The sequence below is a fragment of the Petaurus breviceps genome, unplaced genomic scaffold (genome assembly GCF_028583685.1).
Source record: "Petaurus breviceps papuanus isolate PSGF00001 unplaced genomic scaffold, PetGlider_PUasm1.0 38, whole genome shotgun sequence".
Classification (NCBI taxonomy): domain Eukaryota; kingdom Metazoa; phylum Chordata; class Mammalia; order Diprotodontia; family Petauridae; genus Petaurus; species Petaurus breviceps.
Genome location: NW_027186304.1, coordinates 7,059,164 through 7,203,342, shown reverse-complemented (window position 1 = coordinate 7,203,342; position 144,179 = coordinate 7,059,164). Strand labels below are relative to the sequence as shown.

At 36.6% G+C, this 144,179-nt stretch overlaps 2 protein-coding genes across 2 annotated transcripts in view; one reads left to right on the top strand and one right to left on the bottom strand.

Moving 5' to 3' along the window:
- The window catches only part of DOK6 (docking protein 6), a 515,077-nt gene extending 446,525 nt beyond the window's left edge, over positions 1-68,552 (top strand). The window contains exon 8 of the mRNA XM_069099566.1: positions 55,350-68,552. Coding sequence (XP_068955667.1) covers positions 55,350-55,489 — 140 coding nt within the window. The 3' untranslated portion in view covers positions 55,490-68,552. The remainder of the gene's footprint in view (positions 1-55,349) is intronic.
- Positions 68,553-80,900: 12,348 nt separating this feature from the next.
- CD226 (CD226 molecule) lies at positions 80,901-138,106 on the bottom strand. The gene is made up of 4 exons (XM_069099485.1): positions 137,806-138,106; positions 86,600-86,699; positions 84,911-84,953; positions 80,901-81,795 (listed from the first exon to the last, which is right to left on the bottom strand). The coding sequence occupies exons 1-4, from the start codon at positions 138,068-138,070 to the stop codon at positions 81,685-81,687; spliced, it is 519 nt and encodes a 172-aa protein (XP_068955586.1). The 5' UTR covers positions 138,071-138,106; the 3' UTR covers positions 80,901-81,684.
- Positions 138,107-144,179: the final 6,073 nt, after the last annotated feature.

Here is a 144,179-nt window from a genome sequence, read left to right as displayed (position 1 = left end):
GCAATAAAACATTTTTAATTAAGGTACACTTTTTTAGACAAAATACTTGAGACTACAGTATAGTGTAAACACAACTTTTAAATACACTAGAAAACTGGAAAAAATGTGATATTCACTTCATTGCTGTGATCTGGAATTTAAACCTGCAATATCTACTCTGAATGTTTGTATGCACACACACACACACACACACACACACACACACACACACACACACCCTTTCTGAAGATAGTTTTTCAAAGTTATAAGGCAATGAGTCATTAAGTTTATGGCCTTGACCAGAGTGGCAAAATGAATATAGAGCTGAACTTGGAGTTAGGGGACCAGTGTTCATATTCTTAGACACATGGAATCAGATCTTCAATTTCCTCATCTATGAAATAATGATAATCGTCACATTACCTCCCTTGCAGGCTTGTTATGAGGAAAGTCCTTTGCAAACTAAATTCCTAAATAAATCTAAGTTATTACAACTGATATGTGCTTCTGTTTTTTGCATCTGAAAGAAGGAAGATTAAACCAGATGGTCTCTAAGATTCCTTCCAGGTCTAAATTCTGCAATTGTCACTGATTGTCTAATGCGTGGTTTCTTGACCTTTGTTATAAAAGAGATCCACTGGCAGTTTGGTGAATACTATGGGGCCCCTCTCAGAACAATATTTTTAAAGGTATAAAATAAAGCACATAAGATTACAAAAGAAATCAATTATATTGAAATATAGTTATCAAGATTTAAAAAAAGTTCATGGACTCCTAGTCTGCTAGAAAGCTAGAGATCTTGTTAAAGATAAGGCATCATAATCTGAGAACCAATAGTAAAGCATTTATTACTGAATGTATTAAGGAGTAACTCTTTTATAGCCAATTGTGAAATTTTAGTCTATAAAACAAAATGTCTAGCACTAAAATAAAAGAAATAAGAGTAGAGTGAGAAAGAGAATAGAAGGATAAAACATTGATTTATTATAAGCACAAAATCATTATTTGCTGTCTAATAAGCATGAGTTCAGTCAATATATATTTAAGATTTCAAAATAATTATATTTGGTATTTTTAAATAGATTTCTATGTGAAAGGTCAAGGAATCTAAAATGCCAGACCTCTGGAGGTTTAAAAGGTTATACATACCAGGTTTGAAAAGAAAAATTAAGATTTTTTTTGGTCCAACAGAACTGCAGATACCTATCTGACAGACTAATGACTCATTCACTTTTTAATAAATAAAATGATAGAGTATTATTCTTAAGAGGCTTAGAAAGGAAATTTTGACTTCTGATTTTTACATTGTATGATATATATACATATATATATATGTTATGTTGGGTATATGTGTTATATAGGTTATGTGTTGAGATGTGAGAGCTTAAAGTTTTGCTTGTTAGTATACACTGAGGCCACTAGTATCTTGAACTATGAGCCATGAAACACTCCTAGTGATTAAGGAAACAAGTAAAATTAATTTCCCCATTCCTTTTCTTGTTTCCCTTTTTAAGTAAGTGCATTCTTTTTCATAAGACCATGGCAGGGAAGGAGAACCAAGATCCTGTACATATTTCATTTTATTCACCTTCTAGTTCTATTTAGAAATACTCTGAAAATAGGTTGATGAGTAAACTCATAGAATGTATCAGAGAACATCTAGCCTCATTTTCTTAATTGGTAAAATAACTACTTTTAGATTGTTTAGGGCCAAAAAATCCCATGTGCTTAGAGATGTCCTTAGAGATGTTACTCCTTTCCTATTTTTGAGGTAAATAACACTCCTAAAAATTTTCTTTTTGAGAGAAAGAAACAAAAACTGTAAAATATGAGGCCTATTTCTTTCTTTACTCCTTTTCCACTATGCCTGAATATCTCTAATAGTTTCATATCATGCACATATGACCAAGAAAGGCCCCCTAGCAGGAAGCTATATAAAGGAAGCTTTATTAACAAGTCTCTGGCCATGGGACATAAATAATGGTTTTATCAGGCAGAATCAATGTCCTGAGTAATCAGGATGCTTCAGTCATTTCTGGAAACTCTGGAATAATCTATCCAAGGTGGTGTTCTTTTAGCAGTATAAGTCATGTCTCTTTTGTCATTAATGGCAAACCCATTCTATTCCAGCTATCTTACATTTCCACAGTTCCAGATGAACTCAACTGAGAAGCCCTTTAAACTTAGCCATACAGCTTGATTCTACAAGCCATTTGACTTTAAAAGAAAAGAAAACAGAAGTGATTATAATTGCTGTCTTTTGAAGATGGGGGATCGTTGTTCAGGGAATGCTCTTTTAAGGAAGCAAATTGAAAGCAGCAGGAAAGAACTCAGCTTATCTCTAGGGAATTATATTACTACATATAACTTTTTTTCTTTTCTTTGGTTGCCTTCAAGATCTATAAAAACAGAGAACGATATTCATCCATTTTCTACTGTCATAAACCAGCAACTATAACCTCCAAAGGCACTGGTCTATGGCTTTGCCATAATTTCAAAATACTTTAATATCTTTTCCATTAGACATACTACTTACCAAATAATTTACAGTTAAATTGTCTCCTAAAATATGCTCTAGATCATAATTAGTTTCTGTTCATCCCCTCTTCTCTTCCCAGATTACTTATAGTTAAGAATTTGTCTAATTTCTAATATTAATTTTGCTTCTTTTTAGGGCCACCGATCAGAGTTTACTTAGTTTGGGGTAATTACATATTATCTTTCAGGAGAAGTATGTGTTCTTGTTAAGCATGCTTTGGCTAATGTACCCTGTCTGTGCACACATCTGATAAGCTTTGTTTAACACAAACATCTTTGTTATTTTGTTTGTTACAATCGATTGGTAGTTGTAAAACCAGTCACCTTGTATTCTCTCTTCTCCAGTTTCTCATTTTGCTAATGTTGCAACTTATTTTGTTGTAAACAATTTCTGAAAAGATTCCCAATATCTTTCTTAGGAGTTGGTGGCTAGTATTGAACTTCAGCTATCAAAATCATATGCTCTGGCTGAACGGATTGGTCAGGGATTTCAGTTTCAAAATTATTACATTAATATTTCTATGACACACACAATATGGGAAATAAGTGGTTTTCTACATGCAAAGGGCACAGCAATATAATTTTGAAATGTGTTTATCTCCCAAGGTGTTTTATGCATAGTAAATCCTACTACAGATTGTTATTTTACCTAGAAAAATAGACCTGGGAAGTGATGGTTTAGGAAAGACCTTATTGACGAGGTGACATTTAAATTGACCCTTCAAAGATGAGGAAAACAAGGAGCATCAGAACCCACGAAAAAGATGGAGTGAAACAATTTTCCAGCCCAATAACTCATAAAGGTGAAGGGAAAGGTCTGTTGCAGCAGGGTGAGAAAGGAGAGCAGTCCAGCACCGGACATGCAAGCACAGAGTGGTCCCCAGCAAACAGGAAGCAGGCCTTGAGGCAGCGGCGATGATTTCCAGACCTCTCGACCCACTGAAGGTAAGGGTATCAGAAAATAATCTACAAGGGTCCCTTTGTTGGCACCAGGGGCAGGACTCTGTTGTATTGCCTATACTCAGACCGGGTTGCAGCCCTGGGTCTTGGTCCCAGTGAGGGGAGCAGCATTAGCAGGGCACAGCTTACAGTCACAGGGAAGCAGGGGCCCTGGTCACGGTTCCAGGGCTGAAAAGAGTATGTGTGGTCACTCACAGACCAGTGCACAGCACAGGCCAGACAATAACAACAACAACGTAATAGTCTTTTCATAGTTTTTAACTGCCTCTATTCTTTGTTGTCTCCTTGCTACCCTTCACGTTTCCAGCAGGAAAAAAGCCTTCCTCATATATAAATGTTATTTATGCATGCATGTTGTTACCTTCTCGATATAGTGTAGTCTCTGAGGATAGAAACGGATTTGTTTTTGTTTTGTTTTGTCCCCAGTGCATAACTCATGCCTGGTACATAGTCAGTGCTTAACAAATGTTTCTTTAATTGAGCTGATCGTGCCATGTCACTAAGAATTCTTTAGGTATTTCCTATTATATTGAGCAATGTTCAACCTCCCTCTAATTGGTGTTTAAGACCTTCTGAAATCTGGCATCCTACATGCCTTCTAAGCCATCTTAATTAATTCAGCAAATATTGATTAAGCATCCACTAGAAAAGGCACTAAAGTATAAATATAGACAAAAAGAAATAATCACTACCCTCAAGGAGCTTATACCCTGTTGGTAAATAAAACAAGAAAAAGGAAAGTATAGACAAAATTATTTTAGAGGAAAGAGAAGATGCACCTAGCCTAACTTGCTAGTGAATTAACCTGATAGGTACACATATAAAGCAGCTGAAAATAGTGGTCTGGAGAGTAGAATGTAGTTGGAGCTGGAGACAGAGATCTACAAGCTAACCAAATAATAGTGATTATTGAATTTCTGAATGGATAAGATTGTCGAGGGTAAAAGTGTAAAACTAGAGGAAAAGAGGAAGAAGGAAAGATTTGGGATATTACTACACTGAATGTTTTTAAAGGGGCCAGCAAACAAGATTAAAAAATTATCTACTATCCATGACTACATTTTCATGAAGCTATAGGAATGAATACTAAATAGGATGGGATGCCAGCAATGTCAAATACTGCAGAACTCAAGGACAGCAACAACTAAGAAAAAGCCATTGGATGTGGCAATTTAAATGCTATTGAAGAACAGCAAGTACTTTCAGCAATCTGGGGGAAGTCATTTTATAAGAGATCTCAAGTCTATGGCAGAGAGGTATAGGGAAGAAATAGGGACTATATGATTGCTGATTATTTTTCCTGGAAATTTGGCAGTAAAAGTAAGAACACAGATTACACAGATAGGATAAAAGCTCAAGGGGCTATAGGTTAAAAAAAGGTTTTCTTTTTGTGTTTCAAATAGAGAAGACCTGTGTATATTAGTAGGTGAAAGTAAAAGGAAAAAGCCAATGGAAAAGGATAAGGTGAAAATGTAGAAATGATTGCTCAAGCAAGGTCCTACATGAATAGGAAATGTATGCCATCAAGGCAAAGATGGAAAAGGAAAGGAGAGGAGAGGGGAGAGGAACAGAAAACAGGAAGGGAAGGGAATGGAAGGGAACGGAAGGGAACAGAAGGAAATGGAAGGGAACTGAAGGGAAGTATCAGCAAGTATTCATTAAGCATTTCTATGTGACAGTCACCATACTAGGTGCTGATAATACAAAAACAAGAAACTGTCACTGTCCCTAAAGAGTTTGTAGTCTATGTGGAGTTGCAATAGGTAAATATACATGTATTCTTAATATATACATAATAAATACATAAATACAAGATAAATTGAGGGGAAGGGATGCTGAGAAAAGGTGATATATATGCTAACCTTTAAAGGAAAGAAGAACAATAGATATGGATCCATAGACAAAGGAAGTTAAGAAATTTTAACATTTATATTTTAAAGTAGAGTGGGTATTGAGAGTGAGGGAGGCTGAAATAGTATTAAATGTTAGAAAAATGGAAAAATCTTAGAACAACTGAATTAGTGAACTGGATAGAGAGTTGATAAGAGGTGTATATCAATATTCACAGATCTGTAAGTTTTATCTCAAAATTTTTAAAAGATTTTTTTTGTCCAAAGTAAAGATGGAACATGTTAACCAAAACAGAATTCTTTTTCTAAAGAATCAGTACAGTACATGATATTAGAAAATGACTACTTTAAATATTGTGAATTGTTCAATTATTGGTAGATAACTTAAAGAGGGAGCAAAACAGATTCTATGCAGAGAAATAAAGAAGGAACTGAAAATCTATTGTCATGCCAGAATTTTAGTATCTACAATACATGCTAGAGGGGGAAAACAGAAAAGCCTATTCAGGGACAATAATTAAGAAGCAGTTTTGTTGTGCTATATGCATGATCAAACTGAAGAATCAAAGATAAATAGCTCCACATGTGTCATGTTCTTCTGCATCCTTTCTTAAAGGTACTCTGGAATAACTATATTGTTAATTTCTCTAATCCACAAAACAGCACTGCACACACTTGGCATATTTGATTTATGAACTTGGTGTTACTTTCCCAATTATTGCTATAGAAAAGAAGAAAAATGGGGAAATGTTTTTCAAAGTCTTGAAGAAAATTTCTCATGAATAAAAAAAACACAACAGCCACCTGCAGTATTTGGGATATTTCATCAAAAGAGGGAAAGCCATTATAAAAAAAAGCTATCAAGCAGGAAAATAACAGAACAAACCACATAACAGAAATCTGCTCAGTCTGATGATCTAATGACAGCAAATGCCAATGGTAGGATTTACTGAATGTTCAAGTGAAAAAGGAAAAGATATGACTCATACCACAGAGAAAATATTGTACAGAAAATCCTGAAAACGTGTATCTTTTGGCAGTTGTGATAGTGAGTATTTAAATAAGACTCCTACATAGAAATAGGCACCAAAAGATGCCAAAGAGTTTCATCATATCTACTTCCTCTGGAATGTAAGATTCAGAGTCTAGGAGGAGGGGGGAGATGTCCCATTGCTAAATGTTGCCAGTGATTAAATATTAAAAGTAGGATTTTATTTTTGCCTGCTGACCTTTTGCCAAAAGGTATGTAAGAATCTGATAGCAAAGATGATGATTTGCATGTGAAGTGGGGACTTTGTGGTTCACAACTTTCCCAGTTCTGAGACGTGCATGACAGTAGAAGACAGACATTCAAATGATTGATTATTAAGAAAAGGGCTTGTGGCTAGTAGAATCATGTGGATGTAATTGATATTGGGTATGTCTATACATTCAAACTAAAGAATCTAGGAAAGGATCCGGATATGAACAGATTAACTTGATAAATCCAGTGAAGTCAGGCAAGACTTGAATATTCCTTTGTTTATTTGACTCCTTGAGATTTCTTCAGTGTAGCTAGATGAGGCAGTGGATAGAACACCAGGCCTGGAGTCAGGAATATATCTTCCTGAGCTCAAATATAGCCTCAGACACTTAGTAACCTTGTGAACTGGAGCAAGTGAATTAACCCTATTTGCATCAGCTTCTTCATCTGCCAAATGAGCTGGAGGAGGAAATGTCAAATTACTTTAGTATCTTTGCCAAGAAAACCCCAAATAGGGTCGCAAAGAGTTGGACATGACTAAAAGGACTGAACAGCAAAGAGATTTCTTTAATTATTGCCTTTGTATAAATGTGAAGGCATAATCATGATTTGATCATAACAAGTATATCATGGACTAGAAGGGGCCATCTATTTCAACTACCCATTTTACAAAAGAGGCAACTGAGGTACCTAAAGATTAATTGACTTTCCAGGACACACAAGTTATAAGTGACAGAAATCGTACAGATTCTCAAACACCAAATTCATTGCCAGTATACCAATTTACCTTTCTATACCTAAAACAGAATTCATGTAGCTAAAATAAATGGGAGAAATATATTATTATCTTCAGAATTCATATAGTTAATAGAGGCAAATTCAATGGATTTTTCCAAAAATATCAATATTATCTACATTTTCTTATATTACATAGTATTTATTTTCTGTGGACTTAGGGTATGTGTAGGGGGGGCGGAGGGTACAGGGTACAGTATACACATGTGTATGTGCTCTAGTTTCAAAAACCTTTTTCAAATACATTGTTTGATGACTTTGGAGTCACAGGAATATAATTGTTTTTCACAAATCTGATCCCATTTTATAACTGATGCCAAAAAGTGCAAAGAGTAGCCACGGCTCAGAATTTTGATTGCTATTTCCAAATCTTGTCTAATGGTTACCAATAGCAGACTTTTTTCCATCTCATATACTCATAGATTGTTTGTACTGGAAGTGAACTTAGTAATCATGTAATTCTATCACCTCAGTTAGAGATGAAGAATGTGAGACCCAGAAAAACGAAATGATTCATTGAGCATCATATAGGTAACAAACAGTAAAGCCAAGACCTGCACCATGACTTCATGCTTCTCCTTCCGCCATTGTTCTTTTACACTATATGACTGCACCTGTCTTTCAATATAGCATAACTGCATTCTTTTTTATTAAAACTTTGAAAAATAACACACATAGGCAAAATTCTCAAAAATATTTCTTCTTCATAGATCATTTAGAAATACATTTCCATTTCTGATGTTTTTTATTTTATTGTATAGTTTATCTGCTACTTAAAATCATATTAGTTCAGTGATAAATGCATTAAGATCTTTTGAATCTAGTCTTTCTTCTACCAATAATTACTTTTCCTTACCTTATCTTTCCTAAATTTCATGTCAATTATAAATTTTCACCAAAAATTTTATAGAGCAAGATCTGTTAAGAAAAGAAATGGAGGTGACTAGAAATGTAATGGCAAAATATTTCAAAGGCAATACTTTAAAAAAAAGTTGTGTTTCTAACAAGAAATTGTGGATAGTAAGCTATTAATCACCAAGTATTTATTCAATACCTACTATGTGCCAAGAAAGGGAGTTTGTTAGAATAAGATTTTTAAAAGAGTTAACTTAAATATCTGAATGTTTGATATATCAAATTGACATAAAGACATTATTTCTTATAAGAAAATATGTGGGTTTTTTCTTTCCTGAATGATTAGCTATTGGATATAATAATGGCCATGTAAAGCCATTACATAATTCAAGAAAAGCCCACTTTGGGTGCAATTTCTCTAATATCTCAAGCAGAAATGGAACTGATTTAGTTGACTGCTTCAGTTCTACAGCTAACTGCAGGAGAAGGCTGTGAAATCATGCTTATATAGACACTACATCTCAGCTCTTTGTGAATGTTGTACAAGATGATACTAACTAAGGCACTCTTCATTCCTTAGAGATTCAGAGACTCATGGAGTTGGAAGGGAGCCTAGCTTGTCTTCTAGCTCAACTCCTTATTTTACCTGTGAGGAAACGATAGGATAGAGATATTTAGTGACTGCCCAACATCAGAGAACTAGGAAAAACTGAGACTAGAGCTTAAAGAGAAGAGTCGAAATACAGACTGTGGAGTTATGAAAGTGATAACTTAAGTCATGGAAGTCCAGACCATCACCAAAGAAGACAGTATGGGGTTGCGGGGGGTGGGGGGGGAAGAGTACAGAATTTTGATGGGTGATTATCTCAGGGCATAGGAGGTGTAAAGAAGAATGAGTTAGTTAGGAAGAAAACCAAGAGAACAGTGTTACAGATTCCAAGACAAGAACAGGGTGAGAAGGAAGAAAGCAGAATCAAGAGTGAGAAAACAGAGTATGATATGGTTTTGTCAGCTTTGGTCAAAAAGGTCTGATTCTAATATTCACAGAATCATAGCATCAATACCCTTCCTCAAAATGGAGGCACAATCAATCAATCAAAAAAGTTTTCTAAAGGACATCATAAGTTCCAGGAACAGTTCTAGGTGCTAGGCATACAAAGGAAAAAATAATTAGCAGTCCTTGCCCTCAAGGGGAGTCTATCCAGGAAGACACCAGATAGAGAGAGAGATAGATACATGCACATATATGTATGTATGTATGTATGTATGTCTATGCAGAATTTTATAAAATTAATACCAGTCAGTTTGGGGAAGGAGGAAGAGAACAGCTCTGGAAATCAGGAAGAACTTCGTGTTGAAGGCAATACCTGAAATGAGTAAACAAAGCATTCTAAGAGACAGAGGGAAAAGAAAGGCCATTTCAGACATGGCGGACAGCTGTATACACCGAAGCAGCGATAGGCAGGCAGATTGAGCATTTATGCTCCTGTGGGTAGGGCTCTGTGTAACCATGAGAGGAGGATACAATTACAAACAAAAAAGATAACGCACAGCCTTGAAAAGCGTGTGCTCTAACGAGGGAACATAATATGTAGATAAGAGGTTCCAGAAAGAGGAGGAGAGGACGGTGAAGATGCTGTGAAAGATGGAGAACAGAGAGACAATGAGCAGCAAGGTCAGGAGTCCATTAAGCAGGACCTGGATGGATGCCTGACGGAGACAGGAAACAGTGTCATGCATGATAAGGACAATTTATCTAGGCCATTGGGTGCAGAAAGGGGAAGGATATGTAAAAAAAAAGCTAGAAAGTCGAGTTTGAGGCAGGTTGTCAAGGACTTTAAAAGCCAAATTGTGGAGTTATATATAGCAAGCCACTGGCTTTTTTTTTTTTGCTTTTTTGGAGGGCAGTTGTGGTTAAGCAACTTGCCCAAGGTCACACGGCTAGTTTTTTTTTTTTATATTAAGTGTCTGAGGCCGGATTTGAACTCAGGTCTTCCTGACTCCAGGACTGGTGCTCTGTTCACTGCACCACCTAGCTGCCCTGCCACTGGCATTTATTAAGAAAAGTGACATGATCAGATCTGTCCTTAAGAAATATAATTTTGGTAACATATAGAGAATGAATTTTGGGAGGTGAGATTTGAGGCAAAGATACTAATCAGGAGACTATTGCAATAATTTAGATAAGAGTAAGGATGGACTGATCAGGGGGTTTTAGTAATGAAAATGGAAGAGGTATAAGAAATGTAGTTGGGGCACACTGGCTAGATGGTGCAGTGAACAGTGCAGAGGCCCTGGATTCAAAAGGACCTGAGTTCAAATCTGGCCTCAGACAGTTGACACACTTAACCAGCCCTGTGACCTTGGGCAAATCATTTAACCCCATGTGCCCTGCCTTCCCCCCTCCAAAAAAAAAAGAGTTACTTATAGGGGCAGCCAGGTGGTGCAGTGAATAAGAGTGCTGGCTCCAGCGTCGGGAGACCTGGGATCAGTTCCGGCCTCAAATACTTAACGCCCACAGAAAAATAACTGGCCGTGTAATCTTGAGCAAGTTACTTAACCCCGATTGCTTTAAAAAAATGTAGTAGAGGTAAAAAAATGATAGTATTTGACAACTGATTGTTCTGTGAGAGAGGAGTGATGAAAAGCTGAGGATAAATGTTGAGATTTAAGAACCTGAGAAACTGCAAGAATGATGGTTCCCTCAATAAAAATAGGAAAAAATAAAGACTGCAGTTTTAAACAAGTTGAGTTTTAAATGTTTCTGGGATTTCTAGCATGAAATGTTCAATAGGACGTTGATAATTCAGGATTGGATCTTAGGAGATAGACGAGTTGTGGACAGAGACATCTAGAAATCATCTTCATAGAGATGACAATTAAACTAATGGAATTTGATTAGGTAGGTAACTTAGAGGAAACAGGGCTTTGCCTCATGGTGCTGACATGGAAAAGTGTGTTCACCTCTTTCCTGAGCACGCATATTTCTTCTCTGGGGAAAAGGTTTGCTACTTGAAGTGACTATCATCCCCATACCTTTATTGCTTAACAAGCGTCTCTGTTGGTCTGTATGCTTATAAGATTCCCTTGTCCCCTTAGGGCTACTACCTCTAGAGAAGTGCTTTCCTCTCAGTCCTTACCTTAGGGGCAAGGACTGGCCATTTGGTGGATAGGCCACCCCCTGTGCCAACGTAACTATACTAGGTGGTGGCCTAGAAGTCAGATGGTCCTCTATGCTTCTAACCTCCCTAATTATGTCTCTGGGAAGACATATTTGCCTAGCTGCCACTTCGACCTTCCTTTTAATTTATCTGCTTCAGGTTCATTTACTGATTGCTTATCACCTTCAAGGAAGAAATTAATGTTTAGGAGGAGGGGAAGGGAAGTGGAGATGAAAGAACAAAGATTATAAATAAGAAATCAAGGTTCCTGCTCTTCAAACCTTCAGTAGTTTGTAAGGCCTTCAAATATGTGGATTTTATCATTTCTGATTTTGAAAAGAATGATTCCTGATGCTGAGTGAAATGAACAGAATTAGGAAAGCATTGTACACAGTAACAGCAACATTGTGCCATGTCCAACATTAATAGACTTAGGTCTTCTCAGCAATGCAATGAACTAAGACAATTCCAAAAGACTCCTGAGGAAAAAAGCTATCCACATCCAGAGAAATAATTGTGGGGTCTGAATGCAGATCAAAGCATACTATTTTCTCTCTTCTTTTTTCCTTTACTTTTTTTCTTTCTCATGGTTTTTCCCTTTGGTTCCAATTCTTTTCTATTCTACTTCTTCTAATTCATAAGTAATATGGAAATATGTTTAAGAAAAAAGAAAAGAATCATTCCAAAGCTGAGCACTGGGCCAAGCCAATGAATTATTAAATCTCTACTTGCTACAGGAAAATTTATCAATGAAAAGGGAAGGTATTTTTTCACATTTCCAAAGCAGTCACTTTAGGAGAATTAGACCACCCAGATCATGTCCATAAAATCTTTCTGAATTCTAAGCCAAACAAATTTCTTGTTCACTAAGAATCTAAATTATATTTATTATAGCTAGAATGTTATTATTAAATAAGTGAAAATTAATTATACAGGAGAGCTGTATTTTTATGTATTACATTGTAGTTTTATAGTTGGTTGAGCCCCTTCATAGAATAAATGTGTATAATACCTTTATTCTCATTTTGAGTATAATTTCAATATAGCAAAAAATCATGGAAGCTTATTATATTCCATCTTTGCTTCACTATCATATTGTTAGTTTGATACAGCCATGATTTATTCAATTCCAGATCCATAAACAGGAATGCAATTCCTAAATTAGAACATTGTTCCTTTGGGAAAATATAATTCTCTTTATGATCATCTCCTTCAGGATCTCAGTTTCTAGTAATACATTGAAGTGTAAATCATGCTTTCCTTTGTACTGGAAGATACAATTTTAAACTATCTATATCTATTTATACATGTGTGTCACTCATATACTTTCTACATTTTTTCTTCTATATTAAAAGGAAATACATTTTCTACTTTTAAATGGACATCTTTTTTTCACCTATAATTTATGTCCTGCTTGGAAATCACAAGAATGTTTGGTATGCTCTGTAGTAATATACTGAGGAAGATGGACTCTAATTATATTTCTGCCTCTGCCAGGACACTCTTGTGATGATCTATACAAGTTATTATGAATTGTGAGGTCTACCCTATTCACAGCAATACCATGGTCCTTCTTTTGTGTAACTGGTTGCCCTTCAGCAGCTCTGGCCATAGGGTGTTGTAAACCTATGAACTAGACTTAAACAGAATTTTTAAAATCTTTCATTTATCCTGAGGCATTTATCAATTTCTACTCAGCAAACTATGCATCTTTTAGTTCCTCCCCAAAAAACTGTGCATTCATTTAACACCAATGAGTGTGTCAATTCTCAACCCCTCTGTGACATCTGAATGGGCAATTTTATGACTCCTGCCTCTGAAATGGTCTACTCTCTGTTGGGTCACTTCTTTTTCTGAAAATTCATTTTTTTCCTTTGTTGCCTTTCCATAGAAGCTCTCTGAGTTTCTTTTTACACAATTCCCAAAGAAAAGATTAAAAAACAGAAATAAAACCACCTTTATAACTGTTCATGAACTTTGGCTTGTCCAAAATTAAACTTCTCTCTCCACTGGAATGTTTTACTTCTTGACAGTACGTATTCTTTTGTTAGATTATGAGGGTAGAGACTATGCATTTCTCTTTATGAGCAGTGCAAGTCCTGATGGACTCACAACAGTCAATCATATTAATCTTTAGATGAGGAAACAGAAACCAAATCTTTTCATCCTTAGTCTCTATTTTGGCAGGAGTAGGACACTTCATAAACCCTTGCTTCTGTTGTACAGCAAGTCAACTTACACGCCAATAGTCATGTATTTTGACCTTCCCTACCCCTGGCTCAGAATTTCTGTTTTTCATTCTTCTCAGTCTCACTGATATTTTGTTATTTCCCTTCATCTACTTCAATGTCAATCTCAGTGTCAGACATGTCACCTTATGTACATCAGTATTAGCAGCACTCCTCAGTCTTCGTGTCAGCATATTGACTTGTTTCTCTGTTTCAGTCACTTACAGAGACTCTTAATACAACCGCTCTCTGATCAGAGTAGGATTTTTGAGAGGTAGTCAATGATGAAAACTCTTATTTGTTCTTTTAGCCTTTTTTCTTTCCTCTGTCATCATCTTCTTCTGTAAATGTAAATGAAAATCCTGCCATGTTTTAATAATGTACTCAGATTTTTTTCAAAAGTTCTACATTATCAGTTATAACTGATGATGATTATTATAATAAAACCCTCATATGGTATGTTATTAAAATAAAACTTGTTACCAAGTATACTGAATGAGTTCCAGTTATGTAAATTCCAGGGGGAATTTTCTTTCTATTTTGAAGTGAGGTTGACAAGCTTCAAGTATTCAAATGAAATTATTTGGGTTACATATATATTTACACACCTGCAGCAAGAACCATTTCGAGTCATTTTTTTCTTTCAAAAGTTTCATGCTGTGTTATTACAGAAAAGTTATAAGGAAAGAATCATCATTGGAATAAGCTTAAGTTGGAGTAATCATTTTCTTTATTCCTTTGGCCCTTTAAGTTACTGCTTTTTGTGATTAAATTACTACTTAAAATAACAAGTTATAGGTTGTGTATTTTACCATTTCTCTTTACATCATCTTTTATGTACCCAAATAGAAACTGGAATACAACTTTATTTTCTGCTTAACTTTATTTGCTCCCTAACTGGCAAATATTGATTTAAGATTCCTTGTGGAAGCCTTTAAGAGTAGGGAAATGAGTTTCCATTGTTATCCTTACAATCAATATTGCCGTCAATAATGCTTGCACAGTTTGGAAAATAGTGCTTATTCATGTTTGTTTCATTAGCTCATTTAGCTGCATAAAAATATTTTTTGCATTAATTGTCATGGGAACTTCATAGATATGTAAAATCTTTCAGAAACATTTTATTACACATTTTAAGATTAGGAGTTTGTTAAATCTTGACCCACAACACTTTGATGATTTGTAATGATTAATTATTCAGTAGAAAGGTGTTTTGTGGCACCTACATAAAATGCAACATCTGTATAACTAATGAGCATATCTATTTTAGTTATAAGATTGCCATATGAAAACATGACTTTTTTCCATAAAATCTCACAAACTTTTTGAAATATTCAGAAGTAAACACATGTTTTCCAACTTCTGCTACTAAACAGAAGGAAGGGCCATACAAAACAAATACTTCTGGGACTTAATGCATTTATTGATGTGACTTAGGGCTATGGTTGGACTCCTATTTCTTAATTTCAATATGCCCGTTATCATCAACCTTCAGGATAAATATTTGTCACTGATAACATACATAGGTAATAAGATTTCCATAAAGGGCAAGGTATTGTATAACATTATACTAAATTACAAGCAAATTCAGTGATTAGATTACATGCAAATTAGATTTTCTGTTGATAGGTATTTCTAAATTATTAGTCCTAGTCAATCAAATCAAGCATATTCAATTAGAAAATAAAATTAATATTGGATCCAAGTAATTAATTTAATCTGAGGGGTGTTTAAAGATGTATTTGAATATTTCATCCTGGCTGATCATGGTTCAAATATATCTAATCATAAGAATATGTATCAGAAAGCTTGTGGATAGATTGGATAGTACTTCTACATTGCCCTGTTAATAATTCCAATTGGCCAGCATACCTAAAAAGAAACATAGCATGAAAAGACAAACAGGGAGTCGGGCATTGTTTAATATTGCTTTATTTTTGTGTGTCCTTATAGCCAGCATTGCCCATATTCATCTTTATGCCCAATTTTGACTTATAAATAATACATGTTCCCTGTGGTCAAAAAAGATAGATGAATACATAGATGAGAGAGAGAGAGAGAGAGAGTGAGAGAGAGAGAGAGAATGACAGATGGATGGATGGATGACAGCTAAAGTTAGCAGGTTTGACGTTACCTAAAGTGGATCGGTACCACACAGTTATGACTCAAACTCTCTCAGAGATTCTGTGGTCACCCTCATGTTGGGAGACACACTCCTACTCCAATAGCTTATAAACTTTCAAGTTATGCAGAATCAGACACTGTGACATCATTAGCTCATAAACATATTTAACAATAATACAAAAGCAAGAATAATCAAAATATCACAGTTACTCAGTGTAAAACTGTAGGGTTAATGGAATATAAGATCTTCTGCATCCATTAATAGGCCTATATGACCACATGTGTTCCTTTTTTTTCTTGGAACAGGGGCAGTATTCCCAGGTCTAAAGGTATGCAATTATATAAATGACAGATGTCTTGCCACACACACACACACACACACACACACACATTTAAAAATAATAAATAAATCACAGTTTATATTTAAACCTGTGTCACACTCTCCCACCAATATATGCACTGACTATGGGGAAAAGTGAAGAAACCTAGCAAGGGGGACACAATTTAAAAAAAAACATATGCTTAGGACAGCTCACAACTATGGTCTATATGCTTTGATGCCCTTGGTCCCTTCAGGAATAATCTTCTTTACATGTAATCACTTCTCCACTAGTTCTTGCCTTTCTTTGGAGAGCAAATCTCATCTTGTTATACTCTTGAACTGATGAAAGAGTGACAAAGTCTTTTGATATCACAATCACCCTTAAAAGAGTGTTATGCTATTATGGCAGCAAGCAGTTCACTTAAGTCAGAAAACTAAAGTTCCTTAGGTTGGCACTTTGTGAAAAGTAGACAAACCTAGCCAGCTCTTCACTCAACAAGAGTCTGCCTTATCTAATTGGCTTTCAGTATCTTAATACTACAAATGGAGCTCAAAGTAGAACTCTTTACATCGTCTCTCTAGACGTCAACAAGCTTGTCTTCATTGCTTCATTGCAGCAAGATGTTGATTGTCCAATCAATTCTCAGTCCATCATTATAATAAATCAGCTGCAAAGCCTGCCTTTATTCCCCTGCTTTTCCTTCTCAGATCAGAGGGAGGGAAGAAGAGCAGCAAGATACATTTAATTGAATTCATTTCTGTCAAACATTAGATAGTATTTAATGGCAATTGCCAAAAAATGCAGCAGAGTTCAATTCCCTAATCAGCAGGCTCCCAGCTTTTTCTTCAATTAATCTGTAAGGCAGTTCTTCTCTTCCAATAAGCAGCCCCCAAATATAACAACTAAAGACTTCACTACCACTGATATCTTAACTCCTTTCCTGTTACCTGCTTATCTCCTGATATCTTCTTAATTCTTCCTGTTTTCTTCTTAACCCTTAGCATCTTCGATGCTTTGAATGACTCCAATCAATGCTACCTGGTGGTCAGTGACTCATCTTTTCATTATGAAGTTAAATAAAACTTTCTGTCAATTATGGAAGCAACAGTTTAATCTTCCCATAGTCTACAAATAATTAGTTGATTTACTATTTTACTCATTTAAATCTTTCAAGCTCTAAAAATAAGGGGACTAGAATGCCCTGTAAGTTCATTTATTTCTGACATAAAACAAATTTTCTCAGTCAATTAATCTTAAAAGCCATTCTCTATTCTGTCATCCTCACAGTCTGTGTCTCAATATTTTAATGGAAAACTATGTTTCTTCACACAGGGATTTTGTTTTTCATACAAAATATTTTTCCCTGACCTGACTGTTTCAGCAACCAAATTGTTTACATGAAAGAAGTATCTTAGACCTTAATACACTATACTTTCCCACATCTGGACTTCCTTTACATCATATTTTATGGCTATAATATCCTCTTCCTTACCTTCATCTAGTTGAATTTTATCTATCCTTTAAAGCCAAATTCCGATTTCAGAAAGTTTTCCCTTTATTCTTGATGCCCTTCACTGTACTCATGTATTTAGCAGCAATCACCTTCCTCAGACCAAACATATCAATTTGATTTACATTTCCATAATATACTGATATTATTGTGCATGTGTATCTGTGTATATGTATTATCCTTCTACAATTCTGTAAGTTCCCTGAGATCAAGGAATATATATTATCTAAATTTTGTATCTCCCTAAATATATATATGTGAAATAAACATATAGAAATACATATACACATATATGTGTATATGCATATATATCACCACTTTGTGTAATTAGTGCTTAATAATTAATCAAATTGTTCATATATTTTTATTTTTAGAATTTAAGAAAATAATTAACTTATTTATTAGCAAATAATGAATTAACATTTCCTTTCATATCTCTCAATCCCCTCAAAATGTGTGCCAGGTGTCTCCTTGTTCACAAAGACCTCCCAGATCTCCCCATATTTCTTATCCCTCTCTGATACCTTCTGTGCACTTGTGACATTACAATATGTATTATAAAAATATACATATGCCTGCTCTATATTCTTATTTAGGTGTCTCATTATGGAATGGAGATGACTCCATCTTGTTGAAGATTATACTAGTGGAACATAGGCCCTGGCAGGTCCAACCAAGATGAAAAAGCTCTGAGTACAGGTTTAGAAACAGACTATATATTGCTTGTCCAAGGACTTTTTGATGTTCAGTCATTTCAGTCGTGTCTAACTCCTCATGATCCCATTTGGGGGTTTCTTGGCAAAAATACTAGTTTGCCATTTCTTTCTCCAGCTCAATTTTACAGATGAGGAAACTGAGGCAAACAGGGTTAAGTGATTTTCCCAGAGTCACACAGCTAGTATTCTCTGAGTACAGATTTGAATTCACAAAGATGAGTCTTCCTGATTCTAGGCCCCAGCACTCTGTTCACTACACCACCTAGCCACCATCCAAGGATGAATCTATCTAAATTTAAAAGGAACTATAACCAGGTTTCCACTGTGTGCTGACATTTTTTAGCCATAGCAACTCTAAAACGCTGTCAGCTATAAAGTAATTGTGATCTTTGATGGAGGTGTAACCACACCTATCCACAAAATTATAGAGCCTTTCTGTACTGAAGTGTACATATCTCTTCTGATGACTAGAATTGGAGACTATCAGTTCCTATGAATAAGAACTGTTCATTTTCAATGATGTAGTTCCCATACATAGCATAATAAAATAAAACACTCAATGTACATAATTGCATTTAATAAATGTCTAACAAGATGAATTTAAGTATATTTACCAGTTAATTTATGCTAATCCTAGATTAAATGCATATTAGATTTGTACAAAACATGATCTCTGATTGATTTTGCTTTTACTCACACAATTCCTCATCCTCCACCTTTTTTTAGAGATGAGAATAAAGTAAAACATTTTGCTTACATATTCTCTCTTATATACCTCTGCCATCTTTCATTTTCTCACACATTGTCTCTTCTTCTGTCTGTCTCTCTATGTTTCTTTTTCTGCCTCTGTCCCTCTCTGTCTCTGTCTTGCTCTGTCTCTGTATGGGGGTTTGTCTCTGTCTGTCTCTCTCTGTCATTGTCTCTGTCTATCTCTTTGTCTCTGTCTCTCTCTCATACATACACAAACACACATATTTTAGTCTCTTCATGGAAGTAACAGGTGCGTTTCAAGCCTTCCTTTTTAAAAATCATAGTAAAACATTAAATTTGCAGCCTATTGCTGTTACTAGAGAGAATATAAATAAACAGGCTAGAATTAATCAGGATTCACTCCTCTACCTAAACCTAATTTCTCACTTATACTTATCATTTCTTTTTAACCTTCTCATAGTTAAAGGTACATGATTATCATTCAAACCTATAAACAGAAACATAAGCACTAAGTTGAGTCTTCTCCTATATGCCAAATATTCTAAAGCCCCAAAGTGAAACTTGAATGGAAAGAAATTTTAAATTAAAACAACACCTTTCATTCCTCTCTGTGTATCTATTTGTTTCTTTTTTACAAACACGGGAAACATCACTTAAAATAATTTTTCATTTTTTTTCCACTCCAAGTACCAATGACCTAGAAAGAGAAGAAAGAAATGGCAGAAAATAAAGGCTGGAATTAATTGTACTAATTGAATTCTTCACAGTTCAAGATGTCACTGTTTTTGGTAAAGAAAGAAATTTATAAAATTAATGAAGGTTGTATAGGATACAGACAAACCAGAATACAAATCTTGACATTATTGCCTTGTTTCATCTGTTTTATAATGAAAACACCATCAAACAGTTTAATCAAGTTAAATATTCCCCTGGGAAAAAAGAAAACAAGGGGAAATATGCAAGCAAATATGGTGTTCTGAGGCAACTCACAGAAAGTACATTTTAGTTTATTGTTACTAATTAAATTGCCATGTTTTGAGGAAATAGGTAAAAGTATAAGTAAATTATATAAAACATATAAATCAGTTAGCACTGATTAAATTAATTACCATTTTGACAAGCACTTATAAAAATAGTTCCCATAACTCCAAAGGAAAACTTCTTTTATAAATGTATTTAAGTATAAAATTCACAAATCTTTGCTATTATTTTATGTAGTTAAGGGATTTTAGTTGTGCTTTGGCCAAATTCCTTGTTAAATTATGTCTTTGTGTCCAGTTTTAGACTTTTACAAAAATTTCAGTACCTAAAAAGGTCCAGAATTTTACTGTAAGAATACTCACTCTTTCTATGAATTGGTTAACAAAATATTCATAAGCCTCTCTACATTTAGCTACTCAGATCCTTAGACAACTCACCCAGTTGCTGGACCCATCCTTGAAGTCCTTTCTGCTAATTAGGAATCATGCTTTGTTGCCTTAGCTTTTGAAAGTACAGAATCACTTCCATAAGACAATGTGGCACCAGAAAAGGATTTTAGTAGAGATGTTTCTCCCAATGTTTTGATTTATCTTTTATTTTTTTTTCAGTTACACTGGACTTTCTGATGTTCCTAGTATAAGATATTCCATCTCTGGTTCCTTTTTATGGGGCATTCTCCATACCTGAAATTTACTTCCTCCTTATTTCTGCTTTTTAGAATTTCTAACTTCCTTCAGCATCTGGTTCAATTGTTACCACTAATACAAGGCCTTTCCTGATTCCCTTGGCTTGTCAATACTTCTTCCTAAGAATTTTATTGAAATTCTATGTATATCTTTTTAAACAGCTAATAAAATATAAAGGTTAGAGTTAGTCTCCTGCTTAGGAAGGCCTAGAATCAAGTCATACCTATGACATAAACTTTCTGTGTGATCCTAAGTAGTTTTCTAAAACTATAAATTACAGAGAAATGGCCAACATGAAAAGGCAGAGTGAATTTTCTTATAGGGAATTCTATATACAAATGAATTCATAGGTCCAGTCCCATTACATATTATAAAAATATGTGTGCGTGTTGTCCTTTCCAAAAGAATACAAGCTTCATGAGGGCAAGAATCATTTCATTTCAGTATTTGTATCCATTCCCTCATTTCTTTCCTGTCTCTAGTTCTGAAGCTCTGGACTTTTCATCAACTATCTTCTCATCCTGAAAGTTTCCTCATCCAGGGTATCTGTAGCACTTAGCACAGTGCCTGGTATATATTAACTTTTAAAATGCTTGTTGACTTGTATCCCTAGCATTCTAGCATTGTCTGGCACATTGGAGGTACCTAATATATATTTGTTGATTATTTTATTTCTACCAAAATCCTGCATTAGCCAAAAGATTCCTCGTTACCCCCCTTCAATTATGTGTATACTTGTTAATCAGTTTAATAAAAACTCATTAAGATATCATTTTATACCTTTCAAACTGGCTAAAGTGATGGAAGGGGAAAGTTATAGATGTTAGAGGGGATAAGGGCAAAGTGGGACTTTAATTTAATTCATTGTTGCTAGAATTGTGAATTGATGCAACCATTTTGGAGAGCAGTCTGGAATTAAGCCCAAAGAATCATTAAACTGTCTATATACTTTGCCCCAGCAATGTGTTACTAGGTATATTTCCACAGATGATTAGGGAAAAAGAAAAGAACCTTCATCTTCTAGAACGTTTTTGGCAGCTCTTTGTGGCAGCAAAGAACTAGAAACTGCAGGGATGCCCATCAGTTGGAGGATGTCTAAACAAGTTGTGGTACATGATTGTGATGGAACACTACTTCACTGTAAGAAATGATGAGCTCTATGATCTTTGAAAAACATGGTTAGAATTGCATGAAATAATGAAGAGTGAAATGAACAGAACCAAGAGAACATTGTAGACAGTAACAGCCATACTATTTTAAGAACAACTTTGAATAAATAAGTCATTTTCACTATTACAAATTCCCAAATTAACTACAAAGAACCTATGAAGGAACCTATCTGCATCCACAGAAAGAATTGACAAATAGGTGAGTAGAATGATATATATGTGTGTGTACATCTATTCATATGCACATATTTGTGTCTGATGATAGTCATCTCTAAGGCAGAGGAGGAGAAAGAAAAAGTGGGGAAAGTTACATGATAACATTATTATAAATTTAAAAGGAATAGCAAGATGCACAGAATAGATTTGCAGGTTCATGTGCAATCGTTTTTTAAAAATTATATTATATTATGAGAATGCTTGTCTTATGCCATAAATTAAAAATGAAATAAATTAAACGAATTTTTTTAAAAAATAAGCACATATTAAGTGTGTCCTGTGAACAAAACATACAGCCAGGTCCTTGGGAGACATAGCAATTAAATAAGACACAATTCTTACACTCATGACGTTCAGTCTAGTAGGAGATAAGAAAAACACAAATAAATAAAATACAAAATGGAACTGACGCTGCCCATAGTTTGGATAAGGTTCTCTATGAGGTCAGAGAATTGAAAGACAGTTTCCAACTTGGGAACAAGGGATCATAAATGGATTCATGGAGGATGCAGCATATGAACTATTTTTGATGGGTGGGAAGGATTTCAACAGATGGAGATGAGGTTAGATGTTATTGCCTGAGAGACAGGCAATGATGTGAACAAAGGCAAGAAAGCACCAGACACACACTGAATGTATAATTGTGGGTGACCAAGGCTCCTTTTTGCTAAAGAGTAGAGAGCATGGAGCAAGTAATATGAGATAGGTGTAGAGAGGTACAGGGACACCAAATTGTGGAAGTCTGTAATGTAATGCCAAGGAAAGGCAACTTCCCAAGGTTCAGAATACCAGCATAGGTGCTCTCCATTTTATTCAGTGACAAACCAAGAACAGAGAAGGTCAAAACATGACATCATTCAAAATACAGCATTTACTATGATTAAATAATCTCTAAGTACTACCCCACCCCAGGACCTTCCAATCATTCAATCAATTACAAAGTCCCTGTTCTAAATACTACTCCACCCCTAGGCTGTACCTTCATTTACTCCACCACAAAGCCCCTCTTCTCAAATGGAGATGAGTTTCCAAACCTAAGTAAAGTACATTCATTTGTTCAATCACAGAACACAAAAAGGCCAAAAGTTCCCCACCCCTGGATCACAATTGAATCTACCCCAGAGTTACAACAAGTTTAAGCACAACACTTAATACCCAAATGGAGGTCTTTTCTTCATCTTGACACAGGCAAGTTCTCAGCAATCTTTGTTCCTGGGGAGACAAAGCTTAGCAAGGCCACAAGATACACTGCCAGTCTCTTCATTAATTCATTCTCTGACTGCAGAACAGTCCTAGAACCCCTGAAAACATTAGCAAAACCCTCTCCCAGGATTTCTGTAAACATACAACAAGAAAATCCTTCTTCAGGGCTTCTGAACCAACAGAAAGGTTCCCAGACCCCTGCAACAACAGCACTGCCCTTCACCAGTGGACAAATCTGGCAAAACAACATCAAAACAGACAGACAAAGTACCAGCAAAACAGCCATGTCTCCTCAGTCCTTGGCAGCTCCAGGGGCAGGTCTCAAAAGTCCAGGGCAATTCAAAGTGGCCCCTAGCAATTCTCTCAGTCTCTCTCTGCCTCCACGAGGGTGCTGCTACCAAAAAGTTCTTCTGCCTCTCTCTTGTGTCTCTCAAAATCTATGTCACCAGCTCCTCCCAGTTCGTGTCTCTTTTTTCAAATCAACAAGTCCATCCCACAGGTGGGATTAACAAGCTCTGGGTTTTAACACAATCAAATTGAAAACCAAGCCAATACAGGGGGATCTTTATATTCCATTACTATCACAAAGTCCTTGTACTATTGGCTGCTTAACAGCATCAGCATCATAGCTTTATCTTGAAACTACAGCTAAATAATACTTTTACAAAATAAAATCAAATCTTCAAAGCTGGGCTAGAAAATACTGTTAGCTTTATATTTTAAAAAAATGAATTCACAAGCTAAGATTTCAATAGAAAAGATTTAACAAAGATAGAAAAAAAATCAAATCAGTGGTTAAAAACCTTCCAGGGGCAGCTAGGTGGCTCAGTGAGTAAAGCACCAGCCCTAGAGTCAGGAGGACCTGAGTTCAAAAGCTGCTTCAGACACTTAACACTTGCTAGCCATGTGAACTTGTGCAAGTCACTTAACCCCAACTGCCCTGCCTTCCCCCTCCGAAAAGCAAAAGCAAAAAAAAAAAATACATTCCAAAAGAAATAATATAATTTTAAGTTTATTTGACACCATACATTTACAAGATGACTTCTCAGAGCATTAGACGAGACAGTGCAAAGGTACTGAGGAAGGAAGGGAAGACTATATAGTTGCATAAATTTTTCTGAATGACAGAAAGATGGAGTGGATGAAGCTTTGTCTTCTAAGTTCAAATTCCAGGACCACAATTTACTAATTCTTTAAGAAGTAAACAAAATGCAATTTATTGATTCAATCCACAATTTAAAGGGACTTGGAGTGTTTCTAAGACAAACATTTCTATGAGAATCAGAGGTCAATATAAAATTACTGAGTGCCTTGAGGAAGGAGTTTATGAAGTTGAAGCTTAGAAAATAATTTTGTCAATGACTTATAAAAGACTAGAGAGGTAAAAAGTAGAGGAAGTTGGTAAGTAAGTTACACCAGTTCAGTCAATAAAAGCTAAGAGTTCAGACAAGGGTCTTAGCATTGGGAATAAACAAAAAGACTGACTGAAAGAGACACAAACAGAAATAGTAAGATCAGTCAGCTAACAATAACAAAAACACACTTTCTATTTGCAGAATAAACACAACAAATGGAACCTATGAGGTGCCTTGGACACATCAGCTGAAATGATAACATAAAAATTTAACTGCAGTAAAAAATATCGATTGGGCAGAACCAAAAGTTTGTGAAATAGACACTATTAAAATAGAATTACATTTTTCATGTTTTTAGGATTAGTGGTACAGCTGTGGGCTTCTCACCTTTTAATAGCTAATACAAACTCTATTTAGAAAAATAAAATTAAGTAATATCATGTCATGTGCTCAGACAGAACAATAAAAATGTAATCATGAAAACAGCTATCAGATATTAGCTGTGAGACCATGGACAAGATTTTTTTAACCTCTGCCTCAGTTTCTTCTTCTATAAAATGAGGATAATTGTAGTACCTACCTCTTAGGGTTGTTGTGAGGATGAAATGAGATACTAATTGCAAAACTCATAGCACAGTACCTGATATATAGTAAGCACTGTATAAATGTTAACTCGTTTTTTAACTATATATGTGTGTGAGTAGTTTTTAAACTATGCGTGTGTGTATCACTTTAAAGATAGGAATGCACTCTATATGTACTCTCTAATTTCATCCTCACAATGACCTTGAGAGATAATATAAATATTATTATACCCATTTTCCAGGTGAGGCTCAAGGAAGGTAAGTGATTTCCCAAAGTCATAGCAAGTGCCAAAGGCAAGATTTGAATCCAGTTTTTTTCTGGCTCTGAACATAGCATATGCTTTCCTTTAAATACTGCCCATCAGAGTTAAATGAAAAAGAACAACAACTACTTCAACTCCTTTGTTTTGCAGATGACCAAACTGAGACCCAGGGAGTTCAGGTGATTTGCTGAAGGTAATATAGGCTGTAAATCTTGGAGGCAGGATATGAACTCGGGTCCTCTGAGCCCTCTCAAAGAGAGGAAAGATTAAATCAATTTGACTGTTATTAACAATAGTACTCTCTCCCTTCCCCAAAAAAGAAATGACCTTTCACCCAGAAAATGACCTTTTCACTGAAAACCTCATTTCATAACTTTCTATTGAATATATATCACTTTCCAAGAAGCTAGCAAAATGTGTATAGCCTCAGGAATAGGGCGGAAGTCACCAGCTCCAGTCTTGTTAAATGACTCCTAGAGAGATATGGAAGCTTTAGGATAGTTTGCAATGTTTCTGGTGCTAGCTGCCAGGGGCATGTTGGGAGTTAAAAGAAATTTACTCATCCTAATTTAACTATCAAGACTGCAGAATTTATATTGAGGAGGTCTGAGATCTTTAAAAAAGAAAGACATTGACTTGAGAGGCTCTTTTCAGGGGTAGAAGAGGCAATTTGGGCCTGATTAATGCAATGGCTTAAATGGCCCTAAGCATAAGCAGTCCCAAAAAGCCATAATATTCATTTAGAGAGAAAAGGCAGTTGACTATAAGATCTTGGTGAAGGAAGAAACTCAACCACAGAATGCTGTTGCCATTCAGTGGAGTAGCTCCGTAGTAGATGAAAGAAAGGACCATCTGACAGTCTACAAAATAGACCTGCGAAGTGGGCAGAGCCCTGCAAGGACAATAGTTAGGCAGACTTCAGTGATCAGGAAGACAAAATGATGGAGGACTGGTCAGAGGCTCTAAAGAAAGCTCAGTCTAGTAGCTACATCTATCTTAACGGAGGCAGATAGTGACTGGTACCTAGAGGATCCAGATAAACATCATTGGGATGGGCAGATTCTGACCTTAGAGGCTGCTTGCCCACTGAGCTATTACTCTCAATTTTTGCTGGACTATATTAGTATTAAACTATTGCCATTGGCAAGAGGGCTTTCTCTTCAATGGGAATTTATGACTTTTGTGATACCATCCATGATTAAGGCTATTTCAGCTCCTTCCTTAATCAGACCTGTGGCCAAGGCCTGCCACCCCAGGTTCAGATTTGCCTTTACCAACAACCTTGCTCCCTTTCAGCAGCAAGTCTTTCAAGCATCTAGGGTCATAAACATGCAAACTGCCCTGGAGCTTTCACAAGCCTCAAAGGGAGAATTAGCAATGATGAAGCTAGAGAGCTTACCTCTGCATTCCTTTGGTTTTGTCTAAATTCATGGCCTTATAGGTGCTATTTTTAATAGTCATATGTATTAGTTTTTCAGTAAACTAATTAGTACTAGAAGTATTCTGTAAATTCTTTGAGGGCAAGGATAGATGTATATAAACTTTGTATCTCCCCTCACACCTAAAACAGTGATCTGTATACAGCAAAAGTATAATAGAAGAGGGGTGGCCAGGTGGCACAGTGAGTAAGAGCGCCAGCCCCAGAGTCAGGAGACCTGGGATCGGATCAAGGTTTGGATACTTAACACCCACACAAAAATAACTACTGGCGGTGTAACCTTGAGCAAGTTACTTAACCCCAATTGCTTAGGGGCAGCCAGGTGGCGCAGTGAGTAAGAGTGCTGGCCCCAGCGTCCGGGAGACCTGGAATCAGTTCCGGCCTCAGATATTCAGCACCCACACAAAAATAACTGGCCGTGTAACCTTGAGCAAGTTGCTTAACCCTGATTGCTTTAAAAAAAAAAGTATAATAGAAGTTTGTCAGTTAACTTGTTGGAAAATAAAATACATAAGGGACTGGTCTGGGCAGAGATGATTATTGTTCACAGGCATGTTCACTAATCTGACAGAGACAGTCACAGAAGGAAGTGTAGCTCTAACCTTTCCCATGACCAATCAATAGTATTGTAGGTAAAAATAGGTTTTGGTTTTGTGTTTTTTTTTTTGGGGGGGGGAGGGGGCTTGTTTGTTTATATAGTGGTCTTAGACACAACCATTCTAAACCATGAAGACTTCGAATTTAGTAAAACAAGGGAGTACATTGTGCACAGCTTTGTTGTTTATGATAGCTCAACATGATATTTGAAGTAATGAATTGTTACATCTAAAACCTAATTAGCAATAGTAGAAACTATATTTTTCTGCTTTATCTTTCTGTTCCCAGCAAGTGGAAAAATACATAGTGTCCTTATTTCAAGTATTGTCTTATGGCCTCACATATGCAGCTAGATGGTGCAGTAAATAGAATGCTTAACTGTACTCAGGAAAAACAAAGATCAAATTTGGCCTCAGAGAGTTACCCACTATGTGTCTCTGAACAAATCATTTTACCTCAAATTCCCCAGCTGTATAATGATATATAAGTATCATTATATATAAGGATAGTAACACCTCCCTCATAGGGCTGTTGTGAGGATCAAATGAGATATTTAGCAAGGATTTAGCACAGGCCTGCACAACCTGCAGTCAGAGGCCTGCTTACAGCCTTCAGGTTGCTTGTGCCAACAGCAATACTTTGGCATGGTGTGAGCTGCTGAGGGCAGTAAGCCACCTGCAGGCCTGTAATAGTAATGGAATATAAAGATCCCCCTGTATTGGCTTGGTTTTTGGTGTTAAAACCCAGAGCTTGTTAATCCCACTTGTGGTATGGACTTGTTGACGTGAAAAGAGAGGGCTGGACTGGGAGGAGCTGGTGACATAGATTTAGAGAGACACAAGACAAGAGAGAGGCAGAAGAACTTTTTTGGAAGCAGCATCTTGGAGGCAGAGAGAAACTGAGAGCATTGCTGAGGGCCACTTTGAATTGCCCTGGACTTTTGAGACCTGCCCCCGGAGCTGCCAAGGACTGAGGAGACATGGCTGTTATGCTGGTACTTTGTCTGTCTGTTTTGATGTTGTTTTGCCAGATTTGTCCACTGGTGAAAGACAGTCCTGTTGTTGCAGAGGTTCTGGAACCTTGCTGTTGGTTCAGAGCTCCTGAGACTGTCCTGCAGACAGAGAGTGAATACTGTCCTCTGGTGAAGGACAGTGCTGTTGTTGCAGAAGACTTGGAACCTTGCTGTTGGTTCAGAAGCCCTGAAGAAGGATTTTCTTGTTGTATGTTTACAGAAATCCTGGGAGATGGTTTTGCTAACGTTTTCAGGGGCCCTAGGACTGTTCTGCAGACAGAGAATGAATTAATGAAGAGACTGGCAGTGTATCTTGTGCCTTGCTAAGCTTTGTCTCCCCAGGAACAAAGATTGCTGAGAACTTGCCTGGGTCAAGATGAAGAAAAGACCTCCATTTGGGTATTAAGTGCTGTGCTTAAACTTGATGTAACTCTGGGGTAGATTCAATTGTGATCCAGGGGTGGAGAACTTTTGACCTTTTTGTGTTCTGTGGTTGAACAAATGAATGTACTTTACTTATGATTGGAAACTAATATCCATTTGAGAAGAGGGGCTTTGTGATGGACTAAATGAAGGTACAGCCTAGGGGTGGGGTAGTATTTAGAAGAGGGACTTTGTAATTGATTAAATGAATGTAATGTCCTGGTGGGGCAGTACTTAATTAAATCAGGTAGTACTTTGAGATTATTTCATCACACTTAGTAAATGCTGTATTTTGAATGATGTCATATTTTGATCTTCTCTGTTCTTGATTTGTCACTGAATAAAATGGAGAGCGCCTATGCTGGTATTTTGAACCTTGGGAAGTTGCCTTTGCTTGGCATTACATTACAAGGCCCCAACTTATACAGATCTGACAGCATAAGACTAGATGCATAGTAGGTGCTATATAAATGCTTATTCCACCCACTTTCATTTATTTTAATAAAGACCTAGGTTCAAATACAGTCTCTTAAACTTACTGACAATGTGACCATGGACAAGTCACTTATCTTCCTGGAGCATTAGTTTTTTCATTTGAAAAGTGATACTTTTCAAAAAGTAAAATATACAAAAAAATACTTGTCTACCTCCCAAACAGAGTGGTTGTGAGAATGAATAAGGTAATGAATATAAAGGATTTCTTACAATGTTAAAACACTACATAAATCAATCAATAAACATTTACTAAGAACCTACTATGTGCCATGTACCATGTTAAGTGCTGGGGATCTAAAAAGAAAAAAAAGACATTTCCTTCCCTCAAGTAGTTTATAACTTAATAAATGTCAGTCATTATTATTACCATGAAAAAATTATTCTGCCAGTATATTCGCTTTTGTTTTCTAATTTTCACTTTGAAAAAAATAGTTCTGATATAATGTCCTCAAAACATTATTGAATTAATCAAACAAATTATTTTTAAAAAGCAAACAATTGACATCTGTGAAAACTTAGCCAACTCATCAAAGATAGTGTCTTTTTTATATCTGACACATCTACCACCTAGGGATGTTGACTAACAGTATAAGAATTTACGTGCTCCACAAAGCTTTTGTCTTCTCATCATTTCTAATTTGCACTCTCTGAAAAACAAATTCTGGTCTTCAGATTGAATTAATACTCCTCATCCCACAACCTTTTGACTTGCCAGATGTAAATTAGTTGTTCTTGAAGGAAATGTGGTGACTGAATTTAGAGTTAGGAGAAATTGGTTTAAATTCCTTTTTTGTTATTACTTTGAGTGTGACCTTGGAAAATTGCTTCAATACTTCATCTATAAAATGAATAACTTCTGAGGGCCCTTCCAGCTCAAAAATTCTATTATCTTATGATATCTGCCAACAACCCAATTTGGTGGCTCTTTCCTTTGTTTTATGTGATCCATTCAACCCCCAGATAAGAGAAGTCATACATAAGGCCGGGTGCAACTTCCACCACGTCACACCCATTAAGTGAATATGAAGGTAAATATGCATGTTTTTAGAACTGCTGTAGTTGTGGCATTTTATGTGAAAGTCCTCATAGGTAATAATTTACCTATGAGGACTGACCCCATGCTTTTTATCTAAGGGGTCACAGAGGGTTTGATTTCCTTTTAGGGCTGATCCCATCAGTAACATGGAAGAAGAGGGTTGCAGAAAAGAGCAGGGTTCTTGTTTGGAGCTATTCCTCTCTATATAACTCCTCACTTGTCCGAAATGTAAAGGAATTAAAGGCTGTTTCCCTTAAAGCAGTGGGTGGTTACCCCGTCTGTAGTGTGATCATCCACTTCTGAGGCTTGGCTTGGGCTTTTTTTTTTTTCATCAAGGGCTTATGTCAGTTATGTCTAGGGTTATATGAATGGGTAGGTACATTGGCAGGTAGATATATAGATACATAAACAATGTACATGTATGTATATTCAGGTATGTATATGTGTACATTGTGTTATATATAGACATACATATTATATGTGTATGTATTTAAAATTTCTTTTCTTATAGGGTCTTCTCCATGGAAAGTTGTGATTGCCTAGGGGTATGATATTAGTCTGTCCTTCCTTGTTTGTGAGACTTCTAAATGGGATCAGTGTTTGATCTTTAACGCCTCCTTATACCTCAGTCACTGAAGCTGTGCTGTGTCACTCTCATTCCTCTATAGTAATCAGTATCTCTACCCTCTACCATCATTAATCATGTCAAAAAAAAAAAAGGAATTACTGACTTCTGAATTTTCTTTTATAAAATGAGAAACAAGTTCATAAATAATGAAAGTAATGCTAATCAATTGGGGAATTAATCATTTATAAGGAAAACATATACCTGCAATAGAACTTGTGTATATACATAAATATATGGAAATATAATAAATATACAAATAAAAGTATAAATATACATATACAATATGTATAAATATACATATTTACATGTGTGCATTATGTGGATATATTATATATACATATGTCTATGTGTATGTACATGTGTGTATGTGTATTTATTTATATAAAATTTCAAGTCAGTTGTTTGTCTTTGGTTAGTGAAAGGATAACTCTTTATTAATCCCTAAAAAGCAATAAAAAACGTTGTCATAGTCTTTAGTTCAAAAGACCAATTGTTTGAAGATCTACCAGAATCAATATTGAATGCTCTCCAGGAACCCTGACAATTGTGTTCCAGATTATATGTAGATCCAGATACATCCTATGGGTAAAGAACAAGGAGACACAGAATAGCATTCTAGATTCAGTCTCATACTAAAGCAGAGACTAGGTTTATGTTTACTCCTAGGAATGATAAGTGAATTCAAAGGCCTGCATTTGGAGTCTTCTGGGAGTTCTGAATCATTTAAGAAGAATCCCAAGGAATTACCCCCTCATTCCAACTAAGAACCATATGGTACAGTTCTTCATCTTTTTGTGTATGTGTCATACATCTCTTTGGCAATCTAGCAAAACCTCAGAATAATGTTTTAATTGCACAAAATAAAATACATAGGATTACAAAGGAAACCAATTACACACACATATATATATATATATATTTAAAGCTATCAGGGTTAAGTAACTTGCTCAAGGTTACATGGCCAGTTATTTTTTTTGTGGGGGTGCTGAATATCTGAGTCCAGAACCAATCCCAGGTCTCCCAACACTGGGGCCGGCACTCTTACTCACTGCACCACCTTACCACCTCTAAGCAATTGGGGTTAAGTAGCTTGCTCAAGGTTACACAGCCAGTTATTTTGTGTGGGTGTTAAGTATTTGAGGCCAGAACCGATCCCAGGTCTCCCAACGCTGGGGCCGGCGCTCTTACTCACTGTGCCACCTGGCTGCCCTGAAATCAATCATATTGAAATAAGGATGTGATTTTTTTCTCATCCAAGTGAACAGATGCCCTGAAATCTATCCACAGACTTCAAGGGTCTGTAGGTGAAGATTATTGTTTGTCCTTCCTTCTCAAGGAGAGCCAATGACATTAGAATAGTGATGTCTTGACTTGCAAGTGAATTGGATTTAAAGGAAGCAGGGCTGTGCAAAGTCATCAGCCTCACTCTCCCCTCCAGTCAGCCAGAATTCACTGGTGACATAGGTGAAGATGATGGGCAATGGCCTCTTGTAGGTTAAGAACCTTTCTCTAGAATACTTTGGTCCTCCTCTGGGAGCCCAAGAACCATCTACTCCAATGCCCCCTTCATGCTCTCTGAACAAGGAGTCTCCTGTGCATCTAAAACACAATGAAAACTGCCCTATTTGGTGATTCTAGAGCAGTTTCAGGGCATATTTGAGTCAGAGGTAGGTTCTCAACATTGATAGCATCCCACAGCTGGCACCTAGCAGCCCTGACAACATTTTGGGCTCCATAATGTTTATAAAGGGATGGGATCCTCCCTGGAATTGAGGCTTGCTGCACTGTTCTCTTTTGTTTTTCATTCTAATTTATTTAGTAACTTTAAATTTAAAATATTTTAAATCAAATTTGGAGTTTGTAAAAAAAAAACACTACAAAAAAAGGTGGTACCTTTTTAGCAGTTTTCAGTCTGGGATAAAATACTTCTTACAACCACGGAGGGGAATGAATTTGTGAATCTCTCCTTCTTTGGTTGAAGTCTGCCTATTGCTTAACTGTTCACTATCAGTTAGGGATACAAAAAAATCATTTTTGTCTCAACACATTGACTGCTTTTTTCCCTACTCATTTCTTTTACTAAAGACAGAACATCAAAATGTTTAAATGTTTTATGACGATACACTGACATATGTGTAAGAAGGCTAAGCAACAACAGCAAAAAGAGCTGGTTAACTCCAGATTTTCCAAGCACAAGACATTTTTTGCTCTTTGAACAAGCAAAATATTAGTCATTCTGCTAAAGCAGAGTATAGCAATAGCTGCTGAAGCACATGTGCTGACTGCTGTCCAGTGGTTCAATGGCAAGTTGTTACCAAACCATTCATTAATATACAAAATCACAAGGAGCTGAGAGCTTTACCTAAGTTTCTTCTTCTCCCCAGTCCATTGGCAATGGCATTGATAACTGAAATCACCAGCATATAATTGAACAAAAAGATTTCCCTGAACTATTGCTAGATTTAGAAATTTATAAATTGGTTTATATTTCTAAGTGTGTGATTTTGCAATTGAACAGCAGAATTCATAGTTTCGTGTGCAGAGACTAAGTAAACTGCTGAGTTGGGGATCAGGAAAAATTGGGTTCAAATCCTATCTCTAATACTACTAAGACATAGACTTTAATCTGTCACGTCAAGGACATCAGCTGCACATCATTAGAGAGATGAGTTGCCCTTTTATGTAGGCTCCCTTCCAAGTCAGTGCCCCAAGTACATGAATTTCCCATGTTTAGATGATCCACGTGCGATCCCAATGCACATCCTTCTTTTCTCTGAAGATGTGTGCATTAATAGGAAGGTGACTCTAGGTTTATCAGGGGAATGTTTTACTGTTGTTTAACTGCATGCTATTTCATTATATGACTTTTCCTTGAACCAAGTCAGTACTAAGGTTGACTAGAAAAAGAGTAAAAGTGAGTACATTGGGAGGTATGTATAAGCTATGATTTGCATAGCATTCTTAGCCTGAAATTAACCAGAATCTGGGTTAGCTTTCTAGGTATATACGAATGAAGAGGTCTTTGGTGTTAAATTAAAAATAAATAACTCACATTTATATGTACTTTAACATTTGCAAATAACTTTCTTCAAATAGTAAATCCAGATTTATATCCAGTAAAGCACTTTCTGTCATCTGTGAAAGCCTGCTCTGTATTATGATTCATAGATTTTTCTTGATGATGTTGGTTTCATGAGAATGTATCAGAGGAACTTTGGACTCTATTTCTTTTTCAGTCATATCATTGAGAAATATTATTTAATGGAAAAGGAAAGGTGAGAAAAAAGAAAGAAAAGGAGTTTGCTTTATTGCCACAGAAAAATGGAAAGAGAATACAAAAGACTCTTGTTGATCTTGGAGGGAAGCTTTTACACTGTTAGTGCTTTTGGGAAGAAGAAGGAAGCATGTTTTAATTCTAAATGCAGAAAATTGCTCCCCAGAATCTCTGCTCCCTGGAATTATTCTTAGCAACTATTTCTGTTCACCAAAAGGACATTTTAAAATATAGAAAATATAAGTTACATTGATGACTGGCTTACAAGACCACATTGGTTAAAATTCCACATAAAGTTCAGTCATGAGTATAGTTTATATAAGGACCTGTTTGTTTTTGTTTTTATTTTTTCCATCAAACTGGTAAACTAAATTTATAAACAAGGAAGGCATACTTTAGAATATTTGGGTTATTTATTGTAGGCCAAGAAAACCCCAAATTGGGGTCAGATATAACTGCAAATGACTGACCAAAAACAACTGTTTGGATGGACTGAGAATGGAAAATAATATATTAAGACCTAAGAATTTATGTCTTTTAAAAAAAAATTCTTTGTTGCTGACTTTCTCTATGATAATTAATTAAATTAATTCATCTAAATTAATCCCTTTGGACTTTTCCACTACCACTAACATGCAAATAATAATCTGTCACATCATACTGTTACCAAAATGCTTTGTGAGCCAGGTATGTGGCAGAGGATATGTAACCAGGTTCCTAGTAGTTACGCAATCTAGAAAACTATGAGTAAATATCCTAAAATCATCATTACAAGGGGTCAGACAATCCTAGTACATTAAGTCTATATCTCAAGTAAGCCCAATGTCTAGTCGCTTGAGAATGTGAAAAGCAATAGAGAACATTTGAGTGAAGGGGTGATTTTCCTTCTTGCTCTCTTTATATAGACCTCATCCAAGTGACCTATTGAGAGGATATATGTATGAAGTTTCCCCTGACAGCAAAAGGAAATCCATTCTCATAGGAGTTGCTTGGAAGTGTGCAGTACCATGAGAAATTAGCCTCTGCACATGAAACTATATATTCTGTTGTGCAACTGCAAAATCACCATCTAGGAATCCCTAGTAAAAAAAAAGAGAGAAAGAGTATATAATTGATATATCAAATATAAAAATTAATATATCATATGACATCTATACATTATACAAACGTATTTTCATACATATGTATGAATGTATGTGTGTGTGTATTGTTCCTTTTCACTCCTTAGTCTTCACTTTATGTATCGAGTTATTCATCTCTTGGATCCACTCCAAGAGTCACTGTCTAAGAAATTCCATTTGGCTTCTGCTATATAAATTGGCTATCAAACTGCTGTGACCTCATTAAAGTGGTAGAATCCATACTTCTTTCAAATAAGGAAAAAGATTTCTGTGATTTGTTAAAGCTACTTAGCAAGATTTTTATCAAATAATGAGTAACCTAAATATCTTAGTAAAACTTCAGTGATTTCTAATCTCACTGAAATCATGGCACATAGCATATGGAATCTATTATTATCATTCACAACATTTGTCTTTTTTTCCTCTTACGATTCAGCCCACATGTACAGATGTAAGGAAGGAAGAAAACTGTTGAATTTCATATATCTAGTTGACTCAGTATGTCTTATAATTTCATATACAATCTTCAGATAAACTCTAAAATAATATTCCTAACATACACAAATTTAATTATCATTCCTTATTCAGAACCATCCATGGCTCCCCATCACCCATGGGATAAAAAGCAAACTCAGCCAGATACTTGAGGCCCTTCATGATATGACGACAGTTTACTTTTCTAGCCATGTTTCTAACTGCTCCTCTCAACACATTCTGTCCAAAATAAACTACTAGCTGTCCCATGATTTCATCTTGTTCTGTTCTTATGTGTCATTCCCCATTAAAATCCTCCTCTCCCTTCAAGGTCCTCTGTCTCCCAGAAACACCCTCCAAAGCTCCCCGGTGAAATGGGAATGTGAGACTTCATCAGTCTCTCACAGTACTTTCCAGACTTCTCCTTTGCCTCTTCCATAATGGACCTTTGTGCGATCATTACTCTGGGCCTGATTTACCCTTTATCTAATGAATTGTAAAGTCGTAGAGGGTAAGGATCATTGTACTTTTATTATTGTTGTTTTTATCTTTGTATCACTAAATCCTAGTGCGATGCTTCGAATGTCATAGGCATAAAACATTCATCCAATTGAACTGAATAATTGAACTATAAATAATCTTTGCTCTAACTCCTCTGGTAGTTGTTGCATATCCCATAGGCATCTGAAACTCAACATGTCCAAAAATGAACTCGTCATCTATCTTTCTCCCAAAACCATCCCTCCTTGTAGTTCTGTGGGGGGCACCTCCATCCTTCGAAGTTGCCTTGTTTGGTTGGATTTCTTTTTTTTATTTCATTATTATGCTCTACTCTTCACTCTCTCTCTCAGTCCCCATCTTCAGGCAAATGTTCAGCCAGCACCGTAGTTCAGACCCTCATCACCTCTCACCTGGCCTGCTCCTAATCAGGTTCCTTGCTACAAGTTCCTCCTCCACGCTAACCCAGCCCCTACACAACTGCCAAAGTGATTTTTCTCAAACTCATATCTGACAATGTCACACTCCTACTCAATAAAGTCCAGGCTCCTATTTTATCTAGGATGAACTATAAACTCTTCTGTTTGACATTTAACACTCTTCATAACCTGACAACTTCCTACTTTCCCAGTTTTCTTATATGTTTCCCATTTCTATACATTCTATGTTCTATATATTGCTCTATTTTCTATACCTCAGAAAGGATCTTCTGTCTCTGTGATTTTTCAGGGGCTATTCCTCATGCCTAGAAAGTTCGTTCTCTCTCCTCACCTGAATATCTTAAAATTCCTGGATTTATTCAAGACTCAGCTCAAATGCCACCTTCTAATGAAGGTCGTTCCCAATCCTCCCCCCACCCACATCCTCAACTCCTGCACTCTCCATCCTGCCCAGTAATTCCTCCTAATAAGTAGGCCTTGGTGCAAGTTTAAGCCATTCTCTACACAAACTCCAAAGTCATTTTCCTAAAGCTCAGGTCTGACTGTATCACACACACACACACACACACACACACACACACAAACACACACACCCACTAAATAAACTTCAGTGACTATATTATCTATGGGATGAAATATAAATTACTCTTCAGTATTTAAATCTCTTCACAATCAGAAGAAGAAAGCAAAGTTATCTGTAGTCATGGGGGAGTGATCTAAATAAGTATTGATTTGTTGTTCAGTCATGTCTGATTCTTCATGACCCCTTTTGGGTTGTTGTTTTTTTTTTTTAAGCAATCGGGGTTAAGTAACTTGCTCAGGGTTACACACCAGTTATTTTTGTGTGGGTGCCGAGTATCTGAGGCCAGAACTGATCCCAGGTCTCCCGACACCAGGGTGACACTCTTACTGTGCCACCTGGACACCCCTAAGCAATTGGGGTTAAGTAACTTGCTAAAGGCTACATGGCCAGTTATTTTATGTGGGTGTTAAGTATCTGAGGCCAGAAGCAATCCTAGGTCTCCCAACTCTGGGCCCTGCACTCTTATTCATTGCGCCACCTGGTTGCCCCCTTTTGGGGTTTACTTGGCAAAGATACTGGAATGGTTTACGTTTTCGTTCTCCATCTCGTTTTACAGATGAGAAAATTGTAGCAAACAGGGTTAAGTGTCTAACCCGGTATCACACAGCTAGTAAGTATCTAAGATTTTGATAGTATGAAATTTGAAGTTTGATCTTCCTGACTCCAGGCCTAGTTCTTTATTCACTATTACACCTAGCTTCCCCTACTACTGATTAGAGATTACTACCTCATACCTATCATATTGGCTAATGTGACAGTAAAGGGAAATGGCAAATGTTGGAGAGGATGTGGAAAAATAGGGCCATTAATGAACTCTTGGTGGAGTTGTGAACTGATCCCACCATTCTGGAGAGCAATTTAGAACTATGCCCAAAGAGCTATAAAACTGTGCATACCTTTTGATCCAGCAATACCATTACTAGGTGTGTACTACAAAGAGATCAAATGAAAAGAAAAATGACCTGTATGTACAAAAATATTTGTAGCAGCTCTTTTTGTAGTGACAAAGAATTGAAAATCAAGGGGATGCTCATCAGTTGAGGAATGGCTAAACAAATTATGGTATATAATTGTGATGGAATACTATTATGCTATAAGAAATGACACGGAAAATTCTTTCAGAAAAACCTGAAAATACTTACATGAAATGAGCAGAAGCAGAAGAATGTTGTGTGAGCAAGCCACTTAATATCCTGGGCCTCAATTCCCTCATACATAAAAGAGACCATTGTGTTCCTTTCTAGATCCAGCTTTAATCATCTTATCATGCTCCTGGTTGCTCTGAACTTTACTTGATGATACTCTTAAATTTTTGAAAGAAGAGATGAGAAGGGGCAGAGACTTCTTCCTTTGTGGGTTACTAGAGTTTTCACAGAATTTTAATGAGATGATCAGAACCTATTACAAATATCCTACACTACTGTACTTTTAGAAACAAATATAATCCTATCACCATTTTCCAAATGACAACATTTTTATAGAAGCAGTACTAAGGCACACAGCTATGAAGACATGCTAAGTTAAATGCTTATTTTGTTTTCAACCTAATTAGGATTTAGGAAAAAGTCAAATATGTGACTGCTCCTCCAGTTTACGTTAAGACATCCTTATGAACTGTGTAAACTTGATAGCTTTTCATTAAAGTGCCATTGCTTTCAACTATAGTAAAAAACGTTTGACATGCAGTGGATTCAGTCACTAATTCACATATTGTCAGAGATGACGCCTCAGAAAAATCTAGTAACATTATCTTGTGTATCTCTTGTATCTCATGACCTTGGAATTCAGTATATTAAGCTTATTTAGAACAAAAGATACTTGAATTTCTTCATGAAAGCAGAGGATTGATTAAGCATTCTCAATTCCTTCCTTGAATGTTATTCGTGATTCTATGATTTATGTGTACCCATTAAGCAGAAAGTTTGTACTTAAAAACTTTTTGTGGGTCTGCAATTAAATTATCCAATTTGCTAACCCAGAAATGACTCAGATAGTGACATGTTCATTGGGTAAATGATTAAATGGATTGATGATCAATTACTAGAAAACTTTTAGAAGTCATGAAGAAGACAGAATAGGTGTCAGATCAATATTTTTAATAATTGAAGAGTAAATTGAGAACTTGAGAGAGATTAAATTGTATGGTTCCTTTAAAATAATATGGTGAACTCCTCTGTTCATACCTCATATTCCCTGATTGCCTTTATTCTATCCACTTTTTAATAATGCCACATGGAAAGGGTATACCAAAACAAGTGGTAATGGAAGTTATTATCCTCCTTCCTCTTGTGTAAGGGAAGAAAATGCCATAGGATCATTGAGTATAACACATTCATATTCTTTTAAGGTCATTTTTCTCACTGCTAATGTTCTTTGTGAAAATGTCATTGCAAGACATGAATAAGACCGAGTTATTTGTTATAGTATCAAGGAGTTGATCTTCTGTGGATATGAATTTCTAAAATCTTTTGCATCATGACAGAATGGAAAGATGTTTTAGATAACTACAATCATTTATATGTTCCCAAATGAGAGCACAATATTGCATGAAATTGTGTTTAGACACACCCAAATTTAAATTTCATAATTTTCTTTATTTTTAAATACTAATTCAGATAAATTCTAAGCTAATCATCAGAACTCAACAAGTTATAATGACAGACAAAAAAAAACCCAAAATGAAGATGATCATGTGAACTCTTCTGCCTTCTAACTATTGCAAAAGAAATAGTCACAAATAAGATAGAAAGATGTTTTTGTTTGAGTTTATCAAAGCATTACCCACATGTCTAAATAAAATAGGTCTCATTAGAAATTAGAAGAAAATTCTCTTCTAGAATTTATATAAATAGAACAGACAACCAGAGGACCATTTCTTTTCTTTGAACTATATGCACTGTAGAAATCAAGTAGTCCATATCATTTGTTTTACAAATGAAGAAACTGAGTCCCAGAAACATTAATGGCATACCTGAGATCACACAAAAAATAACTGGAGGTAGGAATCAAAACTTGTTCTTCTAATTTCAAATCTAAAGTTCTTTTCTTTAAATCATACTGTTCTTCCAAGTTAAAAGCATCATTTCTAAAACCTATCCTCATTTCAGTAATTAGACAAGAAATATACCTAACCTAACATGATGTCCAAGTTGTAGTACAGCATGATGATGCAGAAAAATAAAATTTGCTATTGTAACCCAAATAACTGTATGATAATTCTTAGACACAGCCGCTGCTTTATGAATTGATAAACATTTGTGTGGATTTACCTACTATACAAAGGTGTTTTAATTCTTTTGCAGTTATGGATAAGTAGTTCCTAATAAGATGAAAATACTAAAATCTAAAATCCATACAGTGTAGGGAGAACTCAGTCCTTTGCAGTATTTTCTTCAATATTATCCGATTTTGCTGTTGTGTTTAAGGAAGTTTTGGCTGGAAAATGTAGCCAGTTAAAAAGGCCTACTTTGGCAACTAGTTGAAATACCATTGGCTAACCATATCTGGGGCAACCTCATTTGATATACATATATATGCACTACAGTTGGTAAGTTTTATAGTTACTTTTCAGCCATGATTTTGTTACCTCAAGCTTAGAAAATTGAAGTTTCATTCTTATTGCCTACTGTATTCCTGAGGATTCTTGAGAGAGAAGTTCACAGGAAACAGAGAAAATGTATTAAATTGGATCATAGACGTAGAGACAGAAAAGACCTCAAAAGTCATCTATTACAACTTCCTTTCGCCTCTCCCATTTTACAGATGAGGACAAGAAGCCCAGAAGGGTTAAATACATAAACTCAAGAAGGCTATGCTTCTCTGATGAAGTAATTTGTTACATATTGCCCCACTACAAAATGTATTTTCCATGATAATGTTTGAAATAAAAGTCAACCTCATTTGAACGCCTTCTGTGTTCCAGACACTTTGCTAAGTGCTAGGCACACAAAGTCAAAAAAGAAAATAAAAAGAATAAAGAAAAAGAAATCTGCTCTCACAGAGATCAAAGTTGAATCAGAGAACCAGAATACATACAACTATGTACAAACAAGATATATACAGGATAAAATTGGACATTATCAGCAGCGGGAGGGGGAGGAGTACCATTAAAGAAGACACATAAAGGCTTCTTTTCTTGTAGGAGGTAGGAATTTAGATGGGACTTGAAGAAAGCCAAGGGAGTCAAGAGACAAAGAGGAGGAGGTAGAGAATTCTAGGTGTGGAGGACAGGCAATGAAAATACACAGTTGGAAAATGGAATGTCTTATGAAAGGAAAAGCACGGAGGTTAGTGTCACTGAATTGTAGAATGCATGAGGGTGAGTAGGGTATCAGAAAACTAGAAAGGTAAGAGGAGGCCAGGTTAGGAAGGGTCTACCAGAGATGTTTCAGGTCAGGGGACAACTGATAAGCTATTAGCTGCTCTTAGTTAGTGTTCTTTTTACAGTGATTTTCACAATATTTATAATACACTGTGGAGTTTTACAATATTTGCTTTTTTTTTTAAGCAATTGGGGTTAAGTAACTTGCTCAAGGTTACACATGGCCAGTTATTTCTGGGTGTGGTGCTACGTATCTGAGCCCGGATTTGATCCCCAGGATATCCCGACATTGGGGCCAGTGTTCTTACTCACTGTGCTACCTGGCAGCCCCTACACAATTGGGGTTAAGTAACTTGCTCAAGGTTACACGGCCAGTTATTTTTGGGTGGGTGCTGAGTATCTGAGCCCGGATTCGATCCCCAGGTCATCCTAATACTGGGTCCTGTGCTCTTATTCACTGTGCTACCTGGCTGCCCCACGATATTTGCTTTTGTATTAACTTAACTATTCACCTTTAGCTTTAAAAGAAAAATAACTGCTTACAGATCACTTATCTATAAGAACCTAGAAAAAAAGATATTGAAATAATACCTATACAAGACATAACATAATGGTAAGCCAACCAGCTTTAACATTGACTATAAAGTTATACATGGCTTCTTGAAATATTTTATAGGACAGAATCAGTCTCCACATTAAGAAAAAATCTTATGCTTTCAGGGCGGCCAGGTGGCACAGTGATTAAGAGTGCTGGCCTGGCGTCGGGAGTCCTGGGATCGGTTCCAGCCTCAGATACTTGTCACCCACACAAAACAACTAGCTGTGTAATCTTGAGCAAGTTACTTAACCCTAATTGCTTTAAAAAAAAATCTTATGCTTTATATGCAGTAGTTTTTCCCTTCCCAAATAAAATATTTAGTGCCATGTAGACAAAGCCACTGTTTTGTTTGACTTTGGTAAATGTTCCTGTGACATTGCTAGTTCTATGAAAAATTCTCTCCTACTTGTCACATTTAATATTCCCTAAATTTGCTAAAAGGAATTACTATTTTTCTTCTTTCCAATAGTGCATCTAAAATTAGAGACAAATACATTAATATATCAAACTTTTTATTATTCATATAATTCTTTAATTTTGTTCATCTGAATCTTTTAAAAATATGGAATTCTAATTATACTATCCATTACACTTGTGAATTATTTCTTGTATCCCTGACATTCCTCCTTTCTCCAAACAAGAATGAACTTTCCTGAACTCTCTATATGTTATTGATTTCAACTTATATTGCCCTCTTTTATTGACTATCACAGATGTTTTACAAACTCCACAATTAGAAAAATATTCAAATGAATTTTCTATCTTTCATTATGGAATATCTTAGCTATTTTTTTTAAATCATAGACTTTAACACTTAGTCAATAAGAGGCAATCAAATTCAGTCCACAGTAGTTAATGAGAGATATTTCAAATAAAATAATGACCCAAAACATCTTTTTTTTTTCCTAAGGACTAGAATACTTTTACTTAAATAATAAAAACCTTAATATATTTGGCCTAGATTATCCTACAATAAATTTAATCCTAAATTTATTTAATTAATTAAAGTTAATTAAATAGGATTAAAAACTTAATCCTAAATGATTATGTTCTCTAAGTGTTTACTGAATTGAATTGAAATGGAAAGCAGAATGCATTCATGTAACTAACATAGTTTGGTGGCTTTCTATTGAGGTATATGTTGGTAGCCATATAGATCCTTAAGATGGTTAACTTAAATATGAAATAGTAAACACTAACCACTTTTACTGATATGCATGGTAATGAATAATACAGTAAAAACAAATCTAGAATTTTTCTTCATTGACTTGAAGTTCTCAGAGAATCAGATGGTTTTTCACATTTTCTTTCAATTGAAAGGATTGACTTTGGAAAAGAAAGAAGTCTGGGGGAATGAACAGATTCCACATAAATAATGTCAAAGAATAGGATGTGCTTTTCTGAACCATCAATTATAATACCATGTTTCCCCGATAATAAGACACTGTCTTATTAATTTTTTTGGACAGAAAAACACCAGAGGGCTTATTTTCAGGGGAGGGCTTATTTTAATGAACATTAACAGCAATTTCAATAAACAGGTAAATGTGAACAAAAAAATGTACCAGCAAGCAAATCACTGGGGAAGAACAGGATGACACACTCACTGCTGCAGCTCTGATTGGATGCAGCTCAGAGCGCGGCGTGCATTTCACCGGGGGGGGCGGGGGGGGACGGTGCATACAGAGGGTACCGTAATGTAGCGTGTAGCGCAGGGGATCACCTTCACTACAGTAGCAATCTCAATAGGGCTTATTTTCGGGGGAGGGCTTATTTTAGAGGAATCTTACACAGTAAGGGGAGGGCTTATTTTCGGGATAGGTCTTATTATCGGGGAAACACGGTGCCAGAATGATGGTCCTTGGTAAGTGAATGCATGCATACAAGGAAGCAAGGGAAGAATCAGTTCTATAGGAGATGAAGCAGCTAGATCGAAAGGACCTTGAAATAAAATTTGAGGGAGAGAAGGAAAGTGCTTCAATCATACTGTAAGACCAAATACTATGGTTAGATATAGATAGGTACAATGCTTATAAATCCAACAGCAAATCATGACTGACTGGAGGATGGCAATAGAAGTATATTTTTCTACAAAAAAAATTAATAAAAATTATGAGATTGTCAAGAAAAGACATGTCTGTTTGGAAATTCACCAACTGACAGCAGAAACAGAATGGAGAGTGGTTACTTTTTTATGACTTGCTATAGTACCATCAACCCAAAGAGTATTGATTAATGTATTAGCATCTGCCTGGAATGATAGTAGGGTGAGAAGTCACATCCTAGAAACTGCTAAATTCGCTGCTTAGATAATTAGATGAAGAGTAGTATTATTAACAGGACTAGTAAAGACAAGAAAAAGAAGCTTATTTGGTAGGGTGGATGTTTCATCTTACTAACTTTAGTAGCATTTCTATGAATATTCTCTACAAATTTGTTGCTTTTCCGTTATCATTAACATTTGTAATTTGCCAAATCAGAGTAGGAAAGTGAATTTTACACACCTTCTCTGGGAAAAAGAATAAAAGGTATATGTGTGTGTGTGTGTGTGAGTGTGTGTGTGTGATATATATGTATATTATGAATAAATTTAAGTATATCTAAATATATAATTTCAGAGTACTCACGGTTCTTTTTAGCTGTCTTTTCAGTAGTAGAATGTTTGCCATTACTGTCCTCATCTACTACAAATACACTAATGCATTCCCTTAAAATCTCTTTCTTATTTGCTTAGCTTCATTAATACTATACAAATTACCTGGCAGGCTGAATCAAAACTGATAAATTATAAATCGACATTCTGTTGATTACATGTCTGTGAACATGGTTCTTTGTTTTGTTTTATTCAACCTCCAGGTGTTTTTTATTCGTTCTTCCTCTTTCTTGCATACTCATTCTCCTTCAACTTTTCTCTATACAAGGAATTGCTTCATTATTTTAAAAAAAAAGAGAGAAATATAAAAGAGGAATCAGAACTGCCAAAGGACCAGTTTTTCTTTTTTTTTTCTTTTAAATGGGTGAGAGATAAAGAAAAATAGTAGCTAGGAGAAAGTAAAAAAATTTGATATTTTTCTTTAACTAGAGAAGCTGTACAGAGTCAGGCAAGTATTAAGAAACTCCACATCAAAGATTATATGTGTGTGTCTGTGTGTGTGTATTATATACAAATACATATACATATATAAGTATATGTATGTATGTATGTAAGAGTGAAAAGGGAATGGGAAGATAAGAGGGCAAGATAAGGAAGGAAAGGTAACAATAAGTGATGTGAGGATGGCTAGGTGGTACAGTGGATAGAGCACTGGCCCTAGAGTCAGGAGGATCTGAGTTCAAATGCAACCTCAACCACTTAACACAAAAACTAGCCATGTGACCTTGGGCAAGTCACTTAACCCCAAATGCCCTCCAAAAAGCAAAAACAAAACAAAACAATAAGTGACATGTTGTTGCCTTTCAAGCATATATTGGCTACAGTTTCTGTTGATGGTCTATAGAAGCTCTATAAAGCAGTAAGTAATCACTAGCAGAAGCAGTATACTATAGGAGATTTCTAATTGAAAAGTCTAAATTTAAGCCATTCTTTCATCACTATCAAGGCAGCCAGATGCTTAGTGGATAGAGCACAAAGCTTGGAGTCAGGAAGACCTGAGTTCAAACAGGCCTCAGACACTTACTGACTTCATGACCTCAGGCAAGTGATATAATCCCTTTGCCTCAGTTTCCTCATCTATAAAATGAGCTGGGAAAGGAAATGGCAAACCATTCCAATATTTTGCCACAAAAACCCCAAATGGAGTCACAAAGAGCTGGACATGACTGAAACAACTGAACAATATCCACCACTATCGAGTTGTGTGACTTGGATGAGTCACTTGACTTCTCTGAGTTAGGAGTTTTCTTGCCCATAAGGTGAGGAGGTTAGGCTAGAGGATCTCTAAATTCCATTATGCCTCTAACAGTTTATTACATACAGTAATGACATGGGGAAATGCTAAATTTGGAGTCAGAGTAGCAGGCACTGCTATCTGCCTACTACCTGTATAATCATGGAGACAGAATGTGGAGTCTAAGAAATAATAAGCTGGTCTGATTGTGGAAAGGAGTGGGGCAATATGAAATATCTAGAGAGCTGGGTTGGAAACAGATGGGGAAGGACTTTAAATGCCACCTAGAGGAGTTCATATTTTATCATAGATTCAAAAGGGAAGCAACTGAAGATTTTTGATCAGGGAAGTGGCCTGGTAAGGTAGGCCTTTGGAAGATTATTTTTGTAACTGTGTGGAGGATGAGTTGAACAAGGATCATACATGTAGAGATAAAAAAGATTGTAGAGGACATCTAGTCAAGTGTGACTGGATGCAAAGAGAAAAATTAGGAGCCTATTTAAATGGTCTAACAGGAAGTTAGTATAATAGTCCAAAGGTTACAACAGCAAGGGCATGAAGGTGTTACCCAATGTGGCAGCCATGTAAGAGGAGATAATGGAAAAGATACATGAGATTATATGGCAGTAGGAGCGATAGGATTTGGTAACAGGGCATATAAACTTCATATAAACTATAGAATAACTGGGGTTATGTTTAATATAACAAAGTCTCTAAATACAAATAACAACTAGCACCATGTTATTAACTTAAACCGTTATCAACCACTTCTCTAAATATTTCCTGGTTTTCTTTCTCCCAGATGTAGGTGGCCCCAGGCCATTTTGTTTACTTTTCCTCATTACTGTCAGCTTCAACTCAACTGTTACTTACAAGTAGAAAATGTAAATATGTGATTTACACCTTTTTGTTTTCTGAGTTCTCTGTGCTGTGCACTAAGGGCTCTTGAGGTCTGTCCACTAAGGTGGCCCTCCATCAGTACAGATGGCACCTTTCATAGAGGGTAATAAAACTTTTTTTAATAGCTTCCATTTCTTCAGTGAGTACACTTTGAAAAAAGTAAAAAGTGGCTGAAATATTGAAAGTTTTTAAGGTTTTCTGCTTAGATCTGGTAACTCCTTTCTTGCTAATGATACACAAATGTGCTGGAATTATTCTTGCTTTCTAAGGTAGGGAGGTTAGGAGGAGGCAAACTTCCCCCTGTCTTTTTCCAAGAATAAAACTAGGTAAAGAAGAGAACTTATTAGAAATAGCACACTGTGAGCAGGATTCACTTTCAGGGTTTAAAGCTCTTCCTTAAATCTTTAGATTGGAAAGGGCATTCATAATCTGGCTGCTGTCATTCATTGTTTGCTCTGCTCTGTGACTGATATGAGCCTCTGGTCTTGCATTCAAATTTAGTTGTCATTTTCTTCCATTTATCACTGTGTTCCCTCTAGTTTATTATTAGCTTGACACTTTATGGTGCAGATATGGAAGATTTTCTTTAAGGCTTCGCTTCCTTCTCCATTATTACAATATGGTATGGTTTGAATTTTTGTGGTTCAGGGAGTGCTAGGCTGACATTCAAATAAGGTTGATTTAAAACACAATACTTACTGAAAACATATTCAGGAGCTTCTCCTCTTTGTATAGCCTGGTAGAAAAAGAGCTAGACTTGGGGCGGCCAGGTGGCGCAGTGAGTAAGAGTGCCAGCCCCAGCATCAGGAGACCTGGGATCAGTTCTGGCTTCAGATACTCAGCACCCACACAAAAATAACTGGCTGTGTAACTTTGAGCAAGTTACTTAACCCCAATTGCTTAAAAAGAGAGAGAGAGGGAGAGAGAGAGAGAGAGAGAGAGAGAGAGAGAGAGAGGGAGCTAGACTAGAATTTAGGAGTTGCAGGGATTCCAAAACTGCCTCCAACACTTACTTATGTGGTGGATAGGAATGTGACTTTAAATTAATAATAGTTGGGCCACATTTGGGTAACACGTAAAGGTTTTCAAAGTGCTTTACAAGTATTATATAATTTGAAACTCACAATAACCTTGCGAAGTCATTGGTATTATTATCCCTGTTTTCTAGATGATGAAACTGAGGCTGAGAGAGGTTAAGTGACTAAGAGGTTAAACTGAGTGCCTGAAGTTTGATTTGGACTTGTCTCCCTGACGACTGAGTGAATACAATGAACAATCTAGGGATACATATAATAACCTCAATTTCCTCACCTGTAAAACTGACTTGATAATACTGCCTACTTCTTAGAGTGGCTTTGAGGAAAGTGTTTTATAAGCCTCAAAACACTGTGTAAATGTGATCTGCATCATTATGATCAACATCGTCATGCTAGACTGTGCAGTGGGGTGAGGAGATATGTTAATCCCATTTCTTTAATAGTAGATCTGATTCATTGAACATTGCATGGGGACATAATGCATATGTCTACCAAGAAATTGCTTAGATTCCTTTTTATTCTCTTCCTCATTAGCTTCATTATTTTCATTGGCTTCTTCTGTTAAATTAAACTCCTAAAAAGGCCAGGGTTTTGTTGTTTTTCATCTTTATCTCTCTAGCGCCTAGAACACTGTAATTATTTAATAAATGTTTATTGCCTTGAATTGAACTACCATCACCAAAAAAAGCTCTCATTAAGGCCCTACATCTGTATAACAGTTTATGTTCGTGATACATTAGTTTGTATGGCAAGGAATGAACAATGTGAGTTGTGACTTGTCTACTCAGAAAAGGTAAGAGTAGGCAGGAAATCATTAAACAGACATTAGATTTGAAGTAAGGAGACCCATTTCAAGAGTTGGCTCCATGGCATGCATGCTATCTGTGCGACACATGAGCAAATCACTTAGCCTCAAATGAGCTTCCATTTCTTTTCTATAAAATGGAGATGATCACATTCACACTGCAAACTACAGGGAGTTGCTGTGAAGGTCAAAGTTGTCAATGGTCAAAGACCAAAGTATGGAAGGTTCTCAGTGATTACAAAGTGCCATAGAAATGTACACTATTCCCATGTTTATTCCATTTCACTGCTTCATGGAGAAACAATGTTTTCAGGTGACCTTAAAAAGGAGGCAGTGGTAGTTTGAGCTCTGAAGAAGCATTTGAAACATTGCATGTAGAAGACAACGCATAAATGTGGCAGTGGAATGATGGAGATAAAGCGTAATAAATAGGTTTACCTGAGTGAATTGATGATACAGTACTGGGGAACAGGAAAAGTTATTTGTGGTGCTTGAAGTAAATTTATATTCAGCTCCTTTAGATTCCTGTAGCTCTTTCCTCTGAACTCCTATTCTCAATAACTGTATTATGTGTAATAAGTGTATTATGTGTCTGTACCACCCACTCAAGTGGACACATCGTTTATAGCCTTGTTTCTTTTCATAGCGTACATCTAACCTCCCTTCCTAAACTAAGCAGTGATCTTGAGAAAAGACAGGTTCTCATAGGTTTTTATTTTACCTTTTGGAACTTACAGTCTTAGGTGCCTGGAGCAATGGATGACTCAATGACTTACTCATGATCACATAGCACTACATTTCAGAGGCAGGACTTGAACCCAGGCCTTCCACATAGCTTGGAGACAGTTAGATAGTGCATAGGGAAGGCATTGATGCAGAGCCAGGAAAAATCCATCCTCAGAGATTCACTAGTGATCCTGTGAGAGTCACTTAATCTGCCTGCCTCAGTTTCCTTACCTGTAAAATGAGTATAATTTTCACATCTACATCCCAGAGGCTATTGTGAGAATGCAGTGAGATAATATTTCTAAAGAACTTTGCAGACTGTAAAATACTGTATGACTGCCATCTATTCTATACTAAAATGCTGACTCAGTCATCTATCCACTACTTTACTACCATAGAATCTCTCTGCTGAACGCTTTAAGGAAGACAAAAGCTTTGTGCCTATTTGAAGGGTCACCTACCTTCCAAATGCACCTTTTAGCTTTCTGAGAATGAAGACTTAGAAGTGGCTCTTGACCTACTTTCATCTACTTCTAAGAAATACAAATAACTCTGGAGTAGAGCAGATCTCCTAGGACTAGGAATGTGAAATGAGGGTAGCATTAGACTGCTAGTAATGCTGCTGATCTTTTAAGTTAGTTAACACTTATTCTCCAAGGATCTCAAACCTGAATGTATATGATAGTAAGTATCATTATCTCCACTTAGACAAGAGAATCATCATGTCAAGGCAGGAACAGGGGACACAGAGACCTTGTTCTGGACTACTCCTTTTCCAATCAGATCTATCAGGTTTTTCCATTTGCTGTAAAATTGTCTGTGTGCATTTCTAAAAGGGCTATATTTTGTGTAGGAGTGCATCACCTAGAACCAGTGTTTGAAAAATTGGTATTCTCTGATGAAATGAAAGTTAAAAGTGTCTATAGTCTCTGAAATTCACAGATAGTTACTTTCAATGACTAAATTCATGCTATTCCTAATTCTATTTATTTCTCCCTTTTTAAATGATAGATTAACATGGTTTCACTAGAGTTTTCTTTCTCTTTGATGTTTTAAGATCTAGGGATTTTAGTTTTCAATTTATATATTTTCTACATGTCTTCCAATGAAAGTCTCCTTACTCAATACTAATGAATTATTAATTGTTTATTGACAAATATTTATTATCTATAGGAAATATGTTTATTATCTATAGGAAAGAACTCTTACTACTTTCAGTATATCCAAAATAATAAAGAATTAAAATCATGCTGATTTTCTCTCACCGAGTAGAAGAGTGAACTGGTTTGGGTTAGACTAAGATGCTTAAAGACATATTGAGTCACTACACTATAAGAAAACCTGTAGGTAATTCTTAGGGTCATGAAATTTAGAAATGGAAGATATACTGGATACAGAGTTGGTAGGGACCTAGAGGAAGGGATATATGGAAGGAGGGAAGAACAGAGAGAGGAAAGAATGAATGAACAAGCATTTTTGTTAAGAACAACTTTGTACCAAACACTATGCTAAGCACTTTATCAATATTATTTCAGTCAATTTTCACAAGAACACTGGGAGATGGCTGCCATTCATTATCTATATTTTCAGTTGAGAAAACTTAAATAGATGTTAAATGACTTGTCTAGGATCAGACAGCTAGTGTATCAGGCAGAATTTGAATTCTGGTCTTCCTGGCTCCATATCTATCAGTCTATCCACTGCACCACCTAGGTTCCTCCAGAGGTCATTTAATCTAAACCTTTTATTTTATATTAAGAAATTGAGGTCCAAAGTGATTAACTCCCCAGTCCAAGGTCACATAGACAGTTGTGTCAGAACTTGAGTTTGAGCCCAGGTTTTGATCTCAAAAGTAATGTATTTCTCACTATACTATCCTTAGGTCATCTACTATGGTGTGCAAATTACTTTGGACAAACAATAATTTTATATGACTTCTGTTTATTTGGGCTATTTTCCCTGGCACTTTCTGCTTATTGCCATCTCAGTCTGTTTAATGTCTTATTTTCAGTATCACCTCTGACTCCCAGTACTTGGGGCAGCAACTATAAGAGTCATCATTTTGACAGAATGAATTTTTATTACTTCAGTCCTTTGCCAAGAGAATCTGGTAAATTTAATGAAGAAAAAGAAAGATGGTGGCAACAAGAGTGAAGGGGACTACATCACTGAGCACCCAGATTTGATCTAGTTGTTTTTATTTAATTAATAATTTTTTTTGCCAATCTTTCTTTCCCACTACAACCCTTCACACGGAGTGGTTTTTTAATCCCTCAATATCTATCTATAAGAGGGAGGAAAAAAAGTTCCTATATTAGCCATGTCCCAAAATGTATATCTTTCTGGATTTTCAGTTCATCTCCTCTATGTCAGGAGGTGAGAGTCATGTTTCATCTTGATTCCTTTGGATTTTCTTAGATATCTTCCTAGTTCTAGTTTCTTCTGAAATTGTTTATTTCCATTATTTCTTAGAGCACAATAATATTCAGTTACATTCATATACCATGATTACCTTAGTCATCCCCTTAAAGGAGGGCAATTTCTTAGTTGCATGATGACTTCGTTGACTTGTCATTTCTTTCTTTTATTGATAAAAAGCATTTAAAAATGTAAATTTTCCCTTCAGAGCTGCTTTCATGGCATTACATAAGTGTTGGTATATTGTCTTATTAGGTCATTTTCTATAATGAAATTTTATGTTGTTTCTATGACTTGTTCTTTGATAGACTAATTTTTTAGAATTAAGTTTTTAAACTCTAATTTCTTTTTAAGAGTCCTTGTATTGAATAATCTTTTATTGGATCATGATCATTAAATTATTGATTTAGTGTGTCTTTTTTTTTGGTGAGTTCTTATACCCTAATATATGGTCAGTCTTTGGTATATGGTCAAAGGTGCCATGTACAACTGATAAACACACACATATCCATATATTTAAGATACATGACATATAATATATTCCTATCCAGTAATTACCAAATATTTATCATCTCTAGTTTTTCTGAAATTCTATTCAGACCCTTAACTTCTTTTTTTTAATCTTCTTTGTTAGATTTGTCTAAGTCTGAAAGGAATACATTAAGGTTGCAACTATTTTAGTTAAAGTGCTATTTCGCCCTTTAGTGCAATTAATTTTTTTCTTTCAGTATTTTAATTTTATGTTATCAGGTACATATGTTAAGTATTGATATTAATTCATTATTTATTATGTGTTTTAGCATAATATATATTTCTTACTGATATCTTTTTATATTTTCTATATTTACTATAGATTTCTCTAAAATCATGGCTTCTACCTCTGCTTTGTTTGATTGAGCAAAAGCACAATAGATATAGATCTAGTATTTCATTTTAAATCTATGTGAAATTTCATGTTTCAAGTGTCTTTCTTGTAAAACCACTGTCAGATTTTGCTTTCTAGTCCATTTCAATCTTCCTTTTTATGGGTGAGTTCATCTTATCCACACTCACAATTATGATTAAGTGTGTATTTTTCTCTATCTTCTTTGATTTTTTTCCTTCTTTCTCCTCCAACTTTCCTCTTTAACAATGAAAATATGGTGGTAGAAGAAAAATAATGTGGATATGGCTTTATTTTGTGAGAACTGTGGTCATATATTTGCTTCTATTTACAGTCATCTAACTCACATCAGACTTTAACAAAATGAAAGTGGTTTGAATGTGTTTCTTCATTTTCACTTAGTCTATGTCAAACACATGCTATATTTTGTGCCATACACAAGTGTTTTATTGTTATCTTTTTTTCTGTTTTCATTTCTGTGACTTAAGAGAATGGATATTAATCCAAGGAAATATGAACAAACTGTAGCTATTAAAGAACATACTTGTATAACTGCTAGAGATATGGCAGTAGCTGTTGGCTTAGTGAAACTGAGCTTTTCAAGGATCATTCAAGACCACCATTAAACATAATCAATTGCACCAAAGTTCAAAGGAAAGTAAAAGTCAAAAATGAGAAACAGCACCAAGAACTAACAAACCATTTTTAGAAAATAGCCAAATTTATCCTCAGAAAATAAACAAAGACTGTCAGAGAAAATTGAGAACTAGAGAAGTTGTTTTTCATTCTTCTATACTGTGTGGTATAGACCTCTTGAAGCTGGAAGAAAAGAATAATAATAAAAGAACATTTTAAAAAACAAACAACAACTAACTATTGCCACAAAAAAAATGCTTGTCTTGGGCAAAACAATATATAAAGACTCGAGAATTAAAGATTAAGGGGAAAGCTAATTTTAACGATGAAATTCCCCTTTTCTTTTAAGGATATACTAAAAGTTTTGTCAGAAACCCAAGGGAGTTTATAAATTATAGACATCTTCATTAAATTACAAGATGTCATCCACAAAATTGGGAATTTTTTTTACTTCTAATGGGCCTAGAAACGATGTTTTGTTTGTTCAATTGAATAATATGTTTACTATTCATGTATTAAAAGGAAAATTAGGCCAGGTAAGAAATTTTAAATGATTCTTTTTAGGCTCTTTCTTATTTTATTGAACATTAAATGTATTTAAGAGGTCTTAAGGAAAGTTTATTCCTCTAATACCATAGCAAGCTAGAGTCAGCTTGAACTAGCTTATAAGAGTAGATTGTTAAATTTTTGTTGTGAACATTTCCCCTTCAGAAATTGGCAATGCTACAGATCAGAGCTTGATTTTTTGCATTGTTGTTTGCCTAGACTTTAGATAACGATGGGCATTTCTATCCTTTGCATTTCTACAATCTGCATTATTTTGCATATTAAAAACAGTAAATGTTGTTTATACATTTTTAGAGAGGCAGTTGTTAAACATTTACCAGCACATCACTGATGAATACCTTTGATGTATGCCATTCATTCCTAGTTTCAATCACTGAATGAATTCAGAATGATAGATCACAGAATTTAAGAGACAGAAAGAACATGAGTTGGGGGTGACCAGGTAGCATAGCGAGTAAGAGCACCGGCTCCAGTGTTGGGATGACCTGGGGATCAAATCCGGGCTCAGATACTCAGCACCACACCCAGAAATAACTGGCCATGTAACCCTGAGCAAGTTACTTAACCCCAATTGCTTAAAAAAAAAAAAAAGAGCATTAGTAATCATGTAGTCCAACCTGCAAACAAAAGGAATACATACTATGAGTCATCAACTTATACATTTGACAAGGGAGCTCCCATCATTTTAGAAACACCCAGCCTGAGATCGTGACTGTGATGTGACCTCATTCAGTAGTTTCATGTTGTTGTTTTTCTGGATATAACGTCTATACTTTTGCCCATAGGTGGCAGATAGAGCATGAACGAACCAAGTATGTTCTTTGTAAGATAAAATGCAACTAATTGATTTTTCCTCTCTTCTGAGCTAATTTTCACCAAATTATATTTACTAATGACCCTCAAATTACAGGATTGCAAAGGAAAAAAAAGAGGAAGTAACCTGAGAGTTTCATCTTGGGCATTATTATTCCAATTCAAAATTCTGTTTTCTCCCAGGGGAGCCACAGGGTGATGTTTGTTTCGTAGTGGTTGCGCTTTGTTGGAAATACTCTGGTCTTGAACTGCAGTTATTAAATGTGTTTCTCTTTACTCTCTCTTCCAGGTCACCGCTTTGGTTCAACAAAGATGTCCCGGGCACAAACGTTTCCCAGTTACACCTCAGAGCAGAATGAAGAGCACCAGCAGCCCCTGTCGCTGTCCAGCAGCTACGGATTTAGCTACAGCTCCAGTCTTATCCAATGACATACAGAGAACCACTGTTGACCAGAGAGACAGTCTAGCCTGAAACCTGCCCGTAGGGTCAGGGAACAACTTGTACCCTCTGCATCCATGGAAGACCAATTGCAGTGAAAACTGAGCTGTGTCAGTTCTAGTCCTGGTCACAGTTGAAGGTTAAAAACTGGAGCTCTGCTTCCTAGAGTCAGAGGCTAAGTCTTTTATTTATTGAATTTCTTTGGGGAATCTATGTTTAAAGAAATTGATTTTGAATTGTAAGAAAAGTTATTTAAATAAACAAAACCCTTTTGGTCTGAAGGCAGTGAAAGCCTCCACATGGTGCGATGTTGCCTGTACTGGGTTGTGACCTTTTGATTACACTCAGTATCAGGCACTTTCCACCTGCCTCCTTGGCTGAGATTTCCTATTTACACTCCCAATGACAGAACCTGTCCTTAGTTAATAATGGTGGACCACTGGAGTAACTTCTGTGTTAGAGGTTTTGACACAAATACAATCAGTGAACACCACAAACAATATCAAAACTGTCCATATAAATACATCCCATGGCAATTAAGAGAACAAGAAATTTAAAACACCATGTTCAGCAGGGCCCCATAGCTCTAATCTATGTGTGTATGCATATGAGTGCGTGTATGTAGAAATATAGAGATGGATATCAATCTATCCATCTATATCTAACAAGTATATATAAAATGTGTGCTGAGGGTGACAGGATATGCTCACTTAAATTGTTGAAAAATATAATTTGGTGCATTCAAATTAAGATTGTTATGTCAATATCTACTTTTAAATTAGTGCTGTAAAAAGGCTTCTCATTAGCAAAAGTATTTATGTAATTAAGTCTGCACTTATGACAAATGTAAATGCAAAAATGAGAAAGGGGAATGCATTTGAACAAAATGAACAAATCCAGCTGTCCCACAATTCACATTATCACACTCTTTCTGGTTAGTGTTCCCCTGGTTTCTGACATTCTCTGCCCCCTGATCTTCTCGGTTCTCTATTTGAAGTATATAAGAATATTATAATCATTGATCAACTACCTGCTTAACCTTCAGTGACAGCAATTTAAAATGAAATGTTAAGAAAGGGAAAATTTATCTTAAAATGACCTTTGCAAAATCATTTTACAATCAGCAAAAGAACAAAATGAGAAAGATTGCCATAGATAACAAGATACATAAATTTTCATAAATGCCATATGCAGAATGCAGATTCTCAGCCTCTTAAATAAAGAGAATAGATTGCTTGAGTTTTACCGATGTGACCAGATCGGATATTATGGTGTGAGCCCTAGAACTGACTGTGAATATGGAAGAGATCGCATCAAGGACCATGTTTTTTTATCCCCAATACCTTGTCTGACCAGGATAGCCCAAAAGGAAGAAGGAATTAACCATTCTGTTGGGGGTAATCTGAGAATTTAAGTTAAAAATAATATCCATCCATTTTGTGGTGTTTTTACACCAAAATGGAAAATTTCTTTCTGAATTATCTGGTTAATTGTGACCATGATTTGTAGCCAAGAATAGATTAAAAAGAGCTACAGTAGTTGTTTTTAATCTATGTCACATTAGAATAATTTAAATTTAAATTTAAATGACTAATTACGAATCATTTTGATTAGAAAATAGTATATTTGCTAGATGGTGGTAAGATCTTTTACTTCTATCCTAAATACCCTTTTCATTACCCTGATTGCTGGCAGATGAGACACCTTCAGCCAACAAATGCTGAATCAAAAGGGCCTGGGTTTGTCTAAATGGGCATCACCCCTTACAACAAACTGTTGATAATCTCTGTCTCTCATATGAGGATAAAAATCCTTCTAGAATGGCAGTCCTAATTCCACTAAAGAAAGTCATTATCCTCAGCCTTGATGGGGATGGGGAGCAGCGGGAATTCCTTTTTCCCTAACGTGCTGTGGACTTTGCTGAAAGAGCAGAAAAGTAAATGACTGGTACCAAAAGACGGAGCCTGCCCTGGAACCCCGCTTTTCAGGGTTGAAAATGCTTTCAATTCCTTCGGCTCATGGCGTTTGCTTTTATGATGCCAAGCCTATGCTATACCAGAGCAACTTCCAGCTGAGACCATTTTCGCACAGCTCCTGGTGGAGCCTCATCCAGAGGGAGGGAGACTGTCTCTCCTTTGGCTCGCTCAGTTGAGCTGTTGCCTAGAGACCACAAGGTTCCACATGGGACTTATGGGGGAGAGCCCTCAGGGGGCCTAGTTCGTGTCTCAGCTTCATTAATATGCAGGGTGCACAGACAGTAGCCCAGAGGGGTTCTGCTAATTAGCTGTGTCTGCTCTTGTGTTGGCTTATGGGGACCCACAATACCTGCACTGAAGTTGTTTAGGAAACAATATTTGGATCTGATCCCTAGTTATCAGTGAGACTAACTGATAGCAAACTTGTAAAGATCAGGTCTGATTGGACCAGTTCATTCCAAAAAGAAGTAAAGGAGAAAAAGAGAGACAAAGTCAAAGAAGCAGACAGACAGAGAGATAGATTTCCTTCCCCAGTCTTGAACTGAACCTTATAAAAAATGAGGAATAGTGCTATAAAATCTCTCCTGTTCCATTTTTGCAAATCTATTTTGGCAAATGTTTATAAGTACACATTGGTGAAGCTGTAGCCAAGATAAAACTACAAAGTGAACAGATAGGAGACTTGATATTAAATTCTTGACACCAAGTAATGAGCATTGTAATAAAAATTACAAACAGATGAGTGTCTTTTCAACCACCAAAATAAATGTAGTTGTTGAATCAATCACTTGGGACTTCATAAAACTGATTCAACTTGGCTCAAACAGAAGAACTCATTTGAAACAGTAGAGGTTTTGCTGAAGATGTCTCTGCCATTTAAAAATAACTTCTCTCCCTTGGAATTGTCCCCCTGATTTGCATGTAAAAGTCTCAAAGGAGGGGGGGTGAAAATGGACCAAAGATACCTACAGGTTCTTTATTCATATAGATGAATGGAAGAAACACTGTAAATGGTTACTGGTAAATTAAAATAGCCAGTTTCACTTCTGAGTTAATGAAAAGGAAAAAAAGACTGAATGAATCCAGTACAGAAGATGTAGGATTTTCTGAGACTCAGATACACTGGACTACTTTCTTTTTCAATGCATGTGACTTTTCAAGGATTTTTGTTGCTTTCAGATTTCTTTCCTCCTGCTAATGCTAATTGCTACATCATGTATAGAATTAATAGCATATGTAGACACTATATTTAAAATAAAGGACATACAAAATAGCCTTGATCAAATGGCTATTATCCTGGTGGGGAAAAAAAATTTAGTATAATTTTTTTTTTATTTATTGAAAATAGGTACTAGGAAAAAATTAATTATGCAAGTTTCAGATGTTTTGACTCAGTCAATTCTGGCCACAGCCACAATTTACATTTACTGTATTGAAATCTACAAACTACCTATATAGTAAGAGGTTAATAGGGTATGTGTGGAATAAAGTGACATTTAATAAAACTGAGCCTCCCCTCTTCAGATGGAAAATAGTCAGATGACCACTGCCACATGTCATTCAAAATTTCAATGGACAATGATTTTTTTAACTCATTCTATCATTTTTAATTATGAAAGTTTACACTTGATATCCCTTGTAGAAAAGAGTAGACTGACAAAGGCAGTAACCTCTACGGAACCAATTTACTGGACATAATATCTTTATGGTACGTATTAAAGATATTTTCATATAAGCTAAATTTTGTCCCATTGCTTTTACCCAATATTTCAAAAATCTTTTTAGGAAAAAAAAAACATAGTTTTCCTTATCACTAAAATTTTCTGGCAATCTCTTTAAATGCACATAATCAAAAACAAGATAAAAAGTGTTCTAGTAATGAATTACAAGTCTGATTTTGATGACTATAGGAAAGAGGCAATACTGTTTCAATGGGACTGAGGTTTAGCCTTTTGTTTTACATATTATTTTTAAGTACCTAAAAATACCTTAAATGAAAGCAGCATATGTTTAATCAATTTGATCAAAATGGCCATGACCAATGTTTTTTAATTATTTATTAGTTCAATATCTATTCTTCTCCCTCCCAGCCCCCAAGTCTTTACAAAGAAGATACCTTTAAAATATCAAACATCAACAACCATAAAAAGAGATTACGCTGCCTTAGTGAATCTTTCAAGTACTCATCTCTCTCTCTTTGACATTTGTAAGCTATGGTATTTATGTAATGCAATTTAGAATAAAAAGAGGGGGCGGCTAGGTGGTGCAGTGAGTAGAGTGCCGGCCCTGGAGTCAGGAGGACCTGAGTTTCTATTCTGCCCCAGACACTTAACACAAAACAACTAGCTGTGTGACCTTGGGCAAGTTACTTAACCCCAATTGCCCCCCAAAAAGAAAAAAAAGAATAAAAAGAGAATAAACTAAGTCATAGTGATCATGAGGGGAGAGGAAACCTTTCTTGGAGACCCAAGGAAGAAAACCATTATAAATTAGGATTAAGATTGTTTTTTTTTTTTTTCCTGAACTCTCTGCTGAAATATTTGGGGCTAGCCTGTTGCATCATTCTAGTCTCAGTTCCATTGACAATGAGATGTCCTTAATATTCTGACCTTGGATTAGATTAAAATGGAAAAAATTTTAGGCAAAGTACCTGCTTTCCACTGTCTTGGAAAAATGCAAAAGAGGATTGTTTGTATCAGACCAGGCAAAGATTTGTTGTTCTCTCAATTTCTGGGAATGATTTAATGGGAAGAATTTGCAACAAAATTGTCTTGCAGTAGATAATAAGGAGATAATGAAATTAGACCTGTATATAAGTTATTCACAATTATGCAGATGTAATGTCATTTGAGGGTTATGTTGGGGGCTAAATTTCTGAGCTGAGGCATCAACAGTCTCATTAACACATTCTATGAAGATATAAATAAAAAGTTATGGGCAGGGTTAGACATCTAGCCTCTCTTTCATGGAGCTTCCCCAAGCCTCTGTTTCAAAATTCTATTTTTGGCATTTTTACCATCTTGCCTGAATCTTTTCTACAGTTATTATTGACAGCTAGACTAAAAAGTATTACAGTGTTTGTGTAAGTGGAGTGGCTTTTTTTTGCTACGTATTTTCCAGTTGCTCGTAGAATTTGAGATAAAAGGGATCCAATGTCTTTATTGTACAGATGGGGAAAGTGATACCTGAAGAGATTAACTGATTTTCTTAGGTCATATAATTTACAGTAGCAAAGCTGGGACTAGAACAGATCACCTGGTTCTCAATGCAATACTCTTTCCTTCATTTGAACTACAATCACATTGCTTCCTGTCTTCCTTTTTAGACTTCTCTATACTCTTTTTTATCAACTACCAAGGAAGGGAGTAACTGTGTGAATTTTCTCACTCTTCCTGTTCCAACCTTTGTGAAGCTCATCTCTGAACATTTTAATAGAGCGCATTCTTTATGATTATCACTCAGAACTGAATTGCTACCACCATAGTTTTTTGTTATTGTTTTTTCTGGATCCAGCCAAAAACTTTGCAGGCACTGTTAGTTTTTATAGTATGTTATAGATGATTACCAAATTCTGTGTGTGAAGATAGAATTTATTGACCCTGAATGAAAATTAATTTAGAGGATTTCAAATTGTTATGCTCTGTATTCCTAGAGATTCATCATATTGTGATTGTGATTACTATTACTGTTTAACCATTTCTGCAGCACTTTATGTTGTAAATATTTTGCATTTACACACCCATCCTAGGCAAATGTTAATGTTACATGGAAGTGTAAAATCTAGAAGGCTTTGAATTACAAAGGAAAATGGGATGATTTTTATTTCACCTGAAAATTTCTACTTTTCTATATCATCAGCTTTTTTTTCCCTCAAATGCTACAAAAGCTTTAAAAATAATTTAAATGCAATTGAGTTTAGGTATTGTTGGTAAATATGATATTTTTAAAGAAACAATCAAGAAAAATTTAGGTCTAGATTTTTTTAATGCTTTTCCTGCTTCTTTACCTTTTGGGGACCTTGACCTCTCCATGTCATTTAAAGGAAAAATGAGATTAGTTTGAAAGAAAAGAATATCTATTTCCTTCTATATGTGTATTTAATGAACAAGTTTTCATTTTATGTTATCTTCTGGGCTTGTTTTCACATAAGAGTTGCCAAGAACTTAGCTAAATTTTTAAATAACTTTTCCTTTTCTCATTTGCAAATTTCTCCAGAAAAAAGGCATTTTCATCCACTTTTAATAGCTGATATATTCAAATTCTAACCAAACATTTCATTGTTTCAAGACATGCAGTTCACTGAGACTCGAAAATAGACCAAAATCATTCAATTTCTTGACAGTCTTACATGAACAACATGAAAACTCCATCATTTGCAATGACAACTGTTCTGGACAAATGAAAGCAGAATATAAACATAATCTCGTTGTCATATCAATGTGTCAGCATGTTGGGGTTTTATTGCTCTCCTTGATTCAATTAAGTTGCCTGTAAGTTTATGTGCATTCCCTGTTTTAAGAAAATCTGATATGCAGAAATGTTCAAAAAGCAACACACAGATAACAATTTGAATCACAAAAGCACTCATCATGCAAGATCCCTTTAATTAAAAGACAATGTAGTATGTCTGAGCATTATTTTTTGACCATTAACATAAAGATTGGGAGGCACAGAAATTTATAGCTAGAATATAAGAATTTTCTTGCCAATTCAAACTCATTTGGAAAGAAGATAATGTATCTCTGAAGTACATAATGTAAGTTAATTGGAAAGCAAAATTTGATTTACAAAATTTTGTTTCACACACATCTTTTATGTGTAAACCATCATAAACTTTTTCACATGCTTTTAATAATTAAAAATACAAATATAGCCATATACTTCAAAAAGAAGGTCCCACTCTCTATAAAGGAAATTAAGCAATTTTCATGGTTAAAGGCAGTCCTCCATTTCTGTTAACATATATCACTTTGCCAGTAACACCTAAACCTTTAGCTATCGTATCTCTCATAGCAAACTGCACAAACTTCTTGACATGATCAAATTTGCCCAAGTTTATCTTTCTATAGCTCCCTCCTGGGGATCTCCCTGTTTGCCCTATACAGCTTTTCCTGGAATTTGGACCCCAGGTACATCCCTGCTCTGGAACCATTTCTTTGAATCTCTATATCCCTTTACGTCATTCAACTTTCCAGGGAATTTTTAACATAAATTAAAAGTCATATGGTTGGTTACTATGTTTACCTATTGCTTCTTAAACTTTTTTTAATTCTATATTGAGTAGAACCCAGGTATGTCTTTTATAATTTATTAAACAATTGATTCAATATGTTATTTAGGTTCATTTCTGTAAAAAGTTGAATAGTAGGTTCTTAGTTAAGAATATAACTCACTATTATACCATTGTTTCTGTGGGGAAAATCAGATTCAATTTATATTGTTTTGAATTACAATATCCTTTTCAAGACCATACCCACTGCAAGTGTGATGACTGCCAGTACTTAAATGCTAATTGGAACATTTAGAGTGGAATTGAAAAGATCCATGTTCCCCAAAACAAAAAATGAACATTTCTGGCAAAGAAAGGAAATCACATAGTGCGAAGATGTTGATAAAATTAGGACATTAAATTTAAAAAATACTTTCTGCGTGTGAATTTTTCCCCTTGACAAAAAGGATGGCATGTTTAGCAGAAAACAAATAGCTATCTCTTGAATTTACAATTCACATATCCAACTCTATACTAAATAAAATGAATCTAATACCTTAGGTTCAATGTTTGTTATTCATAGTCCTTTTAACATTGCAAAAGTTTGAAAAACACAAAAAAGAAAAATCTATAGGTGTAAAATTTTAATGATGCTTTTATGCTTTTAAAAATATAAGCATGGGAAAGATGAACAGAAGAATCTATTTATTCATGACTTTGCATGATTAGCATTTTGGATAATGGAATTAATGTTCTTTAATGTATAATTACTTAATACAATTACCATTGTACAGTAGTGTAACTTTGGTTTATTTACATTATGTTATGTGAGGAAGTTTCTGTAACTACATAATTAAATAGAATTCTGACAATCATACACTGATAACCTTTAAAATGTCACCCATTACCTCACTTGCTAGCTTGCTATTTTCAAATAAAGGTGAAAATTTGCCCTTTATTAAAGATAAGGTTACAAAGAATTTATTATGCTTTTTCAGTATTTTCTGTAGCCCCATTTTATCCTGGCTCATTATTATTAGAGTGTTTAATCTGAATTGTAGAAACTTATATTTGGAAAAGACCATACAGATCACCTAATCTAATGCCTTCCAGAAGCATGAACCAGCATCTCTGAGAAGTGATCAGCCAGACTATGTTGGAAGATCTCTTGTGAAAGGAAATTCTCTAACTTCCAAAATATTTTATTGCCTCTTTGAATGATTCTAAGAGTTAATAAGTTGTTTCTTTATTTTATTATGGTTCTTATAAAATGTCAGCTGAAATCTCTTTCCTTGAAATTTCCACCAAGACCAAGCATTTCATGTGATAACTCTTTGTACATTTGAAGATGGTCATCACTATCCCCCTACGTCTTCTTAAGGAAAACATCTCAGTTCTATCAATCAGTACATATATGAAATGAAATAGTCTTCATTTTCAGTCTTCTTCCTCTACACACTTTCCAGCTTGTGAATGTGACACTCATCACTGAAAATAATACTCCAGATGTGGTGTCATCAGAGAAGAGTGCAATGGGATCGTGGCTTCCTTTGTTCAGAAGATAGTAGCTCTGTTACCACTTCCTAAGATTGCACTAACCTGTAGGACTATCATGTTATAGTACATTCTGAACTTGCTTATATTTTGCAAAAAGACTCCTAGATCTTTATCACATCAATTGCCACCATGCCATCAAATGCCTATGCAGTTAAATTGGAATAGAAGAGAAGGGGGGAGTGGGTATAAGGTTTTGCATTTGTCCCTATTATATTTCTTTCTGCTGATTTCAGCCCATAGTTCTAAACTTTAAGGTGCTTTTTAAAAAAGTCCTGATTTGTTTCCAGTATAGTTGTCCCCCTCATTTCCTATCATCTGCACATTGTCTAAGCGTGCTATCCCTGTCTTCCTTAAAATAACTGATAAAATTGTCCCAGAGAAAGTGGACAAGAACAGAGCACTGCAACAACCTCTAGAAACCTCTAGTGACGTTTTATAATTTTAGAGTAAGAAAGGACTGTCGAATTCGTTTAATTCAGTAATTCCAAATACCCGTATACAGACGGATGCCACCGAATCATTACCATTATACAAAGCTTTGACTACCAAAGTTTTTTATATCATTTAAGAAAACTAATCTAAAAACTGACCTTTTCCCCTCTTTCCTGAATCCTGATTTTCCCATCCCCTGCTCCCTCTTTATCCCCAGCTCCTGATACCAGACTCATGAAGATCAGGAGCTACCAGATGGAGACTACAAAAGGCAAAGCAGTCCATAGTAGAGCATTTTGGTTGTTTTCCTCGTTTGGAAAGCTTGGATTGTAAAACATTGACCTACTTGAACTGTCCCCATTCTTACAGGTGAGGAATTCGAGTCCCAGACAGATTAGGTGGCTTACCCAATTGAGATCACATAGGTAGTTAATGGCAAAGCCAGAACTAGACTCCAAGTCTCATGCTGTTTACCCCTCTAATAACCAATGAATATTTCCAGAATGTAATGATGTGGCAGTCAAAGGTTTAGCATCCAAGATCAACAGCAGAGAGAGCCAAGTTAAGCAGCAACCCTACACAGATCTCATCATACATGCACATTCTACCCATATATCCCAGCTTTCGAGTTTGAATAGATACATTTTAGTTTTGATAGTAGATTGATGAGTTGAGAGTTTGGTTGCTTTTTCTTCCTTTAATAAGGTCCTTGTCACAGAACTCTAAAAGAGCAAGCATCTGTCTCTTACTGACAAATGAGAAATCTAGACTTGGGATTTTGTAGTGAATTCTAAACCTGGGAAGGATCTGTTAGTGAAGAAATACACTGCAACATCACGGACTATAGTGCCAGGTAAAGCGACCAAAGATATAAATTTATATGGAGACAATTTTTTTAAGTTAAGAGTTGAATTTTATGTAAACAATAGGTGTTTGGTTAACTTGTTTGTGGTGAAAACTCCCTATTCTTTCCCAATGCTAATCAAAAAGTATCCATCAGAGATCAAGCTGAGAATTTAGCTTTCCACTTTCATACAGTTTTGGTAGTAAAGACTTTAAGGGCTTCTTTTGCTTCCTCTATATTTATTTATGTTAGCCATGAGCTAATTATTATTAATTATTACATTAGTATGTGATATACTGAAAACACTGCCTTTTTGATGCATGCAAAGTATATGTTAAACTTCATGCAAAATGTGAAGCACATGCAAGATGCTTAATAAATATCTCTTAATCACAGGGCCCACCTAAAGAATAAAATTTTTTGTAATAAAAATTATAAATTATTAAAAAGAACCTCTCATCTATCTAAGGAGCTACATTATATGTCAGTGGCTAAATATGCATTCATTTGAGTATTACATCAGGGATATCTGTGTTATATAACAAAAAGAAATGATCAGGAGAAATTTTTTAGAAAGCATTTAGGAATAAAAGTTGCCCATTTGCCTAAAACCTAAAGAAATTGGGCAATCAAATTAGGGAGAATGGATCAATAGATATAAAGTCTAATCAATGATGTTTCATTCAGCAACATTGATGACCTGCTATACAAGAGGTACTGCTCTGGGCTGCCAGCATGGAATGCATGCCCTCCATTATACCACTTCTTTTTTTTCTTTCTTTTTTTGTTTGCTTCATTTTTGTAGGAATCTATGTTTGGGAGAACTTTGTCTACTCATTGTTGACATATATTGGATTTTTATTAATAGGAAGAAATGGGGATCACTAGAAGTAAGGAAATAAAAGATTACAGAAAGAATGATCTTGCTGACTTAATACATTCTCATGAGCATTTTGTAAGATTGCTTTTAAAGGTTTTAAGCTATTTCTGCCATTAATTAAGTGATAATTGAGGTAATAACCATTGCTATTTAGCTCTTTGGATTAAAAAATGTAAAATAGATTTTTGACCACTTGAAGTGGTCTGGCGCTAATCTTTTATCACTAAAAATTGTTAAGCAAAGATAATGGGAATCTACAACACAGACAAAAAAACTTATTCCAGCTACTCTGATCCCAGAAAGGCAAGTTTTAAAATTCTGCCATATACTCTTGCTTCAATGACACCTGAATGAAGATGAAACAGGATCATGCCTTTTGGTTGATTTTCTAAATAACATCTTTTCCCCCTTTTCTGAATAGCCTCCATGCCTGGAAATAAGAAAAAAATGTGCCATGCTCATTAGCAATAACTGCTAAAAACAAATAAAAATAAAGAGAAATCCCACACATTTCAAGTCATAGGAAAGACTGATTTTTATTATGCTGTGACTGTTTGGTTACTTTTCCTTGAATGTTATTTTCCCAAATAAATCTCTTTCCTATTCTAATAATGAAATGGAATTTAAAATCCTAAGTTCTTTTTCTACATGACAAGCTCATAATGCATACTCACAATTTGGGACTTTAAAAAAACACACAAACATATGAAATTGTATTTCAAATAGCCAGATGGGCATAAAGGAAGGGCGTGATTTCCCTGTCAATGAAATATCCGGGGCACTAACCAGAAACAAATTATAAAGCAATGATTTCCTAATCTACTCAAAAAAGTCACAATCTTCTCACCCTCAGCAGACACATTTAAAAGCTTTCAAGGACTATATTTTTGAGTGAAATGCCTACTTCTTTCCATCCCTGCTCTCCTTGCCCCCAAATTGAGGGAGAACAAAAGACTAAATATTACATGGAATCTACATAAAGGTATTACTGGGAGCTCCAACTGGGAAATGTCAAATTGAATTCATTTTATTACCATATGGGAATTATTTTTGAATAATCACAAGGTCTTTGGTTAGAGAAAAGGCCTGATGTTATAAGGTTTTATTTGTGATGCTGTGCACAATTTTGACATATGGTATGACATCTAATAACTCAGGTAAAATCAACATTACTTACAATACATTTTGGTGTCTTTTTCACAAATATAATGCATCTTCATTCTCATGTGACAAAATTGAGGTAGGTAAGGAGGAAGTGGGTGATGGACCCCTTGGAATATGTATAGCTATTTATTGGGGAGTACCCAGCCCCAAAAAGAGATGCTTTCTAATGATATTTGATGTTGCAAGCAATGGGACTCTTTAATGCTATGTTCAAACTTCTATTTGGGGTGGACTTAAGGGTGGGGGGAAGGGTTGGTTTGGTTTTGAAATTTCTTTAATATAGCTGAAATGCATAACATTTCATTGCAGTGACCTCTCCAGCACCCAAGGTCACTGATATATTGACATATTTTACAAAAGAAGACCACAGTTATTTTACATGGGCATAATCTTCTTGAGGCTAAGTGAAATGTTGTTGGGAGCTTTTTTAACTATCTGGTTATAGTTAAATCTCTTTTGAAAACTAGATAGAGCTGATAAATGTTTTAGGCAGATATTGTTTTCATATTGTTTTCAAATACTCAATATTCACTACTACTTTTATTCATATGTAAAAAGGAAGGTGATATGGATGGAGCAAAAATTATTAGTTGGTCTAATATCTAGGTTTTAAGGCATCATGTTATGCAGAAATGTGTGATCATCCATCTCCAGCCATTCCCTTGGTTCTTTCCTGCAAGTTAAAATGGCTGCTTCATGCAGAAAATATTCCAAAATAAGAACTTGTGCAAAGGGCCAACAGGATGTGTAGACCCCCCTTTCTCAGGTCTGCCTTCTGTTTTTCTCCCCTTTCCCCCTGTTATGTGTTCTCTTCTGTAGAGAATTCTGCAGAATATATACATATATATATAATATCTATTTTTTTTTTTGTAAGCAATCTTAATCTCGCTGTTTCTGCTCTGGCTCTTCTTACCCATGTAGCCTTCTTGCTCTCGTTTATCTTTTGTGCCACTAACCCTATAATAAATTTCAATAGACATTATCAGTGAAACATTCATGTGTGTATGTGTTTTTTCTCATATATATATATATATATATACTTCCGGTAGGAATCAAGCACCCACAGAAAGTTACTTTTTTGTTTATGCTGCCAACCACCAAACACAGAACATGAGACAGTCCTTAAGTTTTGCATTTCTAGATCTTAAAGAGTGTTTATCTAATATTTCTTTTATTATGCTTAATATTAATGTGGCTCCTACCATGTTTCCAGAAATTAATGATTATAAACTCTCTTCCTTCAGTGAATTCTCTCAACAGTCCTAGGAACTTGAAAGAGAAGCCTCATTTGAATCATAATGAAATCTGAAGTGATACATCTCACTTCTAGTTCCCTGTACAGTTTGTATATTTGCATAACGGTCAAGATGATGGGCAGTTATGAATTTTAGGGTCAGATACAGATACAGGAGTAGGCTAGATTCTAACATTGTTCTAATTTAGGAACCATTAGCAAGCAGAACCACTTAATCAGAAAAGAAATATACATGAGGTAATGGTCAAGTCAAGGAAGAAAGTCAAAAACTCAGCATATGAGACCAAGGGGAACAAACACTAAAGGGCAAGATAAGATGAGTAAAAAAAAAAAGTCTGGAGGAACCACGGGAACCCAGAAGATCCCTGGCTGATGACGCCAACAAGGAAAGAGAAATGAAATGCCTGTGGCAAGATCTTGATAACTGAGATAACCCTCTGTTTCAGCCAGGAAGTTTTTAGATTCATCCTGGTGCCGTAGTAACCAATCCCTCAAACTCATCTGCCTAGTCTGGCTTGCAGAAGCAGGTTACATTGGAACGGGCAAATGTAATTGGCAATGAGGAGGCAGGAAGGCAACATGCCAGCCTAGGAGCCCTAACATTCTCTTCAAGTAGCCTGTTTCAGTGCCCCACTTATAATGTTCTCTTCTGACTCCATAAAAGTTAGTAAAGAGCATAATCAATCCTCTTCAACTTTGCTGCCATTTAAAACCCCATACAGCTCACAGTTAATTCACTTTTCCTTGGCCATCATCCATTGGAATTGAATGTTAAAGCCACATAAATATGCTACTTCTCAAGGTATTTAGTAGAACTCCCACTCTGGAAAAATGACATATAGATGCTTTTTCATATAGAGCTCTGACAATGCAAGGAATCCCTATATGCCTCAGTTTCCTCATATGTAAAATGAGAGTTAGAATTAATGACCTCAAATATCCCTTACAGTTCTAAATCTATGATCCTATTTATAATCATTCCATGAAAAAATGCCTAGCAGAGGTTAAATATTTTGAAATAGGGTGGAAACAAGAATATTTTAAATGGGGATGGATGGGGATTTTTGTCACTGCAAGAATATGACTTTCAGATGCCAGTAATATTAGATATGTCAACTCATGGAATACAGTTTGATCCCAATGACCCTCCCTATAGGGAAAAGAAAAGAAGGGAAACTAGTGAGTTAAATTAGCATATCTGAAGACCACTTCTAAAGCTGTTAATGAGAAAATTTAATAATATTGAAACTGAATTGGAGAGTTTAAAAACTCTACCTGTTAGCTTATTAAAGAATAATGCCTTTATGCACTGTAAAGAATTTTGAATACCTCTGATAAACTTTGTAATGAATAAGCAATTGAAGCAAGGGGAGATCATTACTGCAATGAATTTCCAGTCAAAAACTGACTCGTTAAGTATGGCACAATACACTCATCTATAGGCTATGAAGTACATCTAACACAAACATTTGCATTAATTCTTCAAGGGAATCAGACAAGTGATGCTCAGGGTTAATTGTTTGAGAATTTAGAGGGCTTAGATAGGCTTTTGCACCTACAGGTATAACACTTATGTGACCCCCCTCAAACTCCCAACCAATCATTTCCTATAATAACCTTTAGTCCTGCAAAGCAATGGATATAAAATTTGACTCCACCATAATTTAAAATCTGTTTTCTAAGGGGAAATCAGAGTAAGAAAATGAGACCTTGTTTTAAATTCTGGGGGCATTATGGCATGAGGAAAGCTATGTTGTTTCCTGGTGCTGTGTCCAGTGGGAGATCAATAGCCAAATGCTATGGCTATAGCTGGAGAAGGGAATGCCAAATCATTCCAGCATCTTGGCCAAGAAAATCCCATGGACAGTATGGTCCATGGAGTAATGAAGAATCAAACATGACAGAATGACTGAACAATACCATAGCTAAGTAGTTGAAAAAGTACTACAAACTTTTGAATGAAGATACTAAATTTTTTTTAGTGTTTTTCTCAAGAGTGCCTAGAACAAGCATTTTAAAAAATGTATCATCCGATTTTAATGACAACCCTGTGGGTCCTGTGAGCAACAAAGTGGCGGATTAAACTTTTTTTTTTTTTGATCAAAGAACTAAGGAACACAGGGAGCTGGACAGGCCATCAAAGATCTGTGTAGCACTCTGCTAGGCCTGAGGGAAAGAGCACAGCATCCAGCGGGGGATAGTTCTGACCACTCCAAAGTAATTTAGACCATAGACCTAGACTGGTAATCTGTGAATTGCCCAGTGTAAGAGGCTTTGAGATCCAGCTTCCAAGCAAACTGTAATACGAAGAGAGGGAGTCAGAAGTGAGTAATAAGAAAAATAAGAGAGGGGAGGAAAACTTGAAAGTACCAAAGATACCAGGAAGGAGAAATCTCAAAGGCCTTGAACATAAACAGATAAATCAACAGGCAAAACAGTAACAACAGAAGGTAATATGGCTTCCAGATATAGCAAATGAGTTCAGGCATAAATATGGCTAAATAAAGGGAAATAAAGCAACACTTGATGAGACAGAGGACCCTGTGGGTTTTGAGGAAAATATGGAACCATAACACACCATTCCTGAATGGTTTAAAAGAGAAATGAGTATTTTCAGAGAAGAATGTATGTCCTGAACAACAAAATAATGATCAGAATAGGAAAACTTGAATCTGCAATCTCAATGAGATTACCAAAAAAAAAAATCATTGATTATCCAGATCTCCTCTAAAATAAAATATGAGTATTGATTGGAAGAACAATATGCATTTACCCTGAAGTCAGGGTTCAGAATGTTAAGGGAAAATCCAAAGTCCTTGACTAATGATAAACTAATAGAGCGTATTATATTCAGATTGACATATTTTAAGGACAAATTGCTTTACTATTTGTGTATGGGTGTGACTGTTTCTGTCAACATTTTTCCTGACAAACGGATTGAATAGGATTTTCTTCTCTGTGAAGAGGTAGCATAGTAGATAGAGAGCGGGCCTCAGTGCTAGAATGACCTAGATGAAAGTGCTACCTCTGACAGGTATTTTGATGATAAATTCATTGATTCAGTGAGAATTTACTCATAATGGAAGAATACATTGTGTATTATTGCATTTGGATAACAAGTCAAAGTAAAATAAGATTAAATGGAACAAAAACCTGATTACATTATGCCAAGTATGCAAGAGTTAAACAAACTCTACCCTAAAATAGGAGGGTTTTCCAAAGAAAAATAAGATTCTTCACCTAAAAGCCCTTTCTTATACCCCCAAAGTGTTATGGGGACAATTTTGTCTTTCTTCCTAATGCCTTAAATTAATAGTGTCTAAGAAAAATTTGGCCATAATACTAACTAGTTTTGAAGATTTATAAAGTTGCACAGCAAAGCAAAGCACCAACGTCCAACTCTAAGATGCTATTGTAATGCCATGCACAGAAGCTGTCCAGAAGAATGCTGCTGTGAACAGCTTTTAAGATTCTAATTACTCAGTATAGTGATCACTCTATTTATTCCATAACAAATCAAAGCAAAACATCCACAGGAAATCAAGGCACAGCATTCACAATATTACTACTTATCACAGAAAATCACAATATAATATTCACAACATAGCCTCAAAGGAAAATAGTCACTCTTAAGTTAATTCAATCAGTCACTTATCACTAGTATCAAAGTACACAGCCAAAGTCTTCACTCTTGGGGCAAAGTCTTGATTAGCTCAATCAGTCACTGATCAGTAATAATATCTCAAAGTACTCAAAGTACAATCAGCCACTTATTCAGTAAAGTCTTACTAAGAATCATACACAAACCCCTCCACCCCTGGGTCACTAGTAAACTACAATTTCATCCTTACCCAGTACCCAGGGAGAGGTCTTTTCATCTTGACTTGGGGCCGGTTCTCAGATTCCCTGGATCCCCTTGCATGGTCCCAGATTCTACCTGGATTCACCAGACTGTCACCTGGGTTCCATGGCAGACAGCTCCCAGTTCCTTGTCCAGCTCTCTGGCAGGTCCTGCTCCACACTGAAGTTCACAGGGTCTGGTCCATGTCAGCTCCTTCACCATTTCTGCTCCAGGGAATTCAAGGCTCAACCAAGCCACAAACAAAGTCTCAGCATCCCAGTCAGCTTCAGTCACCTGGGCTCCTGGCTCCTGGCTCTTGGCCTCCTGGTTCTGGGCTCTAGGCTCCTGGGATCCTGTTCAGAAGAAGCTCCACCACCACAGGTTCTCAGGACTCAGTTCTCCATTCTCCTGTAGCTGCTCTGCCACCAGATCTCAGTCTCAAGGAAATTCTGCCTGTGCCTCTCTGAGGCTCTTCTTATATACACAGTATTAGCTACTTCCCTCAGCCAATTTTCTGTTACATGGTAACAAGGGGACAGGAGTTCATACCTTCTGATTCCCCAATAGAGGCTTGATCAGTTACTAAGTGCTAAGTACCTGCTACTTTTGCCAACATAAAGGGATCTTTAAATTCAAAATTACATCACCATTACAGCTATCCATTGATCTATTATTTTTTTTAATTAAGTACACTATCTTTGGGACAGATTAAAATCAGGTGTTGTATTTTGCAGATAAGGATACCAAAGCCCAGAGAAGTGATGACCAACTGAGATGAAATTGTGGTTACAGGAAAGAAAAACATCCTCCAATTATTTTATACAAAGACTTGGTTATGAAGATCAAGACCATCTTTATGGCTAATAATCACTGAACTAATTATGTTTCTTAACCTGTCTGGAGAAAAAAAAGCTAAATTTAAGACATATGCATAATGTCTCAACCTGTACTTAGCATGAATCTATTTGCTATAAAAATCTTGCTAAACTTTCAAATTAAAAGTATAAAATGTAGCTCAAAAAAAAGGCATTTGGAACACTGTAAAATTTCATCAATTTGAACCTTCTGTTCCATATATACCAAAATGTTTGTAACAGCAGTTTTTGCGGTAGCAAGGAACTGGAAACAAACTAGATGTCCATTGATTAGGTAATTTTAAACAAATTGTGTTACATAAATGTAAATTACACTCAGGAGTGTGCTGGAGCCAAATCATATCAGTTCAGAGAGCCTATTATTAAAATATCAGCAGGAGCATTTACATCTAGGAAATTGGTAAACATTATAATTCAAGAATTGATTGATTGTCTGGGCTTAAGAAAGTGATGGAGAAAATGTTAATAACACCAATAAAATTTAAAAGTGTGTACATTTTTTTAAAATCCAGTTGTTAAATACATACCAACACATCCTCAAATGCAATGGAATATTACTGTGCAGTAAGAATCAATGAACATGATGAAAACAGAGAAGTATGGAAAATTTTCAAGGAATTTATACAATGGGACAAAAGCAGAACCAGGAAAAGCTATGCATACAAATATAAGTATGTGTGTATATGTATTACACATGTATGTATGTGTGTATATATTAATGCAAATGGAAAGAACAATAACCACCACACAATTGAAGATTAATGCTATGAAATTAGAAAGAATAAGTTTGACCCCAAAAAAGAAATATATCCTCATACATATACATACATAATACATATATGATCATATTTGTGATACATTGTTATGCACTATAGATCATTAAATTTTAAACAATTAGCTTAATTCATATTTTCTATTAATGGTCATTTGTGTTATCATTCATATGTACAAGGCTTGAATGTAATAAAACTGTATATTCTTAGTAATAGTTAGAAATTTAGACTTTTACTTTACTTAAACAGAATTAACCACTGCCTCTACTTCCAGTGTCACACCTTTGTCACCCATCTTTCTTCCTCTCCCAAGCACACTCATATACATACATACACATGCACATTAATAAGGTTGTCGCTTTAACTTTTGCCTACGTTTAATTTAGATTCTTGATAGAGAACATTAATTAATTACATAGAATTTCTCTTCTAGTTCTCACTTCTCCCTACATCAGTTATAGGCCTTCCTAGTTTCCTCTGAAATTACTTATTTCGTCATTTTTTGTGGCATAATAATATTCCATTATATTCATATGACACAATTACTAATAAGAAAAGATTGCCTTAATTTTGTTTTTTTTCTAACTTTGGCTGCCATGAAAAGAACTGCTATAAATGTTTTTTCTTATAGATCCTTTTCTTTTTTTTAAGTTTGTTAACATATAAGCCTTGTAATGGAATAACTGCATTAACAGTTTGGTAACTGTAGCAGCAAGCACCCCAAGCGTCCTCAGGGTTTGCTGCCAACACAGGTTCTTGGATCTGCTTTGTTAAAGGAAAGCAACTCAAAATGGGTTAACAAGCTAACTTTAATCAGTCAAACATATATCGTTTACCTCGTTCAGGGGAAAAAGGTCAGCACCCCGAACTTCAGAGTATACAGGCAGAATTATCAAGACAGAAACAGATCAAGTAGACAGCTTTCCAAACTGTCCAACAACAGCTTCCCAGAATCCAGATCAAATCACAGAACTCTTCTCAAAGTGAGCCCCAAAACAAAGCTACACATCAGGGCTTATATAGCCTTCTCCTGGCTCAGAGAATGTAACAACCTTATTGACTCACTGGCCAATCAAGAAGTATCTACTGAAAAACAAGCCTCCCACCCCAGGCTCCAGGTGCACTTTAGCCTAGGGGCAGGGAAGATCTTTAAATTTACATTCCCATTACAGTAACCTTCCAGACATAATTTCAAATTGCCTTCAGAATGGTTGGGCTAATTCACATTTGTACCAATAGTGCACTGGTACAACATTTGTCCTTTACCTTTTTGTCATCTTCACCAGTTTTATGAATATGAGATGTAGCCTCAAAATTACTCCATCTGCATTTTTCTAAGTATCAACCATTTAAAGCATTCTTTCATATAATTATAGAAGCTTATATTTCTTCCTTGGAATATCATATATTCATAATCTTTTACCATTTATCTATTGGGGAATAATCCTTAGTCTTATTTATTTGAATCAGATGTTTATATATTTTGGAAATGAGACTTTTGTCACAGAAACTTCTTGCAAACTTTTTTTTCCATTCTATTTTTACTATATTATATTAGCCTATATACAAAAACTATTTAATTTTACATAATCACAATTGTCTGCTTTATCTTGTGTGATCTCTCTTACTTGGTTAGTGATAAATTCCTCCTCTATCCAGAGATTAAAAAAAGAATTTTTTTTCCTTTCTCTTCTCATTTGTTTATTATGTAACTTTTTATATTTAAAGCATGTTTCCATTTTAAGCCTATCTTGGTGTACTGTGTGAGTTATTGGTCTAAATCTTATACCTTTCTCTCTGATGATCTATTTTTGCCAGAAGTTTTTGCAAAATGATGAATTTTGTGAAATAATGAGCCTGGTGTCTTTGGATCTTTCAAACCTTATGTTATTGTGCTTGTTTTCTTCTATATGTGGTATAACTAATCTGTAATACTGATCAAACTATCTTATTTTAACCAGTATCAATCATTTTAACAATTACTGCTTTATAGTACAATTTGAGACCTAGTACTGAGAGACTTCCCTCCCTTCTTATGTTTTCCATCATTTACCTTACTAAATAAGTAAATCATTAATTTATATAGTACAATCATTTTATTATATTGGAGCAACTCACCTGTGAACAATGATTATTTATCCAATTACTTAGGACTGTCTTTATTTCTGCAAAAGAGTGTTTTGTAGTAAATTTACATAGTCCTGGGTGAATCTTCTTAGATACACACCTCAGTTTTTAGAGTTTCTATAGTTATTTTTAATGGAATTTATCATTCTAACTCTTTTTACCAGGTTCTGTTGATTATATATAGGAACACTGATTATTTGCGTTGATTTATTTTAAATCCTGAAATAACCATATCATCATGTTATCTGCAAAAATCATATCTTTTTCCTTGTTGCCTATGTTTATTCTCTCAATTTGTAGTTATTGTTTTGTTACTAGAGATAGAATTTCTAGCATTTTGTTAAATAGTTGTGGTGATAATGGGCATCCATTCTTTACTCCTGATTTTGTTGGAAATGCATCTAACTTTTCTCTATTACAAACAATGTTTGTTCTTGGATTTAGATAACTACTATTAATTATATTAATGAAAAAATAATTTATTCCTATTATTTCTAGAACTAACAGAAATGAATGCTGGTTTTTGTAAAAAAAAATAATAAATTACTTTTGGCATCTATTAATATAATTGTTTCCATTATTTAATAAAAATTATTGTCTTCTTGATGTTGAAGCAACCCTAAATTCCTGGTGTGAACCCAACTTGGTCATAATGTATACTCTTTCTAAGAATTTGCTATAGCCAACTTACTAATATTTTATTTAAAATTTTCTCATCAATATTCATTAGGGATATTGGTTGATAGTTTTCTTTCTCTGTTTTGTCTCTCCCTGATTTAAGTGTCAAAACTTTATATCATAAAAGTAGAATGGAAGTGTGCCTTAGTTTCTTCATATTACAAGCATTTCATGTAGTATTGGAATTAATTACTCTTTAAATATTTGATAGAAATATCTTCTGAAACTTCCTGTCACAACATAGATGGTGATAAAGCCGCTTCAGTTAATCCTTTGCTGGATGGGTTTATATTTAATCTAAGGGATAGAATTCTAAACTACTCAGATGGGCATGTGATTACATTGATTTGGAAGTTCCTTTTAGTGAAATACATTGCAATTTAACCATAGCTGTCCAACCTGTGTGACTCTTGTCTATGTCTTCCCATAAATTCATCATAGGAGGTCCATCCAACATGCTGGATACCTTTCTCACTTCCTTCTGACAAAAGGGGGGTACCAGCAGAGATACTCACAATATACTTTCATCTCTTGTTCTTGCCATATGGTTATTGCATCTCTTCCTATTATGCAATTCCTTGGCAAAACCTATTCCTTCTTTTCCTTATTTGGGGTTTTAAATATCAAAATATTTTGTCACTGAATAAAATAGAGAGCACCTATGCTGGTATTTTGAACCTGGGAAGTTGCCTTTGCTTGATATTACATTACAGTATGAAAATAGTTGAAGGGAATAGAAATGTGTGTGTATGTGTGTGTGTGTGTGTGTGTATACACAAACACATATATCTTTATATAGGAGGGTATATAGGCCCATGAATACATATGTGAATGTGTGTATATATATGTACAGGTATACATAGATAGAGGGGACAGGACCAATTTAATAGGAAGGGATGATACTTAAAAGGTGAAATTAAGAGGTGAGAGATGAATATAATGAGAGGAGATGGAGAGAGACAGAATGGGGTAAACTATCTCATACAGAAGAGGCAAGGAAAAATAGTTACAATGGAGGGAAAGAACAGGAAGGCAAAAAGGAATGGGTTAACCTTATTCTCATTGAATTTGGCTTAGGGAGGGAATGACATACACACTAAATAGGGTATCTCACCCTACAGGAAAGTAGGGTGAGAAGGGGATGAGAGGGATGATGATGGAAGGGAGGGCAGGCTGGGGGGAGGGAAGTTGGAAGCACCCACTTTTGAAAAGGGACAGAATCAAAGTAGAGAATAGAACAAGTGGGAGGTGGGATAGGAGGGAGGGAAACATAGTCAGTTTTTTACAATATATCCACTACGGAAATGTTTTGCATAGCTACACATGTACAACCTATATCGAATTGTTTATCTTCCCAGTAAGGTTGAGTGACAAGGGAGGAAGGGAATGAATCTGGAATTCAAAGTTTTAAAATCAAATATTTAATCAAATATCAAAGTTTAAATATATATACTATTAATATTGTTTTACACGTAACTGGGAAATGAGATATACAGGCACTGGGGCATAGACATCCACCATGCCCTACTGGGAAGTCGGAGGGGGGATGGGAGAAGATATGGGAGAGAGCAGATTGGAGGCGGGGATATCCAGTGGGATCATTATTTTGGGGTGGTGGGTAGGGGAAAATGGGGAGAAAACTTGTAACTCAAAATCTTGTGGAAATGAATGACATAAACTAGAAGTGAATAAAACATTTGAAACTATAAAAAAAAAGTATGAAAATAGAGTATTACTTGCAAAAAACAACAATAAGGCCAGTATGTCTAAAATACAGTGTATATGAAAAAGAATAAAATATAATATGACTAGAAAGGCACCTTGGGACCAGGTTGTAAAGGGATTTAAATGTCAGGGGAATTCATATTTGATCCTAGAGGTTAATAGTCAACCACTTTAGTCTACTGAATGGGAGAATGAAATCATCAGACAAGATGATGACTCATACATCACATACATACATACCTAATCCCCAAAAGGATGACATAAAGTAGATATTTCTAGGGAATGGTTTGAAATAGATATAAAAACACTCAAATCAGCAACAAAAAAATTAAAGTCTTTTCAAATACTCTGCCTTATCGAGGAAGCTGCCATAGTCATTTGAAGTAAAACCATTAGCAAAAGCAGTGAAGAGCAATGATTTCTAGTTTTATTGAACACTGCATGTAATAATTACTCTTTTAGATGGAATTTGCCTCTCTCTGAATTTTTATTTCAAGACACATTCATTTTATTTCTCACTTTCATTGATCAGGGAGATTTGGGTTATTAGGATTGGCCTAGAAGTGATTTTTCTTATCTTCTTTAAAAGCTAAGAAATAATCATTCACTATTTCAAATGAAATCAAGCTTCATTAAACATGTTTCATCTCACCAACAGATAGAGGTAATAGATTCTATTTGGCCCACCACAGTTGTGAAACAGCTAACAGAATGGGCCACAACCTTATGTATTATATGTTCTACTTCTTTAAACGTTTTTAGAAATCACTTTATGAAACTAATAAAATATAATCTAACAATATATGAAGTGCCGTGCCATAACGGATAAAAAGCTGGCTCCAGAGATGAGCATAGATGGCTTCAAGTCAGATTCTAATAATTACCTGGATCCCTGGACACGTCACTTTGCAGCACTCTAGCCAACTCCCTAAGACTGTAAGTTACAAAGGAAGTATAATGTGCTCCCTATGTATGTGGAAATGATATGTTCAGAGCTTATTAGATTGTGAGCATATTGAGGACAAGGACTTTCTTCTTTGTATCCTCAGTGTTTAGCACAGTGCCTAGAACGTAGAAGGCACTTTAAAAGTGTTTATTAGCTATTAACCATAACATATTCTATAGCAATAACATTAGGACCTGCTCAACAGAGGATATATCTATCCCTTGACATATGAAGTCATACGACAAGAGATCTCAAGGTGGAAGGAACCACAGAGGTCATTAATACAACCCTCTTATTTTAGAGATAGGGAAATTGAGACCCAGAGAAGTTAAATGATTTGTCCAAGACCACATACATTGTATGTGTTTTTTTTGGAGGGGGGAAGGTAGGGCAACTGGGGTTCAGTGACTTGTCCAAGGTCACATAGCTAGTAAGTGTTAAGTGTCTAAGGCTGGATCTGAACTCAGGTCTTCCTGAGTCTAGGGCCAGTGCTCTATTCACTGTACTACCTAGCTGCCCCACATACATTATATGTAGCATGTCTGGACACTGAACCTAGATTTGCAAATCTAGGGCTTTTCCCATTGTACCACGCTGTTTTCCTTAACTGTATAAAGTGAACTGATTATATGTCTCTTCACTTGCTGAGTCACAGAAGGTAAACAAGAATTTTCCTAGCCTATAAAACAATTTTAATGTTTTGTTTATAAAATAAATTAAAGCCAAAATATTTTAAATTAATTGATATGTTAATAATGATAAATTACAACAGTTGCAACTTTCAAACAACCCTGGAAACTGATCTTGTTTTTCTCTAGTTTGTTTAATGGTCTGCCCTAGGCATAAAATATCTGTAGAATTAAATTGTACCTTTTAGTCAAGTGAATCATATGTTTCAGAAATTAAGGATCAATATGTCAATTTTTTATACTCAGTGGCAGTTGGGTGGCAGTCAATAGAGTATTGGGCCTAGGATCTGGAAGACTCATCTTCCTGAGCTCAAATATGACCTTAAACACGTGCCATCTGTGTGACCCTGGGCAAGTCAATAAACCCTATTTTCTTCAGTTCGTCATCTGTAAAATGAGCTGGAGAAGGAAACTGCAAACCACTCCAGTAATTTTGCCAAGAACACCCCCAAATGGTGCCACAGAGAGTTAGATACAACCAAAATGACTGAACAAGTCAAGACTAACATGACATTTTTTGTTGTTTTCTGTTTTTATGCTTCTCATTGTATGCTAACCCTAGGCCTAGACTAGATGTATGGTTGGGAGCCAGAAGGGACAGTCACATCATTCTGGACAAAGAGTAAAAGAGTTTGCATTTAGTGGCTTCCTCACCCATAAGTCCAACTACTAATATAGTGCACCATTCTTGTTCTCAGTTGATTGTCAATTAATGTCTTACTGATGTATTAGATAATAATTAAGGGATATTTGAATATTAGAGGGGAATTTTTGAAGAAAACCCAAAGAAATAAAAATATAATGGTGGAATGAGTAGAAAAAGTTAATATTTAGGGATTGAAAGCAGAAATTACAGAAAGAGGTACACCAAGAGCTGTGTAGAGAGGAAGGAAAGGCCACCTCACATCATTCCCTCTTTTTTCAGTCATCTATTCATCCTACTTTCAGCAGTGCAAGGCTCAAAGGAGCAAGTCCTTGTGACTAAACTACTGCAATGGCTTTCAGGAAGGAGAGGGATAATGTATGAGCGGTGACCACACCTCCCTGCTCCCACTTATTTACCAGTCTCTCAGACATTTAATTGATTATGTAATCTTCCCTATTCAAAACAAAGTAAATTCAATCAATAGAGATCCTCGGGTACAGAGGAAGAACTCTCTAAAGACAATATGCACTTGATTTGATAGGCTTGCTGGGATCAGATTGATGTATTGCTATCTTGGATTTGGTCTTTGAGAGAAGACAGGACAGTTGACGTAAATATCCTCTTCTTTGTCACCTTGAGTTTGGTCAGGAACCCCACTTCTGGCATGGTTTTTTGATGGCTAGAAAAAGAAGTAGGAAAGAATTTCAGAAAAGTAAATGCTTTTATTTCAGTGGTTACTAGAAATACAGATTACACATGAACTCTGATGGCCTTCACCCCCTGTCAGCACAAGAAGCCAAACTCCATCACAAGGGATTCTAGGAGGCATTTTCATTATCGGTGTCCATAGTGAACTTCTATATGAAAATACATTCCTAATATGAAAGTATAAATTTGAAGTGAAATACAACAGATGTCCAGGCTGTCAATAAAGTGAGGGGACGGATAACCTCGAAAGTCTCTTATAGCTCTAAATCTATGATCCCATCACATAGAATGAACTAGAGAGAAGAAGGCAGTCTTTCAGTATAAGGGAATGAAGGGAAGAACCATAAAAGAAACTTGTCGTTTTAGCCCCCAATAGCCTATTCCAATGCCCTAGATAGATATGTATGTGTATATGTACATAATACATGTATGTGTGTGAGTATATTGTATATTTATGTATATATGTATATGGGGGTATACATGTATGTGTGTATGTAATCTCTTCCGCAAGAATAGTTCCTCATAAGTAACCAAGTAACATAGTACCATGCATGAACATAAACACATACATACACATACATGTAAGTACATGTATATGTATTAGTTGTGTATAACATAATTATGTGTGTAAAATTATGAATTATTAGATATATTATTTACATTAAACCTTATATGATATCTGAGAGAGAGAGAGAGTGTGTGTGTGTGTGTGTGTGTGTGTGTGTGTAAAATAACCAGCCTCACTAAGTATAAACAGTCATTTTAGCAGTAGATTGATCACTTGATGAATTCTTTACGCATAGCAGCCCATGGAACTAGAAAAAGACAAAAAGCGCCTCAGCTCCATGTGACTCAAGAAACACATAGTTTTCAATCCACCTTAAAATATCAAAATGGTAGTTTGGTGTAGCGGCTGGAGAGATGGCCAAGAAGATCAGGGTTCAATTCTCACCTATGATACTCACTGTGTGACCCTGGGTAAGTCACCTAACCTTTCAACACCCTAAGAAATTAAGACTACAGGTAGAAAGTACTCTTTTTCCTCAATATTTGAGATAAATTTAGCTTAGACATTAATATGGCCTATATAGAATTGTTCATATTTAAGTTTTTCTCCCTCAGTCTCTTCCTTTAAAACCTTGAACAGGAACTCTAACTTCCTCTGTTCAAATACTGAAAAAAAACATACAGTGTTTCTTTTAGTTTTATATATTTTATAAACAATATGTTAAAATTAAGAATCCTAGATGTAGTAAAAAAAAAACACTTTAGCACTTCTAACACTTGTCTCAGGATAGCAAATAACGAAATTATTTCTATTAAATTTTGTTTTAATGTACCAAGAAAGCAAAATGATCAGTGGTATGTTTGTATATAAAGTTTCTGATAGTGGTTCAAGTCATTTTCACTAAGACTGAAATTTAACAAGACAGTCTTGTCTCAATTTATAAGATTGCCAGTCTAGTAATTCAAGTCAATTGTGAAACATTTTTGGACAAATTTATCAAAATAATCAACTCAAATCTTCATGTCACTTTCCATTTATTATAGATAGCATATAAGGCAAGATAGGGTAGTAGAGGAAGCATGGAAAGCAGACTGGTCTTGGAATCAGACAGGTCTTAGATTAAGTCCTAGCTGTGCGACTTTGTAACCTTGTAATCCCAAGCAAGTCATATTATCCCTCTGAGCCTCAGTTTCTTCACCTACAAAATGGAGATTAAGTCATTTGCACTTTAATATAGCTCACAGGGTTATGAGAAAAGCTTTTGTGTGTGAGAGTGAGAAAATGCTATATGAATGTGTTACTATGACCTATTTTTCTGCTGAATAGGTGAATCATAGAAGATATTTTCTAAAGCAGTTTAGAAAGGATTATTTTTAGTTCAAGGGAATAAATGAGTTTTATTGCATCCTTCAGTTTTTTGTTTTGTTTGGGGGGGGGGGGTTTCCAGTATTCGTTACAGGTTACTTTATTTGACATTGCCCAAAAAAAAAGACATAGAATTCACAAGTAGAGAATAGGTGGTAATGGAGTAGTCATAGTAGCTAGCGTTAAATAACTCATTAATTTTGAATAACACTTTTAATACTTCCCTGGTGTCCCAAAGGAGCCAAATTGTATTCCTGCTGGAAATCTTTAAATCACTTTGGTTCTATTTTTTTTCTGTTGACCTCTCTGATCTACTTTCAAAGGTCAAGAAATGTCCTTGAAACAAATCATCACTGTGCAGTTGCATAATCAAACTCCACTGATTTTCAGAGATAAATCCAACTGAAGCACCACCTTACCTCCACCCCAGAGCAAAAGCATTTCAAAAGCCTTATATATGCTAAAGGAAGAGAGAGCAATGAGTTGTTGCTATCTTAAAAAACAGAAATTTCTCATCATATCTTATCCTATCACAGACTGGTTACCATTTATTAAAATTTTCTTTTAGATACAAATGGAGAGAGAGAGATATCATATAGCTAGATATGTAATATATAGATGATATAGTTGTGTAAAAATAAAGATAAAATATAGATATATACATCTATGAAAAGAGAGAGACAGAGAGAAAAGAGAGAGGAAGGGAGGGAAAATGAGGAGAAGAAAGGGAAGAGGGGGAGAGAGAGAGAAAGGGAGAGAGAGAGAGCACTAATAATTAGCAGAGATGAAATTTGCAACCCATATCTTCTCATTTCAACTCCAGTGTTCTCTCTATGTATTACATTTTCTTGTTATTTTTCTCATGCTTGCTTATAGAAAATATTGTGTTGTTTTCAGTAATGATGTATTGTTAATATTGAACAGAAATTATTTCCTTACTAGTATTAACATAACAAAATCTATTATAAAAGGTTACCAATGTTAGGAGACCAGTTTGAAAATGTAAATCAAAAAATCAAGTGTGTGGATATTTGAAGCTAGCTGAAGATGAGCTGAAGTCCATTGAAGCCATTAGCAATGACCAGGTTGCTTAGGAATAAAATCAAGGTTGGCTACTATAAAAAGAGTTTTTCATATAAAATCAACCACACACACACACACAACTTGTCATACGAATGTTGTCCAAAATAAACTCATCCTTGAGAAATCTTACCTGGGTCTGGGTGTCCCACAGTGCCTTAGACACTCTCTTCCTCCTGTGAATCCACATTTAACAAAGTTGTTAGAACACGTCATGTCATGTGACCTAGCCTTAGAACCACTCGGCCACTTCTTTCGGCATCCTGATCATTCAGTTCTACCATTTCGTCACTCTTCTGGTGTCTTATCTTACCGTGTTACAAATAGGAATGGGGTCTGTATCTCTGATTTTATAGAGAGGTTTCCCAAATAAGGAAATTCCCTCTGCTAATGCAGGCAACATCACTGAAGCTTGTAGTCTTTGACAGATGTCAAGTATGCCGAGAAGTTAAGTACTTTACCCCTTGCTTATATCAGAACTAGACATAAAACTAAGTCTTTCGGTTCTAAGGCCAAGGAACCCTTTCAGGGGGCCACAGGACTATTTATGTGACTGATTTTGCAGTAAGCCTTTATGTCTTTATGAGGAACTGTCAATTGTTATCACCAACTAACCTGGCCTCACTACCCTTCTGCAGCTGACGTCTACCATTAAATAGCATCTGTCAATGTCCTACAGCTACTTCCAAGTCATTCTCCTGTGGACACATGAGGATGAGACCCTTATCTATATGCACTGTTATTCCCATATCTTCTAGCTGCCTCATGCTACAAGCAGTAATACAAGGCAAACTGCTTAACAAATGTTTCAATTCAGCAAATATTCATTGAGCTCAAAGGAAAAAAAACACAATAGGGCATTCGTGAAGAAAAGAGAAAACAATAATGGTGAACAAAAAAAATAGCAAGTGACTTCAATAGCGTGAGGAACTATGTTCAAGTATATATGCTGGGTTATTGCATAGAGAGAAGTAGCAGCAGATAGAAAACCAGCACGGGAGTCCTAGAGAGCGGGATTCAAGTCCCACCTTTAACACGTACCAGTTGTGTGACCCCACACAAGTACTTAACCTCTCTGTTCTCTAAGCAGCTCTCTATGAATATAAACTGAAGAAAAGCTGCTGACTGGCACTGGGATGGCTCACCAGGAAGTTTCTTACATTGATGAAATTATAGGTCTAGGATCCATCCCTATTATAGAGAAATACTAACATTGCTTTTCATCCCAATTGAGAAGAGTAAAACAGAAAAGTTACTAATAAAAAAAGAATTTACTTTAGTTATAAGAAGGAGCAGAGTCACATGACTAGTTGCCCCTTATGACTAGAAGATAAAACAAGTTCTTTTCCTCTATCATATTCCAAGAGTCTACCTAAAGGGTGTGTTGAACCTTTTCTACCTCCTACCACTAATTAGTGTCCCTCTCCTAGTTTCTCCTCTGGTCTTTCTCAAGCCACACACTGTCATCATCTTGACTCCAGAAATTTATCTTATGGTTATTTACCATTGACTCCAGGACAGGCAGAAGCAAATAGAAAAGTGTGGTTTCTGTCAATAATTTAGCTAGAACCCAAAAGATCACATAGAAATGGGCAGACTGCTAACTCTGACAATTATTAAATGTCCTAATTGAGGTTTCTTTCCCACCATCATCACCACGCTGTTCTTTCATTTCCCGTTACCTCCCTCAGAACTTGTAGGAACAGTGAAAGAAATAAAGATAACAGCTGAGGAACTTTGACAAACCATTAATATATGGGATACAGTTACTCTAACATCAGACTTGGTGCAGACAAGGCTTTTGATTAGCAAATATACTCACCTGCAATAATAACTGATGATGACGATAGATATCACAAAAATTAAGAATGAAGCTGCCCCTCCAGTCATAAAAAAAATATTTTTATGGTCTGTTGTTTTTGCTGAAAAGAGAACAATTCAGGGGATTAAGAAAGAAAATTATGAACAAACCAATTTCTGCATAATAGCTATTACTTTCATGCTAAGGTTTGTGAAGTGCTTTGTACATGTTATCTTACTTGATCCTCATGCCCATGCTGTGCGGTAGGTACTATTGTTATCCTCATTTTAAAGATGAGCAAATTGTAGCAGAGAGATCAAATAACTTACCCAGGGACACAGCTGGTAAGGACGAGGCAACATCTGAACTCGGGTCTTCTGACTACAAGTCCAGTGTTGTACCCACTGTGCCCACCTAACTACCTCAGGTGGCACAAGCCAATGTTCTCAAACTACCTTAACTGGCTGTGTAGTTGTAAACAAAAACAAAAATTTTCGTATTAACTTCAGTGTGAATGTTACTCAAAAGTAACATTCACACTGAAGTTAATACAAAACTTTTTGTTCTTCACAATGCTCCCAGAGTTAGATGTTGTAGCCATATAAATCTTATAAGGATGCTGGAATGGTCTTCCATTTTCTTCTCTCATAGATTAAGGCAAACAATGGTTAAGTGACTTGCTCAGGATCATACAGCTCTAATATGTGTCTGAGACCACATTTGAACTCAAGTCTTTCTGACTTTAGGCCCAGTAGTCTATCCACTGAGCCACCTAGCAGCCTCTAGATAGATAGATATTGTGCCATTTTCTTCAAACAATTACAGTATCTTTTATGGTAAAAGTCACTGTCAAAATAACACAGATAAACAATAATATAATAACAACTAATATTTATAAAGCACTTACTATGTTCTAGGCACTGTTCTAAGTACTTTGCAAGTATTATCTCATTTGATCCTCATAGCGCCTCTGGGTGGTAGGTACTATAATTATCCACATTTTACAGATGATGAAACTGAGGCAAATAGAAGTTAAGACTTGCCCAGAGTCACATAGCTAATGAGTGACTGAGGCCAGATTTGAACTCAGATTTTCTTAACCACAGGCCCAGGGCTTTGTTCATTACATCACTAGTTGCTAGATGAAGATTAAATCATTTTTTAAGTGTTCAAGGTATCAAACACACACACACACACACACACACATACACACAAGCGTATACTCACCTGACAATGCAATTTGTTATATGCCAGCAAAACTTCGTTTAAGAAAGTTATCTGGGTGATCCGGGTGAATAGATAACAATAAATTTGAACAGAGATTTCTACTCTACCCTTAACCTCACAAAAAGGATGCAGGGCAATGAGTCAGAAAACCTGAGAGTTAGTTCCGCTCTACAGCTAACTATGTGGCCTTAGCTGAGTCCCATCACTCATTCTGCTTCAGTTTCTCCATCTGTTATAGAGGTTTGACAAACCTCCCTTCCTATAGCTCAGAATGTTCTAATGATTTCTTGGGATAATAGCTATAAAAGTACTTTACAAATGGTAGATTGCTACAGAAGTGTGAAGCATCATTATTATCATCTTACCTTTGGGCCAGCAATTTTGCAGAACCCCAAAGTAAACTCCTGTCAGGCAGCACATATGCCCCAAGTGGAAGGTAAGGGCAGAGTAATAGCTCTCAACTAAGTTTCCATCCTTTCTGCAAAGCTGGGCCATTATACTAATGGTTAGATATCTTCCTAATGGTTTCCAGATTTTGTTTCTAACATCCATCTTTTGACACCTGAAAAATCCTAATTTCACCTGATCGTCTTCATTTCAGCATATCAGGTACTCATTGCCTTATACTCCTAATCAACCATTCTGACTGAGGATTTTTCCTTTATAGTTTTAATAAAAATGAAAACTAATGTTTGAGACTTTTTTGTTTTAATACTATAATAAGAAATTGAGTAAACAAGGATAGAGCCTCTTTTATTTCTCAGTCTCTGATGAGCAAAAATAGAAAAAAATTATATGCATCATTGTGGTGCAAGAGGCTTTTCATGATGGGATAGGATTATTGACAAGAAACAAATAAAAATTAACATTTCAAAATAAGGGCAGGCTCCCCAAAAGTGGTTTTAATGTCACCCCCTGCCATTTCCATGTGGGATCTACCTACTCTCAGGCAACAATAATAATATAACATTTCATTCCAGAACTCCCCTAACAAATAAACAGACCTCCTGAATCTTATCCTAAATGCTGTGGACGCCAAAAGGTGACGAAGTTGTAGCAACAGAAAATCAGTTAATCTGGAATTCACAAGAAGCTGATAATCATGGGGGGGGGGGGGAATGCATAGATACCAAGGACTCATGCAGGCTTTTTTATCTGCCCTTAGTTCCAAAGTGATCTTTTATTTAAAGATGTGGTGATGACAGATTTTCATTCATTTGAAAAGTATGAATTGATTAGCTGCCTTGTGGAAGACCTTGTGCTGGAAACTGAAATACGCATTGTTACTCAGTCACTTTTCAGTCATGTCTGACTCTTTGTGACTCCATTTGGGGTGTTCATGGCAAAGATACTGGAGTGGGTTTACCGTTTTTTTCTCCAGTTCATTTTACAGATGAGGAAACTGAGGCAAACTGGGTTAAATGAATTGCCCAGGGTCACATAGCTAGTAAGTGTCTGAGGTCAGATTTGAATTCAAGAAAATGAGTCTTCCTGACTCCAGGCCTGATACTCTATACACCGCATCACCTAGTTGCCCCCTGTGAAGTGTACAAAGTACATTAATGCATAAGCCTCACCCTCATGCAATTTACAGTCTAGTTAGGGAGATAAGACAAAGCATTGGAGAAGGCTATCTATATTTCCCATTTCTGTACCTCGACCTAGGGCTATCCCCTATGCCTAGAACATTATTTTCTCCTAACCTTTGCTTCTCAAAATTTCTTGTCTCTTTCAATATTTAGCTCAAATACTGGATCCTGCATGAGATCTTTCCTGATCCCCCAAACTGCTAGTGCCTCCCCCCCCAAAAAAAACACATCTTTGTATGTGTGTATGCTGTCTCCCACAACAGGGGAAAAGGGAGAGATGTTTCAATACTGTTATAGTACCTATAGCAATATATAGCACCCCAGTACCTAGCATGATAACTGGCTCATAAGAAGAGATTAATAAAATCTTAATAATTTCTTGACTCACAGACCAACAGATGTTGCAGAGAATGAGCAAATGTGTAATTATGAGAAATTTGATAAAATAATCTAAACCAAGTTGATAGATTTTTGGGGATTCATGGACTTCAGTGTAAAGGGGAGAATGGCAAACCTATATTATATGTGGTTTGGAATCAAGACATAAAAGGAGTCAACAGCTATCAGAATGATCAGAAGTTTTGCACCTATACGTGATGAATGTTTATTAGAATTAGAAAGCTCTGAACATGACAAGGATTGAGATATATGATACAGACAAAAAAAGAGAAATCAAGTATCTTAGCAAAAAAAATTTTGTTATAGACACAGGAGTCACTTCAGGAGTAACTGTGTGCAGTCATATTATCATCAACTGGGTAGAGCTAAGGTCAAAATCAATACCAAATTAGAAGAAAAAACAAAGATGAGGAGAAAACACTGTGCAAGATCACAGATCACAGCAGCTCTCATTCAGCCAATGTTTAAATGTACTGTCAACTGTGAAAAATGGGAAATGGAAAAAAGTCAAGACTATTATCATTCTTTAGAGAAGTTTAATTGGTTCAAAATAATTGCCGCAATGAGGAGGTCTCTGAAAACTCAATATGTAGATGTAATCTCCTGTACAAGAAAAGAGAAAAGGCGATCAAAGCCAACCTCTGTTTATAACATCAGCTCATTTATAAAATATTAAAGGAGCAGGATGACTCACAAAATTAGGAAAAAGAACCAAGGGGGAAATGAGAGACAGAAAAAAGAGAGCTGGAGTGAGAGCCTGTTAAGTGAGATCATCTCCAAAGCACTGACAGATAAATTAAGAGAAAGGAACATAGATATAAAATGTAACATTTTCCAGTGTTTTTTAAGCAATCTATCTTCATTTGTGACAATGATGGAACCATTACATTTGTACTTTATCACCATAGTCCCTGATATGCCATGTGAGGAGGCATAAATGGTAGTTGCTGTAAGATGCTGAAATGGGAAGGAGTGCCTAGACTTTACCAAATATATAAAAAATAAATCCATAAGAGTAGCACCTAATCTGGACCAGTGATCCCAAATATATAAAAAATAAATACATATGGGAGTAACACCTAATCTGGGGCAGTGATCCCAAAACCCATTTCCCCATTTGAACTGGCTAGTTTTGACTAGAGTGTGGCTGCTACCAGGGGACCCTTAGGGAATGGAGGTGTTCTTTCTAAAGTTATAACTTTAGAACTCCCACCAGTGTGCTGCTCCCAATGATAATCAAGTGATATCAATTAACCAGACAGACATAATTAGCCTCTAGACACAGATATTAACTAAGGCAATATAGTAAAAAGAGTTGATACAAAGTTTTCTTCCTAAACCAGGGGCATACTCTCCCACAAATACAGGAAAAGTTTAGGAGTAAGTGAACTCAAGCACAGAACATACGTTACAAAAGAGTAGCCAGCAGGGGCAGAGCCAAGATGGAGGCATAGAAGCAGGAAAACTCCGTGAGCTACCCCCATAGCCACCTCAAATACCTATAAAATATGACTCTAAACAAATTTTAGAGCTACAGAACCCAAAAAGTGACAGAAAGAAACAAATCTCCTGCTGAAGGCAGACTGGCAGGTGGATGGAAAGGGTCCATCACAGTGTGCTGGGAGCTGAGCAGAGCCCTACACATGGACCTGCAGTTTTAGCCCAGGGCAGCCGCAAACAGCAGCAGCTGGAGCAGACTTCTAGAGAGTGGATCACCAGCATCTGTGGCAGTTTCCAGAATTATGAACACATAAATGCCAAGGGCAAAGTAAAAGATCAGTGTGCAACTCTGTTGGAACTGGGGATGACAGAGGTGCAGTCAGGTCCCTGCCCCTGTACTGAGAAGCAGCAGAGATGCTGCAGTCATGTGTCTGCTTCCACATGGCTGCTTCAGAGCTCCTGGCCTGCAGATCATAGGGGGAAAAAATGACCATTCGGAGGGTAATCACTCTTGCTTTAACCTGCCTGGATCTGGATGGCAGTCTTGGGTGGCAGGCCTGGGGTATGTGACCAGTGAGCCACAGCTTGTGGTGTCTGTAGAGAGAGTGCCCAACTAATAGCAGCTGTGAAAACCCCAGTGATTTAGGACAAAGCTCTCCTCTCTGGAAGCAGAGGACTACTGTGGCAAAGAGCTCAAAAGTCAAGTAATTGAGTGGCAACATGAGCAAGCAAAGCAAGCACAGCAATCAAACCTTAGATTCCTTTTGGGGGACAAAAAGGATCAAAGCATGGAATGGCAGTAAGACAATTAAGTCAGAACTCCTGCACCAAAAGCTTCCAAGGAAAATATGAATTGGTTACAGGACATTGAGGAGCTCAAAAAAGGATTTTGAAAATCAAGTAAGAGAAGTGGAGGAAAGTTGGAAAGAGAAAGGAGAATGATTCAAGAAAATAATGAAAAGAGAGTCAACAACCTTACTGAAGAAAATAAAACCTTAAAAAATAGACTGACTCAAATGGCAAGAGGCCCAAAACTCTAATGAGGAGAAGAATACCTTAAAAAGCCGAATTTGCCAGATGGAAAAAGAATTTCAAAAGCTCACTGGAGAGAATCATTCCTTCAGAATTAGATTAGAGCAAATGGAAGCTAATAACTTTATGAGAAAACAAGATTCTATTAAACAGATCCAAACAAATGAAAAAATAGAAGGCAGTGTGAAATATCTCATTGAAAAAACCACTGACGTGGAAAATAGATCCAGGAGAGATAATTTAAAATTATTGGACTACCTGAAAGCCTTGATCAAAAAAAGAACCTAGAAATCATCCTTCAAGAAATTCTCAAGGAAAATTGCCCTGATGTTTTAGAACCAGAGGGCAAAATAGAAATTAAAAGAATTCACTGATCACCTCTTGAAAAAGATCCCAAAAAGAACACTCCTAGGAATATTATATCCAGATTCCAGAGTTTCCAGATCAGGGAGAAAATATTACAAGCTGCCAAGAAGAAACAATTTGAATATTGTGGAAATACAATCAGGATAACACAAGATCTAGCAGCTTCAGCATTAAGGTATTGAAGGGCTTGGAATATGATATTCTAGAGGTCAAAGGAGCTAGGATTAAAACCAAGAATCACCTACCCAGCAAAACTGAGTATAATGTTTTAGGGGGAAATATGGTAATTCAATGAAATAGAGGACTTTCAAGCATTCTTGATGAAAAAACCAGAGTTAGATAGAAAATTTGACATTCAAATACAAGAAGCAAGACAAGCATGAGAAGGTAAACAGGGAAAAGAAATCATAAGGAACTTACCAAAGTTGAACTATTTACATTCCTACATGGAAAAAATGATATTTGTAACTTATGATACTTTCCTCTGTATGAGGATAGTTGAAGGGAATATAAATGTGTGTATATGTGTGTTTGTGTGTGTATATGTATAAATACATATATGTCAGTATAGGAGGGTATATTTGTGTATGAATACATATGTGAGTGTGTGTATATATGTGTACAGGTATACATGGACAGAGGGCACAGGATGAATTGAATAGGAAGGGATGATATTTTAAAAATAAAATTAAGAGGGGAGAGATGAATATAATGAGAGGAGCTAGGGAGAGACAGAATAGGGTAAATTATCTCATATAAAAGAGGCAAGGGAAAATTGTTTTCAATGGAGGAGAAGAACCGGAAGGCAAAAGGGAATGGGTCAACCTTACTCTCATTGAATTTGGCTTCAGGATGGAATAACATACATACTAAATTGGGTATCTTACCCTACAGGAAAGTAGGGGGGAATGGGATAAGAGGGAGGATGATAGAAGGGAGGGAAGATTGGGAGGGAGGGTAGTTAGTAGCACACACTTTTGAAAAGGGACAGGGTCAAAGTAGAAAATGAAACAAATGGGGGTGGGACAGGATAGAGGGAAATATAGTCAGTCTTTCATAATATATATACTATAGAAATATTTTGTGTAACTACACATGTACAACCTTTATTGAATTGCTAACCTTCCCAGTAAGGGTGGGTGATGAGAGAAGAAGGAAAAGAATCTGGAATTCAAAGTTTTAAAATCAAATGTTAAAAAAAAAAGAGCAGCCAGCAGTTATCTTTTTGTCCTGATTATGGAGCCCTCACAAAGTTTCCCTTAGTCACGGAGTAATTTTCTGTTGGGCTCCCTGTAGTATCCTTAGGCTCCCTTTCTTTGATGTATCTAGTTTTGCTTGGCTCCCAATACAGACACTACCAATGAGTTGCTGCAATTTCAGGGATAATAACAAGATGCTGAGGAGCTGTCCAAATCCTCCAATTCAATGTTCTTCTCTCTGGTCCTTGAGACATACGGGAGCTCTAATTCAGATTGAGCAAGCAATTCCCTTTCAGGGTCTTGACTAGTATTATCCTCTCCTCTAGACTGCAAGATATCTGAAGACTTAGATTCAGAACTTTGTTGCTATACTATAGAAATCTCATAAGGCATTAATAAATCTCCTCATGCAAAATCAATGTATCTCCTTTGCAGCATTCCTTCATTTCATCCAATGTACTTCACTCTATCTAAATTGATTAATGAGGGGGCAGCCAGGTAGCACAGAGAGTAAGAGCACCGGCTCCAGTGTTGGGATGACCTGGAGATCAAATCCCAGGCTCAGACACTTAGCACCCACCCAGAAACACCTGGCCATGTAACCTTGAGCAAGTTACTTAACCCCAATTGCTTAGGGGCGGCCAGGTGGCTCAGTGAGTAAGAGCACTGACTCCAGTGTCAGGATGACCTGGATCAAATCTGGGCTCAGATATTCAGCACCACACCCAGAAATAACTGGCTGTGTAACCTTGAGCAAATTATTTAACCCTGATTGCTTTTTTAAAAATTTAAAAAATAAATTGATTAATGAGCTTGTTTAAATAAGTTCAATGCCTTTCATTGATTGAGGAAAACTGTTCTTACTAAGTACAGGTATCATGGTTAAAATATCTATTACTTTAAATAGGGGGTGTTTGATTAGGGGGAGGTGGAATGATTTATTATTACATATTATTATTAACCATAACCCCCACCCTTTTATCAGAGATCATCATAGAATTTTAGGAGCACTTCAGGATCAATTTTTAAGATATCAAAAGAAGGTAAGGGGGCAGCCACGTGGCTCAGTGAGTAAGAGCACTGGCTCCAGTGTCAGGATGACCTGGATCAAATCCGGGCTCAGATACCCAGCACCACACCCAGAAATAATAACTGGCCGTGTAACCTTGAGCAAGTTACTTAACCCCGATTGCTTTAAAAAAAAAAAAAAAGTTAAGAGTCCAAAATAAGAAATACAACTACAGACAATAGTTTATAAACAGGTGAAAGAAATTATATCAGCAACTATCAGTGTAAATGCTCATCAGAGGTGGTATAGAGTAGTAGAGAGTGCTGGATTTGGAATAAGAGATCTAAGTTCAATTCTTGGGACTTATTTTGTCCTTATAGCTGTGTCATCCTAGGTAAGTCACTTAAAATCTCTGCCTCATTTGCTTCATCTATAAAACACAAATAGTAATACTCTGCCTTTCTCTTAGGACTGTGAAAAAAGCAAAGTTTAAAGTAGCACATAAATGTAATCTACCTAAAATCATTGTGTGAAGAGTCTGTGTATTTAAAAAATGTATCCTTCATGAAAATATAAGGAGGTAAACAGGCTTTTGTAAAGAAGTTTACATAGCAGACCATATCTTTAGAGTTAGAAAACTCATTGAGAGATGCAGAAACTATAGACTTTCATTAGGTCTCATGTTCATTTAAAAAAAATTAGAATTGATAGAACAAAATTCAGCCTTGAATATTCTACTCACAAAAGGAATTTCCCATGGATATGTTAAACTTATAAAATAGTGTATGATGCATATGACCACAATGCTAGTTTTACCCAGAGAATCACTGATCTAGAGCTAAAGAAAATTTGGGGGCCATCTAATTCATTCCCTTCATTTACAGTTGAGGGAACTGGGTGTATCAGCAATGCCATATTCACAATGCCTATAGAGATTACAAATATGCTGATATAATTATCCATTAGGAAATACGTCATGTTTGCCATATGAGGAAATAAACTAGAAAATTTATTAAGATACCAAAAGACTGAGTCCCAAAACCAGAAAGTGAAAGCCATCAGAGTAGTTATGACATTGGCACAGGTAGATAAAGTAGAAAGCACCCACATTTTCAAGGTCTTTAAAACAGAACAGGCTACCTCAGGCAAAGGTCCTCCTCTCCCCACGCACAGCAACCACCCAGCGTCCTGGAAGCGCACTCCCAGCAGCTCCGGCCCCTGGCAGTCCTCAGCAGGAGTCCTTAGCAGAAAGTCCTTAGCAGTTCTAACTCAAAAAGGGCTTCGCGCTGCCACTGCCTCTGCTGCTGCCGCCGCCACCACCACCGCGATTCCCCTGTATTGGCTTGGTTTTCAAATTGATTGTATTAAAACCCAGAGCTTGTTAATCCCACCTGTGGGATGGACTTTTTGATGTGAAAAGAAAGTCCTGACTGGGAGGAGCTGGTGACGTAGATTTGGAGAGACAAGAGAGAGGCGGAAGTTCTTTTTGGAAGCAGCACCTCGTGAAGAGGGAGAGACTAAGAGATTGCTGGTGGCCGCTTTGAATTGCCCTGGACTTTTGAGACCTGCCCCCTGAGCTGCCAAGGACTGAGGAGACATGGCTGTTTTGCTGGTACTTTGTCTGTCTGTTTTGATGTTATTTTGCCAGATTTGTCCACTGGTGAAAGACTGTCCTGTTGAAGAAGTCCTAGAACCTGGCATTTGGTTAAGAAGGCCTGAGACTGTCCTGCAGACAGAGAGTGAATACTGTCCACTGGTGAGGGACAGTACTGAGAGTGAATACTGTCCACTGATGAGGGACAGTACTGTTGTTGCAGGGGTCTGGAGACTGTCCGGCAGACAGAATGAATACTGTCCACTGGTGAAGGACAGTGCTGTTGTTGCAGGGGTCTGGGAGCCTTTCTGTTGGTTCAGAAGCCCTGAAGAAGGATTTTCTTGTTGTATGTTTACAGAAATCCTGGGAGAGGGCTTTGCTAATGTGTTCAGGGGTTCTAGGACTGTTTTACAGACAGAGGATGAATTCATGAAGGGACTGGCAAAGTATCTTATGGCCTTGCTAAGCCTTGTCTCCCCAGGAACTAAGATTGCTGAGAACTTGCCTCGTGTCAAGATGAAGAAAAGACCTCCATTTGGGTATTAAGTGCTGTGTTTAAACTTGATGTAACTCTGGGGTAGATTCAATTGTGATCCAGGGGTGGGGAACTTTTGACCTTTTTGTGTTCTATGGTTGAGCAAATGAATGTATTTTACTTATGTTTGGAAACTAATCTCCATTTGAGAAGAGGGGCTTTGTGGTGGACTTAATTAAGGTATAGCCTAGGGGTGGAGAAGTATTTGGAACAGAGACTTTGTAATTGATTGAATGATTGGAAAGTCCTGGGGTGGGGTAGGCCTTGGAGATGATTTAATCACACTTAGTAAATGCTGTATTTTGAATGCTGTCATGTTTTGATCTTCTCTGTTCTGGGTTTGTTACTGAATAAAATAGAGAGCACCTATGCTGGTATTTTGAACCTGGGAAGTTGCCTTTGCTTGGTATTACATTACACTGGGTCCCAGTGTGAAGTTACTTGCTCATAATCATACAGATGGTAAACTTTAGAGGAATTTTTTGAAACCAGGTCCTTTGACTACAAAACCAGTGCTCACTCTCCACTATGTTCCATCTACAAACCTATTATTTGTTCCCACTTCCCCAGGATGACTCCACTCTCAGGTCAACTCAATGACTGAGTCATTCCTTGAAACTACTACATCATAGAAAACACTCAGCAATGCTGCTTGCTTCCCTCTGAGGTCACTCTCTGCTCTACTCCACCTATACATTTACTGTCTTCCCTTAATGTGTTATCTTTTTTCCCTATCCTCATTGAATTATAACTCCCATGAGAGTATGGATGATTTTGTTTTCTTCTTATTGTTATTGATGATGTTTTTATTCCCAGCTCTTAGCAGTGCTTGGTATGCAGTAAGCACTTACTGGTTACTCTATTTTCTTGATCTATTATCTATTTTCTGTCTATTCTAATCTGATTAATGTTTACAATAAAGGAAGAGTAAACCTATGTGACTTGTGCTTACCTAAAGTGACTCAAAGTGTGGGATATCCTACACAGAGTGAATTTTTTTTGCTTTTTGGAGGGAGAAAGGCAGGGCAATTGGGGTTAAGTGACTTGCCCAAGGTCACACAGCTAGTAAGTTTTTTTTTCTTCTGAGGCTAGAATTGATATCAGGTCCTCCTGACTCCAGGACTGGTGCTTTATTCACTGTACGACCTACCTGCCCCCAGAGTGAATTTTTTAAAATGTGCAACATGGACTCATAGCTACCCATAGTAAAAAAGTGAGTTTTTCCCTCCCGTCCTTGTAAAGCCAATCATGAGCAGTTCTCCTGAGGACTGCTGCTGTGAATAACTTTAAGGATCTAATCACATAGTATAGTGAACTCTCTATTCAGCAATAAACTAAAGCAAAACATTCAAGAAACACAACATTCACAAGAACTTATTACTAAGGTGGCCACATAGTCTTTGACAAAATATATCATTCAGTAAGTCACAATCTCCTCAATCAATATAGAATACCCATGTCAAGTCTTCTTTCATCTTGACTCCAGCCTGACTTCCAAACCCCATGGCTCCTCTTCCACACTCTCAGGTCTTGCCTGGATTCACCTGACTATTGCCTGGATTCAGAGGTAGGCAGCTCTCCCAATTCCTGCCTGGATATTCCCAACTCTTGCCTGCATTCATACATAGGCAGCTCTCTGCTCTGGTTCTATATCTCAGCCCATGGGAACTATTCTACTTCAAGCCCTTTGCAGTTTCTGTTTTTAGGAAAACAAAGCTTAACAGAGCTATAACTATATATATATATATATATATATATTGCCAGCACTATCATCTCAATTCACTCTCTCTCTGAGAAATCAACACAAATCAACAGACAGAATGCTTCTGTCTGACAAAGTAACATCAACACAGACAGAACAGTTGGAATGTGTCAACACCACAAGCATTCTCCCTCTCAGTTCTGCTTGGTCCCAGCTCAAGTTAGAGCTTCTATCTTCTCTGCTCCTTCCTATTCTACCCCTCCTGTTCCACCCTTCCTGTTATGCTCTTACAGTAAGCTTCTCCCACCATGGGCTCCATGTGATGACATTAAAGCCTATTAAGGGTAGAGAAGGTCTCCAAACTCCCTTTGGCCTATTATGGGAAACAAAACATATACTGTTTCCAACAATGACTTCACACAATCAAAGGCAAGGTTCAAAGGCACTTGAATAGATGAAACAAGCAGCACAGTACTACTTTGCCTGCCATTACAATCCTCTCTCTCAAGGATTTAAAAAGAATCATCAAGATGTTTCCCTGACACAGGCATTTGTGGTGGAAGGAGGCTGAACAAAGTTGGGCTGAATAGACTTGTGTATTAAAAGCTATTATGGGTATATAGAGTTTTTCAAGTAAGTGAATTTCAAGCAATATATTTTTCTTTGGTATGATCTATGAGTGGCTATTTGCCAATATGATCTATGAATAAGTTTAGTATGACTATGCATGTTTGAGAATGTGTCTGTATGAATGATGAGGTATTATTTATGTCTCTTTCAAAGAACCCAGGTGTGAACTTCTGAGAAAACTTAGCAAACATTCATGGGCTCCCTAGAAGGATAGAGATAGTGTGTGTGTGTGTGTGTGTGTGTGTGTGTGTGTGTGTGTGTGTGTGTGTGTGTAAGAATGGTGGAGCAACTTAGTGTAGATCCTTGAGATGACAGTTAATAAACAGCCCAGAAAGTCTCTAGTGTTGATTATTAAACCCAACTCTTCAGGATCATGGAGTAGATAAAGGCAGATCTAGAGGCAGGCAACCCTTTACTATGTATTTGCCACATGACTGAGAAGCTTGAGTCCTGATCTGATCCTCATAGATTATTTGTAGGTTAAATAATGATAAATCATAAAAAGATTAAATATGCCTATCTCTGAGTGACCCCCAAATGTCAATCAATCAATAAATAAACCCTTATTAAGCACCTACTCTGTGTGGGGCACTGTTCTAAACACTAGAGATGCAAAAAAAGGCAAAAGACAGTCCTTGCCCTAAAGGAGTTTATAATCTTATACAGGAAACAACATACAAACAAATGTATATGAAGCAAGTTATATACAGGATAAATAGAAAATAATTAAAAGAAGCACTAGAATTAAGAGGGGCTAGGGAAGACTTCCTGTGGAAGGTAGGATATTAGTTGGACTTAAAGGAAACCAGGGAGTTCAGTAGTTAGAGCAGAGGAGGTGGAGCATTACAGGTATGGAGAACAACTAGTAAAAATGCCCAAAGCTGAAAGTTGGAGTGTCTTATTTGTGGAACAGTCAGGAGGTCAGTGTCATTGGCTCAAAGACTATGTACTGAGGAGTAAGGTATAAGATGATTGGAAAGGTGGAATGCAGGGCTAGTTCAATATTAGGAAAACTATCAGCATAATTTATCATATTAACAACAAAACTAACAGAAACCATATTATAATCTCAATAGATGCAGAAAAAGCTTTTGACAAAATACAATATACATTTCTATTGAAAACACCAAAGCACATGGGAATAAATGGAGCCTTCCTTAAAATGATAAGTAGCATCAACCTAAAACCATCTGCAAACAGTATATGTAATGGGATAAGCTAGATGCATTTCCAATAAGATCAGGGGTGAAACAAGGATGTCCATTATCACCACTGTTACTCAATATGTTACTATAAATGGTAGCTTTAGCAATAAGAGAAGAAAAAGAAATTGAAGGAATTAGGACAGGCAGGAAAAAAAACTAAGTTACCACTCTTTGCAGATGATATGACAATATACTTAGAAAATCCTAGAGAGTCAAGTAAAAAACTACTTGAAGTAATAAACAACTTTAGCAAAGTACCAGGATATAAGATAAACCCACATAAGTCATCTGCATTTCTATATATTCCTAACAAAGCCCAAAAGCAAGAGATAGAAAGGGAAATTCCATTTAAAGTTACTGTAGACATTATAAAATATTTGGGAATCTACCTACCAGAACAAACCCAAGGACTATATGGACACAATTACAAAACACTTTTCCCACAAATAAAGTCAAATCTAAATAACTGGGGAAACTATCAGTTGCTCATGGGTAGACTGAGCTAATAGAATAAAAATGACAATTCTACCTAAAATAATTTACATATTCAGTGCCATACAAATCAAACTACTGAAAATTATTTTATAGAGCTAGAAAAAATAATATCAAAATTCATCTGGAAGAACAAAATGCCCAGAATATTGGGGAATTAATGAAAAGAAATGCTAGGTAAGGTGGCCTAAGCATACCAGATCTTAAATTGTATTATAAAGTAGCAATCACCAAAACTACTTGGTACTAGTTAAGAAATAGAGGGGTGGATCAGTGGAATAGCTTGGGCACACAAGACACAGTAGTCAATGATGATAGCAATCTACTGTTTGATAAACCCAAAGACGCCAGCTGCTGGGATAAGAACTCACTGTTTGACAAAAAAATGCTGGGAAAACTAGAAAATAGTATGGCAGAGACTGGGCATAGACCAACATCTGACACTGTGTATCAGAATAAAGTCCAAATGGGTGCACAATCTAGGTATAAAGGTTGATACTATAAACAAATTAGGGGAGCAATGAGTAGTTTATCTGTAAGACTTATGGAGAATGATGAAATTTTTGACCAAACAAGAGATGGAGAATATTTTGAAATGCAAAATGGATTAATTTTGATTACATTAAATTGAAAAGGATTTGCACAAACAAAGCCAATGCAACCAAGATTAGGAGGGAAGTAAAAAACTGGGAAAGAATTTCTACAATAGTGTCTCTGATAAAGGCCTCATTTGCAAAATATAGAGGGAACTGAGTCAAATTTACAAAAATACAGGTCATTCCCCAATTGATAAATGGTCAAAGGATATGAAAATGCAATTTTCAGAGGAAGAAATTAAAGTTATCTATAGTCATATGAAAAAATCCTCTAAATCACTATTGATTAGAGAGATACAAATCAAAACAACTCTGAGATACAACATCATACCTATCAGATTGGCTAACATGACAAAACAGGAAAATTATAAATGTTGGAGAAGTGGGAAAACTTTTTGAACACTAATTCATTGTTGGTGGAGCTGCAAACTGATCCAATCATTCTGGTGAGCAATTTGGAACTATGCCCAAAGGATTATAAAAGTGTTCATACCCTTTGACCCAGAAATACCACTTCTAGGGCTGTATCCCAAAGAGATCATAAAAATGAGAAAAGGACCCACATGTACAAAAATATTTATAGCAGCTCTTTTTGTGGGGGCCAAGAACTGGAAACTGATGGGATGTCCATCAATTGGGGAATGGCTGAACAAGTTGTCATGTATGAATGTAATGGAATACTATTGTTCTATAAGAAATGATGAACAGGAGAACTTCAGAAAAAAAACCTGGAAATACTTATATGAAACTGATGCTGAGTGAAGTTGAGCAGAACCAGGAGAACATTATACACAGTAACAGCCACAGTGTATGAGGACTGATTTTGATAGATTTCACCCTTCTCAGCAATGCAAGGACCTAAAACATTTCCAAAGGATTCATGATGGAAAATGCCATCCACGTCTAGAGAAAAGAATTATGGAGTCAGAATACAAAGTGAAGCAGACTATTTTCTCTTTTGTTTTGTTTTCTTTCCCATGGTTTCTCTCATTCATTATAATTCTTCTATGCAACATCTAATGTGAAAGTGTGTTTAATATGTATGTGTAGAGCTCATACCAGATTGTATGCCTCCTTGGGGAGGGGGGAGGAAAGGGGGAGAGGAGGGGAGAAAAACTAAAAACAAATAAATTAATAAATTTTAAAAAAAGAAGACTGAAAAGGTAGGAGAGAGCTAGGTCACTAAGATCTTTGAATGCTGAACAGAGAACTTTGCTTTTGCTCCTGGAGTGCCTGAATGGAGGATGGATTGGAATGGGAAGAGACTTGAAGGAGGCCACCAGTAGGTGTGGCACCAACACAATATTCACAGCACCGACAGTGACTGTAAATGTGCCAGCATAGTGCTCAGTTGTAAAATATAACATATTCTCCACACAGAAGACAGAAGCAAAACATTTATTCAGACACCAGAAAACCAAATCCCAACACCAGAAAGTCAAATCCATCACAGTAGCAAAGAACGTAATAAACCATAACACAGCAGAGAATCACAACGTCCTTTAGCCTTCCCACAAACTAGCACTCACAATCCCAGCTGCCTACCTGGGTGTGTCCTCTCCTCCCTCTGTCTCTAACTGCTCTGACTCCCAGCTTCCTGTGGGTTCTGCTCCACCTTTCAGCAAATTCCTCCCACCACAGGATCCATGTGATTACATTCAGCCTATTAGGGGGCAGGGAAGATCTTCAAACTCCCATTAATTACCATTACAGTAGGCTATTGCAATAATCAAGGCATGAAGTGTTAAGGGCCTGTGCCAGGGTGGTAGAAGCATCAGGGGAGAGAAAGCTACATATTCTAGAGAAGGTGAATTGCCAGGCCATGGCAACAGCTTGGATATGAGAAACAGTGAAGAATCCAAGTTCACACCTAGGTTGTGAGTCTGAGAGACTGGGGAAGATGGTGCTGCCCTCTAAAGTAACAGGAAACACAGGCAGAGGGGAAAGTTGGGGTCAGGTGGGGGGAGTAATGAGTTCTGTTTTGGACATGATGGGTTTAAGATGTCTACTGGACATCTAGTTTAAATATCTGAAAGATAGTTGGAGATATGAGATTAGAGGGCAGCAGAAATATTCAGGCAGAAAAGATAGGTTTGAATATCATCAGCATTGAGGTGGTAATTAAATCCATGGGATCTAATGAGATCACCAAATGAAGTAGGATAGAGGGCAAAGAGAAAAGGACTCAAGATCAAACCTGAGGGACACCTAGAGGTGGAAGCCATGATGTAGAGAAGGATCCAGCAAAGGAAATAGAAAAGAAGTGGTAATATAAGGAGGAGGAAAAACAAGAAAGAGAAGTGTCTTAGCATCAAGGAGGAGTGAGTGATCAACAATGTCAGTGTCTTCCGGGAGGTCAAAGAGAATGAGACTTGAGAAACGGCCATTAGATTTGGCAACTAAGAGATCATGAATACCTTTGGAAAGAGCAGCTTTCAGTGGAATCAAAAGGCTGGCAGCCAGATTGTAAGAAGTTAAGAAGAAAGTGAGAGGAAAGAAAAGTGGGGGCACCTATTCTAAATTACCTTTTTGAGGATTTTAGCTACAGATAGCAAGAGAGATATAGGATGAGAGTTAGTAGGGGAAGAAGGATCAAGTGAAGGTTTTTTTTTTTTCAGGAGGAGGAGATATGGACATGTTTGTAGGCAGTAGAAAACGGGCCAGTAGAGAAAGAGATGGAAAATAAGTGGAAATCAAGATAGTATAAAATAAGATGGAAAATAAAGATATTGGAGTGGTTTTGCACTTTCTTCTCCAAGGAATTAAGGCAAACAAAGGCTAAGTGACTTGCCCAGGGTCACACCCCCAGTAAGTGTATGAAGTCAAATTTGAACTCAGGTTTTCCTGACTCCAGAGTCAGTGCTCTATCCACTTAGCCACCTAGCTACCTTCAGCTAAAGACAGAGGGTGTGTCATAATACCCATTCATGCCAGACTTCATAAAATGGTACTACACACAGATGTCACAGTATTAGTTGCATTGCACAACTAATTTATTGTTATAAAGCTTCTTCAGTGAAATTTACTGACCAGCTTATGGAGCTTTACCTACAGGATATGGATCACCCACTCATTTGCTATACCATCCTCATATATGTCCACCTAACCCTTAGCTACCTATGCCACCTCCCCTAGCATCATTTCCACCAACCAGCATTCTCCCACCAACAGACCACCCTAAATTTCTACCTCCATAATTGCCTCCAACTCATACTGTTCTCCTCAACCTCCCCTAGGGCTTGGATTACCATGTGCCTGTTACCCTTCTCCACCTGTGCCCCAAAGTGGACAGCTCCCAGTGCTACTCCCCACCCCTCCACCTGGTATGCTTCCTGGGGGAGAATTGGGATGTGCAACTTGGATGAGAAAACATGCTGCCTCTTCTTCTCATCCCCTTTTTTTTAATCAAAAACAAACAACAAAAAAGAAATTTACAGTCATTCAAAATGGATCGATTTAAACATCCACATTAAAAAACAAAGCAAATGAAAAATTCAGATTGGCCAGGTTACATCATACTGTTAAATAGACAATCCAGTGGCAGCTAGGTGGCGCAGTGAATAGAGCTCTGGCCCTGGAGTTCAAATCCAGCCTCAGACACTTAACACAAAAACTAGCTATGTGACCTTGGGCAAGTCACTTAACCCCAATTGCCCTTCAAAAAGCAAAAAAAAAAAAACCAGACAATCTGATGATTTTGTTTATTTTAGATAGGTGCTACATATGGACAACAAGCTAAATCAGTCATGGAATTAGAGAGGGATGCTGGGACGAATGTTATTTGGGAAGTTGTATAGCACTATACCAACGATCCTTCTCATCTCCATAAGAGGTCATATTTTAATACCAATCTTTTCCCTATGATGTTATATGTTTGCATAGCTTATATTGCTATTATCTCAAGAGAATCAACATAGACCAAAAACAATGGAAAGACATGTAAGATCTATACAAGTAGACTGCAGCATCCCACAAAAAATGGACGCATGGATGAGGGGACAATCATCAGTCAATAAGCATTTCTTAAGTAATTAGGACATACTAGACACTGTGTTGTTATGGAGGTATAACGAAAGACAAGAGTAGCAGTACTCCTGCTCCCAAGGAACATACATCCCAATGGAGGAGACAACATGCTCGTAATGAAGTACATAGAGGAGTAGATGGGCTAAAGGTAACTGACGTAGCGGAGGCGGCGCCGAGTTTGAATCTCCGGGTGTTTTTGGTTCGCGAGGCAGTGGACGCTGCACGGGACCTTTCGGGGCTTTAGTTGGAAGTCCTACTGCTGTGGAGTAAGGAGAAATGATTGGATTCTTCTTTCCAACTTATTTTTAAATGTTGATTAATAAACAAGGTAGAACAAAATGAGTTGGTCTTTAGAGGAATGGAAGAAGGTCTGTCAACCAGAGCCCTTCAGAAAATTCAAGAACTTGAAGGACAACTAGACAAACTGAAAAAAGAAAATCAACAGAGGAAATTTCAGCTAGAATCCTTGGAGGCTGCCCTGCAAGAGCAGAAGCAAAAGGTTGATGGCCAAAAAAATGAAGTGGCCACCCTCAAAAGGGAGAATCAGAGCTTGATGGAAACATGTGATAATTTGGAGAAAATGAGGCAGAAGATTTTCATGAGCTTCAAGTCAAAGAGTCACAAATGAATTTCCAGGAAGGATAGCTAAGTTCAAGCAAAAAGCAAATAGAAAAACTGGAACAGGAACTTCAAAGATGTAAATCTGAACTTGAGAGAAGTCAACTGACAGTGTTGCCAGGAGATGTTTCAACACTAAAAAAAAAAAAGTAGCTGGAAGACAATCTTATATGACATTAGTGCTTAGGGAGACTAGGAAAGGTCTCCTGCATAAAGAGGGACATGCACTGAATTTTGCAGAGTCAGCAAAATCAAGAGGGAAGAGCATTCCATGTAGAGAACAGTCACTCCAGAGGTATGGAGACAGTCATTTCAAGGAATTAAAAAGTAGTCCAGTGTAGCTACATTGCAGAGTGTAAGCACAGAATAAAGCAAAAAGGTTATAAAGGTAGGAAGGGACTGGGTTATAAAGAGCTTTAAATGCCAGCAGCATTTGATCCTGGAGGTAATAAAGAGCCACTGAAGCTCACTGAGTATGGAGGTTACATGGTCAGACTTATGCTTCAGATAAATCATCATATTAACTAAGTAAAGGACTCATCAGAGGAAGGAGAGAGTTGAGTCATGGAGACCACTTAGAATGCTACTGCAATCGTCCAGGCAAGAAGTTACATGGACTTGAACTAAGTCTGTGGCTATGTGAGTGGAGAGAAAAAAGATTTATGTGAAAAAAAAAGTTGTGAATATAGAAGCAATAAGATTTGGCAACAAATTGAACCTGTGTGGTAAATGAGAGTAAAGAATCAAGGACGACACTAAGGTTTCAATCATGGGTGACTGGAAAGATGGTTATACCTTTGACAGTTACAGGGAATTTCAGCAAAGAGTAGGATTTGAGGGGAAAGATAATTAGTTCTGTTTTGAACATGTTGAGATTGAAAGGTCTGTGGGACATCTATTTCAAGATTTCCTGGAGGCATTTGATGATATATGACTGTAACTCAGGAGAGAGCATGATGCTGTAGATCTGAGAATCGTTTGCATAGACATAACATAATTGGACCCATGGGAACTGATGAGATCAACAAAAGAGACAGTATAAAAAAAAGAAGAAGAAGAGGACCCAGGAAAAGTATTACTGGAAAAGAAAGTCGGTGGGTTACATTGTGGGAGTAACGGACAAGGTACAGACAGGTTGAGTGCTGAACCCAGAAAATGTGAAATCTCCATGTTTCTATTGCTCACTTTCTTGATCTATAAACTGGAGACACTAACTTCAAATCAGAGCTGATGTGAAAAAGATGGATCAATTTGGTGAAAGTGCTTCAATTATGCAAATAAACGTTCAATATCATGAAAGGCTGTAATGAGTTTCCTCTGCGTGTCCAATTTTAAAATATCAAAGTGGGGAGAAGGTCCAACTTTCCCTAAAAAAATAGATATTCTATCCAAACAGAAGACGGATTTGACAGAAAAGAAATTCACAGGGTCTCTAAAGAAATGGAGTGCATTAACCCTTTAATTTTTTTCTAACCTACTATGAATACTCAAAAAGAAAAATTACTTCTCATTCTTTCCCCCATTTTATCCTTGCTGCCTTACAGGTGAGTAAGAAGGACTTAGGAAGCAGACTGCCATCTCCCCAAGCAATTCAGTAGGCCTAGGGCGTGACACAAACATAAAAGCAATCAAGCTCACATGGCTGTTGCAGGGAGTTAATCAATAGTTCATGACATTCCTTTTTCCCAAGCACCTCAAAGAGACCCTGGTGGAATAAAAACAACACTTAAACCTTACTCTGGAAGAAAGAGAATTTATTTCCCAGTCCTAGCAATAGGCTCATGTTGATTAGCCAGAGTGTTTTTACTTACATCTCAGGGTTGTCTTGATTCATAGAAGGACAAAAGTGTCTTGAACCATAAAGCCACCATTTTCCCTCTCTTCCTAAAGTATAAATGTGGTTTAAACAATTTGAACCAAGTCAGTAGAATACATAAATTAATAATTCACTCCTAGACAGTGACTCTACAGGCCACGTTTCTGCCCATCACAAGTATTTATGGTTGAAGTGTAAACCCTCGAAATAGGCTCTTGATGGAAATGCTCCTGGCACAAGGTGAGCAGCAACAATCACTAAGGTCTATTGTTTCCTAGAGCCCTACAAAATAAGTCAAGTAATTTAGAGCTCCAATGTAAGAGCAACTTTTGTTTGAACAAAAGTCAGGGATACTTACCCTCTTGTTGCCTGTGGGGAGTAGGCAAGGAAGAAGGGAAGAAAACATGGAAGGGAGGGGAAAATGGTGAACTGCATAATAAACTATTCCATTACACATTTCACAAAGACAGAAAGAAAAAGCAAACATATAAAAATATTGAAATCCATCAATAGCAGGAAAAATAAGGCAACCAGAGACTATATTTGGCAAAATGGTCTGAATTTTTGCCTCCTTGTCCTAGATAGAGATAAACATTGTCAATTAAACTCGTATTGGACTTTAACTAGTCTCTGATATTATAATACTATGGGAAAAGGTCATTACCTGATTCAGCATACCAAGATAAAACACTATCTCAATCAAGGAGAAACACGCCATGTTTCCACCATGACATAAATTACATACCTTGTGTATAGACATACACACATATACACATGCATGCACACACACACCAGTCTTTCCTACAGGAAAAAAAATCTATTTCTATCATTAATGCCTTTATATGCAGGATTTTGCAGTAAACTAAGCTTGAAGTAACTGAGGATTTCCCTTAGCCTTGATAAGAGGAAGGTATCACACTGATAAATGAATAAGGTCAATGACAGTTTTTAGACTAGTGAAAATATTGGTGGCCCTGATGATTTGTTGAACTTATCTGTAAAGTTGAAATACACAGCTACTGGATCCCATTATGCTAATGTTATTCTGAGATTTGAAAGGTCAACTTCTTTGCACAAATCAATTTCATATCCTTTGTGTTTCTGAAACCTTTCCTTGTTTCTCAAGAAGTAGCTATTAGGGAACAGAAATGATATTTAGGAAAATTACGACAATGGCATTCAAATTGAATCTGTCTCTTAAGTAAATAGCCAACAATGTTCTTCTAAAGAGACTGAAAACATAATCCTCATCAATAAATTAATCAACAACCTTTTATTGAGTGCGTACTATGTGCTATATACTGTTTTAGGTTCTAGGGATACAAATGCAATGAAATACATGAAAATATCTTTATTTTGAATAAGCATGTATTCTAATGGGAGAGACAACAAGGTGACATATAAGTAAGTGCAGAATAGTGATAAATGTGGTTAAATACAAGATAGTTTAAGAGGAAGACCACTAGCTGTTGAGGAAAAAAAAAACAGAAAACAGTCAACCACAAAGGCTTCCTGTGACCAAGCCAAAGTTAAAGGTGAAAAAAATAATGGAGATGGGGTTTAAAATCAAGCTTAATAGTTCCTTACAAGGCTTTTTCTCTGCCTGGTAAATAGCCAGCATCCTATTTCCTGGCACTTAAAAACTTCGGCCCACATGATAACAATTTGAACAGAGGCTGGCTGGCACCTGAACTTCAGCTTTATAATTCTATTTTGGGGTATTCATATTTTTAAAAGTACTATAATGTGGCTTTTCACAGAAGTCCTACTACAAAGTTTCATCATGGCAAAGAAGTGACCTTGGATTCTCAAAGGCTGTGCCAGCAGAGCATATGGTCTAGCAGGTATTACCATGAAAGAAAGGCATTCAAATCAAAACCTGCTTTCTAAGGACCACTCTAGCTAGATAGACTCATTGCTAGTTGTCTCGACCCTTGGTGATGAAGCTGTTAATTGTGGCTCTGTTTCTACAAAAGAAAAATACAAAATCACCCTCGGTCCTTTGTGAACCTTTCTGCTTCTGTAATAAAAGGGGCAAAAAGTCAGAAAAATTGGCCAAGGATGTGAAAAATCACATCATCTTACCCAGCAATGCAACTTCTAGGGCTGTATCCCAAAGAGATCATACAAGTGGGAAAAGGACCCATATGTACACAAATATTTATAGCAGCTCTTTTTGTGGTGGCAAAGAACTGGAAATCAAAGGGATATCCATCAATTGAGGAATGCCTAAACAGGTCGTGTTATATGAATGTAATGGAATACTATTGTGCTGTAAGAAATGTGGAGCAGGGGAGGCCAGGTGGTGCAGTGAGTAACAGCACCAGCCCCAGTATCGGGAGACCTGGGATCGGTTCCGGCCTCCAATACTCGGCACCCACACAAAAATAATAATAACTGGCGGTGTAACCTTGAACAAGTTACTTAACCCTGATTCCTTTAAAAAAAAAAGAAAAAAGAAATGAGGAGCAGAAGGACTTCATAATAACCTGCAGATATTTCTATAAACTGATGCTAAGTAAGGAGAGCAGAACCAGGAGAACATTGTACACAATTACAGACACATCATATATGTGATGAGTAACTTTGATAGACTGGTCTCCTCTCAGCAATGCAACACTATAAGACAACTCCAAAAGACTAATGATGGAAGATCATCCACATTCAGAGAAAGAATTGCAGGGGCAGAGCCAACATGGCAGAAGTAAAAGCAGGAATTAGAGTAAGCTCCCACACCAACCACTTCCAATACCTGTAAAATACGACTCTAAACAAATTTCAGAGCTACAGAACCCACAAAGTGACATAGAAAAACAAATCTCCTACTGAAGGCAACCTGGCAGGCCAACAGGAAGTGTCTATCACACTGAGCTGGGAGCTGAGGGCAGTCCCACATGAGCGAGGTGGTCCAAGACTGAGGGTAGCCCCAATCAGCAGCACAGACAGGCCAGAGCAGATTTCAGGAGAGTGAATCATCGGCAGCTGTGGCGATTTTCAGACTTCTCAACCCATAAAGACCAAAGAGAAAGTAAAAGGTCAGTAGGGAACTCTGTTGGAACTGGGTAGAGAAGAGCATGGTATGGCCCTGACCCCAGGGCAAGAGGGATGCTGGTGTGGCTGCCTCCAGAGCTCCTGGCCAGCAAATTGTAGGGGGATCAAGCAACCATTCAAAGGATAATCACTCTTGCTTTGACCTGCTTGGATCTGGGTCTCAGTACTGGGTGGTGGTCCTGGGGTATGTGACCAGTGTGCCAGAGTTTGTGGTGGCTATATAAGAGGGCGCCCTCCTCATAGCTCCAGCAGCTGTAAAAACCACAGCAATTTGGGACACAGCTCTCTCCACTGTGGAAGCAGAGTTCTACCTAGCAAAGAGCTCAAAGGTCAAGTAATTGGCTGGTAAGATGAGCAAGCACAGGAAGCACAATCAGATCCTAGAATCATTTTGGGGACAAAAAGGATCAAAACATGGAACCAGAAGAAGGTCACAAAATCAGAACTCCTGCATCAAAAGCTTCCAAGAAAAATATGAATTGGTTACAGGCCATGGAGGAGCTCAAGAAGGATTTTGAAAATCAACTAAGAGAAGTGGAGGAAAAATTGGGAAGAGAAATGAGAATGATGTAAGAAAATCAGGAAAAGTGAGTCAAAGGCCTGCTAAAGCAGACCCAAAAGAATACTGGAAAAAAATGACACCTCAGAAAAATAGACTAACACAAATGGCAAAAGAGGTCCAAAAAGCCAATGAGGAGAAGAAGGCCTTAAATAGCCAAACTGCCCAGATGGAAAAGAAATTTCAAAAACTCACTGAAGAGAATAATTCCTTCAAAATTAGATTGGAGAAAATGGAAGCTAATGACTTTATGAGAAATCAAGATACTATAAAACAGATCCAAACAAATGAAAGAATAGAAGACAATGTGCAATATCTCATTGGAAAAACCACTGACCTGGAAAATAGGTCCAGGAGAGATAATTTAAAAATTATTGCACTACCTGAAAGCCTCGATCAAAAAAAGAACCTAGAAATCATCCTTCAAGAAATTCTCAAGGAAAATTTCCCTGATATTTTAGAACTAGGGGGCAAAATATAAATTGAAAGAATTCACTGATCACCTCTTGAAAAAGATCCCCAAAAGAAAATTCCTAGGAATATTATAGCTAAATTCCAGAGTTCCCAGGTAAAGGAGAAAATATTATAAGCTGTCAGGAACAATTTGAGTACTATGGAAACACAATCAGGACAACACAAGATCTAGCAGCTTCTACATTAAGGGATCAAAGGGCTTGGAAGATGATATTCTGGAGGTCAAAGGAGCTAGGATTAAAACCAAGAATCTCCTACCCAGAAAACTGAGTACAATGCTTCAGGGGAAAATATGGTCATTCAATGAAATAGAGGACTTTCAAGTATTCTTAATGAAAAAAACCAGAACTGAACAAAAAAATTTGACTTTCAAATACAAGAAGCATGAAAAGGTAAACAGGAAAAAGAAATCATAAGGAATTTATTAAAGTTGAACTATTTACATTCCTACATGGAAAAATGATAAGTATAACTCATGAGACTTTTCTCAGTATGAGGATAGTTGAAGGGAATATAAATGTATATATCTACACATACATTTGTGTATGTATAGTAGGGTGTATGTATGTATGAATATATGAGTGTGTGTATATGTGTATACACATATACATATACAGGGGACACAAGATCAGTTGAATAGGAAGGGATGATATCTAAAAAATAAAATTCAGAGGTGAGAGAAGAATATAATGGGAGGAGAAAGGGAGAGATAGAATAGGGTAAATTATCCCACATAAAAGAGACAAGATAAAATTGTTACAATGGAGGGGAAGAGCAGGAAGGTGAAAGGGAATGCGTCAACCTTACTCTCACTGAATTTGGCTTAAGGAGGGAATAACATACACACTCAATTGGGTATCTTATCCTAAAGGAAAGTAGGGCAGAAGAAGATAAAAGGCAAGACGATAGAAGGGGGAGATGGTATTTAGAAACAAATACATTTGAAAAGGGACAGGGTCAAAGTAAAAAATAGAATAAGTGGGTGATGGGATAGGATGGAGGGAAATATAGTTAGTCTTTCACAATATAACTACTATGGAAACATTTTGTGTAACTGCACATATACAACCTATATTGAATTGCTTGTCTTCCCAGTGGGGTTGGGTGAGGAGGAAAGAAGGGAAAGAATCTGGAAATCAAAGTTTTAAAAACAAATGTTAAAAAAAGTATTTTTTACATGCAACTAGGAAATAAGATATACAGGCACTGGGGCATAGAAATCCATCTTGTCCTATTAGAAACTGGGGGCAGGGGGAGGATGATATAAGAAACAGCAGATTGGGGGAAGGTATTCAATAGGCTCACTATCTTGGAATGGGGGAAGGAGAAAGACAAGGAAAAAATTTGTAACTCAAAATCTTGTGGAAATTAATGTTGAAAACTAAAAATAAATAAAAGATTTTTTAAAATGTTTAAATAATAAAAAAAAAGAATTGCAGAGTCTGAATGCAGATTCAGGCAAACAACTTGCTGTCTCTTATTTGCTTTGTTTTGTTCCTTCTTTCTCATTGTTCATTCCATTGGTTATAATTCTTCTTTACAACTTGACTAATGTTTAATATGAAGACATCTGTAAAACCTATATCAGATTGCTTGCTGCCATGGGTGGGGTAGGGGAAAGGAGAGGGAGGGAGAGAAAACTTGGAACTCAAGGGTTTCTGGAAATTAATGTTGTAAATTAAAAGTAAATAAATACATTTTTTTTAAGAATCAGGTCATCTTTAGATGGTCTATAGACTTTAGCTTAAATATCGATACTCTAAATGTGAGTTCTTATTTAATGAGCAAGCATTAGGCACACTATTTACTAGAAAAAATGGAATTGCATCAGTCTTTACATTTTCACTTTGAATAAAACTAGAAGAAAGTTGAAGTTGAAAAAGATGATTCATAACTTCTCTCTAAAAAGTTAAAGGAAAAGTCACGCTTATAATAATGTCCAAGGGCAATAATGACATTTGGTCATCTCATATTTCAATGCTCATGTTTCACCGTTAAAAGAAGTGCAGTTTATGTACCAACATCTTTTGTCATTAATTAGGATATATATTGTAACAAGAACTCAGTGGGATCCTCCAAATTAAATCCGAATGTAAATATGTCATCCTGTGACTCTCACATATATAAGTATGGGGGTGGGGGGAAGAAAAAAGGAAGGAGAAGATATCACAGGTGATTTCAAAGCTAAGGTGAAAGAAGAGAGAAGAGTAAAGAATACAGCAGAAAATATGGATTAGGAATAAGAAATGAGAGAGGTCAAAAACTTGGAAACTATGCAGAAGCCTCACAAGTATATATTATTAGTACTTTATTTTAAAAATAAAATTTGAATGCATTAGACATAATGAAAATCAAATAAAATTATCATTAAATTGATTTTAATTTATCAGACTGGAAACTACTCATTGCTGATTTGGAACACTTCCTGCACAATTGTTCTCTGACTCTAAAACCTCAAATTCTTCAACTGTTGGATGCAGTATCTCCTAAACAATGAGTATCTCTACTGCTAAATTCCATAGCCATTGGGATGAAAGGAGAGAAAATGTACTTTTTGCCCTTCAAATGAGAAAGCAAACAACCCTGGATGAAAATTCCTCTAAGACTCTATACACATAGGTACCCAAAATTTTTTCAGGAATCTTTATAAGCCAAGGAACATTCCAACTGAAGATTTGAACAAAATTTTCAATATGTCCCTACAACACACAGAGTACCTGAAATTTATCCAATCCAAATGGAGATCCAAACTCAGCCCACACTAAGATGAGCAAAAGTCGCCCTTATAATAATTCCCCTGCCCCTACAAAGTGTGGTATCCCTATAAGGAGATTGAGTTCTTAGTTTTGATTAATTAGGGCTCCTAGGACATAAGGCAAACTTTATTATTATAATTACCTGTTGCACATAATAACCTCAGGCAAACTACTCAGACATGCCACAATAAGGCTCCAATAAAACAATAGACATTAGGACTTCAGTACTCAGCAGTGTAAAAAGGGCAAGGAGCAAGAATATTTTCAGGACAATGTGACTGGATCCCTAACTGTGGCTTAAGGGACGAGAAGAGTCTGGGAGGATGAACTTCCAGAGAGAATTCAGAAAACAACAGAAAGGAGAACTGAAACCTATTGTTTCAAGAACAACTTTGAGCAAGTAAGTAATTGCGACCATAATAAATGCCCAAATTAACTGTGAAGGTCATGAAGAAAGCCATTATCTGCATTTCAGGAAAGCACTGACAAATAGAATTATGTATAGAAGAATTCTACAGATGCATATCTATTTGTGTCTAAAGGTAGCCATCTGGGGAGGGAGGAGGGAAGATAAGAAAAAAAGGAAAAATAGAAATCTGCATGATAATTTTGTTGTATATTTGAAAGAAATAGCAAGTTGTGCATAGAAGATTTGCAATTTCATATGCAATCATTTTTTTATCATACTATGTTATGGAAATGATTGTTTTGTTCCATAAATTTTAAAGAAAGAAAAAGAAGAGTGCCTGACACATGCCTCCAATTTACCCTGCTTACATCTTATACGTACATCGCCAATTATCTCCCCCTTTAGAATGAGATCTCCCTGAGAGCAGGAGGCATGCATCCCTTATATTCTTAGCACTTAGTATAATGTCTGGTATGTGGTAAGCACTTAGTAAATGCTTATTGACTTGACTTTACTAGGTACTGAATAAATGCTGACTAACCAATTAAAAAAAAACAACAGCAATATTGCTGTTATTACATACCATGTTCTCTGGGTTCTGCTCATTTCACTCTTCTTTATTTCATGCAAATCTTTCCATGTTTTTCTAAGATCATTGATCTCATTTCTTACAGTACAGTAGTATTTCATCACAATTATATGACAATTTGTTATGCCATTCCCGAATTGATGGGTATCCCTGCAATTTCCAGTTCCTTGATACCACAAAGAGAGCTGTTATTAGAACATATAGGTTCTTTTACTTTTTCTCTAATAATAGTTGGAAATAGGCCTAGTAGTGGTAATGCTGGGTCCAAGGGTATAGGTAATTTATTAACTCTTTGGGCATAATTCCAGATTGTTCTCCAAAATCCTTCTACTTTCAAATAACTTTTTAATTTAGTCTTTGAGATTTTCCAAATATATCATCATATCATCTACAAAATGAGATGATTTTATTACCCTCTATCCTGTCAAAATATACATAGACCATATACCTAACCTGGCTAAGTGCTCTGCCTCTCATAGAGTAGGGCCTGGTGGACACTCTGGTCTCCCATAAGGAACAGTCAACTACAGACTTGAGGTGGAATATTGTACTTTTGTCCAATTTGCCATCATTTTTCTTAAGCAAAAGAAAGGGAAAAGTGTTTACTAAGTGCCCTTCCATCAAGATGTACAATCAAGAAAATCAATGCATGATTATCAGAAACAAGGCTACTCTGTCAGTAATTACAAAGTACATTGTGCTAGACTATTCCGTAGAGCTAAATGATAGATGTTACTAAAGTAACAGCCAAGATTTCTAAAAGCAGTTATCTCCTTATATCTCAAGATTGATCTTGGATTTAGTAGTTCAGGAGATGAATCTTGAAAGCAAACCTATTGCTGAATTAAGTACCAAAGAAGACAACTCAGGCATAGGGTATTTGAGGGATTTGTTTTCTTTGGGCATTGAAGACTTGGGTATATGTGCATATATTTCACTTTTAAATCACACCCAGAACAACTATAATATAAATTATTCTCTCCATTATCTTAAACAACAACTAGTATTTTAGAATGAAGTAATTTGCATTCTATTTTGTTCATAATAGGGAATCAATAATGCTTTTTGATTGAAGAGTAATCTCTCTAACCTAAGAGGATGGCAGTTCTGACCCTGCTACTGGACAGGACTGCTACTTTTTGAGTGCTCTATTGGGTCATGATTTTATTGATGAGGGTAGAGATCACAACTCACCCACTATTTCTCACACTTGTCCATGATCGCACAGAAATCCTTGAGAATAGACCTACCTGGTGTATTGAAGGTTTTCCTTTAGGTCTTCTAACATTTTATGGGTAATAGAGTAGCTACTCTAGCACCTGTGTTATTATCCACCCCCTCCTCTCCCTAGATTTGGCTACCATTAGACAAAATTTGTGTGTGTGTGTGTGTGTGTAAAACTACTCTATAGATACTTCTAATTTATCAGTTCTTTCTCTGGATATAGATTTTCTTCATATGTCCTTTGTAGCTAATTTGAGCATTTAAAATAGTCAAAATGACTCAAAGTTGTTCTTAAGACAATATTGTTGTTATTATATACAACATTCTCTTGGTTCTGCTCACTTCACTCTTCAACATTTTGTGCAAGTCTTTCCTTGCCTTTCTGTAAAAGTAATGGAATTTAAAGATCCCCCTGTATTGGCTTGGTTTTTGGATTGATTGTGTTAAAACCCAGAGCTTGTGAATCCCACTTGTGAGATGGACTTGTTGACGTGAAAAGAGAGGGCTGAACTGGGAGGAGATGGTGACGTGAATTTAGAGAGACACAAGCAGAGAGAGAGAGGCAGAAGAATTTTTTGGAAGCAGCATCGTGGAGGCAGAAATGGAGAGGATTGCTGAGGGCCTGTTTGAACTGCCCACGACTTTTTAGAGCTGCCACCCAGAGCTGACAAGGACTGAGGAGACATGGCTTTTATGCAGGTACTTTGTCTGTTTTGATGTTGTTTTGCCAGATTTGTCCACTGGTGAAGGCCAATGCTGTTGTTGTGGAGGACCTGAAACCTTGCTGTTGGTTCAGAAACCCTGAAGAAGGATTTTCTTGTTGCATGTTTACAGAAATCCTGGAAGAGCATTTTGCTAATGTTTTCAGGAGTCCTAGGACTGTTCTGCAGACAGAGAAGGAATTAATGAGGAAACTGGCAATGTATCTTGTTGCCTTGCTAAGCTTTGTCTCCCCAGGAACAAAGATTGCTGAGAACTTGCCTCAGGTCAAGATAAGAAAAGATTTCTCTTTGGGTATTAAATGCTGTGCTTAAGCTTGTTGTAACTCTGGGGTAGGTGGCCTATTCAGTTGTAATCCAAGGTTGGGAAACTCTTGTTTTTTTTGTGCTCTGTGATTGAACAAATGAATGTACTTTACTTATGATTGGAAACTAATCTCCATTTGAGAAGAGGGGCTTTGTGATTGACTAAATGAAGGTACAGCCTAGGGTTGTGTAGTATTTAGAAGAGGGACTTTGTGATTGATTAAATGAATGTAATGTCCAGGGGTGGAGTAGTACTTGATTGAATTATACTTGGTGAATGCTGTATTTTGAATTATGCTGTATTTTTATTTTCTCTGTTTTTAATGTGTCATTGAATAAAATGGAGAGCAGCTATGGTGGTATTTTGAACCTTCGGAAGTTGCTTTTGCTTGGCATTACACTTTCTTGGATCATTGATTTTGGATTTTAAGTGAAAGAGGGATGTGCAAAGGCACCAGCCTCACTTTTTCTCCTCTGGAGCCATCTGGGTCCAGTGGCTATATATAGATAACTACAACATTTATTGGACAACAATAGGTCTCAGGTAAAGTCCTACTTGGTCACCTCTGGGGCCTTGATAGGCTCAGAATGAAAGTAAATAGCAATTGTTTCTGTTTAGGCCAAAAACCCTGAGGATCTTCCCCTCCCAGATAATTTGATTTTTAAAAAAAGAGGCCATTTCTTGAGGGAATAACATACACACTCAATCAGGTATCTTACCCTATAGGAAAGTAGGGGGGAAGGGGATAAGAGGGGGGATGATAGAAGCGAGGGCAGATTGGGAGAGAAGGTAGTTAAAAGCAAACACTTTTGAAAAGGGACAGGATCAAAGGAGAAAATAGAATAAGTAGGGGTGGTATAGGATGGAAGGAAATATAGTTAGTCTTTTACAATATACCTACTACGGAAATGTTGGGGTTTTTTGCTCTTTTTTTTGGAGGGAAGAAGGCTGGGCAGTTGGGGTTAAGTGATTTTCCCAAGGTCACATGGCTAGTAAGTGTTAAGTGTCTGAGGGCTGATTTGAATTCATGTCCACCTGACTCCAGGGCCAGGGCTCTATTCACTACACCACCTAGCCGCCCCAACAATATAACTACTAAGGAAATGTTTTGCATAACTAGACATGTACAATCTATATTGAATTGCTTGTCTTCCCAATTGGGGTGGATGAGGAGGTGAGAAGGGAAAAACTCTGGAAATCTAGTTTAAAAAACAAATGTTAATTTTTTTTACATGCAACTGGAAAATAAGATATACAGGCACTGGGGTATTGAAATCCATCTTGCCCTACTAGAAAGTTGGGAGGAATGAGGAAGGATATAAGAGAGAACAGATTGGGAGAAGGGATATTCAGCAGGCTCGCTCTCTTGGAGTGGGGTAAGGGAAAGACAGGGAGAAAATTTGTAACTCAAAATCTTGTGGAAGTGAATGTTGAAAACTAAAAATAAATAAATAAATTGTAATTTTTTTTAACTGAATAAAAAAGATTGAGCTGGCACTGGTGTCTCATCTGTCACACTCAGGAGCACCACTGACTTCCTTGAAGGAAACAAGATCTTTTTCATGACTAAAAATCTATCCTTCCTGGATGTTGACATTGGTAAAGTTCATATTTTGAAATGGAAAAAAGAGGCCATTTTCTGACTCATTTCTAATTAAGTCTTTATCAGTAAATAGCTGTTGCTTCAGTTAAACACCTCTTCAAGACCTAAGCTTGAAAAAACCAAGGTCTCCCATTGCATCCTGTGTTATCTGCAGTTGTCCTGATCTATGGCCACTGGATCCACATGACTCTGGTTGAGAAAGTGAAGCTTTGCACAGCCCTCTGTAATGTTAATAGAATAGGAAGATCTTCCCCATCCATTAATAGGACTATGTGACCTGCTTTGATATCTGGCCCAGCTCACATGTAGCCTGAGTCACATGGAGCTCAGAGTGGGAAGAGTTTGTCCAATCAAGCAGAGAGTGAGACTGAAACAGAGCAGGAGAGGCAGAGTAAAGAGTGGAGGGAGGAACTTGCCTGGGGAACTTGTTTGTGGGGAGGCCTGACAGAAAGAATGCTTAAGATATCAGTGTTCCCTGGATTAGTGATGCGTACCTTGCTAAATTTTACTTCCTGGTACCCTAGTAGTGATATTCCAAATAAATACTTTGGTTTTGCCTTTGAGAAAGGGAGTTTATTATATTTTGCAAATTTACCCTGGAAATACATAGGCATATTCACAGCAGCTACTATGGGTATTGCGTTGGCATTTATACCCTCCCCCACTTAAATCCAATTCACTTGTGTGTCAGGGCATCCCCTCCTTGTTGTCCTGGTTCTCTTTGAGAATGAAGGATAAACAGCAGCAGTAGCAAGATCAGTGAGTTCATCATTTCTTATAGCACAATACTATTCCATCACAACCATATACCACAACTTATTCAGTCATTTCTCGATTTATGGGCATCCCTACAATTTCCAGTTCTTTGCTACCACAAAGAAAGCTGTTATAAATATTTTAGAATATGTAATTCTTTTCCTTTTCTCCTAATTATCTTCCTTGTATTAATTGTGATCCAATTCACTGTTTGCTGCTGTACTGGAAGGGATCTCTGCAATTACTAAATCTAACCAACTCATTTTACAGATGAGGAAATAGTTGCATAGAGAAGTTAAGAGACTGGCCCAGGGACAGCAAATATGAATCTGAGGAAAGATTTTAAATTAAGTACCTCCTAACTCCAGTCCTAAAGTCCAGTGTTCTATCCACTATGCCACAATCTCTAAAAGTTATATGAGAAAATTAACAGTTCTTTTTAAAGTAGATTTTTTGTCTTTTATATAAATAAGATTGTTGAACTATACAAATTAAACTGCCATTTTATCGCCATGATTGTGAACACTAAAGCTTTCTTTCATAGGTCATAAAACTGAAGTTGTCCATAAGTAATAAAGAATCCATCTACAATCACTGATAAGAATTGTCCATTGTTTAGCTCTTTTTTATTTCAATTGATAATATTCTTCTAGAGTAAGAAAATGCATGACATAGATAATGCCTCAAATACAACTCAGGGCTTTGAATGTACATCATGTATAGGTCTGAGTAATGGTCCCCTTTTTTGTTTCCATAATTCTTGCCTTTACTTATAGAATAAAGAGTCCCCTTTTGCAGAGGTATGAACACTGCTTTTGTTAGTCAAAAGGTTTTGGTATTTCTTTATGGGAGTCAACACATTTGCCATATGAAAGAATTAAATGAATGGATGCTGTTTTTGGACAAGATATTTTTAAAGCTAAAGTTACTAATAAGCACAAAATTATATTTGTCTTATGTGTTAGAAACCTAAAAACAAAATTCTAAAATCTCAAGTAATTAATTTCTTCCCATTAGGGAAACCATATGAAATTTGCTATCTTTATTCTATATTTAACAATTTTCCAGAGATACCCACAAGCCTATTAATATCTCCTAAAAATGTTCAAAATGAAAAATTCAGTGCCTGAAAAAGTAGTATAAATGGACATTTTGCAAATGGATGAATTAGGTAGGTTTCTAAAAGGCAAGTAATAAGTGTGGAAGAATATCTTAAATGGGAATAAAATAAGCACATTTTTCTGAATTATATTTCCTGTTTCGAGTCTTGGTTCCTAAGAAGAGAGAGTGATTCAGGTGCTACGATTGATTTTTCATACTGAAGACTCAGGATAAAAAGTGAATTTCAAGAAATAAGAAGTCCAGGAAAGGGTCACCTTCTAATAGGTTTTCCTGGATCTTTTTCTTATTCAAGTGTTTAAGAAAATTTATTTTCTCTTCAGAGTGCAACACTCATAAAACACATCTTATAAATCACATATGCCACAATAATAGTCCAATATCATATTTAGATATGGAAGGCATATTCACCTTATATTTTACAGATAAGTATTTTATGGCACAGTTAAATGACTTACCATAATTTCACATAGATACTAACAAGCAGAGATGTGAACCCAAGCCCTCTAACTCCCAATTAGTAATATTACATCATTCCTCAATATAAGCCAGTCAAAGTACATGTTATGACAAAGGACCTTTGATATTTTTCACACTCTAAATACAGAATGTTTGGGGCACCCAGGTAGCACAGTGAGTAAGAGCACCGGCCCCAGAGTTGGGATGACCTGGGGTTGAATCCGGGCTCAGACACTTAGCACCCACCCAGAAACATCTGGCCATGTAACCTTGAGCAAGTTACTTAACTCCAATTGCTTTAAATAAATAAATAAATACAGAATATTCACTGTCTTTTATTAGGTATTACATCCTGTATAGCTTAATATCTGGTATACAGAATAGTGAGGGGGGAGGGGCTTATGGTATGCTTCAGAATTAATCACTAAGCCAATGTGTAAGGCTGGTGGGGAGAGTGGTACTAAAAAAAGTGACAGTTTTGCTTTCTTCAAACATGGGTTTAAGTAGACAACTCACTTGTAACGACTGGCAAGAGTATTTTCATCTAGAAATTGAACTATCATACAAAACTTTGAAAACTTTGATTTTAATTCTACAACCATAGTCAAATTGAACTGAGACTAGAATTCTATTGATCCCATTTCATCAAAGAAACTGGTATTCTTAGAATAACGTACACATAACAAGATCTTAACATTGTTTACTTATTTCATTAAATATTTCCCAATTGCATTTTAAAACATTTTTAGTATTTGTTTTTAAATTTTTGAGTTCCAAAGTCTCTCTTCCTCTCTTCTTCCATAACGATCCTTTGAGAATATAAATATATGGATTATATAAGTGAAGTCATTCAAAAACACATCTCCATTTAACCATATTTCAAATGAAAAAACAAAAAGAACACCAACCCGAAAGATATAAAGTGAAAAAACTATGCTTCAGTCTTCAGAGCTCAGTTCTTTCTCTGTAGCTATATAGCATTTTTCAACATGAGTCCATTGGAATTGTATTGGATCCTTGTTCTGATCAGAGTAACTAACTCTTTCACAGCTGATCATCACTGCAATATTGATGTTTTGTTTCTGTACATTCATTTTTAGTCATGTCTGACACTTCATGATCCCATTTGGGGTCTTCTGGGCAAAGATACTAGAGTGGTTTGCCATTTCCTGCTTCAGTTCATTTTACAAAGGAGGAAACTGATACAAACAGGGTTAAATGATTTGCCCAGGATCACACAGCAAGTAAGTATTTTAGGCCAGATTTTAACTCAGAATGACAAGTCTTCCTGAATCTAGGTCCAACATTCTATTCACTGTACCACTTAGCTCCCCCCAATATTGCTGTTACTGGGTACAATGTTCTGGTTCTGTTCACTTCACTTTGCATCAGTTCATATAAGACTTCCAAGATTTCTCTGAAACTATTTTGCTCTTTATTTCTTATGGCAAAATAGCATTCCATCACAACCATATAACACAATTTGTTCAACCACTCTCCAATTGATAAGTATCCCTCAATTCCCAATTCTTTGCCACCACAAAAAAAAGCAGCTATATATATTTTTGTACAAATGGGTCCTTTTCCCTTTTCTTTAATCTATTTGTGATACAGACCTAGCAGAGGTATTTCTGGGCCAAAAGGTATATACAACTTTATAATCCTTTGGGCATAGTTCCAAATTGTTCTCCAGAATGATTGGACCAGCTCACAACTACACCCACAGTGTGTTAGTCTATTTTTCCACATCTCCTACAGAATTTGTCATTTTCCTTTTTCTTTAGGTTAGCCAATCTGATAATTGGGAGATGTCATCTCAGAATTGTTTTAATTTGCATTTCTCCAATCAGTAATGTTTTAGAGCATTTTTTCATATAACTATTGATAGCATTGATTTCTTCTTCTCAGAACTGCCTGTTTATGTCTTTTGACAACTTATCGATGGAGAATGGCTTCTATTTTTATAAATTTGGCTTACTTCACTACAGACTGGAGAAATGAGGATTTCATCAGAGAGACTTGATATAAAAATTCTTTCCCAGGTTCCTTTTCCTTCCAATTTTGACTGAATCAGTTTTGCCTGTGTAAAACCTTTTAAATTTCATGCAATCCAAATTAACCCTTATACTTCCCATGATCCTCTTGTTGTACCTGGTTTTCCCATCCCCCAACGTCAGCCCTCCCTCAATGAAGTCAGCAGACTGCCAGGTCAGTTCCACCCTTACCCAGCCAGCCCATTTTCACAGAGGTGGGAGGGCTTCCGGGTAAGGGAGACTTGGCACTGGAGGGAATTTCGAGGTGTGTACTGACCAATCACTGTTTTTGGCCTCTGCAAGTTTCTGCTTATGTAATACCTAACCATTGGCTGAGTGGTGTCCCTTTAAAAGCTGAGGCTTTACCTGAGATCGCTGCTGTATGAATTGGGACACTGGGGTGGTACCTCATCAGCCCACAATGTGGCCTGATGGTGTATAATAAAGGGTCCAATTCTAAATTGTTACTTGGGTCTTGCTTGAGTTTTGTGGGTACAACACTATCTCGTTTGGTCACAAACTTTTCCCTTATCCACAGATCTGACAGGTCATTTTTTCCATGCTTCCCTAATTTATTTATGATATCACTCTTTATGTCTAAATCATTTATACATTTTGACCTTATTTTGACATATGGTTTGTAATGTTCGTTTATGCTTAGTTTTTGCCAAACTACTTTTGGGAGAAAGGATTATTTCCCTCTTGTATCTATAACCAATTATTGGATCAGGACCAAGGCTTTTCCCCTTTGCTCAGACAGGTCTGGGAAAATGTCGATTCTCCCTTTTGTCAGACAGGTGATGTGGAATTTGATCATCTCTTTGATTTTAGATGGAGGTAATGGGAGGGATGGAGGACGGCCAACATTTTGGTGATCCAAGTAAAATACTGCAAAGACCCTCACTGTATAGCCCACCACCCATGCGAATATTTATTCTCTTATTATTTATTGACCAATCAGAGTTGATGTTTACCCTCAGATGCACCTTTTTGACAAAAACTTTATAAAAATCAATGGTTCAAGAGGCTTGGTCTCTTGGTTGGTGAGGGGACAATGAGCCTATTTTTTCTGACTGCTTTCTAGATGTAGTCAATAAAACTGATCTGAATTTACCCAGAAATTCTGTTTCTCAGAAATTTTTAAACATCACACTTTCCACTTTTCCCAGCGATTTGGTCAAATGTTGCATTCTAACCCCAAAATCATGGGTTTGGGGGTTTCTCTAACATTAGATGAGTGTAGCCATTTCCTACTATGTATCATGTGCCTAATCTATTCCACCAACTGAACAATCAGTTTCTCAGCCAGTAACAGATAGCTTTGATGTTTTCTGATTTATATTACAGTTTGATATCTGGTATTGCTAGGCCACCTTCCTTTGCATTTTTTTCATTAATTCCCTTGATATTCTTGACCTTTTGTTCTTTCAGAAAAATTCTGTTATTATTTTTTATAGATCAATAATATGATTATTTGGTAATTTGACTGGTATCACACTGAATAAATAAATTAACTCATGTAGAATTCTCATTTTTATCATATTACCTCAACATATTCATTAGCAGTTAATTTCCCCCTTTGTTTAGATCTGTCTCTATCTGTTTGCAAAGTGTTTTTATTTCTGTTCATATAATCCCTGGGTTTTTCTTGGCAGGCAGACTCCCAAGTATTTTATAATGTCTATAATTATTTTAAGTTGCATTTCTCTTTCTATCTCTTCTTGCTGAGTTTTGTTGGTAGCATATCGAAATGCTCTTGATTTATGTGGGTCCATGTTGTATCTGTAACTTTGCTAATTGTTAATTGTTTATTGTTTCAACTTTTTAGTTGATTCTCTAAAGTTCTCTTAGTATACCATCATAGCTTCTGCAAAAGGTAATAGTGTTATTTCCTCATTGCCTATTTTTATTCTTCCAATTTCTTTTTCTTGTCTTGCTGCTACAGCTAGCATTTCTTACACAATGTATAAAAGTAAAAATAATGGGTATCCTTGAAAGCAATGATAAAGACCTCAGAAGTTATTGAGAATCATTTACCCTCTTACGGAAAATGTTTGCTCTTTGTTTTAGATAGATACTACTTATCATTGTAAGGAGAGATCCATTGATTTCTATGCTTTCTAGTGTTTTTAATAAAAATGGGTGTTGCATTTTGTCACATTTTCTGTCTGAACCTACTGAGATAAAAATATGATTTTTCTTGTTTTTCTTACTGATGTGCTCAACTATGTTGACAGTTTTCCTATTGTGAACCAAGCTTGTACTCCTGGTATAAATCCCATTTGCTCATGCTATACGATCGTTGTGACAAATTTTTGCCCAAGTTTACATTACGGAAATTGGTTTATAGATTTTCTGTTTTTGCTCTTCCTAGTTAAGGTATAAAAATCATATTTGTATCTTAGAAGGAATTTGGTAGAACTTTTTAAATATATTTTTCAGAGTTCATATGGAATTGGGACTAACTGTAACTTAAATGTTTGGTGGAATTCACTTGTAAATCCATCTGGTTTCAGGAATTTTTTCTTAAGAAAGTAATTTTATTACTTTTTTAAATTAAATTTTATGTTTATTTTTAATTTACATCATGGATTTCCACAACATTTTGAGTTACAAATTTTCTCCCTGACTTTCCCCTACCCACCACTCCAAAACAATGATCCCACCGTATACTTCCTTCCCCAATCTACTCTCTCCTATATCCTCCCCCATACTCCCTCCAATTTTCTGGTAGGGCAAGATGGATCTCCATACCCCAGTGCCTGTATGTCTTATTTCCCAGTTGCATGCAAAAGTAATACTTATATATTAAACATTTAATTTTAAAAGTTTGAATTCCAGAATTCTTTCCCTTCCTCCTACGTCACACACCCTTACTAGGAAGATAAGCAATTCAATATAGGTTTTACATGTGTAGCTATGAAAAACATTTCCATAGTGGATATCTTGTGAAAGAATAACTATATTTCCCTCCATCCTATCCTGGCCCCACTTATTCTACTCTCTACTTTGGCCCAGTCCCTTCTCAAAAGTGTGTGCTTCTAAAAACCCTCCCCCCCAATCTGTCCTCCCCTACATCATCCCCCCTCTCATCCCCTTCCCCCCTACTCTCCTGTAGGGTGATGTGATAGTAATGGCAATTAAAGATTCCCCTGTATTGGCTTGGTTTTCAAATTGATTGTGTTAAAACCCAGAGTTTGTTAATCCCACCTGTGGGATGGGCTTGTTGATGTGAAAAGAAAGTCCTGAACTGGGAGGAGCTGGTGATGTAGATTTGGAGAGACACTAGAGAGAGGCGGAAGATCTTTTTGGAAGCAGCACCTCGTGGAGAGAGAGAGACTAAGAGAATTGCTGGTGGCCGTTTTGAATTGCCCTGGACTTTTGAGACCTGCCCCCTGAGCTGCCAAGGACTGAGGAGACATGGCTGTTTTGCTGGTACTTTGTCTGTCTGTTTTGATGTTGTTTTGCCAGATTTGTCCACTGGTGAAAGACAGTCCTTTTGTTGAAGAAGTCCTGGAACCTGGCTGTTCGCTAAGAAGCCCTGAGACTGTCCTGCAGACAGAGAGTGAATACTGTCCACTGGTGAGGGACAGTACTGTTGTTGCAGGGGTCTGGAGACTGTCCTGCAGACAGAGTGAATACTGTCCACTGGTGAAGGACAGTGCTGTTGTTGCAGGGGTCTGGGAGCCTTTCTGTTGGTTCAGAAGCCCTGAAGAAGGATTTTCTTGTTGTATGTTTACAGAAATCCTGGGAGAGGGCTTTGCTAATGTGTTCAGGGGTTCTAGGACTGTTCTACAGACAGAGGATAAATTCATGAAGGGACTGGCAATGTATCTTATGGCCTTGCTAAGCCTTGTCTCCCCAGGAACTAAGATTGCTGAGAACTTGCCTCGTGTCAAGATGAAGAAAAGACCTCCATTTGGGTATTAAGTGCTGTGTTTAAACTTGATGTAACTCTGGGGTAGATTCAATTGTGATCCAGGGGTGGGGAACTTTTGACCCTATTGTGCTCTGTGATTGACAAATGAAGGTACTTTACCTATGTTTGGAAACTAATCTCCATTTGAGAAGAGGGGTTTTGTGGTGGACTTAATTAAGGTATAGCCTAGGGGTGGAGTAGTATTTAGAACAGGGACTTTGTAATTGATTGAATGATTGGAAGATCCTGGGGTGGGGTAGTACTTGGAGATTATTTAATCACATTTAGTAAATGCTGTATTTTGAATGATGTCATGTTTTAATCTTCTCTGTTCTTGGTTGGTCACTGAATAAAATGGAGAGCACCTATGCTGGTATTCTGAACCTTGGGAAGTTGCCTTTCCTTGGCATTACATTACAGGTGACATACCCTATTTAGTGTGTATGTCATTCACTCCCTAAGCCAAATTCAATGAGAGTAAGGTTGACTCATTCCCTTTTGGCTTCCTATTCTTCCCCTCCATTGTAACAGTTTTCCCTTGCCTCTTCTGTATGAGATAATTCACCCAATTCTATCTCTCCCTATCTCCTCTTTTCATATTCCTCTCTCACCTCTTAATTTCACCTTTTAAGTATCATCCTTTCCTATTAAATTGGTCCTGTGCCCTCTATCTATGTATACTTGTAAACATATATACACACATTCATGTATGTATTCATATGCCCATATACCCTCATATATAGACATTATATATATATATTCCCTTCAATTATTTTATTTTCATACTGAGAAAACTTTCATCAGTCACAATTATTGTTTTTCCATTTAGGAATTTTAATAGTTTGACTTTGATAAGTTCCTTATGATTTCTTTTCCCTGTTTACCTTCTCATGCTTCTCTTGCTTCTTGGATCTGAATGTCAAATTTTCTATTTAACTCTGGTTTTTTCAGCAAGAATGCTTGCAAGTCCTCTATTCCACTGAATGACCATGTTTTCCCCTGAAACATGATACTCAGTTTTGCTGGGTAGGTGATTCTTGGTTTTAATCCCAACTCCTTTGACCTCCAGAATATCATATTCCAAGCCCTTCAATCCCTCAGTATAGAAGCTGCAACATTCTGTGTTATCCTGATTGTATTTCCACAATATTCAAATTTTTTCTTCCTGGCTGCTTGTAATATTCTTGCCTTAATCTGGGAATTCCAGAACCTGGCTATAATATTACTAGGAGTTTTCTTTTTGGGATCTTTTTCAGGAGGTGATCAGTGGATTCTTTCAACCTCTGTTTTGCTCTCTGGTTCTAAAACATCATGACAGTTTCCCTTGTGAACTTCCCGGAGGATGTTTTCTAGGTACTTACTTTGATCATGGCTTTCAGGTTGTCCAATAATTTTTAAATTATCTCTCCTGGATATATTTTCCAGGTCAGTGGTTTTCCATGAGATATTTCACATTACCTTCTATTCTTTCATTTGTTTGGGTCTGTTGAACAGCATCTTGATTTCTCATAAAGTCATTAGCTTCCATTTGCTCCAATCTAATTCTGAAGGAATGATTCTCCTCAATGAGCTTTTGAGATTCTTTTTCAATCTGGCAAATTCAGCTTTTTAAGACATTCTTCTCCTCATTACCTTTTTGAGACACTTTTTGCCATTTGAGTTAGTCTATTTTTTAAGGCAAGATTTTTCTCAGTCAGGCTGTGGACTCTCATTTCATAATTTTCTTGCATCATTCTCATTTCTCTTCCCAATTTTTCCTCCACTTTCTTATCTGCTTCTTAAGATCCTCTATGGCCTGTAACCAGCACGTATTTTCCTTTTAATCTTTTGGTGCAGGAGTTCTGATTTCACTGTCTTCCTCCTGTTCCATGCTTTGCTCCTTTTTGTCCCCAAAATAGGAGTCTAATGTTGGAAACTTCTCTTTGCTTTGTTTCCTTTGCCTGGTCATGTTGCCCCTCAATCACTTGAACCCTGGGCTTTTTGCCACAGTATGACTCTGCCACCAGACAGGGGAGCTTTCATGCCAAACACCAGGGTTTTCTCAGCTGCCAGAGGTATTAGTTGGGTGCCCTCTTGGAAGCTTCCACACACTCTGGTAAGCTGGTCACACACCCCAGGACCTCCACCATAGACCACCATCCAGATCCAAGCAGGTTAAAGCAAGAGCAATTACCCCTCAGACTGGTCACTTGGTCCCCCTACACTTTGCAGGGCAGGAGCTGAAGCTGCCATGTGGCTCTGGCTGGCTGTGCGGGGCATCTCAGTGGCTTCTAGCCCCGGGGGCAAAAGTCAACTCACTCCCACTTACTGGGTCCCAAAGTCTAGACTGAACTGACTTCTCACTCTGTCCTTCGCATCTATGTGTTGATAATTCTGGACCACCATAGCTGCTGGTGATTGGGGGTCCCTCCAGCCAGCGGCTGGTCAGGCCCGCCTTGGGACTAAAACCTCCGGCTCACTCGGGCCTGGGTTCAGCTCCCAGAGTGCTGCACTGGCCAATTCCTACTGGCCTGCCAGGCTGTCCTCAGTGGGAGATTAGTTTCTCTGTGTCATTTTGTGGGTTCTGCAGCTCCAAAGTTTGTTCAGAGTCCCCTTTTTACATTTATTGGGGAAGGTGGAAGCTGGAGTCACTCAGAGTTCCTGCTTCTACTCCGCCATCTTGATTCCCCAAATATCATTTTTCCATGTTCAATTTTTGATAAATTCCTTATGATTTCTTTTCCCTGTTTACCTTCTCATGCTTCTCTTGCTTCTTGTATCTGAATGTCAAATTTTCTATTCAACTCTGGTTTTTCATCAAGAATCCTTGTAAGTCCTCTATTTCATTGAATGACCATATTTTCCCCTGAAACATGATACTCAATTTTGCTGGGTAAGTGATTCTTGGTTTTAATCCCAGCTCCTTTGACTTCCAGAATATCATATTATAAGCCCTTCGATCCCTCAGTGTAGAAGTTGCCAGATCCTGTGTTATCCTGATTGTGTTTCCACAGTATTCAAATTGTTTCTTCCTGGATGCTTTTAATACTTTCTCCTTGATCTGGGAACTCTCTAACCTGGATATAATATTCTTAGGGGTTTTCTTTTGGGGATCTCTTTCAAGAGGTGATGAGCAGATTCTTCCAACCTCTATTTTGTCCTCTGGTTCTAAAACATCATGACAATTTTCCTGGAGAATTTCTTGAAGGATAATTTTTAGGCTCTTTTTTTGATCATGTTTTTCAGGTAGTCCAATAATTTTTAAAACATCTCTCTTGGATCTATTTTCCAGGTCAGTGGTTTTTTCAATGAGATATTTCACATTGCCTTCTATTTTTTCATTTGTTTGGATCTGTTTAAGAGTATCTTGATTTCTCATAAAGTCACTAGCTTCCATTTACTCCAATCTAATTCTGAAGGAATTATTCTCTTCAGTGAGCTTTTGAGATTCTTTTTCAATCTGGCAAATTCAGCTTTTTAAGGCATTCTTCTCCTCATTGGCTTTTTGAGCCTCTTTTTCCATTTGAGTTAGTCTATTTTTTAAGGTTTTATTTTCTTCAGTCAGGTTGTTGACTCACTTTTCATGATTTTCTTGCATCATTCTCATTTCTCTTCCCAATTTTTCCTCTTCTTCTCTTATTTTGTTTTCAAAACCCTTCTTAAGCTCCTCTATTGCCTGTAATCAGTTCACATTTTTCTTGGAAGCTTTTGGTGCAGGAGTTCTGACTTAGTTGTCTTCTTCCTGTTCCATGCTTTGATCCTTTTGGTCCCCAAAAAAAGAAATCCAAAGTCGAATTACTGTGCTTGCTTTGCTTCCTTTTCTTGCTCATGTTGCCACTCAATTATTTGATTTTTTAGCTTTTTACCACAGTAGAACTCTGCTTCCAGAGAGGAGAGCTTTGTCCCAAATTGCTGGGGTTTTCACAGCTGCCAGAGCTATTAGTTGCTTGCCCTCTAAGAAGCCTCTACTTGCTCTGACACCTGGTCACATACCCCAGGACCTCCACCCTAAAGAGCAATTCAGATCCATGCAGGTTAAAGCAAGAGCAATTACACTGCAGAATGGTTGCTTGGTTCCCCTACAATCTGCAGGCTGGGAACTGTGAAGCAGCCATGCAACAGTGGCCTCCTTACCTCAGACGCTTCTCCCTCTGGGGGAAGGGGGAGGCAGAGGTCAGACCACACCCCTGGACCACCTATTCCCAAAGTCCACACTGAACTCTCACTTTGTCTTTGGCATTTATGGTTTTTACATAAAGCACCTACTTCAGTGTTCACACCAACAGCTGCTGGTGATTCACTCTCCTAAAGTCCCTCAGCCATGACTGGTTGTGGCCATCCTGGGGCTAAAACCACAGGCTCATGTGTAGGACTGGGCTCTACTCCAAGTGTTCTGTGATGGACCCTTTCTGTCTGCCTGCTGGGATTTCAGTGGGAGATTTGTTTCTCTGTGTCACTTTGTGGGTTCTGTAGCTCTAAAGTTTGTTTAGAGTCATATTTTACAGGTATTTGAGATGGTTATGGGGGAAGCACCTGGAGTTTTCCAGCTTCTATGCTGCCATCTTAATTCCATCCCCTCCATTTTATAATTTTTTCAATTTCATTCTCTAAGACAGTTTATTTAAGGATCAAGTATAAGGTTATTTGTTTTCTCTTCCATTAATCTAGGCACTTTATATTTTTGTAAATATTAATCCATTTTACTAAGATTTACAGTTTAATGGCATTGGGCAAAATAACTGCTAATAATTGCTTTAATTTCATCCTCATTGATTGTTTATTACCCTTTTTCTTTTCTAATACTAGTAATTTGACTTTCTTCATTTCTTCATTCTTTTAATCAAATTAAGAAATGGTTTATTTTATTGTTGTTGTTGTTGTTTTTCCACAAAACCAGCTCTTTGTTCTATTCATTAGTTCAATAGGATTTTTTTTATTTCAACTTTATTCATCTCTCTTTTGATTTCCAGAATTTCCATTTTGATGTTTAAACTTTTTTCTAGTTTCTTTTTTTAATTACATGCCCAATCCCTATATCTGTTCTTTTTTCTACATGTATTTAAAAATTAAAATTTCCTCCTAAGTACTTCTTTGACTGAATCTCACAAATTTTGGTATGTTGCCTCTTTGCTCTCACTTTCTTTAATGAAATTATTGTTTGTTTCTACGGTTGCTTCTTTAATCCACTTGTTCTTTAGTATTAGATTATTTATTTTCCAACTAATTTTTATCTATGTTTCATGGTCCTTTACTGAATATATTTTTTATTATATTATGATCTGAAAATGGTGCACTTAATATTTCTGTTTTTTCTGCATATAGTTGTGAGGCTTCTATGCCCTAATATATGGCCAGTCTTTGTGTAGACATCATGTACAGCTGAGTAAAAAGGCTATGTACCTTTCTATCACCTCTCAATTTTCTACAGAGGTCTATCATATCTAAGCTTTACAAAACTGTATTCATCTCCTTGATTTCTTTCTCATTTATTTTATAGTTAGATATATCTAATACTGAGATGGGAAATAATTTCTCCCATTAATTTATTTTATTGTTTATCTCCATTTAACTTTTTGTTTAAGAGTTTGGATGCTATGTCATTTGATGCATATAGGTTTAGTATTAATATTGCTTCATTGTTTATGGTTCCTATTAGCAAGGTGTAGATTCTCTGCTTATCCCTTTTAATTAGGTCTGTTTTTGTTTTTTCTTGGTCTTAAATTATGATTGCTACCCCTGCCTTTTTTACTTCAGCTGATGTGTAACAGATTCTCCTCCAGGCCCCTTATTTTAATTCTGTTTGTGTCTCTTTGTTTCAAGTGTTTTTTGTAAACAACATATTGTTGGATTCTTGTTTTTAATCCATTCTGCTATCCACTTCTATTGTATGGATGAGTTCATCCCATTAACATTCGCAGTTATGATTCGAGTTATTAATGCATTTCCCTTCATCTTATTTTCTTTTGTTTATCTTTCTCTATCTTTTTTTATCCTGTCCTCACTCTATAGTCTGGTTTGCTTTTGACCTCTACCTAATTTTATTTTTCTCCTTTTTTTTAATAAATTTGCCCTGTTCTTTATCCCCTTCCCTTCCTTTTCTCTATTAAGATATATTTCTACATCCGATGGAGTGTGTGTGTTTGTGAATCATATAGATGAGAGTGAGGTTTAAGCATTGCCCACCAAAACCCCCCTTCATCTTTTCCCCTTCCTCTTCCTTTCCTCTTCCATCCTCCTTAGCTCTTCCTTATGTGCCTCTTTTATGTAAAATAATTTTCCCCACTCTTCTACTCCTTCTTTTCTCCCCATGCATCCTCTTTCTCACCTATCTATTTATTTTTACCACCCCAACATAATAAACTCACTCCAGGCTCTTTGTCTGTACAGAATCCTTCAGACTGCCCTAATAATGAGAAAGTCTTAAAAGTGTCATCTTTACATAGATGAATGCAAACAGTTTAACCTTACTGAGTCCCTTATGATTTCTTTTTCGTGTTTACATTTGTATGTTTTTCTTGAGTCTTGTATTTGAAATTCAAATTTTCCATTCATCTTTGGTCTTTTTATCACGAGCGTTTTAAAGTCTTCCAATTTCTCAAATATCTATTGTTTTCCTTGAAGTATCATGTTGTTTTTCTGTGTGGGTTATTCTTGTTTGTAATTCTTGCTCCTTTGCCTTCCAAACTATCATATTCCTAGCCCTCTCTTTCTTTAATATGGTAGCTGCTAATTCTTGTATGATCCTGACTGTGGTTTCAAGGTATTTAAGTAGTTTCTTTCTGGTTTCTAGATATATTTTCTCTTTGACCTGGGAGCTCTAGAATTTGGCTATAATATTCTTGGAAGTTTTCATTTTGAGATCTCTTTCAGGCGGTGATCAGTAATTTTTTTTTCCATTTCTATTTTACCCTGTGGTTCTAGGATATCAGGGCATTTTTGCTTATAATTTATTGAAATATGATGCCTTAGATGATGATGGCTTTCAGGTATCAAATAATTCTTAAATTATCTCTCCTCAACCAATTTTCCATGTCAGTTGTTTTTTTGGAGATATATTTCAGTTTCTTCTATCTTTTCATTCTTTTTACTTTGTTTTATTATTTCTTAATGTCTCACAGAGTCATCAGCTTCCATTTGTTCTATTTCAATTTTTAAGGATTTATATTTCAGTGAGATTTTGTACCCCTTTTGCCATTTGGCTTACTCTTTCTTTTTAAGGTATTATTTGCTTTAGGTTTTTTTTTTGGGGGGGGGGACTTCTTTTGCCAACTTGTTCATTGTCTTTTCATAATTTTATTCCCTTGCTCTCATTTCTTTAATCCAATTTTTCCTCCACCCCTCTTATTTGATTTTGAAAATAATTTTTAGCTCTTCTAGGAATTCTTGTTGGGCTTGTGTCCAATTAACGTTTTTTTTTCCCTTTGAGGCTTTGCTTTTACCTATTTTTACACCATTGTCTTTTGAGTTTGTGTTTTGATCTCCCTTGTAACTATAGTTGCTTTTTAGGCATATATTTCTTTTTTGTTGCTTGCTCATTTCCAAGTCTATTTCTTGACTTTAAACTTTATGTTAAAATTGGACTTTGGTCCCAGTGTTGGTATAGGGGAAGTGACACTGTCCCCAGCTTCGGGGTTTTTCTCACAGATGTTTTAAGAACTAATTCTGGGGGTTTGGAAGTTTGTGGTGTTTCCAAGATGGTATGATCCAGGTAGAGGTGTGGTAACTGCTCTCCTGTTCTAAGCTCTGGTCCTTACACATGAAAGATACCTGATTCCTGGAGATTGAAATCAATACTGTACCCAAGGGCCCCTGTTCCCTTGAGACCATAAATGATATTGCTCCTCAGGGTCCCTGCTCTCTCATAACCAAAAGTGCTCCTCTCCACCTTTGAACTGTGACCTGGAAATTGGTACAGGCAATGAAGTTGTCAAACAGATTCTAGTCCTGTACCTGGTGCTAGCACAGGCATCCCCTCCCCTTACTCATCTATGGCTTGAGACATCATGACATTTCTGTTGCTATGGTCACAACCACCAAGACCCACTCCCGTGATACACTTATGTAGGCTCCATGTCAACCTCCATCCCCATGTCAAAGATCTCTTCTTCTGACCTCCTAAGTTGTTGTGGGCTGGAAGGATATCTCATCAATTAATTATACATTATGTAATCCTATAAGAGTATGTTCATTATCCCTACAATAGGGAAATGATTGGAAAAATTCTAATTTGTTCTTTGCTTATGCTAAGTGAGAATAAAATGCAGTCTAATACACTTGTATCAGTACCATTTACCTGCCTAAAACATTTTCTTGTCTTGGTCCTTTAGAGATATTTGGCAGATCCTTTTTATTCATACTTTTTTAGACTATTGGGGAACTCTAAAACCTATAAGCAATTCTATAATATAAACCAAGTAAGGTATATTTTAGAAATGAACTACTTTACTTGTCCAAAAAGTGGCAGAGCTGGAATTTAAAAGTCTGACCCTCTTCCAAGCTTTTTTGCATAAAGAAATGTTCCATTGTCCTCTTTTTGGCTCAGAGTTACAAATTCAAAACTGAGCTCACCCATAACTGGGATTGTCATCAATGGGAATAATGAAGGCATGAGTTAGCCCATAGTGATTAAGTGTGAAAATCAGCTATGACTTTGGCAAATTCTCTTCTTGTTACACACAGCTGCTGCTGCTGCTGCTACTTATACAGAACCTTAAACATTTCTTCTTCAGTTCCATTTCAGAAAGAAATGTCAGCCTGGGCACTGCCAAGAATATGAAAGAGGCAGCCCAAACCTGGCTTGGCTCTAAAACTCTAAATTCAAGCCAAAGTAAATGAGCTGACTAAAGGCATATGGAAAATAAAAGCATGAAGTGATAGACAACTTCTGTCAGCCCCAAGAATAAAGGATTATTTTTGGCATGTTCCTTAGAGTGAGAGAGCAATGCTAGGGTCCATATTTTAATCCTGGATAGAGCTTCAAGTCTCCTGTCCCTTACTCAAATATAAGATGGAACCTAATACAAACCATCCTCATGACTTCCCTCAAAATGAGTATCCTTCTTTAATAATACCTTTGTTTTTTCATTATGTCCCAATTGTGAAAATTATAGAAATCATAAAGGCTCAAGTTTATGATAAACTAATACAGAACAATATCCAGAACTTATTGGTCCACTCAATCACATTCCACAAAGATTCATTAAGTTCTGAAACAGTGACATACAAGATGCTTTGGTGGAGTACCCAAAAAATAGAGACATAGTCTCAGTTCTCAAAAATAAACAGTTTAGTTAGAGATACAGTATGTATGTATTATCTAATCTATATTTATATCCCCTTCTGTAGAATGTAAATTTGTTCAGGGAACAATCTGCCTGTTATTTTATTTTTGTATTTATCACCTAGCACAGTGTCTGTGTTCAGAAGAGTTGTAAAAACTTACTGGATTGGATTGGTACACAAACAAATATTAGAGATCACTCCAAGACCATGTATATCAAGAATGTTTCTTAACCTGACTTAGCAGTTTCTTCATTTCAGGAACAGGATAAGTAAAAAAGGCAAGGGGATTGGGGGGGTGGGGGGGTGGGGCGTGTTATGAATTTACTCTCATTCCTATGATCAGAGATGAAACAAGGGGTGACTTGCTGAAGATTAGAATATGGTAACTTTTAATCTCCTTAAATGATTCTATTAAAACTAATTTTTCATACCAAATAAGAGTCTTTAATAGAAACTAATTGCTGGAAATTTCTACATTCAAAACAATTCAACATTTCATTTTTTTTTTACTTACCATCACTCACAGTCAATCTTATCACAAAGGTTTCATTTTCTCCTGTGTTGGTGGTTAAACAACATTGGTAAAATCCTGAGTCAGAAGCAGTGACATTCTGAATGACAATAGAGCTACTTTTCATCCCTTGGCTGCAGCTCATTAATATTTTTCTTTGGTACTTTAAACCATAACTTTTCCCATTGCTCAAGTTACAGAAAGTTAAGTGGTCAATCTGATGTGGCTGAATCCTTTCCCACGTCACATGTTTCAGGGGGCTGGCCATGTGAGTCTGAAATATGAATGTGACATTGTTTCCAGGTTGCGATACCATATGGCTCTTTGATGGAACACGGATTTCAAAATCATCTGAAAAGAATCAACAACATGTTTCATATATCTGTTATAGCATGACAATCTTTTGGAGGTAATAATGCTTTTAAAAATCTTCTAACAATAATTAATACTGGTATTCAAAATGGTCTTCCTAGGTCCACCCTCTAAGGCAAAGCAAAACAAATCAAATTCCATTAAAAGCCTCAGTCTCCTTATTTATAAATTTACTTCATGCCTGGCATAAAATAGATATTAAACTGGCTTTTGCTATGCATCCATTATATATATGACACATAGACATGATGCTTTAGTGGACAGACAATGAGCTTAGAGTCAGAAAATCAAGTCCTGCTTTTGGCATATATTAGCTGTGAGGCCATAGGCAGTCATTCAACCTCTCAGCGTCCCAAATCTTTAAGCCTCTCTCTAAGGTTATATATATATATACACAGATGAGTTGTTCAGTTGCATTGGTAGAAGAAGTTTCTTCACTGAGAGTTCTCTTAAATCACAAGTCTAGATTTTTTTTTAAATGTTGATGGCACTATGCAAGGTACTGAGAATATGGAAGAAAAAATGTGGTAGTGGCCGTTCTCAAGAAATTTATATGCTACTATGAAGATAGAAATACATACACATATAAGTGAATACAAGGAAATTTGGAGAGTGAAAATTAATATCTGGGTGGAGCAGGAAAAGTTTCATGACAGCTCCTGAGCTCAGCCTTGGAGGAAAATAAGGATTCTAAGAGGAAGGACTGCATTCCAGGAAACATTGTCAATAACTAGGCATTTAGGACATAGCAAATTCACCATAAATAGATTATAAACTCCTTAGGGGCAGAGATGAGGCTTGAAATTAGGGAAGGTTGATCAGGGCTTTTTTCAGAGTGTAAACATCTTCCTTGTGATAGTACCTCGCAGTATGAGTGGCTACCCCTCTTCCCATCCTTAGCCCTGGGAAGCCACTACTTTTGCCTTTTTTAAAACCCTGTTCCTAGGACTCTCCTGATTGCTGTCTTCCCCTCCTAATGGTTAACTGACCAGATAGGTTGCTTCCCAATACTCCTCATCAAAATTTACCAAGGCTTCAATAATTACTAGTTAGGTCACAGCAGACACCATGTGGGATAAACAAGTGTTTAGTCTTATAATTGAGATACTTTAGTAAAACTTCCTTTCCACCAATGATGATTCAAGTTCACTTAACAGAAGTTGTATTCCACAACTAAAAATATACTTGAAATAGAAATGCAATTCAATGTATTAATTTTAAAAATACACTAAGTTGTCAATAATTGACACCATGCTTGAGAACAGGTTTTGAAGGAAGAAAGGGTGATGGGTACCTAAAAGACAAGGAGCAAGGAGGGATAGTCAAAATCAAGATGCTATAGATCAGTGAAAGAATTTCAGGTAGTGGAGCCTCAAATGCCAAAGATGCACTTTGCCCACTTCACAATTTTAACTAGGGAAAGCACAATCTTTACTAGAAGGAGCAATTATTGCAGTCTTTCAGCAGAGGCATGTTGCAGAGAAGAACGTCTTTGTCTTCTGTTTAAGAAAGAGCTTTCCAAAAATTAAAGATTTCTACAAATGTAAAAAGCAGCACCCAGAGGTAGTGAGTTCCCTGCCACTGGATTAGCAGTTGTTAAAGACATCACAGAGACAGTTGGGATCATTCCTGGAGAAAATGACATTTTCATCTGATAAGTGGAACAGAGAGAACTGCAAAAACCCATGACCACAGATCAAAGGTTGATTTTTACATACGAAAAGTAAGACCAAAACCATTGAACATTTTCTAAACCATCAAACATATTTGTTGATTACTAGTAGCTGCAACTTCTTAAAATATGAAAGACAACAAAGGTGTTAAAGGACATACCTCTAATGAAAAATAAAGAAATCAATTTCTACATATCTTTAAAAATAAATAATAACTGACATATATGTTCCACTTTAATGAGGCTGCTAGATAACACAGGGGATAAATACTGAGCCTAGAGTGAGGAAGAACTGAATTCCAATCTGATCTCAGATATTTACTAGCTTTGTGTTCCTGGGCAATCATTTGTGCTCTATTTGCCTAAGTTTTCTCAACTGTAAAATGTTGCATCTATTTCACAGGACTGCTGTGAGGATTAAATGATTATATTTGTAAAGCACTTAGTTGAGTGTCCGGCACATAATAGATGATTAATAATTGTTCACTTCCTTCTTCATTATGTTATTTCATATAACATTCCCAATGGGAAGAGTTTTACATTTGGAGAAACTGAAGCCTAGAGAGCCTGTGACCTACAATCATCACATAGCTAGTAGGTATCAGCAGAAAGAGTTAAACTCAAACCTTGCCTGATTTCAATTCCTACACTCTTTCCATTCCAGCACAATTCCACAAAATAATCTAAAAATTCACTGTCATCTTCCAGTTTTTCATATTAAGTCCAATGATTTCAGCACTTGTTCTGCTAGGGATGAGTCTCACCTGTGGCTTTGGTCTGAGTGATCTGGTGTTTAAAGTAATTCACTATCCTTCCTCACTCTACTTCAGAAAGCTGCACATGCCTCCAGTTAAGTCAGTCATATACGGTACCAGTTAAATTAATCTGAAGTGTGTAAAGATGGGAGCCATTGGGAAGAATGGCCCATTTTTTGAGGATCTTATAGATCATAAAGCCAAAGAAAACTAGGGCGAGATGTACCCAAAACCATAGCAACCAAAATCCTAATCTAAGAATTTTACCACAGACTTTTTACCTGACAAATTTCTATAGTAAAATCAGAAGTTTAGTTCAATCTCCCAACATCCCTTAAATGGGAAAAGGAAAGTCTTTCAACCTACTGTCATTATGGAATTCATAACATTAAATCTTTAAGGACTATATCCATGATATTTCAAAGTAGAGATCTTAATGAATGCTGTATCCAGACTAGGGAAGGTCAAATTTCTAACTGTACTTAGTCTCTGCTGGAGTACAATTTGCTTCCCTAGATGGCCATGGTGGGTTGGGGAGAAATTCCTACCCTCACCCAGGACTGCCTAACATGTGCTAAGGATGGAGACACTATATGGCATTATCTGAGGGAAGCCAAGGAGGCCCCAAGCTCAAAAACTTCTCTTTCCTCCTGTTACTTTAAATTCTACCTTTAGAAATACATTTGACTATTGTTTCCCAGTAAAAATGAAAATTGGGTAGAAGGTGTAGCACATTAAATCCTTCTCAGAATCACAGCCTCACTGAACTTTAAGCAGGGGTTGAGACATCTTTATTTTATTTGTCTGGTCAACCTTTGGCAGTTGGGCGAATTCCATTTCAGAATAATGTTCCTTAGTACATAAAATAAAAGAAACAGGATTATTAAAAGAAATCAATTATATCAATGTATAGTTAATAAAATGTTTTTAAAAATAAAAAAAAAAGTTGTAAATTCTAGGGCAAAAGGAACCTTAGAAGTCATACAGTCAAAAAGTATAAATCCCCTCTTACAACACCCATAGCAATCACCCAGAGTTATCTAGGCTCCAGTAGTTATTTCAGTTTTTTTTACAGCTCCAATTGTTATAAAGTTTTTATTTATAATGAGTTGATATCTACATCCCTACAACTTTTCATTTCGTATTAATTTTGCCCTCATGAGTCTAACAGAAAAAATTAATCCTTTCAAATAATTTTTTCAAATATTTGAATTTCAAAAAATACATTCCCTATTTCCCCTGTTCTCCCTGCTTCTCTTCTCAAGGATAAAAATTTGCAAATCCTCTAACTGACCCATTAGTAGCATGGCTTTAAATTTCCTTATATGAATAATAACTAGCATTTATCTAGCACTTTATTGTTTACAATACTTGACACAACTACTGAAACAGTGGGTAGAGTACTGGGCTTGGAGTGAGGAACAACTGAGTTCAACTCTGGCTTCAGATACTTACTGGTCAACTGGTCGCTGGTCAACATTACTCACTGCTAAAATCTGGAAGTTAAAAACAGGTATAATTCTCTAGATTTAGTTTTACCAGAGCAAGATACAGTAGGACTATCACCTCTCTCACTCCAGAAAATATTAAGATCACCCAACAGAGCACATTTTTATAATCACACAATTGATTACAAGGTACAAAGGCTGCAAGAATTTATTCTATTTATTGCTTACTAATTTCAATAAAGCATCTGACATCGTAGAGGGGAAAACATACCCCAATGACTTTTTTTTCCAGTAAAGAGTCATTAATCCATACATTAACACCATCCAAGATTCCTTGATCAATGCCAGTAGCAAAAGCACAGTAAATTGGTATTATCATTGAATCAAGTAAAGCATAAAGTGGAAGACATACCCACTTCAAAAGTATACACTCTTATCTATACTATTGTGATAGTAATGGAATATAAAGATCCCCCTGTATTGGCTTGGTTTTCAAATTGATTGTGTTAAAACCCAGAGCTTGTTAATCCCACCTGTGGGATGGACTTGTTGACATGAAAAGAGAGTCCTGAACTGGGAGGAGCTGGTGACATAGATTTGGAGAGACACAAGAGAGAGTCAGAAGAACTTTTTGGAAGCAGCACCTTTGGAGGCAGAGAGAGACTGAGAGGATTGCTGAGGGCCACTTTGAATTGCCCTGGACTTTTGAGACCTGCCCCCGGAGCTGCCAAGGACTGAGGAGACATGGCTGTTTTGCTGGTACTTTGTCTGTCTGTTTTGATGTTGTTTTGCCAGATTTGTCCACTGGTGAAGGACAGTCCTGTTGTTGAAGAAGTTCTGGAACCTGGCTGTTGGTTCAAAGCTCCTGAGACTGTCCTGCAGACAGAGAGTGAATACTGTCCACTGGTAAAGGACAGTGCTGTTGTTGCAGGGTCTGGGAACCTTTCTGTTGGTTCAGAAGCCCTGAAGAAGGATTTTCTTGTTGTATGTTTACAGAGATCCTGGGAGAGGGTTTTGCTAATGTTTTCAGGGGTCCTAGGACTGTTCTGCAGACAGAGAATGAATTAATGAAGACACTGGCAATGTATCTTGTGGCCTTGCTAAGTTTTGTCTCCCCAGGAACAAAGATTGCTGAGAACTTGCCTCAGTGTCAAGATGAAGAAAAGACCTCCATTTGGGTATTAAGTGCTGTGCTTAAACTTGATGTAACTCTGGGGTAGATTCAATTGTGATCCAGGGGTGGGGAACTTTTGACCTTTTTGTGTTCTATGGTTGAACAAATGAATGTACTTTACTTCTGTTTGGAAACTAATCTCCATTTGAGAAGAAGGGTTTTGTGATGGACTAAATGAAGGTACAGCCTAGGGGTGGAGTAGTATTTAGAACAGGGACTTTGTAATTGATTGAATGATTGGAAGGTCCTGGGGTGGGGTAGTACTTGGAGATTATTTAATCACACTTAGTAAATGCTGTATTTGGAATGATGTCATGTTTTGACCTTCTCTGTTCTTGGTTTGTCACTGAATAAAATGGAGAGCACCTATGCTGGTATTCTGAACCTTGGGAAGTTGCCTTTGCTTGGCATTGCATTACATTACAACTATACAGGGTACACACAGAAGGGAGATATCGTAAAGATGAAAAGATTGTCCAGCTACATGAAGGTCCAGAACATTACAGGAGCAGGGTACAGTTAAGAAGGTGGGGGTAGAAACAGGACTTCCTTGAGACTCCCACTCCTACCTCCTCCACTTCATATGAAAAATGACTCTAAAAAAACTTTGGAGCTACAGAACCCACAAAATGACACAGAGAAGCTGACTTCCCACTGAAGACAGCCAGACAGGCTGGCAGGAAGTGGCCAGCACAGCATGTTGGGAGTGGAGATGAGATGAGCCCTGCACAAGCCCATGGTTTTAACCTCAGGGTGGCTACAACCAGCCACCAGCTGGAGGGACTTCATATAACCAGCATCTGTGGCAGTTTTCAGAATTATCAACCCATAGATCCTAAGGACAAAGTGAGAGGACAGTGTAGTGTGGACTTTGGGACCTGGGAGTTCAGGAGTGTGGTCCAGGCTTCCCTGCCCTGGGGTGAGAAGCAGCTGAGGCATGGCAGACTTGCAGCCAC

Bases quoted from the DNA above. Each gene is read 5' to 3' on its own strand.
- CD226 (XM_069099485.1), bottom strand. From the start codon at position 138,070: ATGGCCAGCCCCCTGAAACATGTGACGTGGGAAAGGATTCAGCCACAT. The intron at 86,700-137,805 runs GTAAGTAAAAAA...TTCTCTTTTCAG, and splicing joins AAGATTGACTGTGAGTGATG to CAAAAACAACAGACCATAAA. The intron at 84,954-86,599 runs GTGAGTATATTT...GTGGATTCACAG, and splicing joins ATCATCAGTTATTATTGCAG to GAGGAAGAGAGTGTCTAAGG.